Here is a 122,546-nt window from a genome sequence, read left to right as displayed (position 1 = left end):
CACAGGTGTTGTCTGACTAATTAGCAAGGAGGTTATGAGGGCTGAGGTTAAGTCTTTTGCAGTTTGGAAATAAGTGAGGAAAAAGAATGGGAAGAATAGGGTGAAGTTATATGCAACCTTCATGTGAGGTGAAAATGAAGGTTGTGGGATTGGGTGCAGGTATAGAAATTGCTGTGTGGCACAAGCTTACAATAGCACAAGCTATTGATTCATTTATAGGCCAGTGATAAAAGCACAAGCATGCGTTTTCTTGCATGTGTATGACAATTGTTTCAGGGGACTTTCTTCAGAGGAGAGATCAGGGAATACAGTAGTCATTATGTCCATGAAAACCTGATAGTGTTAACATTGCCCGATTTATATTATTTCTAGATCTTCCTATAACAATGGGCAAGCTCTTTCTGGTACAAAATGGTGGATTGTCCCAGGCCATCCCTGAGGCTCCCTTTATTTAAATGTACTTCTAATTTTCCTAATAATTCCAATTTTGGAACCTTTGGCTTAGCCAAGTTCAAAGTTAAAGCAAGGTACTTAACCCACAACTGCCTCAGTAAATATCCAGCTGTATAAATGGATAATTTTTACAGCTATAACCTATATAAGTTGCTCTGGATAAGCGTGTCTGCTAAATGCCAATAATGTAATGCAATATGTACCATCAGGTATACAGGGGCTCCCACTATGCCAAGGCCCTGGCTGCTGATGCAAAGACCCTGTTTCTTAGCTGCAAACAAGTGGAGTTAAGCAAGAAACTCCAGCTGGCTCTCTTTGGAATGGGTCAAGTCACCCCGTCTTAAAAGCAGCGACTCAAAATAGCACAGGCTCACCTGTGTTTTTCTCCACAGAAATCTTTAGTTAAAGGTGAAAATTTGTACAGGAAGTGGGTCTGGGCCAACAAGACCTGGGATACAACCATTTGTGTAAGATCCTGGCCCACAGGCCCTCTCGTTTCACGATGGTGAAGGAGCTTCTTGAGCATGGTTTCTTTATCACCAACAAGCCCCACGAGTCAGACATGGCCTCAGACTCTGCAGATGATACCGCCACCGCCACCATTGCCACGACCGTCACTGCCACCGCCACTTTTACCACCTCAGCAACTGCTACCGCCACCTCCACTACCACCTCTGCCCCCTCTTTACCACAGGGGACTGATTCCAGCAACCCGTTGTCCTCTTCTGATCAGGATGAGGGGGACAAGAGACCCTTCCTGGCGAAGGTAAGTACAGCAAATCACATACATACATTATGTCCAAGTTGAATTTGATCTTGGACTACATTTTTTTTTTTTTTTTTTTTTTTTTTTTTTTAAAACAGAGATCCTCCAGCCATGACCACGTCCATGCGGATCAAGTTGAGACGGGTTTGTATGAGAAGTTTCAGGACTTGTCTGTCAGTGTCATCCATGTGCTTTCGTTTACAGTTCCCATGTGTTCCAGCCCTGCCCTGCTCTCCGCCCTGTCCCCACCCACCTGATTTCATGTCTGCGTTAACCCAACCCTATATATACACACACCCTTCTTGTCCGTCTTGTTGCCAGTTTGTCTGTTCTGTTGCGATTTGTAATAAAACCTCTTGGAACCTGAATGCTTCAGGGCTGCGTTTGAGTCCGTGCCTATGCCTTGACAGTTTCCTGATGGCAAGCTCCTTGTGGACTTTAAAAAGTACCTGACAGAGCTTGAAGGTTCCCAACTGCCAACAGGAGGTAAGATCTCTTTACACATCAATTCTCAGCACACCAATTACAACAACGTTCCATGTGTCTAGTTTTTTCATGATGTTAATGCTAACATTTCATCATCCTCCTTCAAAGGTTGACAATGCATCATGGTTCCTGCACTACATGCAGCCAAGTGGGGATGAGCCAACTCTGGACGTCCTCACAAAGAGCACAGACCCCCGAGATTACCTGACGCGCCTACAGAGCACGGACATGAGTGCAGCCACCGTTCTCAACTACATCAAGAACATTCAGGTTCTTAGATTACCTGAAGACAAGGCTGGATCTGGAACACAGACAGACTCACAGCTCTGTTCCAAGTGACAGTCATACAAGGAGATGCTGCAGACCTTGAGGAAGCCATTTTTCAAAGGCCCATTCACAGCCGGTGTGCAAACTTGAGGTAAAAGGTTTGCCTTTACTATTCATTCTGTATTGTCCCATTACCAATTGTTGTTTACTACTACAATCCTGAGTGTGGTTTTTAATAACCTGTCTTTGTTTAATCTAGGTACAATGGATTTATGGAGGGCTCACGCAATGTTAGAGTGCCAGGAGATTTTGAAGGTTGTGAGGGCAGACTTCTTGAACACCTTTGGGAAGTTCATCTGACACTAAGGTCTTTGAAAGTGATGACGACATTCCGCTACTACTGTGAAGCGGTCATAGTGTTGCGTCACTTTCAGCGCCCAGGAGCTATGGAAGGCATGACTAAGTGCATCTATTTTAACAGCTTGGAGTTTGTCCCATGCTGTCATGTTATTTTGAAACATACATTAATACATTCTCATTTCTCATTGTTTTCCAGGTGTCAGTGGGTCAACAGAAAGCAAGTTGGTGGAAGGGTTGTGATTGGCATCAGCCAACACAAAATGGCAACAATGCAGATTGTGCCACTTGCCTTGACGCAGGAGGAGGAAGCTTGGTTTCAGGTGTACTGCGAGTGCATTTGGCCTGGATACCTCAGCAGTTACTGTGACAAGTTCCTCATTTCCTCCAGTGGCAATCATGTTCATAGTGTCAGAAATGACATCAGTCGCCTCCATGAAAGCTACAATGTGGAACCTGCCACCAGTCAGGAGGTCCAAAGGGCTCTGGTGGCAACCTTTAGAGAGCCAAAAGGAAGATGTGGCCCATTATCTAGCCCTTATCAGTGCTGTGGCCAAACAGCATTATAGAATGTGGATGCCACAAGTTGTAGCAGCCACAGCAACACTGCTGGACTCCTTGGTAAGGTTTCATCTTTACACAGACAGTTACATCTGACGACAGTTTACAAAGTTGTCCTAATTTGTAATATTTTAATTTCCCTTTAATTTGCAGCTCTCCAGAGTATTCTGACACCCACGTGACTTCCTGTCCACCAAGCATGGACAACCAGCCTTCAGGGAGACTTTTCCGCCTTTGTCACCAGATTCCCCATTTCAACAGAGCCAGCCACCAACCAAAAAGCTTGCAGGGTTTCCGGATGACCGTGTCTTATAAATGGTGAGGCTGCCAGTATGCCAAGAGACAGGGATATCTGCTGTGTCGCACTTTAAATCACTGAAAACCAGACAATAAGGTGGCAAGGCTGATTGAGAAGGAGGGGTGGAAGGCCAACCATCCAAAGCTGGAAGAGAGATTCTGCAGATGTGGAAACCAGCCCTCACTCACCATTGAGTGTGATGAGGTCATCCTCAATAGTGTGTGTCTCGGCAGACTTGGAAAGGCCTGGCCATCAAAGAGTTGTGGAGAGGAAGGGCTAGGACTGGTTGCAACCCTACCCTTTTGCAAAAGCGACATTGTGTGCGATTACCACAGAAAGGTCATCACAACTGTCAAGGGGAGAGCCATGATGCAGGAGCTAGAAGATGAAGTGGAGTACCCGTTTCTTCATGTCTGGGCAGAGGGACCTCAGCATTGATGCCCAGACCTTTCCCTGTGAGTGCCACCCCAAAGCAGACATTGTTGGCAAAAGGATCAACCATTCATCCAACCTGAAGCCACTTCACTGTGTCTTGAAGGTGGATGGAGAGGACATGGATGTCATCCTCTAGACACTGCAGGACAACATGGACGAAGATGCACCACTGGTACCCCTGTGCTCCCTAGTAAATTTGCAGATACAAAACTAGGGAGTCTAGCCAACAGTATAGAATTAAGGTAATACAGGAAGACCTAAACAGCATCCAAAAGTGGGCAGATACCTGGCAGATGATTCAATTTATCTAAATGTAAAGTCTTGCATGTCAGAAATAAGAACCTTAGACAAGACTTTGGGCGGGGGGGGGGTTGTAAGAGAAACTAGAATGTGCTCAATTTGAAAGACTTGGGAGTAATAGTTGACCCAAACTTAACAGGATCTGTGCTGTAGCAGTAAAAAGGCCAACAGGATGCTGGGATATATAGCCAAAAGTATTGATTATAAATCTAGAGGTTATATTGAAATTATACAATGCTTTAGTCAGACCTCACGTGGAATATTGTGAGGCAGTTCTGGGCACTGCACTAAGATTGAGGCTCTTGAAAGAGCCAAGAAGGGCAACTAAATTAGTTCCTGGCATGAAATAAAGGCTATGAGGAAAGACTCAAGTTACTTAACCTATTTAGACTTAAGAGGCGACTTAGGGGGCGATCTAAGAGGTTTTTATACATTTAAAAAAGGAGTAAGGTTAACTTTTTAGGGTGAGTTCAGTCTGTAGAACAAGGGAACAAATGGAAACTAGTGAAGAGCAAGTTCCAAACTGATAAGGAAGCACTATTTTACAGAGTTATCAATGCATGGAATAGGTTGCCAGGTCATGTAGTTGAGGCAGAGACCCTTGCTGTGTTCAAGTCCAGACTTGATGCAGTTTTGGATTCTCTTCAATTGTAACGGCAAGCTTAGTTGGGCCAAATGCAAGTAAACCTGCTTTGTTCCTGTTGGTTACCGGCTTTGCTTGTCCTGGATTACTCTTTTGCCCGCCATTTTTGAGGTTCCGTTTTCCTCTGGATTTTTTGGCTACCAACTTTAACAGTTTTCCCCTCACTTCAGTTTTTGCCTGCGTTTTGGACTCAAACTTTTTCAACCTGCCCATATTGTCCGCACCTGGGTCTTTTCCCTGCAAACCCTGACATTCAGCCCGTGAAAAATGGAAAGGTCTTTTCACATTCCTGCAGTAAAGTTCACTCTCTCTGCTCCCCCTTCACAGTTCACACCAAGCACAAAGAACCATGGCTCTGTCACTGTCACCCACTCCACAGCTGCTCTGTAGCACTGATGCTGCGTTGGTTCTCATTGCCTGTAAGTACATACTCCGATTGGACATTATGCAGTTGTAAAATGTTATGCCTTCAGACTGTTGGACTGAGACATGCTTTTTTTGTTTGCAGGTACATGGACTGGGGCAGGAGCACTTATGGTCTGTGAACGGGTTATTCTGCCTGGTATTCAGGCTTGTAAATAGTTTACACCCTGCCCCTTAGTTACATTGTATATACCATTTTGCATGCTATGAAGGGATTCTGTAAGGGGGTGATGTCTTGTTTAAATAAAGGTCTTTGACAAGCTCTCATGTAGAGAGCTTGTAGTTGAAAGCACTTGCTCATTTTTTATAGGGAAGCTCTAGAAATAGTGCTATAAATTTCCCCATTTTTGGCTATTAGGTTTTCTGCCTTTAATTGCCAGGACCCTCATGGACATGGTGGCAGAGCTCAGATGCTACCAGAGTTGCAAGCCTACTACATCCCTGACCTCCTCTCTGTGGGAAGTCCCTTCAAACGCGCATATATATACACACACAATACATTAGGATTAAAGATGTTTGTATTACATCACTGGGCTATACATGAATCAATAGCTTGTGCTATTGTAAGCATATGCCTATAGCAGTCTCTAGACCCACACCCTTCATTTCTTTCATCTCACATGAAGGTTCTCCATAACCTCACCCTATTCTTCCCATACCTTTCCCTCACTACTATTCCCTCACCCCCCAAACTGCTGCAGAAACCTTAACCTCAGCCCTTATAGCCTCCTGGCTAATTAATCAGTCAGGCAACACCTGTGTTCTGACCTCATTCTCATGCTTCCTCCCACTGTCTCTAATTAGTCAACCAATTAAAAGCCTGGGTTGTTGCCACATTCTCATGCTTCCTGACACCACACCCAATTACTCAACCAATCACAAGTCTGGGTTGTTACCATTTTCACATACACATACCACCACCCACATACCACAAATAGTCAACTAATCTGAAAGGAGGTTATAAATCTAGGGATAATGCAAGACTCTGGCAATGCTTGTTACATGGCAAAGCCTCATCTTAGAAACATTACAAAATAGGGTTTTTTGTATTGTTGTGTCTAGAACTGCTCAAATGAGCAACAACTTCAAGGTGTCCTTGAAGCTAGCTAGGATACAGGCAAGGGAAAAGAACTGAGCTAATAACCATACAAAACATCCATTTAAAAATGAGGGGCTGCTTTTAGTTTGTGTTCCAATACTATGGGATTGATTTCAACATCAGGAATTCACCCTCATTTCCAGTTTTTAAATCTCCTTTAAGAATATTTATTTTAAATTCCTGTTTTTTGGATTCAAAGGTGTCAATGTTGCCATGCTTTTAACTTGAAAGTGACAAAGGTTCACCACATTTACCTGGCCAATATCAAAAAATGTATTCTGCAGTAGAATACTGCAGTATTCTGCAGTATTTTCACAAATATCTATATGGCCTCTACAAATTATCCTAGCCACATCTGTCACAGTGTTGCAAAAAGAATGCTGCTAAAAGTATCAACATCAAATCTCGATGACCAACCTTAGCTATGTCAAAGTCTTGCTTCAATTTTCATGGCCTACTGTTCAAAAATGTAATTTTGCCATCTACAAAAAACAATGATATTTATGCAATATATAAACAATGATGTCAAGTTTCAGCTAGATGTTTGGGTGTCATAACTGATGGAAAAATTTGTTCATTCATCTGCAACAGGCTTTTATTTGAGCTTGATTTCAGTATGGGATATGTTGGGCCTTGCAGGCCCCAGACCTCATTTTGCAGATCTGGTTAGTGATACAAGCTAAAATAACCATACCCGTTCACACAAAGGGAAAAGACTTGAGAGTAAAATTTCAGGCATCTCATTGATATATATCTTTATAAAGATTCCAGTGTGTTCGTAAGTGGAAGAAAAATGTCATTTGTAGGATGTGTATTTTGCCCACCAGATGTGTTTTTAAATCAGGTGAACCTTTTTTAATTTATTGATCAATCTCTGTACTGTTTTTCAAAAATATAATATATGGTCTACAGGAAACTATTAAAACAGCAACATGGTCACAATATTTTCTATGGCCATCTTTATGACCTGTAAAAATTATTCTAGTTGCACGTCTTTCAGCTTGCACAAAACCCTCAATAACAACTTTAGGTTATCGAGGGTTTTTTAGAAACCTTTTCATATGATTAATCATGGAATTGCTATAAATGATCATTTTGTTTGTAAAAACATGTAGAACAATGTGTATTTACAATAGCTGTGTTAGGTTTTCGTTTTGTTTTTCGCTTTCCACAGGGCAGAAACATTTCGCCCATCAGTTTCAGCTGAATAAACTCACTTGATAAATTGAATGTCATCTTAAAAGAAAATAAATAAAATAATACTCATGACTAAGCTAAAGCTTTTATTTGTGACATTTGTCTCAAAGTTATGCTGGAATGTACTTTGTGACCATTTACAAAAATTCAGGATTTTTTTCATTTTGTGTTTCTTGCATGGAGGAAGCCTCAGCCCTGGCTTGGAGCAATCCACTGAAAATAAAAGCAATATCACTGCGGATCTTTCTTTTTTCAACACTTTGTGTCAGAAAGAGCTTGTCCATGCTGGATGGTAAGAATTTTGTCGATTTATTCAGACTTGGAGGAGGATTTGTTTTTGTTTGGTTTTAGTATTGGATATGTTGGGCCTTGTAGGCCCAGACCTCTGATTTGAGATATGGCTGGATATACAAGCAAAAATAACCTGCTAAGGTGGTTCCTTCTATCCATCCACCAAGTCTGATGTATTGCCTTTTGACTTCAGTGTCATCTTCAAATGTTCTAACAAGGCATTCACTACTATAGAGAATGTTAATGTGAAGGTTAATGTGTTTCATTCATGAAGGGCTCAAATGTCTGATTTATTCTAACATGGATGTTTTATAGTGGTACCAGTATGTTTATAAAGTGGAGGGAAAAATGTGATTGTTGGTGTATAATGGCACACCATTGCTTTGGTATTCTGGCAAATGTGCTGGATCTAGTTCTACGTTGTGCTTCTGGACTGGGAGCAATCAAGAATACTCTCTGATTCTCCTGGAAGGAAGAGTCCCCAGCTACAGAGAGATCTGCCTTCACCAGGGACATCCTGATGAACCTTCTGTAGCTGAAGATCTCGGATGTCTGATGCATCCACAGGGACAATTTTTGATGTTACGCTGAAGGGGGAGAGGTGCTACAGGGAGATATCTTCAGCACCTCTGCAAGCCTGCTCTGTAACACCCTTGTGGTGCCTGAACCTCAATCATCACTGTACAGGTGTTACACCCATTTATTCCAGTGGAGACAGTGCACGCCTTTCTCTGTGGTATACCAAAATCCTTCCTGGCCATTGAGGCTTCAAGGGGGAGCTCAGCATCTGGATCGGCAAGCACCAATTCAGCGTTGAGCTCCAAGAGGACAAATGGAGTTCCGGCGGGGGGGTGTACCCCCCCGGGGCTCTTTCGCCGTGGTTTCTGACATTACCCACACCAGCTCTCCTATCATTGCAGACAACTTGGAACCAACTTGTGACCTTGTGATCTTGACATGGCTTGTTTGAAAAATGAGTCAATATTTGATTAATTCATTAAAGATTTATTCGTTAAATAAGTGGTTGAATAAGTTTTTTGTTTTTAAATGAAACAATAATAAAAGGACATCGGAATAATAAAAAGCTAAGAATACTTAGCTTTTTATTAGAATTGTTAAGATTACTATTTTTTAAAACATTAGTGGTGATGTATAAAACTGGTGTTTTTGGTGTTAAAGCATTTGAAAATAATGGAGAAAAAATACTGCTCAAGTACTTTTACTAAATGTCACTAGGTGGCAGTACAGTAGCGTTTGGGTAATGGCACAGCAACTGGACGAAGGGCCAGAAGGTACCTATATTTTGATAGTTTCGTTATTCTTTCAGGTCATCCTTTTGGAGATTGGCCCAGTAGGCAATGGTGGTTGTGCAATGTTTCCAGTGTCCCTTGCCACCCAAAGTTAATTTTTTTTTTGTCTTTTTTTTCCCCCCTTTTCAGTATTTATGATGCTGGTGCATCAAATGATCTCACATATCTGGCATTTTGTATTGTTTGTTATCCCATTGTATTTCTGTTCCATTTGTGTTGTATCTATGTATTCGTAGCCTGAATAAAAAAACACTGCACCTTGGGTTTTTGGGTGTTTTTGCTGGAGGGTCCGGTGTAATGAGGGGTGCGCTGGGGCAGCAGTGGAGAGGATGGGCCAGGCTCTGTGCTGCTACAGTAACTACCTCCAACACTCACTGAACCGGCTGATTCAGAAGCTCCTGGGGCATAGTTTTGTTGAAGACTCAGGTCAGCACAGATATGACCAGAATCGGCTTTCACCAGAACTTTGACCCTGGGGTGGAGTTTGTTTCTAGTTAAGGAGAGGGCTAACATATTGTTAATGCAGAAAATTGTACGGGACTCGGGTGTGTGATATGTAGAGAATGATTTACCTCAAGACGAAAAGACATTGCAATGATTTGAGGGGTATGGTGCTGAACTATTCAGATATATTGAACAGTCTAGGGAGGTTAAGATTTGGAGCAGGTCTGACATAGAGACTGACTTCAGAATGCTAGTTTGTCTTTCAAGCAGAGGTCGTAGAAGCAAAACACAAACACACAGGCAATAATATTTAATGTAAATGTTTTGCCGTTACTCTGAGAGAAATGTGTAATTGTTGTATGTATTTTGAATATTTTTAAAGTCCCAGATTGGAACCTCAGTCTAGCTGGGGCGACACTGTTTCAAACTAAAACTACAAGTCTCTGGTGGTCATTCAGAGCTTTAATTGTGCTTCAATTGAATTGATCCGTCTGTCTATTTTTCTCAGCCAATGGTATGAAGGAACCAGAGTTCAAACGTCCAAAAGAACTAAACCGATACAGAACGGGGGGTTATATCATGCTATCTTTCTATGTTATAAACTTAACCAGGCCCTTCCAAGGATATGCAATGCTTAAAGTAGGCTGAAAGATGAAAGTGACTTTTTAAGCTCATATGTCAACTAATTCTTATCTCTGAATTTGACATGAAATGTATGGACAAGTGACGTACCCCCGTTTTGCTTTTGGTATCTTCTGGTGTCAGAGTTGACACAAGTCTGTTTCAGGCTGGTCTTTTGTTTCTGTCTTGGAGTTGACGGGTTTTGTGTTTCTGGAAAAAAGTTCAGATTTGCCTTTTTTCTTTTCATGAATGAAACAAAATTTGGACGGTGTTTGAAACAGGTACGTGGGTAACGAATGTGTCTATACGGGAAACTGTATCTGTTAATTTTACTGTAGGTATTCTTTCTTTTAGTTATCCGGTCGAACTAGCCAGCCTGTCTGAGTATGAGCTGCTGGTCACTTGTTGGCTATTTTTAACCAATGAACACGTTAGCTGGCTAACTAGCTACCTTTGTATAGTTAGCAGTTTGTGATGTAGCTAGCTACGATTATATAATTGTATTGAGAATGTGTGTTTTTTTTAATCATTGTTTGCTAACATTAGTTAACGCTACGTCTGTTCTGGGGTCTCGGTCGTATCAGTCTTTACTAGTTAGCTAGATAGCTTGCAAGCTAATCATTGTCGAAAATTGCGCCCAAATCTCTCTTCATTCATCAAGGATTTATCAACAAGCAGTCATTTTGGATGTTGGCTAGCCATCTTTAAAATATTTGTAGCTAACATCGTCATGAATGTTATTGATCTATTTAAGTAAATCCACCCATAAAGATGGAAGAAAAGCAGTTTTCATCTTTGACGGTCCCTTCGGAATATCTTCAACATTGGTGAGTTGGCTGGCGTTACCCCGCATAATTGAGGTGCTAGGGAGTTTTCATTTAACCAGATTTCTCCATAGCTAAATCAGCCAGTACGTCCTGCAATATACTTTAAAGTAACACGAGTTTTACGTGTTGCAACTTGCTAGCTGTCCAGCTCACTACACGCAAAGCAGTTTTTGTTGTCGTGTTAATTATTGCAACATATACATTGCAAACGCAGCAGTGGTATTGTACAGCCTGCTCTGATTGTGTCGCACCAAACATTTAGATTCCTCACCCACATACTAGATAGAACTTTTTTTTTTTTCCTGTAACACAGCGCCTAATTTAGACTAGCTAATTGTGGGAAATGTCGGGTGGACGAATGTGGGGAAAGTCTTATTGGCGCCTGACCTGAGTTTTCTATTGTAATCAAGTGTGTTTCAGTTGAATAGGATTTGTGATAGTGAATTCATGTTGGATTTCCTCACATGGGGCTCCTTGATGAATGTTCATGGCTCAGGAGAGCTCAGAGGAAAACTAAGATCATGAAAGGTGTTTTTTTTTTTTTTTTTTTTTTTTTTTTTTTGTACAGGATCCAGTCTGTTCAGCACATCCAGGCCCTCCAGGCCATGCAATACCAGCAGCTGGCCAATGCAGCTCGCTTCCTGGAGGGGCCGAGGGAGGAGAGGGTGATGACAGGGGTGGCTGTCCACCAACAGCCAAATTCCCAGGATTCACCAGGAATCCAACAAATTCATCAGGAGCCTAACACCCCTGCATCGGTGCAAGGTACTGTTCCATACCACACCTTGGGTGTGGTGTAACACCAGTTACATAGTGTTAACCTGTTCCTTTCCTATGTGTCTGAATGCTGTGTGTCCTAACGTAAGCCGTTAGAGGCCATGATCAGATTTTTCAGATGTCATAGGTCTTTAGATCTCTAGATTTTCTAAGAACAGACTTTCATGAAGCCATATACCAGGTGAAAAAGGGCAGGAAGGGAGGGAAAAGCCATCAGACGGAACTGGTGATCCTTGCCTTTTTTTTTTCCTTTCTTTGCCAGTTAATTCATTACAGTGAATGTCATGTTTAGTCATTTATGCTGTGGTTTTGGCACATGTGGATTAGTGTTGTCTGTAATCCACCTTCATCGCCTTTGCCTTCCTCCCAGCAGCTCCAACAAAGGGGAAGAGAGGGAGGCCTCAGAGCAAGGCGTCCAACGGGGAGCCCAAGAGCAAGCCTGGCCCAAAACCCAAGAAGGCCAAGGAAGGGGAAGAGCCCAAGGAGGGCAAGCAGGAGAAGATCGATGAAGCTTTCAAGAAGGTCAAGCGGAAAGTGGATAGATTCAAAGGCATGACTGAGGCTGAGGTCATGACCAAAACCCTGCCTGACATCCTCACCTACAATCTGGACTTTGTGATTGTAAGTTAAGCATACAAAATTGTGTGGATATTGTGTGACAGACAGGCTTAGTGGGCCAGATGTTTTTTTGGACAGCTCTTAAGATTACATTATTGCCATTATAGCAGAACGTCTTATCCAGAGCAACTCGCATAATTTTATACATGTTGTTCATTTATACAGCTGGATATTTACTGAGGTAATTCTGGGTTAAGTACCTTGCCCAAGGATACAGCAGCAGTGCCCCAATGGGGGATCAAACCGGCAACCTTTTGGTTATGACTCCTGCTCCTTACCACTATGCTACACTGCTGCGCCACTTGGGCAGATGTAAGTCACTAATTGCTAGGAAAGATTGGTGGCAAATTTGCATTTTTAGCAATGATTCTCACAGAACAAATTTGTTTTGTAATTTTGTCAAATTACTGTTTCTGTGGTATGGAAAATGATTTACTGTAGTCACAATCACTTCTTTAACAAAGAATTTCTTTTCAGATTGGAATCAACCCAGGATTAATGGCAGCTTACATTGGGCGATGGTTTCCTGGACCAGGAAACCATTTTTGTAAGTTGCAGACCACAGATTCTGCACTGTGATACACAACATACTTTTTGCCTCCATTTCTGTGTGATTCTCCACGGTCTATGAACTTGTACATTTAATGATTCTTATTAATGCCTTTAGGGAAGTGCCTCTTCTTGTCCGGTATGACGGAAGTACAGCTCAATCATATGCATGATCAGACACTGCCAGAGAAGTATGGGATAGGATTCACCAACATGGTGGCGAGGACCACGCCGGGAAGCAAGGATCTCTCAAGGTAAGAGGGGGAGACAATGCATTCCTCTCTGAGACCCAGTTACTGTACCATCCCTTCCATTTTTATTTACCTCTTTTTTTTTTTTTTTTAAACTTGAATAAAACGAGCAGAACTCTTACTCAGTTTTAACAAAGAACAGGGAATGATGGCATAAAAAAGCCAGTCCGTTATAAACTATGTAGCGAGATTTCCTATAAAATACTAGAGTATTACTTCATTCTACATAGTTATTAAAACAGTTTTTCCTTTTGGGTGAGGTGAAGTGGACTGGTGGTAGAACCTGGTGGAAGACTTCAGTTTTTCTTGCCCTAGAGTGACTAATGGCCTGCCAGTCTCTCACTGGATGGAGACTAACCATGTGGTGTGCTCAAGCGCTCAAACAAGCAGTTAGAATCCAAAACACACTGAGTTAACAGGTTGCACAAGTTAACTCATGGTAGGGCTTGAATAGTGTTCTCACACTCACTGTTTAGGGAGTGATGTTAGCCTGGTCTGACGCTGTTGCTCATACTGCTTGAATAGTTGAACTTTTCTTTTGTGCTGGTCACTGTGGATAAGTGTGTGCTAAATGAAAGTAATGTAGTGCTCCAGTCCACTAGCTTTAGGTAACATTTCTCCTCTACTCACATGATGTGCTCAGCACATGAAAATCTATTTACTGTGGAAGCTAATGAAGTTTTTAAATTGATGTAAAAAGTAGTACACTGTGTGTTGGTGTGTGGGTGTGTGTGTGTGGGGGGGGGGGGGGGGGGCGCATGAGAGCAATCCTGTGTTTTTCATCAATTTATAATTGCACTAAATATGCAATAAATTCTCGGCAACGTACTTTGTCCTGAAAACATGGATTGATACATTTTCATTTTTTTTGTACAGCAAAGAATTGAGAGAAGGAGGAAAAATTCTTGTGGAGAAGTTACAGAAGTATAAGCCTCTCATAGCTGTCTTCAATGGGAAGTGTAAGTAATAATCTTTATTAAAGAAAGCAGAAGATTTAGTCAGTTCAGAGAAATGTCAGAAATTTTAAATGATACAGTTCATAATTACTTTAAAAACCTACCTAGAACCTACCCTTCGAAATCTTGTTAAAATGATGGAATAAGTGTTCAAGGTGTAACATGATTTAAATTTGTATGATACTTGTCTGTCTTCAGGTATTTATGAAATGTTCAGCAGAGAGATTTTTGGGTTTAAGCCAAAGAACCTTGAATTTGGTGTACAGCCCCAAAAGGTTCCAGAGACAGAGACGGTAAGCAATCAGTGCTGTCACGGCAATTACAAGTCCATAGTAAAGAGAAAAATGAGAGTTGAATTTTGCATTTATTTCAGTTGTGTAGCTGTATTATGAAATGTGGCAGACATCAGTGCTGGCATTAGTTTCTTTTCATGCTTATTTGACATTTGTGGGGAAAAAGTGTCTATTGCATAGTGGAAGGCATTTAGCTTTGTCAGCAGTGCTCACAGTAAGACATGGACACATTTTACAATATGAGTGTGAAATCCTTTTATTATATCATGATATTGATATATTAGGCGCATCTTCCTACCAGAAACGTCTGTTTACAGGAAGGGGTTTTGTGAGTGTCAGCCAGTTTTCCCTTCCCACCGATGCAGGTGTGCTACCTCATGCCCTCCTCGAGCGCTCGGTGTGCCCAATTCCCACGCGCCCAGGACAAAGTGCACTTCTACATCAAGCTGATGGAGCTGCGCGACCAACTCAAGGGCGTTGTCCGGAACAACGAAGTGGAGGAGATAAAGTACACCTTTGACTTGGGCATGGCCAAAGGTAACGGGACACCCAAGGGGTCCAGCTAAAGGTTGCAGTAGAGTAGTGTCTTGTGTTTCTCACCCACACCCAAGGCTTTCTTAACTGTATGAAAGGGATAAGGGATACTGACAAAGTGTGGCTGTGCTTGTGATATACCCAGCATTCCATTTATCTATACTATGCTCACAGCTGATTAATTCCTCAACGTGGAAAGGAAGATGAGTATGTTCCTAGTGTTAGTCCCACCTCTAGTTCGTAGTGCTTAAGCCGCTTGACAATCGTTCATCCTCTCTGCCTTTCAGAGGATGCCAAGAGGGTAGCCGTCAAAGAGGAGCAATACGACCCCGGGTACGAGGCGGCATACGGTGGGGCGTACAGCGAGGCGGGGCCTGGGGAGGAGCAGAGCAGCGGCCGCTGCGGCTTCTCCGCTGCAGGAGAGACTGGTGAGTGCACACAGCCACCGCGTCGGGCATCTGCTGCTGCAGTCCCGCCGATCTCCCATGTCTCCTCACAGCATAGTGTGACCTCCTCTGTGTTTGGTCTGATTAATGTTGATAAGTGATCCAACCAAGCACAGTGGCATTCAAACACACTTGCCATACCTTTTGGTATAGTGTACCGAAATGTGATTTAACTGAAGAATAGCACTTTTTTTTTTTTTCTAAAATAAAATTTTAAACATTTAATACTATCAAAACTGCACAGCTGTAAAAGCATACGTTTTAGAAATCATTGCAAATGTTAGCACCGGATTGTAGACAGTAAAATAAACCATGGTTGATTCGGAGATTCACTTCTGTTGTTTTGTTGGAAAGGACGTAATGATTCCTTTTTTCCCGGTAGAAGCGGCCAGTAAGGAGACCACACTGCCAGCTGCAGTGGGGAGGGTTCCGGAAGGACAGTGGATGATGCAGTCTTTCACTGATCAGATCCCAGACATCAGCGGCGGCGGCACTGCGTGAGGGGGGGGCGGACCCTCTCAGGAGTCCTCAGTGGAAGCTTGTGACGGCTGCAGGGTTAATGCTTCCTCACGCCACAGAACCCCTGCTGAGCTCAACAGCAGTGGGCAGTACTGCAATCCAGTGAAAAGCCAGAAGAGGAAGATGCTGTAGTCATTAACTGCTCCCGCTATGAATTGGAAATAGATTAGTTCATCATATCGGGAATTATTTTTGGTAGTTTTTATATATAAAATTGTAACTCATACAGTTGTGTTTTTAATGCTGTTTCTAGAGAATGAAAAGATTTTACAGAATCTATGATCTTACATCATATTTTTATGCTTGGAAGTGTTTTTCTCCTGGCATGAATTTATTGTGATTTATCATTGCATCAGCCGTAAATCAGGGATTTAAACAATACTTGATGTTTTCTAAAAGAGCACACTTGACTGTGAGTGTGCAGAATTCGAACTTTTGTTCTTGCATATTTTTCCATAATTTACTCCATGTAGTTGACACATTGAGTGCTACCTGCCTGTTTTCCAGTAGTGCATTATGTCTGAGGTTTCTGGTTGATAATTGAACGGAACAGCAGGACAATACCTGTGACCTTGGAAGTACTTGACAGAGTAAGTGTATCAGTGTAGGTTAAACTAAATATATTAGGTTGAGGTTTTAACATTTACATTTTGAACAATACAGAAGGTGAATTAGGTGCATTTTATACAGAAGGCAGATCATTCTTTTTTTGCTCAGGATATTTCTGTGTAATGTAATTATCATATGTACAGAGAACTGAAATGCCAGCTGATTTTGGGAGAAACCTGCAGACTCATATGCCAGTGTTAACTTGTCATTGGCAAAAGGGACAAAGCTACTGATCTGATGCCATTAAGAGCAGCTGTCCCCTACCACAAGAGTAGCTACTATTCAGAACCGAACAGAATAAGTACTGTGCCTTTTATAAGACCCAAGCAAGTTACACCCCTTTATCCTACTGAACTGCTGCTGAAATAGTATTTGAGAGGAGTAAAATGTGTGAATGCTCAAAGATGAAGCTTATCAAGGTTTCACTGTCTCCAAACACTATGACTGAATGGAGAAAATGCATTAAATTGGCTCATCAGCCTTTAATATGTTTACAGTGTAATTTCTCAGTGCTGTATTTTTATTTTACTGTTATATTTAACTAAGTGTTTTCACAAGTGTATGATTTTAGATGTCAGTTGTCTTTCAAAAGTATCACTAAGAGCTTTTGGAGAATGCATTTAATATAGTCAAAGTTGTGTTTTTTGTTTTGTTTTACTTGTTGGATGCTGGGATTTCTCATGAAATTGTTCAAAATGTTGGTGGTTGGAATTTGAAAGGCTGGGGAAATTGTGAAAAGGGATGTAGGTCAGTACACAAAGGTACAATACGTATGTTTAATAACAATCATAAATCAAGGGACCAGAGAAATGGTATTTATTTTCCTGTAATTACAATTTTAAGCCCAGAAAAGTGCACTTTCCATCTTCTCCAAAAAATACTGTCCCAAAAGGACCTTTTAAAATTCATAATCGCCATGGTCACATTGCCCTCAGGTACATTGTCTTGTTAACTGTTATCATGTGTTTGAATAGAGAAGGATTTACTGTATATGAATGGGTACTGGGCTCTGGGTCTAATTTAAGAATTGACTGAATAGATTTTCAGAAATGCAGATGTTCCTGTTTCCTTTGCCACCACCACATTTTCAGTTGACATCATAATTCATTGGTTTACATTATTGGTTTCAAAAAACATTTTTTGAACCTTTTTATTATGCTAAACATTACAGTTATGAAACTTGTGTTTCTTTTCATTAAGTTTTATTTGTGAACCACTCGGTTGTTACAAGGGGATAATTGTGGGTTTGAACCTGTGACAAACTCACAGGATCTCTCAGGTCAAAGTGCACCTGGACCTGGCTCCACAATGGTGCTTGGCAGCTATTTCACAATCTGAATGAGGATTATTTGTGAAGTTATGACCAAATTAGTGTGTAAACTGTTGGAAAAAGAAGCCATGTTTTGCAAATGTGCTCAATATTACTGAGTCAATAAAGGTTTTTGCAGATACCTTAAGATTTGTGTTATGTTTTATTAGCCTGCTAATAATGTCTGTTCACAAGTAAATCATTAAAGCTGTTGTAACTGCTCAAAGGAAAAGTTGGGTGCATCAGAGTATAGGGGATTTGATTTATATTACTGCAGATAGGGATCCAAAATATTTTCCTCCATCTCAACATTTATGGAAGCGTGCCATGTACAAACCAATTTGTGTGCTAGAGTCAGAATCGAAGCAGGGGGTAACTGCAGGCGTGGGGAGCTGAGGTCACACAGTGGTCTTGATTTAGTGTCACAATCATAGATAAACGCTCTCTTTATCTATGATTGTTGATCGATGACAGGTTTGTCTGATATTTGGATTTTTACAGATTGATCTTCTTGGTTAATTTTCTTTTTTCAAATTTGTACATGGAACCACAGGACAAGACTTTGAAAGGACACTGTGGTCACAGTGCTCACACTGAGCTGTCTTGTCTCTCACTTCTTGACGTTTGTCCAGAGTACCAAGTGATCAGGTTCTTCTGTGTGTGGGGGGTGTTCAGATTCCCATTGATTCAGCTGTCGGGCCGTACCAATGAGAACTTTCCAGTGGGGTCCGGGACGTACCACCTTTCCCATAGCTCTTTGTGCACACAAGGGAAGTCCCAGGGCTTGAAGCGGCCATTCCAATGCAGCAAGCTGGCGCCCTGTAGGAAGGACTCGGAATACCAGGTGTCAGGGCTCCATCCTGAGGCACAAGAGAAATGGGCAAAAGGATCTATGTTAAATTCACTAGTGATTAAATATTGATTGGGGTTTTATTCACTGTCCACAACACAGGTTAAATACAAACCTTGAACCAGAGAGTAAAGACAGTAAAGTCACCCTTGATCATTGTTGAATCACAACTTTGTGTTTCAGTCATTTTAAGTTGAGGGTTTTTCTGCCGTTTTAATATTGTATGCAACCCTATTTTGGAATCGCTAGTTGTACGTTAGGCTTGCCTCACAGTGACAGCCATTGCTTTTGTTCAGCTACTGTAGCAAGATGAATACAGTCCTCGGATACACTCACAAGCAGCCAATGGCTATTTTTCACACTAAAAGTCACAGCACACCACAGTGAAAGGGGTTGGGGAACAAGCAGGACTCCACTGATATCATCTGAGCAACTCACAGGTGCCTGACGAAATGCTGGGTGTCTGAGAGCAGTGAGATGAAGGAAACCCAAGCTCCTACCCCTAGCCTCTGGTGGAACATAGCCAATTAGTAACCTGGGACTGAATCTGGGCTGTAGAGCTCAGGTGGCTTTAACCACTTAGGTACTCAGGAGTCTTTAATTCAAACAATACTCTAAAAACATGTCAAAGTCAGGTTTTATGGTAATATCTTCCTTTACATGCAGCTATATAGGCAGCACTTCACATACACACCTTGTTGAAGCATATTGCTTCATCTTAATCCAATATTTCATGACTGGGTTGATCTAAGATGCTTATGACAGCAATCCCATTTTCCTTGGGAAATATTTTTTACCATCCTTTCAAGCAAGCCTCTGATAATATTCACATCCACTGAAGTGGTCTGTTTGGAAACGGATGAAATAATGAAAGTTTTCCCACCCAGATGTCCGACGTGCCACTGCGGGTCGATGTCCGTGTACTTCTGGTAGAAGGTGAGCAGCATGGGTGGGGTGGCCACACCTCCTGCCATGCCATTGGTGTACAGATTGTCCCTGGGAGAAAGAGACAGCACTGCAGTGATGTGCACTGACTGGGAGTGGTGACTCAGGCTGAAACGGGCAAGTGAAGCTGGTGAAGTGAGTGTACTGCAAGTGCTAACTGTGTCTTTCAGCACTCTTGTCATTGTGACTCCTTGGATGGCTTTTGCTTGTGTTGTACTCTGCCTCACTTGTAAGTTGCTTTGGATAAAAGCGTCTGCTAAATGAATAAATGTAATGTAATGTAATGTAATTCTGGGGGAGACCCACTCAGTGCCCAAGTGGTAAATTTGCCTTCAGTTAACTGTGGGTTATTGCTTTTTTAAGTTTTGGGTTAAAGTCAGTGCAGTGCAGTGCTCACTTAAAGTTATCCTGCATCCACGTCTCCAGCTGTTTGGTGACCTTCTGCCGTTTCCAAGCATCGATGTCAGCCACAATGACCCCAGGATTGAAGGAGCATTCGGTGGGGTTGAACCCCAGCTTCCTCACTTTCAGCTTCCGGTAGTCCAGGTAGCCCATGTATGTTGTCTGTGAAACAAAAACAGAAATAGGTTTTATTTCATTTTTGGTTTCAAGACACTAAGCCTGAATCCTTCTCAAGTGTGAGATTCTCGAAATTTCTCACAGTTCAATGTGTCTCTTACCTGTACCACACCTGTACAAGCTGAATCTTACCTGTATGTCACCTACAGAATGCAACCTGTGCAGACCCACACACTTACCTGCATGCCCATACTGCGCACCACCTCTGAAGGCAGGTCGCAGTCAGTGGCGAAGGCAGCAGCATGGCCTGGCTCCAGCTTGATGTTATACAGATCCTGAATGTCTCCTGGTTCAGAGAGCAGAGATCTGTTTCTATTATCACTGCAAACTATTGCTCTGATTTAATGTTTAACCTCACATAACGTGTAGTTAAAAGGCATGGAGGGAACGGCTCAGCCTATACAAGCTCTGATTAGCCAACAACAAAGCTATAGACTCAAATCAGCCATTTCAGCCGAATGTGGCACTTAGTTCAAGATGTGGAATAATCAGTGACTGAAATACTCCACTAGGGCTTCTAATCTGTGTAATTTCTGTACTCATTAAATAGAGAACTTTTCCCTCTTAAAGCCACTACACACTGTAAGTAACCACTCTAGGCACCCTAACCACTCTAAACTGACAGAACCACCCAGTCTCATCTGAGGCCTCACTTCAGGGGATGTTCTGGATTTTTCTGTTTGTGTTTATAGAACTAGTGGAGAACTAATGATGCAAGTTTGGAATGAAGCCGCAAGATCATGACATCATCACCCTCAAGAGAACAGCAATTTAGTTCCGTACCTTGCACGATGACATCATCGTCCAAATAGATGACTTTCTTGTGGTTGAGAACGAGTAGTGGCAGATAGAAGCGAACAAAGTTAAGCTGGAAAACAAAAAAATAATACAATTAATAAAGTGGTGAGGGCTTTGCCTATTCGAGTAAGAAAATGAGTAGTCTGCCAAAAGAGCAGTATGCTTATAATGAACCAAAGTTAATTGGACAATAGATTCCAAAACCATGTGTCTCTTACACTGATATAGTCACTGTTAACTGACACCATATGAAAATGTATGATTCTGCAGAGGATTTGCAGGTGTGAATGCAGATGTATATGTCAGACAGCTTTATGAATGGGCAACAGCTACGTGGGTTTTTTGGGTGTTTTAATTTGACAGATGCATGATTGTATCGGTCCAGGAGCCAATACACATTAGTACATACAGATAAAGGGTAAAATGGAAGCTATGTAAGTAACCCTCTTCAAAGCAAAATTAATATTGTGATGTAATAATATGTAGAGCATTAGACACCTGTACTCACTGGGTGCATCAGCTCGGGTCGGGTGGAATCAGATTTCACCTTTCCTTTCAGAACCAAAGGGTTAAACTCCAGGATCTTAAACTTGATGTCCTTCAGATCGGATTTCTCTATGTATTGTCTGTGACAAAAAAGTGAGACATATGAGACATACAGCAGTAACAGTGGATTCATCCTGTCTGTGAATAATGAAGACAAAGTGAGTGTGGCGGATGGTACATATCGGAGTCATATCGGAGGGAAGCGAGAAGCGTTTCCATGTCGTGACCTTGCATACGTGATGGCGTCGTGCAGGGTGACGATGTAGAAGATGACGTTGGCCTCGGTGTTGCTGCGCACGCTGTTGATGGTTGTCATGGCTCCTCCCATTCGCTCCTTGGAGGCACAGATGACCACCAGGATTTCGTCCTCCGCCACCGTTTCCGTCTCACCCTCAACCTTTGCCTCCGCCTCTGCTGCCACTTCCGCCGCCACCTCCACCTTCGATGCTTTCTCTGTGACCTTCTGCTGTTTGACCACCGGGGGCGCCTCCGCTTTGCTGTCTAAGGAGGCCGTGAAAGACAGGGGTGATTTCTGCACCATGCCACCTAAAACAATTCCAGGTATTGCACTGCGAAGATGCACAGGGGTTAAAGGTCACAGGATCACGGGGGGCGTTAAATGTAAGGGCAGATGAGTGTACCTGTATTACCGGATGGGGGCTGGGCTTTGTGAACTTTGCTGTACAGGACGACGTACACCACCAGAATCAGCAGTGTCATGAGAACCCGGTTCACTGTAACAGAAGGGAAGAAAGGGGAACTCAAACCCCAGGAGCGCTGGTTTTGAAACATAATACTCCCACAGACGTATGTTCCCAGATAGCTGATCCTGAATCAGCTAATTCAACCCTGTTCTGCATCATAACTATTTTGTGTGGAACTCTGGAGCTGATCTAAGGTCAGTGCTTGGGGGGCACATCTATCAACTCTCAGTCCAAACTTAACACATTTTTATGCTTTCGTTTAGATTCCTCCCGTGCCAAAATATTTAGACTTCATCATTCTGGTGGCAGCACTTGAGATGTTTCACAGCATTAACGCTGTAAACCTTCAACGACAGCTCCCCTGTGCTAATGAGCTTCCCTGGCTGCTCTCTGCTCCTTAATTTCTCACAGAGACCTCCGCTGACATTCCAAGCTTTCCTGCCCTGCAGCTCAGCTCTTTGTGCCTGTTTTAACCCTGTGCCACATAGACGAATTCCACACAACTGTCCCATTGTTTCTGGCGATAAACAAAACCTAGCTTGAATTTCAAAGGCTGTAGTTTCACGTCCAAACTGGAGCGTTTCTTCCTCGATCCTTGTGCTCTTACTTAAAGACCCCCGAGCAACAGAAGAGAAGACACCAAGGAGATGGAGAGGAATCCACAGAGAGGTGTGCTAAAAGTACAAGAATTTCCAGATTCTTGTAGCATAAAGTCTGCACTGACCCATACTTTTAATTACAGTACTAACAGAAAGTCACCCCACTATGCTTTCTGTTCAGTTATGGGTGTACTTGTACAGTGCAGCATGTACTCTGAGAAGAGCGTTGTTTTTTTTTTTCCTCATTTCTCCTTAACAAGCACATTCTCAGTTACACCATCACCTCTGCCCTAATTCATTCTCTCAAACACACACACTTACTTGCATACACGTGCATAAACTTACATGCACAAGCACACAAACACACATGCATGCACACAGATGCACATGCACACATACACAAATGCATACACATGCATGCATGCATATGGGCTTACTCTCCACACACACACACACACACTAGAGGTTACGTAACCTCTTCTGCCATTTCACACACACACACACACACACACACACACACACACACACACACACACACACACACACACTCTCCTGGTTACGTCATCACTTCTCTGGAACACTCAGAGCTGGCAACAATCTGTGTGGAATCTCTGCTCAGACATATGCACACACATATGGGTACATGCACAGACACACACGCAAACACCAGCTTGCATGGATCGATGCACGTACACACATGTAGTTACGCACGGGCACAAGGGCGCGCACACACACACACACACACACACACACACACACACACACACACACACACACACACACACACACACACACACACACACACACACACACACACACACACACACACACACACACACGTGAGATGGATGTATGGATGTGGGTAAATTCCACTTCTGTCAGGGAGCAAGCTCCAGGGAGTGCTGTAAGCCTCACCAGCACAATGGCTACATTGAAAGCAGTTACCACCACAGTGTCAGAACAGAGCCAAAAGCATCATTACTGCTCCTCTGAGTTTGAATTATTCTGTTTACACTCCAGTGTTATATCACCCCTTTAAAGCGTATGTTTAAGACTCCTTTTTAGGACTAATTATTTGGTCTTAGATATGTCACACCAATATAGTTCAGTGTTTTGTTTCAAAAAGACATGTTTTACAATATCAAAAAAATAAATAAATAATAACCCCCCATAGTGCCTCTGCATCTGCCAGTAAAGGTAACAAGCCACATACAGTAAATAGGAAACATGTGCCTCACTTACGTTTCCTCAATAGGGCCATTTTACTTCAGGTAACATCTGCAAAGGAGAATAGAGAGATGGATAACACTGTCGGCCGCAATATATCTGGCATGTTAACACAGTGTATGACCAGTAGGAAGGGTGACCACACAATAATCTGCACTCACAGCAATAGGTAGTTTGTGAATATCTTCCTCCTTAAGTTGCAGATAAGTAAGAAGCTAATGACTAGTTGTGCAGACACGAGCAGCATGACAGCATATGGTGATGTACAGTGTATTTTGTACGTGTATTCAGTATGTGTTGGCAACAGCTGCTGTATCAGTATATGTGACCCGACGCGAGTAAACCACATCACGGCCGCGTCAACTTTACAGGAGACCACAAAAACAGTCATATTATGATAACCAAACAAGTAAAAAACAACAGTGGAATTAGCAGAAGGACTAAATGCCAATCTTCAATAAATGCATTTATAAATGAAGTCAGAAGCTACCTGAAATAATAACAAATGAGAAAATTTGATTATTCATTTTGAGGAATTTATTTTTGATATTCACTTCTTAGAGAAATATATTCGAAAGCCCAAAGTAACATCAGTAACATCCATGTACTTTCAAATGTAATTAGAATTTCATAAAACGGGCTTAAGAGTAACATCTAAATTAGAATCAGGGAAGAGAACAAAGCAACGTGTTTAAATACATAAAATCGTAAACTCTAAATGAAGAGAATTAATTATGAAAATCGATATTTTAAAAACTCCTCTGGCACAGGCTAAGTATAGTGGCCATATGCTCCAGGAGAAGGGATCACGGAGAAATAAGAGTTCATTATGCCTTTATAATAATGTGCCTGCTTGTCAAAGGTATTCAAGACTAAAATTCTACCTGCAATCATGACACCTTTTCCTAGGGAAAATGCCATCAGAATAAACGATAGAATCAGCTACAGGTTAGCCACATTGAAACGCATAACATCAACATGGCTAAATCGAGGGGGCAAATCTGAAATCTGAAAATAAGGAGCTTCACATTATCTCTTTTTTGTACATTATGACCTGTCTTAAAAATGATTTATTCACTTTTCTTTCCACTTCCCTTAAACTACTGTCAGAATAACCATATTGCTGCTACTTTGAATAAGAAGGACAACTTTACTGATACATTAGACCATGATAAAATAAAAATGGCATCCTGTTTCTCTTTTTTGCCTCTTTCATTCTCTCTCCCAGTGTATTTTATATGGTAATGAATCTTTCACAGAACAAGATCAAATGCATTACTGACCTGGCTGTCCGCTTGCACAGTTCCAATGGATTTACTGCTATTTGAAAACCCTTCCATCATCCTCCCCTCACTGTGGCACACAATCAGTGACAGACAGCTGGTCCCACTAATCATATTTCAGCTGACAGTGAATGTCAGAGGTTGTCTTCCTCTGTACTCCACTACAACACTACTGGTCCATTGTACACATTTTGTGTATCTCTCAAGCAGTAAAGCACCAAGAGAATAAGATGGTTTTTAAGTACAGGGCACAAACGTACCTCAGTCCATTCTAGTACAGAGTGGTCCCAGTTAGGGATAGAATTACACTGTTTTTAGTATCTACTGCTGTGGGCAATGAGGTAATAAGTGACTGTTAACAGTTTGTGGAACAGAAATGCTTAAGCTGTTTGTATTACATTAACCATTGGATTGAATTCCAGTGTAATTCTAATTATATAAAAGGGCACCACAACACTAAATCATGAATGTATATGTGTATCACATACCACTATACCATATGCATATGTGGTATTTGTGCAGTGATTTGTGATATCGGAATTCATGCAGAACCTTTAAAACAAATTATCTTACGTCATACCGCCCTTAAAGGCTTAATCATGTAGATTATTAACCCTTTCACGCCTACCGTTTTCGATGTCATTACCCTGAATCCGTTATCCACAGACACACAATCCCATTCAATTTAACAATTGAAGACAGAGAAGGAGAGTAAGAAAATATTTTCACGTACCGGTTTTGTCACGCAAACGCTGATGCGAAAAAAAAAAATGTTGGTCTCCTAAAAAAGTTGACGCGGAATCGGTGGCGAGCTGTCCATTGGCATCAGTGCGGTGTCGGCGGTCGGTGGGCGTTCCAATACAGCAAGATTAGAGAGGCTCTCCCGACAGAACGCTGGTTCAGGAAGTTCTTTCCAGATGTGGCCCATATATTGCCCAACCCCTGGGTTTTCAGCCCGGACCCGCGGGGGCCACATGGATAAAGAGGTGGCGCAGAGTCAGAGGAAATGGTTGTCAGACCGTGGCAGTGAGCTTCTTGCGATGGACCAAGTTTATAAATGCGCTGGGAAAATTGCTAAATCAGCACAATAATCCCCGCTTTGTATTATACAGTAGTTGTTATTGGAGCCGTATTTTATAATATAGGAATCCCATCCTCCTCAGTGATCGACAAACTGGTGTGTGCAATAATAGCAGTGAGATGAACAGGTAAAAGTCTTTTTGCCACAATAATACCTTGTTTACTGTAGTCTAAATTAAATGTAATTAAAATTAATTACAAAAGTAATTAAAAAAAAATTTAACACTGCTATAGCAGTGTTAAATTATCCTTCAGTTTTTCTATATTAGGCTACGTTGTTTTACCTTCAGTCGTGTAAATATCTTTTTGAACGCAGTTAGCTCATGACATTACATTCATTTCAACGGTCGTTGGGCCATTTAAATACACAATACAGTCACAGACTAATCGCTTCAGTAAGCGATAAGACTCCTGTATCATACTTTTTGCCTGAGGTGACAGGATAAGAACTAGATTAAACACTTCTACATCTGCGTCTCATTAAATGAAAGACAATTAAAGACTCTCATTAAAGACTAATTATATTCCTTCCTAACTTCTGAGCAATATACAAACACACACACACTGCTTACGTGTTCTATTATACTGTTTTGGAGGGTTTATGAAATCATATGTTCAAAAGTATCATTGGGGTAACTATCCAAAAATGCTTGCACACTACAAATGTTTCTTCATTTTTATTTATTAACGGAATAGTAAATATTAATTCCATAATTACTGGTTTGAGTTTGATGTTCTGTTGAATGTCCTAGGGACAGAGAAGCCCATTTATAACATGCCTGTACAATAATGTAAAACCCTCTGAACTGTGTTGGGCAAAGCTTGTGTGTGTGTGTGTGCGTGCGCCTGCAGCAACATTGTCCTGAAAGCCATTATGTATCCAGGTTTCCCTGACAGCTGCAGTGTTGGTTGTGACTGCATATGCACATAGACATATCGAAGTCCTCCAAAGCCTAAAGGTTGAAATGAACTGTAATGTCAGTGTCATTGTAGCTACTGTTCACCCTGGCCCCATGAAGGTTTCAGATCCAATTTCCTGCTGAGTCAGGTCACACCAAAATCAGTAAAAAATGGTCACAATACTGTTCATGAATGCAAGTCTCAAACCCTAAGACCTGCCCAGACCTTGCACACAGATTACATTACTCTGATGGATGGGGGTGTCTGAGAAGTCAATGTAACTGAGAAAGACCCATAGAGTAGGAATACAGGAGCTGTTAAAGTGATATATTGCAACACCGGCATTTCGTGTGCCATTCTATTGTTTTGCACCATGCCACCGTAACAGTAATGGATTAGCCTGTGTTCCATGCAAGATGTAGATGAGAGGCGATACCAGATTTTCTTCTGCTTGTTCTCTTCATGCAAGACAAAACCGTAATGTGTTTGGCTATTGGTGAATCTTCCTTGTGCTTGAATATCGACATGAGAATGAAAATTCTAGAATTTTGTGTTATAACTTAATGTGATAATAATTGGCCATGTTCCACATTTGTAAAATGATTTTAACAAATATGTACTGAGATATACTTGTATCTGGTATTGAGTACACTAAAACTGCATAGTGTGTCAAAGTTGCTATAAAAATATTTATTGTGGCTATTCTGTCAGATGTCAAGATGACTGGATTCTGAAAAATGAATAAGCAAAGTCACACTGTGAAGACAGCCTTCACTCTGGACATTTTCCCTTCTGGTTTTATTTGGATGAATGTTTGTTTGTTTTAGGGTCCCCTGGTGTCAACGTCCATTTACAAAACCTCGTACTTCAGATGGTTTTCTGTCATCAGTTTCACCTTTGTTTAAAAGCATGAGAATGTGTGTGAATTACAGGTAAAGCATTGGATAATTGGGTTAATGTTTAATTGGTTAGCCATGACCACCAGGTAATAAAAGCAACCAACTAGGGAAGGTTGCTTTTATTTGAAGAAAAGAGACCTAGGGAGGGTTGGTTTTTACACATTTTATCCCTTGTTTTAATGGATATATTGCTCTTACTTGTTCCTGTTTTAGCCTATTTATTATTAATTGTCCATTTTCTTTCTCTCTTCCTGTGTCTTTAAATCGAATCCAAAAATCAATTTAGGAATTATCGGCCAGCTTCTTCTCATGGTGCCAGTGGGAGGGGGGGGGATTTTTCAGCTAAAACAGGACTTGTTTTTGAAACAACCCTTATTTTTTACAAGTTGGAAAAGGTTTTTATGGGATGGTGCATCGGTGTGTAGCGGGTGTGGTGCAGGCAAATGAGATCATGAGAACGTTGAACTGTTGTGCCATAGACTGTCAGTAACTTTGGTTGTCAACAGAAAAGGTAGATGACCAAAAGCATACAGGCCTCTAATCACCCTAAAGAACTCCGCGAATTTCGTTCATTCGCTGTTTCATTTAGTAGCAGCTCGTCACTCTGTTTTACAGGCTGGAAGAGGAAGGAAGACATGCGGAGATGACAATTTTCATTATCAGCAATTTTCTTTCTGGTCTTTCGCGGGGGGCGGTTGCTGGCTAACATAACTTTAAAGACAGGGGTATAACATTTTAATTTTTATTGAAAGGATTAACATGAAATTGCATGGTGGTGTTGTTCAAATTACAAAAAGAATGGCATGATTCAATATAAAATTAAGATCACACCTTCCCTGTGCTGCCCAGAGGAAGAGAAAGTACTTTTTTACATACAGAACAAAAAGAGCCAATGGTTCCTCTCAGCACAGGTTCTGTTTAACACCCATTCTAACCTCAAACTTGGGTAAAGCGCCAAACAAGTAATGTCCAAAAAAGGTACAAAATTACCCATTTACTGACTTATGGGGATTCATAACCTAATGCATCACACCCCTCTCAGTACAACTCACCACAACACTTCACATGAACTTGCATATTTACATTACGAGCAACTGCTAACACCTCGTTTTAGACTTTTCGTCCTTGGCGATGTTGACCTTTGAACTCTTCACTGTGCAGACGCGCATCTCCTCTGGCCAGTCCTTCAGCAGCCGATGCGTCTTGTCATGAGAACTGGATCTGCTGCACCCCAGGGATCTGCAGGGATGTCAATCAACATTATCACTATAATTTGTGATATCTGATACAATGGCACTGTCCAAGGAGGAATTATTATTATTATTATTAATAATAATAATAATAAATAATAATAATAATTATTATTATTATTATTATTATTATTATTATTATTATCCTTATGCGCTACTACAGATATGTGCACTGTCATTGCAGTCACTGAAACAGAAAGTGTTCATTTTAAAGAACATGTAGTTCTCCAATAAACAACCTACGGAATGTGTTTGAGTAGAAAAACTAAATTAATTGCTGAATATTTTCTACGGGTCATGTTTATGACTGTAGTATATCCCCACCAAAACAATAACCAGTGAAAACATTCATTTATACTAAGTCTAAATACTGCTAATCCTAAATACGTACAAACACGGATTAAAAATCTGTGCAGTCTCTAACATGCAATTTGATCTGGTTCATCGCTACTGAATGAAAGCGTGATTATGGTTAGGTATGTGAACGCACGGGTGCTCTCACCTGTTGATAGGAGGTAGTGTAAACCATGACATTCTGCTGTTGTCCGTCGGCCGTTATTAGTCCTGCAGGTAGCTGGTTCGCTGAAATGGAGAAGATGTGTTACAATGGAAACGTACATGTAAAATGAATCCAGCATGAGCATCCCACTCACACTCACAGAGGAAAGGACAGACCATATTGCAGAAACGTTAAAAGCATGATGCATTCTCTGTAGCCTACATTACACAAATGTATGTTTCAATTTTGGAAAGTCAACAGGTGCCATATGCACGCACGCACACACACACACACACACACACACACACACTCACTGAAGCTGTCGTCTGTGAGCTCCTCCCCGAGGCCTTCGGTCACCGCCACGGATGAAATTCCCTTCTCTCCTTTCATTGCCTGAAAAAGGGTGGTGTCATCTCCCATTACATCCACCTTCCCCAACCAAGCTGCCACAAAGCACATTGCAATGCCCATAACAAACCAGCAACAAATGGTGCCAGGACTTTGTCAGATACAAAAAAGTACATCAAGATATGAGGAAGCATAATTACTAAAGGCTGAAATATTACACTCAAACTATTATGCTACAAACATTCCTGGATGGTAAGAGTGCAGATACATGAACAAAAAAATCCATAACCTACAACTGTTTATACACTGTTCATATCATTTAACTGCAATAACTGACTAACTGCAATGTGTAAATCACTTGTTTAAGGGAGGCGGTCATGACTTGATGATGGACAACATGCCCTTCTCAAAAGCAGGAAGGTGTCCTGTGTTTGTCAGGCATTGTGATAGATGCTACACAAAGTAGCTTCCCCCTCTTATTATCAGAAGCATTAACTGACCACAAGTTCCATTGCATTACATTATTGTCATTTAGCACATGCTTTTATCCAGAGCAACTCACATTGTTTACAATTTTTACATGTTTCCCATTTATACAGCTGGGTATTTAGTGAGGGCCCAAGGGTACAGCAGCAGCCCCAGTGGGGCATCAAATCGGCAACCTTTCAGTTACAAACCCTGCTCCTTACCACTACACTACACTGCCGCTGGATAAACATGTGCTGTACCCAAGATTTTCACTGATTCACTTCCTGTGAGACTAACCAAGTAAGAAATCCTGACTCAGAACTGTCAACCCAGAATTTTTTTATCAGCCAAACACAGGAAACACAGTGGCCTCACCTCTCTGAACTTTTGCAGGTAGAGTTTGAGCGGCTCCACATACATGTCAAAGCCCAGGGTGGACATGGCGAACAGGATGTCCTCGCCGTTGATGGTTTTGCGTTTCTCCTGGTGGCACCTCTCGCTGGCCTCCGAGGTGATGAAGCTGATAAACTCGCTCACGCACTCCTGAACGCACTCTTTGGCATCCTTCGCAATCTGACAACACGAGAGAAGAGGTGAGAGGAGGTGAAGTCTTGGTCCAGCTGGGAGATAGGATGACAGGACTTTCGACTTTCAACCAAGGAGCTGTGTTCTTCCCCTTCATTACTGCATGATTTTTTTCCTGTCCACAAACTGATACAGACGGTTTAGTACATTAGCAATGACTAATACGTAATAAACAAGTGGTCATGAAACAAGTGTGCTCATATGCTAATCGAACGGAAAATCAATAACCTCTCCCAAGACCCCCCCCCAACACACACACACACACACACACACACACACACACACACAGATAGTACAGGTCAAGACTACATACCTTTCCTGTCTGAGGAACAGCGTTCTTCATGATACGGGCCACGTTGGCGATGGGGAGGTAAATGTCCTGCTCACGCAAGTTGTCTTTGCTCCCATTGCCGTCCTCATGGTCATTGAGGCCCTCCTCCCCGTCATCTTCAAGGGAAAAATGCACGAGACAGGAGGGTAAATTTAAAATTAATCGCCTGATGTCTGAGCACAGCCGCTTACAGGTACTTAAAGGGGAACTAAACCTCAAAATAACAATCATTCTGTTCCATTTCTTACACTACTATTTGGCAAGTAAATTATGTACACTGGATTATGGAGCAGAGAAGCCTCAATTTCTCAATTTAGCACACTGCGTTTCCCAATTTTTGTTAGTAAGGAGTGATTGGACACCAGATACCAGTTAATATGCATTTCACTATGAGCCCATAAAGCATGTTTAGGTGGGTGTCTTGGAGCAATGAATTTACTTTTATAAAAGTAATTATTTTGTAAGATTTTGGCTGAAAAAGACAGGGATCCCTTCAACACTGCTTTCTGCTTCCGGTCTCCAGCAAGTGAAATAGCTTGAGCCTTTCCTATCTATTAAAATGTGAAATTCCCTCTGGGGTTTAAAGGAGACTTTTGATTACAAGAGTTGGTCACAAAACCACAAAAGGCTTATTTTTGCTAACTAAGAAAAACGCTTCTCACTGTCTTTTAATACAAAAGGCGAGAAACGACTGACATTAAAATGTCTTATGTAGTATTACACTTTCACGCATAAATAGACAGTTTAAAAACCCTCTTGGTCACCAGGTCAATAATTTAAGACCAAGAATGCTAATTATTAAGGTCTCTGTCTGTGAAAATGTGTGCGATTTTGCAAGTGATGCGATGCAAGAGCAAGTTATGCATATTCATAAAGAATTCCTCTAAATCATGCATTCAAGTGTTTCGTCTCAGGACACCTCGATGGTTCAGCTGAATTTTTTTTTTTTTAATTAAGCCCGTCTTACCATCCGGAGTCTGCAGCACGTAGTGACCTCCCGTCATGTATTCTCCAGTGATGCCCAACTGGGAGGCATCGGTGGTCGCACCGTCTCCGTCCATCTGTAAGAGCAAAGACGAGCCCACTTCTTTGGATCGATTCCAACAACTGTGCCACAGATTCACTGAAACTTACAGAACACGAATAAGCTACCGAACTGGTTAGCAATGCGATAAGGAAAAGCAATTCAAACTGCATACGCAACTAGCTGGCGCGCAGCTCCACACACAACTTCACAGGAACTGCAGCCACGCTTTCGCTTCCGTTCTGCAGAAGCTTAAGGCTAGCTAGCATAGCTAATAAAGAACATGGTGATAGTCGTAAACTGTTAATGCAAGCGTACTGTCTATAATGAGCTCTGTCATTTAATAGTTAACACTGGGAGTATTTGGTACCGATACGTAACAAATATGGGGGGAAAAAAACTCTCCTCCAAGCACATTTGCTTAGGCTCCGTGTAAGTTAGCTACAGTATCTAGCCAAATGTGCAGATGGCTGCTGGCTAGCTATCAGATCTAACTATTGCATAATCTTACATTCTTGTTCGCTCACCTTATTTAACTCTTTGCAACAAACTACATTAGAATCTAGCTGGGTAAGGTTAGCTTGGTAAGATGTTCCACATATCGCATTCAATGCACGTTCACAACATAGAGTCAAACACAAACATGTAAAATTCTGACAACTCACGTTTCCCACCAAGTCTCCATTATTACCGTAACGCAGCTTGTTCGTAAGACAATCTAGCTCGCTTATTTCAAACAAATATCCATCATAGCAACTCAGCGATATTACAGCTAGCTGGTTATGATTTATATCATGTCAGAAAGCATCCACGAAGACATTTCTAGATAGGGCTTCCCGCTCGGGCCTATTGTCGCCCAAACCTAGACGGGACTCACAGTTTTAACCTGGAATTTAGCGTGTGAGAACTAATTACCGTCCCCTCTTGACACTTCCTACTCCCAAACCCTCATTCACACAGACAACAAATAAAATACAGTCAGACACGGGCATTTCCATTCGAGCTAACGAGAAATCGGTTAGCAATCATTGGCCGGAGTCAGAAACAAACCTGCAATGCAGCCCTGGTTGGTTACCTTCTCCAAACGGCCGTTTGGTTGGACAGAAAATGGCTGCGAAAGAACCAGTCCCAGCGCGGAGCTGTGCGCCTTTACGCCATTACCCTCACCATCCGCTAGAGGGACCGTACCATCGATAGTCCCACCCACTTTCTCTGCAAAGGTTCTTTCCACCCCTTACGATCATGGTGACCACTTACTACAAAAATAATTTAGGTAGCTCCCATCTCCCAGCCCCCCCGCTAAAAATCTCACCCCCTCTCATATGTGTTTTGCACTGCCAATTGACAATAGTTCTGAGATCTTCGTTCAACCTTGCCATTTGGCAAGTCAGTTGTTACCTCTTACATACCAAGCAAGCAAGGAAGTTTATGAGAGCGAATATACTGTTTTTTTTTTTTACAACAACGGCTGTCACTTCTGTAAAGAGGGAAATTTGCATGGTCATCAAGCCAAGATATTGTGTCTTATGGAAGATATTATGTATATGGGTACTGTGTGTCTTTTGGGGCAAATATCTGATTGTACCCTCTCTGCTCAACTAAAGATGGTCCATTGGACCAGGAATGGAAACTACACCTTAGGAGTTGGACTGACATCTTGACTTGGTCAGGCTGAAATGTTTAATAAGATTTTGGTCTCAGGCCAGAGTAAACTAAAGAAAAATATTTCAGCACACTGAAAGCAAGCAGGCAAGAGACAAGTCTGACCGGGTCAAGTTGGGACCCATGGGATAAATTATCAAAACTCTACACGTATGACCTATCCTCCTCTGTGGATACACACTCTATATACCCTGCCTCTCTGTATTCCCTTCCACAGTGTGATGTGCCCTATATACACACGATCATTACATGGTTCGCTGCAGTGCTTCGTATCCCCTTACATTCCACCCGTACTATTCCCTACATACTTCTTTTCCACCCCTGTCTACTCATAGTCCTTTTAAAATTATGTCTGGCCATACAGTGCTGGTGTGCATGCATTGCTGTAGATGGTCTCTGGCCCAACACGCTTCAGGCCTGGCTCACTCTGGACTCTTTGGAAGCATAATTCCATTAGCCTTTAGATCGTTCTTTCATTTTAAACGCATCTGCTTAAGGCCACGTTGACGGGGTCGTGATGTGCACATGTTGTCTGTTGTTTGTCCATGAGCTGTTTTCCTCTTCCTACTGCTGAGTCTGAGACCCCAGAAATCTGTTTCAGAATGAAAGTAGCTGGAGAAATACGAGAGCTCTCCAAACTATACTATGCTTCTCTTTTGAATGGCTTTTAAGTATATTATGAGAACTTCCATGGAGGAGGACACTGGATATTAAAGGGTTAATCACAAAGGCCCAGACCAGGCATCTTGCAGAAGTATGACTCTGTGATATTTTATGTCAGCCCCAGGGGACAGTGAACAGACATCTGTTTATGATACATGTCCACTGCCCATAATGAACCATGTCTGAATAATTCATGGCCAACATTAACAACTCAAAGAAAGTAGGAGGTCCATTTCAATGGCTGGATTTTAGCTAGCTATACCCAGAAGTGTGCGTGCAAAGTATTTTTGACCCCTCTGTGTTTACCGAACACATGTAAATGGGTATCACACAGGACCTGAAAAGTCACATTGACATTTTCAGTCTTGTTTTCCATTATCCTTGTGTTCTCAAATCCTTCAGAAACAGTTTCTGTTTGTATAATTACCTTTTTCCCACAGAATCTATTAATTTCTGGTTAATTCGGGGAAACAGTGAAATGCTCTAATGCCAGTCCTCCCTGGATCGCTTTGATTGAGTGGATGCTGACCTTTTGAATCTGTTTGAGCTGTTTGTGATTGTACAGTTCTGCTCCTTACCACCACACCCCATGGGGGTAGTGGTTCAGTATGGTGGAAGGGAGCAGGGCTCATAATCCAAAGGTTACTGTTTCAGTTCCCAGTGGGGCACTACTATTTTACCCCTGGGCAACGTACTTGAATGTAAATAGTTCCATCCATCTAAATAGATATATGTAATATGTAGTGAGTCAGAGCATCTGAGAAGTTGATGTATCTTTCTTAGTTGTCTGATTGTTGTGTATTTGATTCAGCTGGTCCTTTAGACTCCAGTGTCCAGGTGTTTGTGGAACTCAGGTAAGGGTGGGACCTGTTGCTAGCACAGTATTCCTGATAGCCAGTCATGGACAGCCGGAGGGGTCACAATTGACCAGTTATGTTTTAGCCTGGATCCTGATAGGAAGGTGGACTGGCACTGGCACACTTCTGCTACAGCACTCTAACGCTGAGGTCAGTTCCTCTTCATTTGTTTGGATTTTCTTTTTGACAACCCAAGAAATAAACATCCTCGTACTCAAAGTTGCCAAGTGTCATTTAATGTGAAGAACTGTACAACACCACATTATTCCTGTATAAAATATTGATTTAATCCATCATGTTATTATAACCTGTTCATGCTCCTAATAGTCAAAATGAGAATTTTTTCCTACTCAAAGCAACAGCTCCACATGTATCAGATGTGCATTTTCCTCCCATTTTGAGTAAGTTAGCTAGTTAAGCTTATTTAGCAGCTACCCATATGTGATCATTTGAACTCGATATTCCAAAAAGCGTATCCCCCCTCCTCCTCGATAACAATCCAGAGGTTGCCTGTAGTTTCACGTTTCCTCAGAAAATGAGGCCCGACATCTGTACAGCAGAGCTGATCTCATTACCATGCTGTGCGCCCCAGGTAACATGTAGCACTTATGGTTTAATTGAACCCGTTTCATGTGAGTTGGTCAAACCTGCAACGATTTCCTCTAACAGTCATAATTATGACCACAGTTTCTTTTCCCCTCCAGTTACACCCGTGATAAATTCCCTCTCGGAGAGCAGATTAAAGTAAAGTGGTGCTGGGTAATGCCACATGTATGACTGATTTATGTATCAGTGTAAATGGATCAGGGATGGTTACTTGCTTTTTTTCTTGCTGTGGCTGAGTTCGAAATGTGCTGAGCTCAGAAATCTCAGGGAAAGAAGGGGAAAAACACACCTCTGGTAACTCTCTGTTCACCCTGTGACTACACCGTCACTGATGTAAATTGGTGTGTCCCAACTATGGAACATTTGAGAGTGAGAGAGTGGGGTGGGGGAGATCGAGATCAAGATCCTCTCTGTACACAGAGGGAGCATTACTTAACTACATAAGAATTTATTACCAAAAGTGACAAAGAGTAATAAACCAATTGTGCCTGGATGTGTATGTATGTACAGGTGTGTGTATGTGTTTGGACATGTGTGAAATTCAGAACAGCTCATGTCATAATTCTGAGACACAGTATGAATTCCTGGAGACGATATAACAATAATGAGTCCCGACTGAGCCCACATTATAGGTCAAGCATGCCACAGCCCATTACTCCAACAGAGTCTTGTCTTCCAGGGACATCAGCTACCCTAGGTATCTCCTGCCAGGGAGTCAGTAGCAGATTTAATTTAATCGAGTCAAGGCCTTTTAGTATTTCTCCTGTGTTTAAAAGAATTTGTCTGGCTGTCCGTTTTCAGCCAGCCCTCCTCAGCAGGAGTGGGCCAGTTCTCCCAAAATGATTGGGTGAAAAATGCTTTACAGTCAGGACTAGGGAAATTTTTTAACCTTTTGTTGCGATTGGCCTCTTGGGGGTGTTCTGCCAGACAGAGTGTAGGAGGTGGAGTGGACATCTTTTGAATTTTGTAAGGGTTCAGAATAGGCTTTTAGCTCTTATAAGCTGTGAGAAGTCAGACGTGTCAAAGTCACCCTGACAGAGTACAGTTGGCTCCTCTCTCTACAGGTGTGATTTTAGCACAGCTGGCATCCATCTTGTTCTCAATAGTGTGTGACTGTCACTGAATAAGTGCTTCAGACACTCAGGCCCTGGGGCAGAGAGACCGACAAAATGCAATAACTGAAATTCATAGTGATAATGACAAAGTTTAAAAAATGCTAATGCAGACAGGGAGAAGTGGAGAAGGACATTCCATATATATTAGCATTTCAATTAACCTATGCACTTTACACAGCTGTAGTAACGCTGTCTTTCTGCTTCAGACATACACCAGGTGACATTGTTACCCAGGCTTTCTCAGCCTTGGTCTTTCAGAAGATCAGAGGAAGAGAGGGACAACATATTCCTTGACTCTGTAAAAAAACCAAATCCTTTTCTAATAGTATACAGTAAAATTCCAGATTAATTCAATTTTTTAAGCCCAAGGGTATGGTACAACAAACTGCATTAATTTTTTATCTTTTAACAGATAAGCATTTGATGCATTTCAGTGGAGTATAGTTTAATTAATTAAATTAAATTTTTAGTGGACCTGTGCAATTCTATTCAGATCCATCGTGGTACAATATATGGTTATGTCTTGTGTTTTTTTTTTTTTTTACATATGAAACAGAATTAACCAGTTTGAATTCTAGTTATTGCATCTTTTCTTGAACATGAACAATGGCTGAGATTTTCTGTAATGTCTTGTCTGTGTTAATGTATGGAATGTGGTGTTACTGTTACGGGGAAATTAATAATTGATCATGCCAGAAGTCTCACGAAGCTGCACAGCGGTATGAGCTCAAAGGCGCCCTCTGTTGTAAAATGCCTGTATTGAAACTGAACAATGGAACGCTGAGACACGTCGACCAAAACCAATACACTTAACTTAAAATCTTCACAGCATAGTTAGGGTTAGTTACTGAAAATGAAACTATGCATTCATTACTTTCATGGAACAGACAGATCAAACACAGTGAAAATTCACCTACCTTCTCCGATGAAAAACCCAAACCGCAACCAAAGAATCTAACCATTTTAACACTGTATCAAAGTTCAGAAAGCGTGTTTGCATGCTTGGTGTACCTTATTAGAAATTCCAATGAATTAAATAAACTGCACTCTGGGAATGGCTTCAATTGATTTCCCTTATTGTTAAGAACCTTTCGGAATTCACTCTATTCTGCAATAAGAATTACATAATGAAACAAGTCTTTGTACAGACAGCACTTTTTGTTCTCACACCAGTGCAATTTAGACTGTGCTACACACAGTGCATATATATTCAGTTTGTTGCCATTAGCAGTATGGATGATAAATGTATACCCTGACAGTGAAGAAAATCTCTTTGTGCCCCCATTACAGTTCTAATTAAGTGAAAGAGAAAAAAAAGCTCATGCAAGGAATTTCATTAGCTTCCATCTAAAACTGAGCAAATGTGCATTGTACAGCTGATGTTGTATTCAGGGTCTTTGTGTGGAAATATATTAATTCACCCGCAAATGAGGAATTTAATGACAAAATTCCTCAACGTCCTTTGGAAATACTGACCGCTGTTTATGCAAAGGACAGCTCATCCGCAAACCTGTCAGGGCCACACAACAGAGAGGACAGACTCATTCCAGACAGAGCAAATCTCAAAGTGGTACTGGTAGAGTGCCTTTTCGGTTGGTGTGTTCATCTTGATCTCGGATGGTTATGGGTTCAGTGCCTGGTCAAACCACAGCAATTGGCAGGACTTCATAAATGGTTCCATTTCTTTTCTGTTTGTCGGGTGTTAGAGATATCAGTTGATACTGCCATCCTGTCCTGAAGGAACATCTGCAGCATCCAAACTTACAGTGTCTCTCCGGTCAAAATCAAGACAATAACGTACAGCAGTCCACCTACAGTGTGGGCTGGAATCCCGTCAATCAAGAAGCTGCCTTGCGGTTACCAGCTCTCGCGTTTTCAAAACGCCAGGCAAGTTAACGCAGCTCATACAATGACTTTATTATTATTCATATAATGAATTGACTTATGCACTCGAGAGCTGAGGCGTGAAGAGAACCAGCGTGTGCTGTGGCTCTCCAGGTCAGCAGATGTTCGGTTCCTTACACCGCCACTAAATCCTGCACATCCAGGCTTATCAGCACTGCCAATCGCATCCCATTTCTACAGAAATGCCAAAATAAAAATAATAATGCCCACCTGGCATGGACTTTTATCCAGTTCACAGGAGAAACGATTATAGCTCATACATATTAACTTATGCATCAATTATCAATGTACACAGTGGGTTATGAATATATTACGCATGATGAATAAATTCAGAGTGAATGACAATGCACACCAATGAGGTATTTCTGCTATGTACTGTCCATAATTAATTGAATAAAACACTTAACTGAAGCAGTATTCAGAGCAAAACATGTAAAAGATTATTCTTAAAAGCAACAATAAACATTAAACAATGATTTATTGAACATTTGAAAGGATTTATTTGGGAATGCCTCTTAGACACAGCATGCCAGGATCTATTTCAGAGCTTCCATTTATTTGGTGGCATTACAGGATATAATATCAGTTTGAAAATTAAATTTCAAATAATGCAATCAACAAAACCATGACACAATAAGCTTTTGTCAGAAAACTTTTTCATTATAAGAGGGCAAAGTATCACCAGAAATATCAACTTGTCAGTTTAATTTTCCGGGTTCAATGCTGCAATATCTTTCCCCTTGATAAAGATGCATGAATACTTCTAATTGCCTATCATATCTTTTCTTCATTAATTCTGACAACCGCTACCTGAATTCGGTAATAATTTCAGTCCAGTCAAACTTCAGTTTTATTTCCCTCCTTCCAGGAGATGGCGCAGTAGCATCGTAAAAGGACGCGTTTGAAGCTAGCTGATGGATATTCAGATTGTTACATTGCCATTTAAATTAAACGAAACACTGAAACATCCTCTCTCGCAAGTGCAGAATATGAACACTAAAGCTTCGTAGACCACTTGCTATATGGTTAGAGTGTTTCTTCTTGGTTTACAGAAATTGATTGGAGAACGTATCGTAAGTGGAAAGATTTGTCATACCCGTCCGGGAGTGCCTGTTTGTACCGCATGGTTCTTTACACCACAGAAACTGATAGAAAGTGTGGTATGGTGAACCCTCCCGAATCATAGACCTTCCACAGCACGTGCAACTGAGCAGCCGCAGAGATGCTGCTCTCGGCAGGCAGGAGGAAGAACAGAGTTTTTGACAGGCATTTCACTTGGGATATTTGAAATCATCCTGTTTCCTTTGTGTATCATCTCCTGTTGTGATCTTTGTTTCCTGCTTTTTCTTATTTTTGACTGTCCGGCGATTTATTTAACTTTTCATTTAACTTTTTATGAGGAAAAATAGCTCACATTGTAATATTGAAGGTTTTTTAAAAACAAGGCACTGTTGCCTTTCTGCTGAGCACTTCATTGAGGAATGAGATCTCGTTTGTAAACTAGAGGGACATGCTTTTCAAAACAAAACTGACTGGTTCTGTTTACTGGTGGACATGCATTTTAATCGTGCATCTTCTTCTTAACCATATTTTTTGTCCTGTTCCACCCAAGATCTAAAAACAAAATCTGTAAAATTACGAATCACATCATGGGGTAATAAGGTACTATTGCCAGCGGTCAAGTGCGGCTGAACTTGATGTTCTCAATACTGACAGAAGGCCCATTTTCAAGTATTGTATGTGTGTGCATAGGCGTCATTTACGCTGGGGACATATCCCCACCACTTTTTGTCATGGCCCATTTCGTCCCCACCACTTTTTGAAAGCCTTTAGTTAGTTGAACACGTCGAACCCATCGTTGTCCCCGGCACTTTTCAAAACAAACTGACGCCCGTGTGTCTGTGTGTGTGAGTGTGTGTGTGTGAGTGAGTGAGTGAGCGCGTATGTTTGAGCTGCAGTGGACGAGTACTACATCACCTCCAATCAACATATTCGACCTAAGAGCCATTGTAACTCTCTTCAGTTCACTTCGAGAAAGTTTTTTGCATTTTAGAGAACATTCGCTGCTGTACACCTGTGCGGCATCTTCTCTATCAGATACATCCATTCAAGCGCTCCGTGCGCGTTCCCTGATCATTCCAGGAGTGTGGGCAGAATGCGAAAACGCTCATTGAAAATAACGAACACTGACACTTCTTGTACTTCACTGAGGAACATAAACGTTTCACCAGTTTAGATAACACTGCGCATTTGCCCTAGAAATATCAGACTAATTAAGGGTTACTGTTGAAAAGTATCTGCTTGTGAAACCAAACAGTTGTTTTCTCAAAAGAGTGTAGCCGCCGACTTGTCCGATTCTTCATTGCTTTCAATGAACGACTGGGCGCGCTCATTCTCTTTGTTTGGAGGGGACGGCTGAGTTTTCCTGCCCCCGCAGTAGAGCATGCGGACAGGAATAGTACACTCCAGGGGTAGCACTGAGCTGATTGTACCTCGCACTCCGCTAGTCTCATCATCAGCACCATCAACTCAGCGTTGCCCGGAACAATTCAGCCTCCACCAAAATATCCACTACCTTAAATATTTTCATTGCTGCTAGCCATGAAACAGGCTCTACTCGAACTCATGAGGATGAGCAGAATCTGCCGGATGGTACTCGCCACTTGTTTGGGATCTTTTATTTTGGTCATCTTTTATTTCCAAAGTATGTTCCAGCCAGGTAGGATCTTGCCTCGCAGCCTCCTGTGACATAACGTGCTTATTGATTCATGATGCGCATTTGTAATTATTTATGTCCCCGCGGACATGGAACCTGTCGCATACATAGAACATAGGCTCTACGACTACAGTATGGATTTAGAAGAATGTGCTTCGTAAATATTGAGTACATTATCTGTCTCTGTAAGCTGTATTGCAGTGGAGCAGCGAAGCCATCAGAACTCACAGCGTTCAACCTAACGGCAAGAGCGTTTGGGAATGACTGCATGACTGATTGTGATGAACTGTTCGCTCAGCCGGTGAAAAGTACCATAAACATTAACGAAAACGTAAAAAACAGTTTACGCGTTTCTGTCAACTTTTCGTATAGATGTTTATTTGCAGTTGCAACACCTAAAATCACACACAGCACATCACTCGTACGAATGACCATTGTTTCGCTCTATCGCTGCGGACAGGCTCTGAATGTTTGTCGAGGAAGTTAGCACAGTAGGCGTACTGTACGGGGTTGGCATCGAAGAACTATATTATGATTCACAGCACGGACTGTTCAAACATGATTTTTCCAAGATTTATGTACTTTACAGTAGTGGTTTAAAAACTCGCAATGAGACCTTTTCGAGCGGAGCCCGGAGGGCTAGACGATTACCGGTTTAATAAACGCTCAGGGCAAGATTGAATATTAGCAAGCGCATCAAAAGAGTTCAGATCGACGGAGCTTCATAGTAGAATACTTCGTTTAAAACAGTCACGGGGCACGCCTGTCATTGTCCATATGCGTGACATATTTGAAATCCTATTTAGTTTTTTTTTTCATCCTCATTCGGTTTCGCTATGAATGGCAAGGCGAAGATCAAGAATGAATTTTAATACGTGGGTATTTCAGAAAATATAAGACATTTCGTATATCAGCCATATTTAAATGCAGTCTCGGGTTGAGCCAATATCGTCGAGGCCGAAAACCACTTGAGTGGTTGAACCTTCTGGAGTTGCGCTGTTGATTTAGTAAATCACAAGCATCGATATGTGGTGAAAATCCTATTTTGACTGGTTTTATTCCGATCTGAGTATATAACTGTTTCACTGTTTGGTTGTTACTCGTTGGCATTCATGCACGAAATGTACATTTTCGATTTATCATTGAATATTATTTTTAATATCAGAATAATTCCTAAATGCACAACAAAGTTTAAAGTGAAGTTTTTTTTTTGTTTTCTCTGAATTTTTGGGGTTTCTGAAATTTCTCTGAAATTTTAGGGTCACATACCAAGCAAGCTGTTCTGCCACAGAACTAACTACGTTTAGAGGAGTTTGGAAATCCCTGACATTACTTCATGACTTACACAGAATGCAGCAGACAGGAACTATATCGTAAATAAAACCAATCTCTGAGGGTAATGAGCATAAAGGCAGAAAGAAGAGTAAAAACCAACTGTGTGAGAGCCTTTAAAGAATATAAGCGCAATGTGTCATTTAAAAGGACAGTTTTAGAGGAATCAAAATCACCAATCAGATACATTTTCATTCTTCAGGTGGAAAGAGGAACTGCGCTGATTGTGGTGGCGTTCCAGCAGACCTCTTTAACAGATGAAGCATTTCAGCGGGTGTCCCCATTAGGATCTTATTGAATGGCAAATCTTTTGTCATGGGCGTCTCATTGACTCAGTATGGGGAGCAGCCCTGACTATGCATATGAGAGGCCAGTCAGCACTTCTGTAATGGGCCCATGCCCTGAAACAGTAAATCTGATGTCTTCTAGCGCACGGTCCACCAATGTGAGCTTCTAGTGGAGGGTGTCTGCGTGGGTTTCTTGCTCGGTCAGCGGACTCTGAGGGGAAGCGCGTCTGCTCAGAAAAGACGGGACCCAACTGAACGGCAGTGCCTCAGTCAGGTGGCTGATGGAACTTCACATGCAGGAGCAATCCACACAGGGAGAGTGGAGGATTCTGGGAAATGGGAGAATTCCGTCCGGCCGACTGTAGTGAAGTCTCTCACCTATTTTACTGGCTCCCTGAGGTCATGACCCCGAGCGGATAGTGTACTTTCATCTTGCTGTTTTCCTGTGACAGTGTAAGATTGCTATGTTTACTTGCACCCCCCCCCCCCCCCCCCCCCAACCTCCACCCTTAAACAGGAACAATGAAAAAAGTGGAAGACACATTTCAAAGGAGTGCGTAGCCTTGTCACTTCTGAGCTGCTGGTACAAATTGGTACAAATGCCTTATCTGTTAAAAGTGGTTCACTGTGTGTAACTGTGAGTCCTTTTTGACAGAGTGACAGACTCTTGTTAGTTTGAAGGTGGCTTTCACAACATTGCATCTTGTAATAAAAGAACAGCAGATACAGCCGTCTAAAATGGTTGATGTTACTATTGTATGTGAAAGCTGTTCTGGTTGGAAGACTGAACATGGCCATATACACAGGGTCTTTCTCTCAGTCAGGAATCATGACCTGGATGGGCAGTATTGAGGTCAGAAAATTGAAGTCAGGTTACCAGATACCCCCAATGTACCTCAGTGCAACAGAGGGTGTCAGGTGATGCAGTGACCTTGTTTAGAAGTTGGATGGATTTTTATAGCATATTTCCTTTATATTTCTCAAAGTACTAAACAAAAAAGGGGAGGGAAAAAATGGATGCCAGTACAGTAGACTCTTGAGAAAGAATGAGGTAGCTTGGAGAGGAATTTCTTTGGGAAACTCTAAATTCCTCACTGCTGCTTGTTAAAGCCAGAAATGTAGGGTGTAACTGATACACGCTTGTTTGCTGTGATTACATCATGCATTTCCAGACAATGTTGTAAAATTCTGTTCTATGTCTTAATTTTTCTAAAACTTTGTGATGAACAACAGAATTTCACAAAAAAAAACGTAATTTATAAAGTACCATATACTACATTTATTGTTAGTACGTTTTTACAACGTCAGAGCCCATTGTGATTCTTTTGATGTTTACAGGGGGCTTGTGTAAAGGACATCCTGTTTGCCTGATTGCATTGTCCTTTTCCTCTAGAGGAACAAGGAGGAGAGCTGTGTGACAAGGTTGTAGCCGGGAAATGTCTCTGACACCAGCAGTGTGTCTTGGGAAATAATAAAAACAATACTCATGTTATTTGATTGTTTGAAAATTTGCACATTTGATGCAGCATAAAAGGTCGCTCAAGGTCATATCCACGTACAAATGTCTGCAGTTGACTGTGTCTTCATCCTAATAGCTGTTCCTTTTTAATTCTACGTGAGCGCACCCCCCTCTCAAAGCTTTGCAGGCATCCCTCATGTTCTCTCTCATTTCTGTCTCCATGTTCGTCTTCTTCTGGGGGCCTGAGATCAGAGGGGGAGGACAGAGGCGTCGTCTGCATGTAGGTAACGGTTCAGTAGCAGTCGCGCAATAAAGTCCGTGCTCAGCACCTCTCCTCTGTGTGCCGATTGTGTTTTTACTGCTGTCCGGAGGCATGCTCAGCCATCTCGGCGAGGTCTAATTGCCTAAATTGGGTTTAAGGCCATCTGTTGACACTGCTGGAGCTCGCTGGAGAGTCAGGCTGGCAGCTGCTGTGGGGCAACTTTCAGACCACTCGCAAAGTCTCGGTGAGGGCCTGTTTCTCTCCCAGCATGCCCTGTGATTTGATTGACAGACAATCAAATGCTTCCTCCCCCACAAACAGTGAAATGAGCAGAAGTATGCGTGGGTGGTAAATGCGTCTCGGGTATGTGAACTAACAAACGTGCTGCATGAGGATATGCCAGTGTGGATGGGTTTTCACTGGGTTGTGGACCTCAGGGTCATTGCTTTAAATCCCTGCCGGATCAAGGGAAAGGCCTGAAAAATGCCTGCATTGAGAGATGTCACATCATCATAGTAAAAGGCAGTGGGCATGAGAAAACAGATGAAACAGATTTGTCTGATGTTTGCCAAGCGTGGAAACTGAAAACTGCTTCTCCTTTCTACTTCATTTCCCAATTGCTGTGGTTTGTATTAGTCCCTTAATGTTTCCTACCCTACCTTAGTAGAACTCTGTTACAGCTCATTCCTGAGACCAACCCCAAAACCACACAAACTATGCGTTATGACCTCTGGGGCTATCATGTATGAATTGTCAGGGGTGTACTTTGATTTGGGCGGCCAGTACAGCTTTATATCCATCAGTGAATGCGGAACCATAGTGGTTTATTTAACATCTTTAGTGCCCGTCCCTCACAGAGTTGAAAGGTATCTGTGTTTTGTGGATCATAACATCTGTATTTACTGAAAAGCGATCCGCGTTTCAGCAACATCTCTCAATCCAGGTGGTCAGCATGACCAAATCTGGGATCTTTCTGTGAAATAAACAAACTGGCTGAGGCTTACCCCTCGGAGGCCAGTCATACGTAATTATAGATATCACCCTCTCCAGTGAAGCATGTGATATCCCTGCGGTACGCACCTATGGCAATGACACACGGCCACATCTGGTCAGAGTCTGCAAGCGTGACACATTTTGTTTGGTTTATTTGCAGAGCGGAGAAGTGCTGTTTTAAATTGGATGTAGAGGCGGCGTATCTAGTGGTAAATATTGATTTGATTTGAGTGCAGGGGCTGTTTATTGGCACTGGTTTAGAGCTGTGCACGTTAACCACATTTAGGAGTTATTTACAACTGGCACCATGGTGACCGAAGCCCTGGTGAAGAAATATTCTGTCTCTGTGGCAGAATGTGCCCTTGGTCTGTGAATTCCACCAGGCACACTGCATTGATTGTCAGACAGGTGCTCTGACTCAGAATCACCTCCTTCATCTTTTGAAGGCAGTGAGAAAATGCAGGGTGGTTCCCTGTGTGTGTAACACCAGCCTTATGTGGGCAAACATTGTCTTGCCTGTTATGCGATCTCAGCGCTCTGAAGTGCCTCTCAGGTGGAGAGTTGCCCTATTTAGTGTAGTGAGGGGGACATTGATTCTGTAATTATCGTAAAAATAGCCACAGTTCTGGTTTCTCATTCAGTACACAGGAACAGAAAATATGTAGGAAGGCTTGACAGTGTAGATGTCAACCATGCTTAGGTGTTGTGAAAAGTAAATTATTGTTTTAATAATGCGCAGAAATAGATTGAAGAGAATCCACTTGGGAAGGATAAAAACAAACAAAAAAAAAACCTCGTCAAGCCCGCAGTTGCATTGTAGAAGTGGGCCAAACATCTTTGGCAAGGTGTATATGTGCGTGTCTTGGGAGAGGTTCTGCCTCATTTTCTCTGCCTGCAAGCTGTTGAGAATGTTATCTCTAGCCCAGCACTGCTTGTCCGGAGTCTTGGCTGCAAAATGAAGGTCATTACCGGTCTCTGGGGCAGCTGCCTGTGCCGATGGCCTTCTGCTTCTCCTCCTGGAAGTTATCTCTCATATGCCTGCCTGGGGTGTGACCGACAGCTGGCACCACTGGAGCTGGTCCTGCCCCCTGTGTCTTTCCAGCCTGGCCCTCTCCGAGCAGGGGGAGGGGCACTGTGTGGCAGCCTGGCATGGATTGTGGTGCCCCAATGAGCTGCCTCTCTGAGCCAATCAGCAGGGATGAGAGAAGGCTGACCCCTTTAATGACATTGACATGAGGTGTTGATGGAAGAGCAGGAGGGGTGATGATAGAGGGGTCAGGTATTTTCGTCTCTACACCATTGTGGTAATAACAGGTGTCACCTTGGTCGCTGTGAGTGATTGACTGCTGCCTTAATTGACAGAGTGTATTTCAGTTCACAGGCAGTGATTTATGGGCCTCGGAGCAGTGCCCGCCAAGCAGAGCCTTTGACATTGAAAAATGAAATGTGTACATAGAGGGAAGAGGGTCATAAAGAAGCACATGGAGCAGTGTAGCAGGGCAGGTGTTAGGTTGGCTCGTAGCGATGATGTCACAAAGGGGTTTTCAGTCTGTGTGTGCTGCGGTCAGTTAGACAATACCAAGGGGAGAATGAGAATGTACAGGAGGAGGGAGAATGAGAATGTACTATTAGCCACTTAATAAAGGTGGGATATTTGTAAAATTATAAACATGCAAACATGGTAAAATTGTATTCATGTGTGCTAATACGAAGACATGGTGAGTGTGGCTAATTCAGACAGGAAGAACAGTATGCCTAAGAGAGTGGCAGCAAGAGTGTGAGAGACAGAAAGACACACACACGCACACACACAGTGGTTGTGGTCGATAGGTTCTCGCCTTTCATGTCACTGTTGTTAATCCATCACTCCTGTCTGCAGCTCCACACCAGAGCAGAGGAGCTTGTGTGTGTGAAGGCTGAAGAGAATACTCACTACCCCAGGTTACGCTCATTTGGCAGAGCACATCAGAGTGATGCTGGATTCTTTTCTTCTTTTGTGGCAATTTTAGGCTCCCTGCATTAGTGTGGGAAGCTGAGTCAGGGAGTGTTTCTGGTAACATATAAATGGCAAAGTACACCATCAGTCCGGATGCAGGAGGGGAATTATAGGCCAGCGCCCGCTCTCTGTTGCGTCTGAAAGGGTTTCCATGGTATCTAGTGGTGTCTTCTGCACCACCACAGTTTTCTTGCCTGGCAGTTCCTACCCTGCCAGGGTAGTAGTCTACTCAGTGGCCTCAACCCATGAGCCTGCCCCAGAACCATATGAGCTGAGTGTATCTGGTGTAGAGACGCAATCTGGTGCAGAACGTGTAAACACAGTCTTGTTTACCATAATTCAGCTGTGGTTGTGCAAGCTTCAGTTTTGGGAAGCTGTGTGAAGTGGAGGGCTCTTTTGGCTGTGACTTCTTTTCTCCACAGCCTCTGTCACCACAGGAGAATGGGTGGCTGGCACGGGCTCTCCTCTCTGACCCGGAGCAGCGGGGCTCTGGACTCTTAATTCCTACTTTCTCCTGGGAATATGCTCCCTGCTGTTACAGCGGGGCGACCTCAATCCCTTCCTTGGTCACATGAGCGGAGCAGCTGCCGTGTTAACCGGGCCGCGAATCTGCGGCCCGGTTAACTCCAAACTGAGCGCCTTTCTGCGGGACAGCGGAGGTCCACGTTGGCATAAATCTGCTGTACGTTCCCTGGTGAGGAGCCTTTATTCTCTCACCACATCCACACATCCCCCAGCCTTGAGGTGGCTGTGTTTTGCAGCGCCTCGGAGAATCCTGTCATCAGCGCAATTCTGGCTTTGATTCACGGTGAAGCGCCCTGGTCCTGGTGGGTGAACTCCAATCAGCAGAATCTCTCTGAGGCGTCGAGATGTTCGCTGTGGGATATTTCTGAAATGCACGTACACATCTCAGCTGTAATTTATACCACTGTGTATTTTAAGTGTGCTTGGTTTGAAATCGGATGTGCAGGCAGTGGTTTTGTGATGTGAGGATTGTTGTCTCCGGGAGAGTGGCCATAGCAGTGGAAAGTTTATTTAAAACTTCTCGTACCCCAGGAAAATGTTTAGATCCAGCGTGTTGAACCAAACGTGTACTCCTTTGGGATAGATGAGTCTGTCTGGTGCATGTCTCATTGTTTTATTCCCAGGACAGGACAGGGTGTGGACCTAGATTTAGAAATATAACAGTGACAGAGTCATGTCTGCGGTCTTTTTTTTTTTTTTTGTTGAGGCTTTTTCGAAGTGTGTCTCATCCATTTTCAACGTTGAGGATTTATTTGAGTCTGCAAACTGCGTCGCAGAAGAGATGCGTCTGATTCCGTCATGTTGTCCGACAGGCTGTGTTTGTTTTTCTGTTCGTGCAACTTCCTGAACTTTGGCCCTCGAGCGCCGCAAACAGGAAGTAGCATCGACACATTCTGTCGCTCTGCCTCTCAGCTCTGTTGCCATAGAAATTCACCCTGTGTGGCAATGATACTCACCCTCAGTCTACCCTTCACTGCAGAGGGTCTGTTAGTTATGAGAAAAGCCACAAAATTATAGCCACCACTCATCTGTGTGCAATGATTTATAACTTCACTCATTATCTAAGGAAGTGAGTCAATCAAGTGCAAAGCGGTTTGACCTCAGCTGTCAACAGCGAATTTCAAGCATTTTTTTTGCCACCAACTTTTTCATTTTCATCTCAATTTTCATACAGTAAAGTGCCTTAAATTTGTTATGGACTGGTGATATGAAGTCATACCACCGTGGAATTGCACCAAACAGAGAGACATCTGAGGCATGACGCTTTGATGTTCACACTTTGTTGGGTTTGTGCGGTCTGATACTGTGGGTTGATAAGGAAGTTTGCTGACTTCCTGCATCATCACAAATTGCTGTGATCATTCCTGTTGAACTTAAACCATGTGTATCTATTATGTACAAGATGCAAGTCCTTGCCTCGTGTTCACAGATGTTATGTGTCTGGGCTTTCGATCCCTGGCTTACTTTGTTGGCTCTCATAAGATTCTAACACAGTCCTTGGATCCCTACATCAAATTCCTTACATTGCACGTGTGCCAGATGTCTGGGTCGGCACACCTGGTGCACTCAGTATAAATGCTGTTGCTGCTCTGGCTTTCCTCCATCTGCTCAGGAAACATTTCATCCGAAAAAAAAAAAAAAAAACTGTTTGGTAACTTTTTCTCATGTTTCCCCTCAGAACTTGTTGAGTCATACTTCCACCAGACGGCTTTCTGTGACATCACTGTTTGACTGTAATGGAAATTATGCAACAGCATAGATGGATTGGAGGAGGTGTTAATTGTTACTTCATGGATTGGCTTCAAACCCGAGGTAATCCTTGCCTGATATTTGCTTGCTAACAGGACAGTGTTGAATTCGAGTGGGTTCAAGTCCCGTTTTGGACGCTACTGTTAGTCTGACCCTTTAAGAAAGTAGTTAACCTGAGCTCAAAATCAAGCAGTGGAAGTGGTCAGCACAGCCATGTTCAGCAGAAGGTCCTTACATTCCGAAATTTAATTATGATAGGGAATGTTGAAAACATTAAGCAATGCTGGTACAGGGATAGACTGAAAACACACAGTCTCTGTAACCCTCATGGACTGGAGTTACCTGAGGCACTGTGTGTGAAGTGAAAAAAAAAAAACCTGAAAGCTGTCTCTAGTAACTAAATTGTAAGTGACAGTTGTGAAACACAGTAAGATACAGTTAGCAGAAAGTACATAAATTCATTATATATGGCCACCAGAGAATTTAAATAATTTTTTTCACCGTACAGAATGTGACAAGAAAAAAGACAGGATGAACCTGAGAACCTGTGATCCAAGGAACACATACCATGCTAATGTCTCGTAGATTTTACATTTTCCACATTTGTGTAAAATGTGCACGCACATACAGACACACACGCATGTACGCACACATATTCACATACAGCTAAACACACACAGCTCTCTAAAGCTAAAAAAATACTTTGCAGTTGAATGACTGTTCTTCTTTTTGGTTTTATTATGGAAAAAAACAACTGCAGAGACTGTTGTCAGTCTTGGAAACCCTGAGGGTGTCTGAGTCTTTGTGAATGCATGATAGACAGACAGACAGGCAGACAGACAGGTAGGCAGGCAGACAGACAGAAATACAGACAGGACCAGACCCTCAAGTTAATGGTTGACAGCTTGTCAGTCAGTGGTTGGCAACACGTTTGTAGATTAAAAACCAAAAGTCATGTAGGGATTCACTCATCAGCTACAGGAGTGAGTGTGTGTGTGTGTGTGTGTGTGTGTGTGTGTGTGTGTGTGTGTGTGTGTGTGGGGTGGTGGTGGGGGGGGGGGGGGGGGGGGGGGGGGGGGGGGCAAATGAATTAACAGTGGAATCAGTGAGCTGAATGGAGCTTGGCTGGCTTATTAGCATCCAGGCGGGAAGCACCTGGTGTTGAATGGTAAAGATGAGACTGGGTCGTGTTCCTGCAGACTGGGGGATGGATGTTTGTGACTGCCCGAATGAGTGATGTCAGAACACCTTCAGCAAGAGAGACTTCATTGGTTCTGAGGGCTTCTGTGTTGCTGAGCATGTGCGAGGAATGTAAGATGGGTTACAAACAGGGAAGAGAGAGCCTCACTCTGGTTTCATCTTACACAGGGTCAGGAGATATCAGGGTAAGTGGCATGGCATTCAGTGATTGGGCAGGGCTGCTGACAGGAATGAGTGACAGATGTACAGTAGAGAGGTAGTATTGAATTGATAATTACTCCTCGCCTCTCTTAACAGGCAGCCTCAGGTGAATTTGACACCCAAGGTCTGGTTTCTTTGTGCATCTTTCTGTCTCCACGAATACCCATCCAATAATGAAGACAAATAACCCTCTTTGTCTGTGTTGGATATCTTTCAACACTGCTGTTGTCCAGAAATGTGGATTTATGACTGATCACGTTTGATATGCTTTAAAGAGTACAATTTAAGAGCATTAGACATTTAAGAGTGAATTCTCTCTACTATACAATCTAACCTCTGAAAGCAAGATTTTTTTGTGATATTGCGTTTGTATAAAACGTGAGTTATATGTCAGATTTTTTTTTTTTTTTGAGGCATAGATGTGGTTCACATATTTAAAATATGCAGATGTCTTTGAGACAAGACAATTCTATTAGCAATATGATGCAACAGCAACAGAATAGGCTTTATTGAGTTAGCACTGGGACAGACGGAACCTTTGTCTGCGGCCTTCCGGAATGTGACACGAATATGCAGCGTCTGGCATAGAGACGGTTCCGTGTTTTTTGCGTGTCACCGGGGTCACTCGTCGTCTGGGCGAGCCACGTCACTCAGAGAGAGTGTATGTAACCCCGGTGTCACTCTGCAGGCGGGCTTTGGTTCTCTGTCTGTGTCCTGGCCTCCCTTTCAGGCCTGTTGGCCAAACTCGGTGAAAGAGAGAGCCTTGGATTCCTGCCACGTGGCTTTGCAGCGTGGCGGCTGCCTGGAGAATGGGCATGGGCGAAGGTGGCTGCCTGATGACTGAGCTCTGGCTAGGAAGCTTTGGAAGGAAGATCTCTGGCACTGCCTCATTGCTTCAGCTCCATAGCTGGTGTGAAACCAGATGCTTGGGGATGGCAAAAGTGTTATAGCAGATTTCCTCTTTACCACTGTTATCTGTGGATGTTAAAAAAACGGGATGTCTCTGTTTAGATTTATGAGATAATTATTTGATTACTCAAACCATGCAGAAGAATTGAAGCTCTCACAGATGATTGAATCTGCGGTAATAGGCAACGCTCTGAGAGGTCATTCTCAAAGGAGAGTGATATATTCAAAAAGCTAGTTGTTAAGAGCTGTGTGGCCTTGCATACAAATCAAATGATAGCTGGTATGATGTGTATGCATTGCGCATCTATTGTAGGTGTCTTATGTGCTGCATAACAAAGAAGCCTCTGTCACTTGTCTGCAGATAGGCTGATGCTAATTCACTACTCCACCCTGCTGAACCCTCTGCTCCACCTTCCTGCCCCCTCAGCTCTTCCCCAGGGTTGTTGAAGTGTCTGGGTGAGGACAGAGCAACTGTTTTCAGAGGGGGCTGTGTATCGGCAATGAGTCTGCGGCGAAGTGTGAGGAACACAGACTGTAAATCCAAAAGGCATAACTCAACACTACAGGTTTTCAGGGAGGGGAAAAAAACGGTGCAGTGCAGAAAAACTCCCGGTTCCAACATGTTTATTGGGCTGGTTACGGTGAAGCGTCGGAGTGCGGGAGTCGACAGTTTTCTGGGGCTTCAGTGAGCGGTCTAGGCCGGCCGTCTCATTTCTCCCCACTGATTAGTTTTGTAGCTGAATGTATTAACTCGGCAGCGGGCATTGGAGATAGACCTGAAAATGCTGAATCAGGGCTTTTTATGCCTCACTTTAGTGAGCTTATGTCCATGTGACTGTTCCAGTGTAAAATCCCATTTTTTTTTTTTTTTTTTTTTTTTTTTTTTTTGCTGCTGCTGTTAGTCTGGCTCATGTTTTATTGTATATGCTGCTTAATGAACTGACCACTGACCAATAAGTCAGTGTGGCGTCTCTGAGAGTCTATGGCAGGAGAGTTTAGCTGCGACTCAGGACATGGCCGCCGGCCAGGGCGCTTGGAGCGGTGCGCTCGGCTTTAAATGTTTAACTTCCATTTCTGGGTGAATGTCAGAACTTCCACTGCGAGTGTGTGATTGGCAGGTGTCTTTTTCGGACTGCTGTCACACGCGGGGGACCTGCGGGGGCGTTGTGCGACGATAGAGCAGGCTGTTAATAGGCCCTCATTCTGTCTGTCGCTGCACCGACCGTGCGAAACGGGGGGGAATGTACATCAAACAGGACAAGCCCGGTTTTATATCCCCTGTCCCATCGGATGTAAAGCATGGCATATTTGCCTCACAGTGCATCGCTTCAGTGCGCCTCAGTAAACTCATCTGACGCTGAAACGGAGTCGGACACTGTGCTGCTGCTGCTACTGGACCAGCTGTTCTGGCACTGATTGTTACCACCAGAGCAGCTCCTCTGTCTAGTGTAGGGGCAGTGACCTCAGCATCATGCTCTATAATCCCTGGATGACCTTCAGATGCACTCTGACAATGCTGAACTGTAAATCATTCTCGTTCATCCTGTTCTGCAGTATCTCAGCCTTACAAGTCCTCATAATCATACTCTCTGCAGCAGTTTGTAGTTGATTTAAAATGTTTGTAAATGCATGAAATAGATAATAAGGTCATGCAGAGACAATGAAGTAACTTTCATAGCCTAATGTGATGCTAAAATGGTTATGTCCGAGACAACTCTGTTTCTGAAAATCCCAGAATCCTCTGTGTCTGCGATATCACTGAAAGGTTACATCCAGAGATATTTGTATGTTGAGCAATGGGTGTCCATCGGGGCTTAGCTGTAAAATTGAATGCATTTATCATAATCAGGAAACTTTACAAATAAATTCCTATTTTTTCTAGTAATGTTCATAGTGAGATATTGACAGTGTACAAATGTAGCTTTATACTGTATTTTTGCTCTGATTGGGTTAATTTTGCCCTACAAATCGTATCAGAACCACGGCCCTGTTAAAATCAGGTGTTACTGATGTGACCTTGGAACTGTTGTATGTTGTGTGAGATTGCTGCTGAGATGTACTGTATTATTTAAAATATGTGAAATGATATTTTCTTTCCTGGTAATATTTGAACTTTGTTACACATTTTACTTAATGTTTTCTTAATGTGCCTTTGACTTACCCTGAGCAGTTTTGGTCTGAAAAGACCATCTGAAGGTTAATTTCATTCAGTTTATGATACTGAAAGGACTGCCTGCTTAGCTGAATTCTCCCTCAGGGCAATATTACCTTTCTCCTTATGAAATTTAGTAGCCAGTTCCCTTGGGACATATGCAAGCTCTCGCCAGAGTTTTGTGTTGATGTTTTTACGACCTCACACTCTCAGAGAGCTTAAACTCCAGACCCATAAAAAGCTGTGTGCAGTCAGGTATTCCATGAGCTAAATGACTAATTGTGACTTATTCAGTCAGACTGATCTGTTTTGAAACAGTTGTGTAGTCTACAAACACATCATAGTATAGACATGGTATATTTGTGTACATGCCACATCTGTACTATGATGTGTTTGTAGACTGCAGTTTAACTCTCACAATAATGTCCTCTAATGTCATTTAGACTCTGCCTGTTCCCTGTCTCTGAACAATTTCTGCTAATATCCATATAATCAAGACTGTGTGTAGTGTAATGGAGAACCGTCTGATGGTCCTGGCTTCACTGGGTCATAAGAACCTCATTGATTTGTCTAGGCCTCAGGGGCCCTTCAGAAATGAAAGAGAGAGACACCTCTGCAGGCCAAAGCCGAGCATCTCCTCAGTGATTCATTAGCCTAAGCAAGCCTACTAATTACCTGGTGCTCTGATAGATACACACCCGCATAGGTTTTCGCAAAGTTTAACTGGTGAAATTAGAGGGAGTTTAGTGGGCCATAACAAGAGATGAATGCAAATAAATGTATAACATGAACCCAGTTCAAAGTGGCAAGGTGAAAATGCAGGGAGCAATGGATATTAAGTATTATCCTGTCATTTGTCTTCTTTATTACATTATATTATTGGCATTTAGCAGACGCCCTTATCCAGGTTACATTTTTTTTTACATGTTACCCATTTATACTGCTGGACATTTACTGAGGCAATTGTGGGTGAAGTACCTTGCCCAAGGGTACAACAGCAGTGCCCCAGCAGGGAATTGAACCAGTAACCTTTCGTTTACGAGTCCTGCTCCTTACCACCATGCTACACTGCTGGAGTTTTCTTGTGCGAAATATGCTGTATATATTTATGATGTGAGTCACTCTGTGCTTTGAGTCCTACTGCCTGTCTGTCTCATGCAGAGCAGATTAAACCGTTCTGTGTGCTTGCTGGCTGGCTGCTGATAGCGAGGGAGTCCCCCTGATTACTGAGAGAACCACAGAGCGGCCCGTTGCAGGGGATGTAACCAGGTTAGAGAAGCCTTTGAGTAGATTAGCATCGCGGCCGTACCGAGCCAATTAGGGAACGGCGGGCGATACTCCCCGCGGAAACCGCTGCCGTCCCTCTCTGGGGGGGCAAGAAGTGTTTACGTCGGAGGAGAGAGAGAGCAGAACGTTGTGCGGTGTGACCCCGCTGCGCGAGAGAGCTGGCCGGCTGGAAAATCTCCTCTTGCAGGCGGTGTCAGACAGCACTGAGCTGACAAGTCCTCATGGAGTGACAGTTAAAGGAGAGTGAGCTGGCAGTATCAGGAGCTGACGCCGCGTTTCTGAGCTTTTTAGTTCATTACCTTTCGGTTCCCCAAATAAATAAATACCTGGAGGCTATAGTCCGGGTTGCACCTGTCAGCGTGTGTATCGAAACACGCAGGGGTGTTGTGTGTGACGTGTCATAGTTGGATCATCTCTGTATCTCTTCCCCCCGGTTCTCTCTCTCTGTCTCTCTCTCCCCACCCCAACCCCCCCACCTTGTCAGGAAGCTGGAGGGCATGTTCGAGTAAGTGGCTGAAATGAGATTCCCACAGAGTTAATGCAGATAAATCATGTGCTTTTCTCCCCCTGTCTGATCGCAGTCACATGGCGATCAGCTCCGGTGCCGACCACATCCTGAGGCTGCCCGAGTCTTCACAGCATTATTGTCCCCCCCCCCTCTCTCTCTCTCTCTCTCTCTCTCTCTCTCTCTCTCTCTCTCTCTCTCTCTCTCTCTCTCTCTCTCTCTCTCTCTCTCTCTCTCTCTCTCTCTCTCTCTCTCTCTCTCTCTCTCCCTCCCACCCATTCCAACTTCAGTGCAATTCAATTCAATTCGCTTCATTGACGTGACAGGTATACATGTATTTTGACGGATCACATACCATAATATCAAACAGAATAATGGAACAAAATTCTTCAGTTAAAGATTAAAACATTCCTTGCATTTCATGCCATTCCACTGTTTGATAACATTCCACTGTTTTGTGGGAGTCTTTCTACCACCTTTTGCTGGGGCCAGAGCGTAATTTTCCAGTGTTTCCCAAGTAGCTTGGTGTTATCTTGATCTGGAAAAAGCACAATGTTCAGTGTTTTCTGACAGTTAAAAATTTGGTTTGGTTCGGTTTCGCACATTTTTACAATTTAATTAACATTAAAATACACTTAAAATACAAATTTCCTTGTTGTCTTATTCACATTCTGTTGGCTCCCGCTGTGTCACTCAGTGTCCTTCAGCCTGTGGCAGGTGGCAGTTTACTTCACTGTGCCTGTCACACAAATGTTATTCTTTCCCAGGAGTATTGAGGGTCTATATATGGGAGGTCAAGTAAATTTGGGGACAATTTTTGTTATTAATTTCACTCACTCTCCCTGTCTGTCTCTCCCTCCTCCTACTCACTCCCCTCTCTGTCCTCTCATCCTCTCTCTGTCCTCCTTTTTATTTTTTTCCCTTGAAAAATTTGGTCTTTGTTAACAAATGTGAGCCAGTGTATCCTCTCCTCTGTTTCTCTCCTATTCTCCCTTTCTCACTCTCTCTCTCCATCTCTTTTCCCTCTCTCACAAACTCTCCTCTCTCCATGTCTCTCCTCCAAACCTCCTTCCCTCCCTCTCTCGCTAGCTCCACCTCTGTCTCTCTCTCTCTCTCTCTCTCTCTCTCCCCTCTTTGAAACAGCTAGTCTTTCCCTCCCTCCTCCAGGGTGTGGCACACACAATTAGGGGTTGTGATAAAACCTTATCCCAGTGAAAGTTCCAGAACGCTGGGGAGCCGGCCAGATCATCCCCTGTGGAGCCCACATCTGCAGCCGGCAGCTAAGTATAGAACACCCCTGAATTATATACAGTTAGTTCCTGCCTGGCTTACTGTACTGTACACTGATGGACAACGAAAGAGGTGAAACTCCTGACACGCAAGTGAGGAGAACAAGAGAGCTTTAGTCCACGTCTCAAAGCAGCGTGCTCGACCCGAGGATGTCAGTGAGATACACAACAAGATGAAATTAAGCAGAGTCCATATGTTTTTCCAAAGATGTACTGAAAAGTACGGTTTCTGACATATGGGAACATGTTGTTTGGCACCATTGTGTACCATCTTGCTGCGCGGCAAGCTGACAAAATGTCAAGCAGGTTTTTCGCTGACACAAGCTGTTGTTACCACTTTTAATGACTTTTCAATCACTCTCCCGTCTGATAAAATGACTTTCCGGCAGTTTTGGTGCATTTTGGTGGTGCTACAGAAAGCATAATTTTTATATAAAAAAAGCTTAATTTTGTTGTCACAACATGGTGAAGAAGTGTTATGTGGACACTTCAACGTGCAGTAACATTTACGCAATGTAGTTTTAACTTGGGGTGTGTTGCCTCTGGTAAAATGTTCTGATTTCATGTTTTGTGATGGTATCAAATGTTGGTGCAGTTTGGATATAATGTTCTTTAAAAACTTGGTGTGTCTTCTTGTGTCTTGTTTTGTCATTGTGAGCCTTGTAAAGTCACCCCCCCCCCCCCCCCCCCCCCCCCACACACCCATCTTGTGTGAGGACCACACGGCGTCTGCTGATACAATAGCCTTCTCAATGGTCTGTCAGCACACTGCGCTTACAGGAAGCTGTGCTCTTCAGCAGTGCAGAAAGCTACTGCACTGAAAGAACTACAGACGTAAATGGAAAAGCTGAAGTCCCTGTTTTCTGGTCGGATCATTTTAGAGCGTTTTTTATCTGTTTCAGGCAATTCATGTGGCAATATGGGGTGGCAGTGTAGCATATTTGTAAGGAGCAGGGCTCGTAACTGAATGGTTGCTGGTTTGATTCCCTGCTGGGGCATTGCTGCTGTACCCTCGGGCAAGGTACTTAACACAACATTGCCTCCGTAAATATCCAGTGGCATAAATGGATAACATGTAGGCTAACAATCGTAACCTATGTAAGTCACTCTGGATAAGAGCATCTGCCAAATGATAATAATGTAATGTAATATGAAGCAAGACATTAAAACTGCATGCCTTTTGTCAAAACGTACTGTTTGGAAGCTGATTACAGTAACTAGCAAGGATTGCTGAAACCGTCAGCAATAAACCCTTGTTTTAGCACTGCAGATAGCCATTTTAGTGCACTTTGTCTAATTTTAGGCATCTGCGGTAGGAAAATTGGCTTTCTGTCTATTGCATGCTTCACAGACATGCCACCGCAGAGTTTGTATTTAGGTGGTGAATCAATAAACCTTGAAAAAAAAATGGTAACATTATTTAACAACATTACATAAAGATACCACAGGACAGAGCCTACAGTGAAAACAAACAGTGAATAAGTGTTTATGAATACACTTGTGGAGCCCAGCATGATGTCATTATGAAGGCTTAAAAGAGGTCCAAATCCCTGCTTCTGGGCTCTGGGTTGGTTTTGGCAAATATGGTCAAATTCACCATGTAAGTACAGTTTTGCAGAAGTTGAAAGGAAATGTGATGCAGTCAGCTTGCTGGGAAAAAATGAAATGGTAAAATGATGAAATCCTGACTGTTATTCCCGTCTTCTCTGTGTGGAAGCCAGCACCGTAGTGTGGATGTTGGTAAGGAAATACATTTCTATGGGTGAATATATCAGGGGAGTGCAGTACGGGTGCGTTACTGTTAATATGCTACTCTTCAAACCTAAACATTACATTACATTACATTACATTATGGTATATGGAACAATTCCTATGTCAAAAAATGGCAGATGCTTCCATCATTTTTGAACAAACCACCGGTTCTGGCTGGTGCTTTTCTCAGTTCGGCTTCTCCTACCGCCTTCGATAGAGCAGGGTGACGTTCCCAAGGCCACGTAAGAGGACTGGGTCCTGGATCACACTCTTCCACTGATCTCTGGGGGGGGGTACCCTGTCACATCCGGTTCCCTGTCTGCCCCCTCTCGAACTGGCTGCGTTCAGGGCACCTCTACAGTGACAACTGGTCCTGATGAGTTTTTGGCTGCACGGGGAAGACCAGCTACACCCACAGTGAGGGTGAACGCTCTGTACAGGAGCACAGCTGGGAAATACTGAAGATGCAAACCGCTTTGAGGAGCCAGGAAGTCTCTTTCTCCCCCCTAACTCTCTCTCTCTTTCTCTCTGTTCATTAATGTATAGGATGGCCACAGTAGGAGGGCAAGGAGCAGAGCTGAGCCTTCTGTTCCAAAGTACAAAGGCATTTCTTTTAAAATAAATTCGATCGATTCTTTTTCACTCTGGCCGATTTCACTCTGAGCATCCCTTCAATGTACCGGTTGATGTCTGTAGGTATTGATTTAACAAGCTGGCGGGAGGGCTCCTGCCATCATTGGAGCATTTTCATTCTGCGTATGGCGCGTTAGCAGCGGCGGGGAGACCAGCCTGCATAGCTTATTCCTAAGATATGTTCAGTGGATAAGAAAGTCCTCCAAGGAGCCAGAACTCTCCAAAAGCAAGAGAGCAGCGCTGGATTATAGCACAAGGATTTATAAGAAATGAGGGCCTTGCCTCACAAGTTTGCAGATTACGTTTGATCCAGAAAACCCAATTGATCATATGTTCATTCTAGGCAGTCGCCTTAAATTTTGACAAAGGAGCTCTCATTTTCAATTAGCGTTAATGGGGAGTAGTGGGTGGTCTGGAGGGCTGCGAGTTTAACTGCATCTACTCCTGGAGTGAAAAAGGCTTTTGCATGCTGTTTTACTGCGTCGTCAAAGTAGAGGAGCCTGCTCAGGGGTCTGACAGCTGTGTCCCACCGGGATCTCAGTGACAGGCGTTTTGCTGTGACAGCAGTATGAGGTGGTTGTGCTGTGGGTTCGCTGTGATGACTGATAGCATGAGGTAAAGGCTTTAGACTGTAGAGGTGTGGAAGTCGGGGGGGGGGGGAGTCTTCAAACCCCAGCCCAAGGTGATGACTTTGAGTTTAGCTTGCCCTCAGCTGGGGCTGTTAAAGGCTCTTGTTCTGCCAGACCCCAAGGCTTCACTTCACTGCATAGTGGTTAAGGAGCAGGGCTTGTAACTGAAAGGTTGCTGGTTCGATTCCCCTCTGGGGCATTGCTGCTGTACCTCTGGGCAAGGTACTTAACCCAACTTACTACCTCAGTAAATGTCCAGCTGTATAAATGGATAACGTGTTAAAAAAAAAAAAAAAAAAAAAATCGTAACCTGTGTAAGTTGCTCTGGATAAGAGAGCGTCTGCTAAATGCTAATAATGTAATGTAATGCCACTGAGCTGTGAGATTGTTCAGGGATGAGTGCAAGTGTTGCAACACTACTGTCGCAGGAGTCAAATGTTAATTGATATTAATTTGGTCACAGTGGCGTAGGGTATTACTCACAGGCAGATGGTACTGATGTTGAAAATGTGCAGCGTGATGTAGAGGCGCTGAATTAGAGGGAAGGTATTGGAGCTAAGACTGACAGGATTTTGCAGCTGTGTGCGTTGGAATCTAGTTCTACACGCGCGCACACACACACAGACACAGACACAGACAGACACACACACACACACACACACACACACACACACACACAGAGACAGCGCGGCTGTTAAGTTTCCACCTGACAACAGGGGAAGCCTATAAGGAGAGTCTGACCCAAGCTGACCCTCAAAGTTTGGAGAAATGGAGGGAGGGGGTAGAATAGGGGGAGGGAATGGCTCTTCCTTCAGGTTACGCTGGTGTGCCAGTTCACTCCCCTGGCAGATCCTTGCTCAGGCAGTAATCTGCGCTAACAACCTCCATCAGGAGTCCAGCTCAGGTGGCGGGTTTCTCCCGGGCTTCCATTCTGTGCGTGGAAGAACTCTACCAACATGTAACACTCTGTGTATGGTGCCCTGACATTGTAGAAACTTCCCATAGTTCTTTGCAAGACACTTTTTAGGAAATACTGTAAGAATGTTTGGTGCTGGTTTGGAATCTCCTCTGGGAAGTGCTTAAAGAGCTTGTTGTGTCTGCACAGTGCAGTAACATGTTTTAATGAGTCCCAAAGATTTCTTTGGCTTCCAGGATCCATGGCTGAGAGAGAAAATTATGGATAATGTCATAATGAAATGTTAGCTGATGCGTACGGTGGCTGGCTTCTCTGTAATTCAGTCTTTCTGTGTTTCTCCTGCCTAATCACAGTGGATCATTGTGTACGTGTTTGGTGATGAGTTTGTGCGTGTGGAGTCTGTGTTTGTGCAATTGTATATTGCGTTTGTGTCCATGCATGCGCATGTGTGTTTGTGTGCACGTGTGTACGCGTGTGTGTGCACACGTGTATGCATGTGTGTGAGAGTGTGTGTGTGTGTGTGTGTGTGTGTGTGCGTGGATATGCATCTACATGCATGTTTGTGGTGGCAGGTAAGGAGAGTTTGAGATTAACTACCAGTAGAATACAGTAACAAAAGGCCTCCATGTGTCAGTGGTGTCCCTGGCAGATGGGAGAAGGGCCTCACTGAGTCATCCTGACTGTCGATTCCTTCAGTCTCTTTCTCCTGCCCTCTCCCTTTTTCTGTCTGCATGTTCGAAGGCCCCGGGGGAGCATGTAAAAGGTGGATGTTTTCAGTCAGGGTGGATGAAGGAGCAGGCCTTTCAGAAACATGTCTGTTCTCTGTAAACTGAGATGCTGGTTACCTGCTGAATGAGTCTCTGTTCCTCATTCAACAGAAAAGGAGGCCAGTACCTCTTCACACTGTGTGGACAAAGGATTTTTCTTTAGTGTTTTTATTTTTATTATTGCACAGCTGGCCCAAACCCAGAGACAGTATTTTAATCCTGTAAAAAATATGTCTGTCTGCGTCTATTTATCTACAAGCTTAATCTGACTTTAGTCAGTCAATATGTGTCAGTGTACACAATGACTTAACAAAGAAGTGTGAGGGTGGAATGTGTGTGTGTGTGTGTGTGTGTGTGTGTGTGTCTACTGAGTGTGTCTGAGATCAGTTCTCTGCCCACGAGCAGGGAAAGGAACAGACAGAGACCCAGGAAGAGATGAAAGAATTAATTTCAGGTGTGTCCACAGCTGCAGAACAAAAGCCCGGCTGCTTTGATCAGAGCAGGGAAGGCAATCTAGCAGAGAGCAGCGAGATTATAACAGCAGCACCTCCACACCGGGAGATAGCAGGCGCTGCTCCTCTTTACTCACTGATCACACCCTTCCTGCATCCATACCCTACATGACTGTAGTGCATGAGGGATGTCGGGAGGTTTCTGTCAGCAAACTGGGGTAATGAGGAATCTCCATACCAGCTACAAGGGTCAGCTGTTCCAGCTCTTGGCCTTTTCCTTGACGTTGATGTGATGTTGCAGCGAAGCTGATTGATTCCAGGAGGAGGGCCACAGTAGCATTGTTAGGCTGCTAGTTTGTCAGCAGGGGGGGTGTGGCTGAACAGTCTGCACAGCTCCTCTTTGAAAAGAGGTTGAATCATGTCGAGCCTCACTCACCGCCAGGCCGACAAAGGAAATGGCATCACATGTTCACAGCGTCCATCTTGGTCTGCTGTCCGCTGTTACATCAAACAGTAAATTAATCTTTTAATTTATTCACCTGGCCTGAATTTCAAAAGCAACAGAAGCAGAGAGTGTTGCCATGACTGCAGCAGATGTCTGCAGTTGGACGTGTTCCAGAGAAGTTGTTTTAGAAGAAACAAGGCCTTGGCTTGTTTGCGTTGTTCACAGGTTTCCAAGTGTGGATACGCAATGACACATCCAGCCACCCATCCCACTGTTTTCAGTGCCTGTTTTCACTTCTCTGTGGAGGAGGGTGGCTGTGCGGATTTACGTGTTTATCGAGCAGGGCGATATCACATTTCTGTCCTCACTTCCTCTTAACATCCCACCGATCCGTGTTTTACACATCCGAAAGCGGAGGTGTGGGCTGTATTAGACCGCCTGCAGTGGGCATGTTAATCTGATGTCCTACCCTGTCCCGCACTGCCTGGGGCAGCAGTGTAGTGGAGTGATAAGGAGCAGGACTTGTAACCGAAAGGTTGCCGGTTTGATTCCCCAATGGGGCGCTGTAGTTGTGCCCTTGGGCAAGGTACTTTCAACAATTGCCACAGTAAATATCCAGCTGTATAAACAGGTAACATGTAAAAAATTGTAACCTATGTAAGTCACTCTGGATAAGAGCACCTGCTAAATGACGTTAATGTACTGTAATGACGTGACAAGCCAGCGCTGCAGTTTATGATTGACACGCTTGGCTTGGGACTGACGTCTCTTTTCTCTCGCTCTCGGTGGAGCGTGTCATCACCTCGGTGAACTAGGATACAGCGGAGTGGGGGGTTGAGAGCCAGTCACACGTAAGTGTGCTCACTGGGGTGAATGATGACTCAGATCCATTTCGCTGCTGGCTCTTCCATGCTATCTGGCCGTGCAATGAGCAGCCTGCTGGGAGGGAGCACCAATCAGGTGACTGAACAGGAGTTCTGATTAAGCGAATGTCCAGAGAATGAAGAATTACTAGGATTCAAGGTAAATGTATCTCATTGCAACACGTGTCTGTTGCTCATTTAACTTGGATGGACACAGTTACGCTCTATTGTGCTGGAAGTCGTGCTGGATAAGAGTGTCTGCCAAATGCATGTAATGTAATGTAATGAAATGTAATGTAATGGGACCAGGGAGGAGGGGGTGATCCTGGAAACAGCTGACGCAGTAGGAAGAATGTGCGAAGGAATTCCACAATTCTTAGGTATGAAAGCGGATTTACAATTCTCAATTCATGGGTCAAATCGTAATGGAACGATGCAATTATGAAAAAAATAGTCTCGCTATAAATGTGACACGGTGGAATTTCTTTTCCATTCATTTTCGCTGGATCTGGCTGAGGCAGCAGATCTGCTTTATCTGTGTTATTAACAGAATGCGCACTCTCACTCCGGCAAATAGAAACTCTGTGTTCCGCTCCCCGCCCCAGCTCCGCGGATTGGAGGTGTCCTTGAAGTGTCGGCAAACGCAGCATTAAAATGATTCAAATTAGGGGATTTGGTTCGAGTGATTTTGTTGATACCAGGTCACAGAGTTCTAATAACTCACCACACAGCATATGAGTTGTGTGCACAACGCAGACACGTGAAATGTTAACTGCCAGTTAGCTGGCTGTAAGATGAGGAAATTCAGGGGAATAGCAAGGGAAAAGGAAACACACCTGGCTAGCCTTGGCCTCTTCTCGCTCATCTCTCTTGGACATAACCCTCAGCTGTCACCCCCAGTTATAGTCACTTACTTTGGCCTTCTGGTCTAGTTTTGCCTCCGTGGCCCACTGATCTGAAAACCACCTGTACAGAGGGAACTCCTGGTGAGTGGTGGTGGGGGTGCGTGGGGGTGGGGGGGGGGTGTTTGAGGGCTGGGGTAGATGGGGTGAGTGAAGGGGTGACGGGTTGGGGTGAGCTGAGGGTATTCCCAGCAGCCTGCCTCACTTTCCTGCCTTAGTATATATGTAGAAGACCTCTATCTCTCTATCTTACAGCTGGCTGGCTAACTACTGTTTTTTTATATAAAGACTTTCTCTCATTGTCATTCTCACTCTCTTCCTCTGTCTGCTCTTTCTTTCTTATTATTTTTGTCCTCTGTTGGTCCCTGTTTTGATGAGATGGGGGTGTAGGTGTTTTTTTTTTCATTATTTTTTTGTTGCATTTCTTCAGAATTAATTCTGTCAGAGCATCCTGCAGAGCCAACGAAGGTTGTGAGGTGATGTCCCAATAAAGTGAGGCTAAAACTAAAACTAAAACACTCTCTTCTCTCTTTCTCACTCCATCCCCTGTACACTCTCATCTTGTTTAACTAGCCAGCTAGTGGTTTTCTTCACACAAATTTCGCTCTTTCTGTTCCTCTCTCTTCCTGTTTCCCTCCTTCCTTCCCTGGAGACTCTGTGAACATTTGTAATATTGTATTAGTAATCTTTGCGCTTGACCGTCCACATTGAGTGTTACTGTAGCCAGAGGCTGCCTGAGTGTATTTAGCTGATCTTACCCTTGTCTAGAGGAAGACCTGCAGCTGGTCGGACTCAGAGAAGAAGAGTGTTTACATTAGGACTGAGATCACAATGATGGGGTTATACTCCATGAACAAGGACAAAGAGCCAATGCATGGACCCAACACACACTAATCTAACACTATATCCTATCATCAGTTGTCCCTTTCTGCAGTGGGTTTTATTCAGACTAAGCTGAATACATTAGAGCAGTTTGCTGTATGTATTCTTAACATCAGGACATTTTGTGGATAGTCAGAATGCTTCTCTCAGTTCCTCTGTAGGCACAGTAGCTAGGCCCTGGCAGAAAGTTTCCACTTAATCTGTCACTTAGCAACCAGTGGAATAGGCCTTGCATTGGCAAACGTAAATTTGGCTGGATGGAGGTGGCGCACTTTGAAAGTGTATTACCAACTGTGGTTATTCCAGGCGCCGCTTTCCTCAGTTACGCCGTCTTGTGTCTCCACCTTGCTGGTCCCGCCGAGTGGAAATGCCATTCCTTTTCTGTCAGCGAGTGTGTTGAGTCAGACACGGAAGGGAGCGTGAATCAATCATCCCGGATTAACTGGGTTACTGTTGGGGCTGGGGAGCTGGGGGGGGGGGGGGGGGCTGATGGTAGGGGGTGGGGGGGGTCCACAGAGAGGTTCTCCCCTCTCTCTGGGGAGTTTTGAATCAGCGTCACTTCGCAGCAGTCTAACATCCGTTACTATGTGCGTGAGATGTTCGAGGCAGCCAAATGGTTTTTTTTTTTTTGGTGACGAAATAGTCTTTTTAGCCACAGAATGTCATTTGCACGCATATTTGCAGTGATTAATAACTCTCTTGAAACTTGACTCACTTGGCTTTTTGTAGCCGCAAGAGGAGATTGTCCAGTTTCACTGGTTACCAGTGTGCAGAACTTCCTCTCTTCTCTGCCTCCGTCTCTCTCAGGGGCTTCTGTTACCACGGCTTCATTTTATTCTTAGATCCGTGGCCAATAAACTTTCACACTGTCTACGTTTCTGGCGAAGGGCAGTATTTATGAGGCAGCAGTGAGCACATAGAATAGGCTATCGAGGCACAGCTATTGATGGCTGTCGAGGGCAGGGAAGGTCTCTTCCATAGATCCAGTCTCAGCATGCGCCTCCTGGATGCCTTTACATTTCACTCCCTAACCTTCAGCTGCCAGGCTGTTCTGCGCTGATTCAGGACCTGTGTTATTCGGAGAAAGTCTGAGGATCACTCTCACAAGCTGTGGGTGCTGCTCTTTGATTGGCTGCCGGGACATCAGTCAGAGCTTGGTTGCTGCTTCCTGGCCCCTCCGCGGTTGATTTGTAGAGCAGGTGGATTTTTGCTGAAACAACATCACCCACCTGGTCTCGCATAACGGCACACTCGCACACACACACACACTTACACTAACACACGCTTAGGCACGCATGCACACAGGCACACATACCGGTAGTTGTACAGACACACGAAGACAGCAGACACCCAGATGCGCGCGCTCACACACACACACACATGCACCGTCACACACAAATTCTTTCTCCCCTCTATTGGAAATGTGTTATTGGCTGGAACATTCTTCACTTGTTCGAAAGAGAACTTGTTAAAATCTTTGTTTCAGTTATTCCTCAGTGATCTGAGTCTGGGAAATAATGGAGAGAAAAAGATCAGTCAATGTAAAATGCCAGAGATCTGATTGTGCGCCTCTTTGCTCTCCCATTGGAATCAGAGAATCAGGTGCTGTTAACATGGTTACATAAAACAAGGCCAGTAAGGGTCATCTCCATGGTTCAATGTAAATTTAAACCCCAACTCATCCTGGATGCTTCTGCACACATTTTGCATGATCAGTAAGAACACAGTGAAGGGCGTAAGATGTAGCTAATCTGACCAGCAGTCCACCTACACAATGCTAATTGTGGCTCAGTCTTCAAAGAGTGTGTTTATTTGCTCTTCGGAATCTTATTACAGCACACGTCTCTGAGGGAGGCTCTGTAATCATACAGAGGTTCTGCGATAAGGGGCAGGTAGGTTGGCTGGAGATGACAAACGCTTAGGCACTCCCTGGGAAAAAGTGAAGAAAGGCAGTACAAAAGCAAGGTACAGTACCAGTCAAAAGTTTGGACACACTTTTCTTTACTATTATTCTAAAATGTGCAAAATGGTAAAAATAAATAAAGACCTAGGATAGATACAGAGGAAGGTAGACTAGAGATACAGCTTGAAAAGATGAGTTTTCAAGATCCGAAAAGAGTGATCCAAGAAAGTCCTTGAATGCATGTTTCCCATTATCTTATTCAGGCGTGTCCAAGCTTTTGATTGGTGCTGTGCATCCAGCACTCGTGAGTGGGAGGGGCCTCAGAGCAGCAGGACGACGCAGGAAATCAGCACACCTTTGTTTTCACTTCCACCAGCCGTCACCAGGGGATGAACCGTTTCCTCGACTCCTCTCGATGCAAGCAGAAACCAAATCAACAACCAGATCAGCGTTCAGCCTAGAGCATTCCTAATTATGCTGTGTGCGGGCGTGCATGCAAGCGTGCCCATGCCGTCTTTTCCCCCCCACTAGCGATGTGTGTTACAAGCCTCTCCCTTCCCTCAGTGGCTGCAGATCCCTGTGTAAATTCTGTGAAAAGTGTAGTTTCCCCTCGATGGGCTTTGAAGAGGCAGCACATCTACCCCCAGCCCCCACTCCTTCACTGACTCCCCACTTGTCTCACAACCCCCTTTATGAGAGATTCCACCTTTCTCGTCGTCCCTCTTCACTTCAAGGACGCAGGTGCCCTCTCATGTCTACACGCACTGCATTCTTACTCAGGGCTTGCCCCGTCACTGCCTGGAATGCCTTTAGTCCTCGTTCCGGTAAAATCAGTTTATGGTCCAACCCTTTTCCTGTTTAGATTCACACAACACATCACTCTAAGCTTCTGTTTTTTCTTCCTCTTCCTGCCTCCAGTTTTAATGCATCTTAATGGCGCTCTCAGATGGAGAATCAGATATGGGCAGTAGATTGAAGTCGTCTTTGTTTTAGTTATGTGGCAGCATAGGTGCCAGGCATGACTGTCTCTGACTGTCCTCATGTTCCCAGCATTCATTTGGCTGGGCAGTGGTGGTCTCAGAGCAGTGGGTGTCTGTAATTGTATTGGGAGTACTGGGTTGTATTATATTGGGACAGTTGGTTCATACTGTGCTCTGATCAATGGTAGCGTTAAGATGATGTGCGAGAAGTCATCGTTAGCCTGGAGGTGATAGTGGACCTTACAAGTGGTCGACTTAGTCGCTTTCATCACTGCTGAAGCAGTTTGATGACCCTGTCTCTGATCTGACCGTTGACCCCTTGGGACACACCAGGTGTCTATTTGCAATGTAGTTCCATGGAGAGATCTGTTGATATTTCGGTTTGATTATATTTTAGGTACATTCATCTTAACTGCATCGATGGAGTCATGTTCCTTTCTTTAAGGGGAGATGAACAATATACAGCGACTAGCAGGTTTCCAGCACCGTTCTGAACTTACAACCTTTTCACATGGAGATGATATAGCTATAGTTGAATTACCCCTTGGATAATAAGAACTGTGTATGTGGATGGGTAGGTGTACCTACTATAAAACAAAACTAGAGACCTACCCTATAGACTGCAACAGCATGTCTCTGTGGCTGGTCCTGTTCAATATTCTCATTGTCATTGGTTATTCTCTGCACTGAAAAAGAGTGCCTGTCTATTATCTCTGTCCTAGTTAGTTTTTGTTTTTTTTTTTGCTGTAGTTTTTAAGTTTGAGTTTTTGAACGTTGAAATTCTTACTGCACAAATCATGCACTCACATGCTCACCAGAGGTTTTTCTGTTTGATTTTTCCAGGCTTTAAGCGTTAGGGTGCAGTCTGTGGAAAAAAAACGGCTTTTTATGTGGAGAGTTTTGCAGTTCCAGTTTCTCTTTTTATTAATTAAAAGCTCTGGCTGGTAGTAAGGCCAGTCTACCTCATCCCCCAGAGGAGGAGGAGGGCTTTCAAAGCTGTTAGGGACACGGTTCAGAATGCTCAATCATGCAGGTATTTCATATAGATCACAGAACATCAAATAAGATTTTTGACCAGCCTTTCCCTTCAGTCCTCCTGTATCCAATAATCCCCTGCTGATGGATGCCTACAGATGTGTGTTATTACCAGCTGGGAGGGTCACTGAAGCGGGAACCAAATGAACACAAGCAGGACAGAGTATATTTATAGTCCGTGCAGCATGCAATCAAACACAAATTGAATGTAGAGTTTCAGTGGTTGAAAATATATCCTGCATGGATTTCTTAAGATTGGTTTATTTCACTGCATTTTAAATATATTTCTGATGTTTATTTTGTATTCAAGTACCATAAATTTAATGAAATGTGTTCTTTTTGAGCTGATTGCAGCTCTTATTTTGAAGGTATTCTCTTTAAGCCCCTATAGCACAAAGAGACTTTACAGACAGTGAGGTATATGAAGGATGGGTGATGATGAGCTGGCCAGTGATGTGTGACTGTGGTGTGGGGGTATCAGATCCTCAGAGAACATACTCCAATATCTCATTGCAGACAGTGAGAGACACGTCTCTTTGGGGGGGGGGTTGGTGTGGGGGTGCATTATGACATCACCGGGTTGTGGGGGCTACGCACTGGTGTGGGCGCTGGTGTGTATGTGACCTTCCTTGTTTTGGTGCGTTCACCTGAAAAAAAAAAAGCAAACAAACATCTGTGCGCGTTTGCTACAGAACTCCGCTTCAGGGGCTGAAAGGCAAAGCAAAAAGTCATCCCAGTGTCAGAACACATCTGCTGCACAGCTCCCGGGCCCTCACAGGACAGCTGCAGAATGCAGATTTCATCAGCCTCTATCTGTGGGCGCAATCGAGACATATCAGTCACCAGAACTTTCCTCGGCACAGCGAGCTTCCGCCTATTCGAATGGTATATGAATATTAAGGTGGGTGTTGCTGCAGGGTGAAGTATGACCAGTAAGTGTCCTCTTGAAACCCGGAATCTTATGGGAGGCCAGGAGAGAAGTTTAAAATGGTACTGAAGCAGACACATGAATAACCACCCAGCATTGGGGGATTGAATGTTTGTGCTGTACTGCCATCCCCATTCTTTGACTAGATAGCTTGTGATAGCCTGTCAGTCTCACGGCCCCGATAGCCTTGTATACAGAGACTGTTTTAACAGCCCTTTGGGTCTCAGTGTTAAGGCTTGTTCATCCGAGCGATAAAGGGGGCCTGTAAATGTTAAACCCTAGCAGCAACAAGCTGTTGAGGTAAACGGCTCTGAGTTTGGCCACCTGGGTCAGGTTACACACTGACAGTGAGAGCAACCACTGAACCACTGAACTGCATCCTGCATCCTAAATTTCTATTATTCTGCACTCATCCTGAACATGGTAAAATATTTATACAGGTTCACCTCTTGTATAGGCGGGTTCCCAGCATCCGGCTTCATTTACCTGGTGTAATAGGATACACTGCAGACTGATCCTCTATTGGAGGCATAGAGGATGTCAGTCCCATCTTCCTGTTGGGACTGGCTTCTGACTGGATACAAGGAGTTTATTCAGCTCAGATGAAAGCCTGGGATGTCTGCTGGGACAGCTGTATTTAATACAGAGATGCCCATATTTAATAGAGAGGAGAAAAATGGGTCTGGTGGTCAGGAGGGACCTGGATCATTGTGCGCGAGCCTCTCCCTCTGCCCAGAGCTGGGGTCTGTCTCAGTGGGCATAGAAACCACCCTGCATATCATGGACGGACTCTGCTTCTATGTTCTCTCTTTGGAGGCACTGAGGTCATGTGACCCTAAAAGAGCTTACCTGGGGGAGCAGGTGAGTGGATTAGGTTGCCCCGTGGAAAGAAGAGCCAGGTTGCCCATGGAGACAGCCTCAATTCATCAGCCTTGGTTATGGTTCTCGGTGCTTCCTGCTTAAACCACAAATCCACAAGGAGCCGTGACGGCGAGGCGTGGAGCAGTTTTTCAGGCACGACGTCATGGGTTCAGATCCCCAGCGTGAAAGAAATATAACTTAGCTCTGGGAAAATGGGTCACAAGACAAAGGCAGAAGAAGTGCAGGCATTGTGGGTGCAGCAGATAATGAGAGTGAGGCGCAGTGGAGCAGGCTGCAGGAGGGCAGAGGGAGGCACACACTGGGTGGGGAGGAGTCCCAGGAGAGCTCCAGAAATGGCTCTGCAGTGTTGGGTTGTCACTGTGTGTGTGTGTGTGTAACCGCTGGTATGTATGAACATATGCATGTGTGTGTGAGGCTGTGCGTGTGCGTGCATGTGTGTGTGCGCAAGCACGTATATGTATGTACAAGTGAATGTGTGTATGTGTTTGTGTGTGTGTGTGTGTGCATGTGTGTGTGTGTGTGTGTGTGTGTGTATGTGTTAGGACACAAATGATGCTCTTTTCCTGAAGTGGGCTCCAGGGGACAGGCTGTTGTCATGTTATAATGATCAGGGCTTCGGAGCTGCTCCTGATGGATGATGGGATAGGTGGGCACAGGCCTCTAATGGAGCCCATAATGGTGTCCATGCTCCTTTTATTTCTCTCCCATTTCCTCCTGCTCTGATCACAGCTGGCCAGGGAGGCCTGATCCCTGTCAGAGCTGGGGGGGGGGGGGGTGGTTGGGCTGGAGTCGGCCCTCGCACAAATCACAGCCAAACCATTACACCATATCTCAGCAATGTTTCTGTGATAGTGCACCAGTGTTATTGATGTAGAGGCAATGTTATGATAACCTTGTGGGAACATTATGTAGTAGCTGGGGGGGCCCGAGACAGGGACGTGGACACAGAGTTCTCGGTTGTTGCTGAAGCTCTACTGGGCTCAGTAGAGCCTTTGAGAGAACCTTCTCCTCTCATTCTGTATGTTTCTGTAGTGGGGCAGAAGAAACAGAATCGGTCAGTGTTGGCGCCCGGCACAGAAAGCACCTTCATATACATTTACTTTGGCAGCGATCATCGTTAGCAGCAGGCCGGGTGGCTGTGGAAGATAAATTCTTAAATGTAACGCCACGCCTGTTAATGTCATTTCAGGTACAGCGTAAGCAGAATCTATTACAGAAAACATCTATCCTGTTTAAGGGAGGAAAATTATACAGCGGACTTATTATGACTTGTGTGTGTGTGTGTGTGCACGTGCATATGTGTGTCCGTGTGTGTGTGTGTGTGTGTGTGTGTGTGTGTGCGCGCGTGTGTGCGCATGTACAGGAATACAGCACATGCACGTGCATGCATGCATGCGTGTGAGACAGCCATGTGGGGACAGCAGGTCTTTTTTTCCATGGTGGGTGATCTGGGAGCTGCCATCCTTTGTTATTGAGATCAGCCTCTCTCATCCATCACCAAGACAATGAGAGCTTCCATTGCCCTGTGAAACAGCTTCAGTCATTCTCTGTAAGTGGGCAGATGAATATGTATTCATGCTTCCCAGCAGAAGCTCCTAGTCTCCTGAGCGGCATAAATTGGTTATATTTCTATATTTTTACATTTGAATCAGTTACACTGTGTGGAAACTTTAAAGTTTTTGTGCCTTCATCCAGAATGCAACAGTAGTATCCCTCCAAGGTCTCAAACCCATAAACATAAGCCTCTTTTCACATCTCCCTAACCACACTGCTCCTCTCAGTGGTGTCTCAGTTCTCTGGCAGGTGTCTCAGCTGTGCCTTGCTAGAATCTGTCTGCTAAAAATCTGTTGGCCTGTCTCTCTTGAGCCTCTTTTTTAAAAAAAAAAAAAAAAAAACTAAACTGACAGACCGTACAAAGGCATGGTGATATGTGACCTGCACTCAAAAGAATGACACCTACTGTAGTCAGTGACAAAAGTTGCCAGAATCTGGGGACTTGCCGTGGAGAGTTGGCACAGCAGTTTTGATGATGATAAGATGTTTTCTGCAGTTAGGGAGCTGCTGTGTGGACATTAATTGACTGTTAATATGATATGCAGCAAGGACAATAAATGGAACTGCTTTACTGAGGAATCTGCTTCCACAAGGGTGTCATCCATCACTGTGTGTGTGCGTGCGTGTGTGTGTGTGGGAGACAGAGAGAGAGAGAGAGAGAGAGAGAGAGAGAGAGAGTTTCTAACAGTCCATTACTGAAGGACAAGGATAAATGCACTGCCTCCTGGTGCTGCTCATTAGCCTAACAAGTGCTTCATATACATCGATCCCCCAGGTGAAATCATTGCAATTCGGTGGCCCTCTTAAATAAAACCGCCACAGATGCAAGTTTGAAACATCTTTCATTGGGAAGAGTTTGGTTTCATCCTATCAGCCATCAACCGTCCGTTGTTATGATCAGGAGTGTACGGAGGAAGAAGGGAAATATAGGATCTGTGTTCCTGCTGCCAGCTTTATCCAGGAGTGCTTTGAAGAGAGAACATTGGGAAAGACTGGTGCTTTCAGATAGCAAATGAGATCCTTTATGGATGTACACCCAGGTGTAAATGCAGTCCTGATGATGCTATGAGCTGAAATCAGTGAGTCTCAGTAATGTACACACATTCGTCCAAAGCTCCGCTGTGGTTGTTTCTGAGATCATACATCCACGGCGGCCCCCAGTGTCTGTTTCCACAGGGTCTCTGTGTGGAAAGAGCGACAAGAGTGAGTGAGGCCGGTCTGGTGTCTGAATGCGCGCCTCCGTCTCAGTGTGCCCAGAGTCTTGTCCCCACAGCCTCACGATGCAAGGCTTTCGAAGGGTTAACCTCCCAGCCTCGCAACCCGAGGCCCAAAACATCAGGTCCCTGAGTCTCAGGCTGCCGACTTCACATTGCACTCGACAGCTCATGCCTCACCCAGAGCAGACCAGGACTAATGGCATTTTGTATATCAATGCCCACAATGCAGTGCGTTTCACATGCTCAGGTGAGGAATGGCACAGAATTAAGAAAGTGTTCAAGGTGATGCAACAGGTTTGCTTGTTTGCTAGTTTGTTTGCCAGCAAAACTGAAACGTTGGTGTACAAGCTTGCTGTCTGGCAGAGATCTGAAAGTCTTTCACCAGTGAATGGTGAGTTAAAAGTCACAGTGAATTAAAATTAGATAATGACACCCCAACATCAAATGTCTTATCAGTGGAAATGTCTGGACTGGTGAAAACCCAGTAAACTGGGAAAATTCTGAAAAACTGTTTGGCATTTCATCCTCTCTGATAGGGGAATTTCGTAAGGGTCATTAAGTCAAGAGACACACAGCAGAAAATAAAAACTATGACAGTCTGGCTGGTCGGTGATTGAATGGCAGAGATTATTCCTGCCAGCAGGCGGCTAATGATATAATGCATCCGTACAGCAGAAGGGCTGGGGAGGGAAGATAATGGGGCCGTTTGACTAATGGGATTCGATAAGGCTAGGGGAGTGTTCCTTTCGGAACGTCGCCACAGATTCCAGATTCCGGGCCAAAATTCTTTCTGCCTCCTGTCAGTGATTGATAAATCAATGTGTGCAAACCCGTCGACGGCCTCAAGTTGATCGGCCATCATCCTCCTGCTGCTCCACAGGTGTGGAGAGGAGGAGGATGATGGCCGATACATCGGAAATGGAGGGGGAAGCTCTCCCTCCAGCAGCTCGCAGGCTTACACTGTGTTGTTTCTGTGTGTAAAATGTAAGAGAGCTTGATCAATCAATCAATCAATCAATCAATCAACCATTCAGTCATGCAAAAAATCAATCAGTGTCTATTAGGCTACCACATAGTGTATGTGATTACGTGTTGTGTGTTGAAACATTTCTTAATTCAACATGTGTTGTACTATGTCTCTCGATTGGTTGTTAACTTGTTTCTCTCTGTTCTCTTTGCTGAACAGTATTTGTTCGATATAAAACTTTGTTTTTAGGTCCAACATGCTCTGTGTCCTCTCTGCAGGAGTTGTAACCACTGAGCTGTAACTTTACTTGAACGGAGCCACAGAATGAGCCGAGATCTTTTTTTACTCTGTTTGTCGTTACTCCTTAATATCACTTGTAGCTGTTTCTGAAGCCTGTCTCTCTCCATCTTCTCTCGCAGTAATGCGCAGGAGTCCGTTTGTGGCCGATGTGTGCTGTCCAAAAGGCTCCCGGAACGCGCTGCAGGAACTCTACAACCCCACGCAGGTAAGGGGCTGCCTGACTCCGCCCCCAACCTGCACTGACCCCTGTGTGTCTGTCCAGGTGTGCTTGGCCATGCTTATGAACATACGTTTTGCGTGGTGCCGATTGAGAGAAAGAAGTAGAAGAGTGGGAGACAGGAAGTGGGAACTGTATAATCCAAGCTGGTATTTTCAGCATGCTTTGCAGTCTCCCTTGGCTCTGGGGTTTTCCGGTTGGCAATCTGAGAGATAGCCAGTGTTTTAAAACGGCAATCGGATATTCAGGCCTTATTCCACAACCGTTACCTGGTGTGCATTTTCTGTGCTCATTTACTTTCACTGGAAAAGTCCTGACCTTGGTAAATCCATGTGTCCAGAGTAATGTTTTTCTTCCTTTTATTTGTGTGTAAGAGCTTTATCTGTAAAGAAATGGCCACAGGCCGCTGGAATGAATAGGATGGATTCTCTCTGCGAGGATTACACCTGAAGGTTACACCTGTGTCGTGAGCTTGATAGCTCGTTGCTGTCAGAGTGCAGACTACAAGGGAAACAAACCGCTGTCAGGATGACATGCTGAGGGATTCGAATAACTGAGGATGTGAGTAAGATGTTTTTTATGGGTGTGTGTGTGTGTGTGTGTTTGTGTGATTGTGTATGTGCCTCTGTGAGACTGTGTGTGTGTGTGTGTGTGTGCGCGTGTGTGCGTATGGGTGTGTGTGTCTCTGTGTAAGTGTGTGTTTTTGTTCAGGAGAAAGTGTCCAGGTCTTGATCTGACTGTCATTGTGTGTCACCTCCTGAACTGGGACTCCTCTGTCAGAGAGACTCTGAGCTGACAGTGTTCTGATGTCTGACTTTACCCCTCTTTTTTGGAGCATGAACCCCCTTCTGGTTGGGGCTGGAGAGAGCTGGGGGAGGTGTGGGGAGTGGAGAGCCTGTAGTTGTGTGCAGTCAACAGGCTCGTCAGGTAGGGCTTAGAGCACTGGACTCTGGGATGTCTGCTGCTGAAAAGGTGTGTTTTGTGTGAATTTGCATTTCAAACGATTTGATATTCCAATGCTCTTTGACTCCCTAGATCAAATAATCAAACTCGCCTCTTTCCCTGAGTGAATTTGAACTGTATGAATCTCCATTTCTTTTAGTGTAAATAATGCCTCAGTGTAAAGAGATCTGTATTCATGTACACTTTCAGGCAGGAAAATGAATAAAATCAATGAATTATAGTATATATTATGGAATAGTGCAAGGCTCTCGCCTTTGCGAATATAGATGTGAACTTGTTGGAGTGGGTCTTTCAGCATTTTTTCAAATATTGGTCCAAGTTTTTATTTAGTAGCCTTAGTAGTAGTGAATATTCAGTTACTTCCTAGTGATTAGAAAAAATATCAGGAGTTTCGATAAGCACAGCCTAAATGGAGGTAGTTTATTTGCATTTCATTATTTGGAAATACGGGGTGAAATATTTGAATATTGTGTGGAGATTCTGCTGGTGTCATCATGTCACGCGCTCGGAGAGCGTGTGACTAATATCCAGAGACGAGGACTGGATCAGCGTGCATTTAATGACAAAGAGGTTTTTTTAATACCATAAAAGCACTGATTTAGAACAGCCATTTTTATTGTTATTTTCAGTAGGTTTATTTGGTGAAGTTTTTATTAAGATTTAATGAGGTGCGAGCACCTAGGTATGGAAATGCTGAGAGGGGCAAGTGAGCAGTAATGGAGAATTGGATGTTAACGGTTTCTCTCTGGCTCTTTATTCCTGGAGTGTTTCTTATGAAACCATCATCCATCTTAACAAAGTATGAAACCGCACGGCATTCCGTTCTGTCTCGCGGCTTATTTAATTTTAATTAAAGATGCACAGTTACGTTATATTCAATGCTGTGTGGTACAGACTAATAAATAGTACAAATTGGAGTGTGAACACATATGTTGGCGTTTGTAGATACCATATATGTCAATGTATATGTTCAACTGGGAATGTATACAGGGCATGATGATTAATAATATTTAGGACTCTGTGTTTCTATTTTTAGTTCTGGGTTCCAGAGTCTTGGTCTCTTGCTCTCATGTTAAATGTTCTTTAGTTTTTGGACTGCACAAATTCAAAATTCAGGGCACTTAGGTTATCTCTAGCTCTATAATTGTATAAAAATAGACCTGTCTGTTGAAGTTGTAGGAATTGTCTGTTTTTCAAGAAAAACAGGGTCCCTGTCTACACATACTTCTGGTGTGATTGATGACACTTGGAAATATGACAAATGGATGTCAGCTAGAATCGGCTGCTTCCACATCGGGTGGAAATTATCAGTGCTTGTTTATGAGGAGTTTCTAGAAAATACCTCCTTGTAATAAACCTCTATTGATTTTAATATCGGAAACTGTCTGTTCTGTTGGATCAGACTGCTTCTGGTAACAGACAAATTAGAAAAAAATCATCCAATGTGTGTCAGGGAGCTACTGAAAACCTGGTCCAACCTGAGACTGACGACTTGTATTCCCAACTGGAACATGTATTTGTTGCCTGTAAGTAAGGGTAACGCAGTAGTGTAGACATGGACATGGACCAGTGAGCCGAAAGCCAGACGTCATCATTACATTACATTCACTTAGCGACTTCCAGCACAAAAGAACAGAAGTGTGTCCAAGTTGAATGTATTCAAGTTGAATGAGCAACAGTGTCAGACCAGGCTAACAACTCTCCCACAATATATTCAAGCCCTACTACAAGTCAACTTGTGAAACCTGACCTTGACAAGGGAAGCCAGGTATGCTACCATACATCCCAGTCCTCATAAGACTATCCATCTGAGACTCCATGCAGAGTTTCTGGGCCAATCAGTATAGGCTGCAGTGCATGAAGGGAAATGCTCACACTGATTGAATGTCACATTTTGTAACCTTTTATTTTGAGGAGAGATGGGTAGTACACCAAAAGATACACTGCGATGTCACGCAATAAATTAATTGGTCATCGTAAATACACTTTAAAAAATGGTAAAATGCTTACCCTTGGTTCCCTGTGATGATATATTTTTGTAGGTGGGTGGGAGTCTGTGGGGAGCTGAGTTTATGTCTAGGGGGATCCCGATGGTAGGATGGGGCTAGAATGGGTCCGGTGCTGTAGAGGGAGCAGAGACAGGGCTAACAGGGGACCTGTAAATGTAGTGTGGAGTGGAGGTTTAGCCTGAGGCATTCCTCAGGTTTCTGTCTGTGTGGCGAGAACAGTTCGGTTTCTCTACAGTATGTCTTTAAGTGAAACTTACCTGGGCAACCGTCCCAGTCTTTTTCTCACTCTCTCTGATTAGCCTGTTCTCAGGGAAACTCAGGAGAACCTGGGTGTAAATGAATGTGAATTGTCCCCTTAGTTCACATCAGGTTTGATCATCCTATTGAAATAACGCTAAAATAACACGAGCAGACATTTTTCAACACACTGTTGAAAAAATCAGGACAGTGTAGTGTTGCCCTCTTCAAATTCTATTATCTTGTGAAGGAAGTCTGAAAGCCAGTATGAGTCATGCTTGATAAACTCCTCAAACCACAAAAAGGTACAGGGTTCTTCTACAAACGAGTTTTAAACCCACTGCAGAAGAACTGCCATCCTGTCTTATCTTCTGTGAGTACAGAGATAAGGTTGTGAAGCTGCCATCGTTCAGACACTCTGATTGGTCGTATTGCTTCTCCCCGGAAAGGTGACAACGTGATGGCCATATCTGTCAAGACTGAGGCTTTGCTGGTGTGCTGAGTTTGTGCTGAGTAATGCATTCATCTGAAACAGGTCTGCCTTTTTATTTGTAAGCTATTTATGTACGGCTTGCGCAGCGGAATTTGAATGTCAATATTGGCCGTTTCCCTCTTAAAGCCGTCCGCAGAATGGCATCACTGTGTGAGGGGAAACAGAGCCTGTTCACAGCGTGCATGTTGATGCGCTGTGCAGTTTTACTCTGAGTTCTAATGGAGAATGTCTGTCTCCTGTCAGTTATAAACAGTACGGTATGCCTTACTTCCTGTGTCACTGAGAATGTATGCATTGCTCTCTGTGGCCCCCTTTTCCGGTCCGTGATAGCGGCCGCTGATTGCCCCTCATTCATCAGATGCAGATGGACGGAACAGACGGTTGTCTTCTTTAAAAGCGGAGGATCGATGTGAATGAAGATTATGAGACAGGGAATGCATGTGTTGGTGCCTGCTGCACCACCACGGTGGAGCTTTATTGAGTAATGGATCTGCTATTCTGGGCTGTAACAGCTTTAATGAAACTTCATCAAAGCAGAGGGGAAACTATAGTCTTATTTCCCAGTCAAAAGACTCACATGATGATATGCCTGCTGAAAGCTGTGCTGCGTAAAGTGAATGGAATAATATTTCCAAGCAATGTCTGATTTCCCTGCTGCAAGTCTGTAAACTACTCACCATTGAATTCTTTAATATTTTCAAAAACTGGCTTTACATTCCTGTCTCAAAGTCATACTTGGGCAAACCCACGCATGATTTGTCTGGCAGTTCTCAGAATGGTTTTTGATTTCCCTTCTGAATGCCCTGCGTCTGTACACCCACATGTGAAATGGTGTGATATATCTCTGAGTGGGGCAGTCAGGGGGCAGTGTGTTTGATGAGTGCTGCCGGTGGAGGACCAGATGCCCAAGGGGGGCAGGTGAGAGTGGGGAACCCTGGCTGACACCTTGTCTCTGAGATGACTTCCCGAAGGCTTTTGAGGAGCATTCAGCTTGGGAAAACGGGACAAAAAGTCACAAGGGGACAGCTGACAGAGATGATGATGCTGTCGTGTGAAATGATGGAATTATTGTGTCAAAGCAGCATCAGTGTATTAATATCGGTTGAACTGCGTATGTGAAACGTGCTCAGTGCTAATTCGGGAAACGGACACATCACGAAATGTGCGCCTCCTTGTGGGGACAGCCCGGCAGGGTGTTCAGCTCAGCCGTAGTGGACTGCAGCACTGTAAGTGTCTGCACTGAGCACAGGTCAGCCGAGTACAGGGCCGCGCTGAGCACAGGAGACAGGGTTTGAGGTTTGTGGTTTTGATTATTTGCGCCAGACGGCACTCCCTGCTCCTGGCTTCACTCTGTGTTACCGGGCGACAGAGCACCGTGCCAACCCACACTCTCTCACATTTATTTCACATATTATCACTTCATAAATGAATGATTGCGTTTTTACACCATAAATGTGATTATGTTGTGTCAAGAGCAAAAACCCTTTGTGCATAAGTCTTTGTCGTGGGCACAGGGCAGTGTTCACTGATTTCTTCATTCACAGAGACCCTTCTGTACAGGTTGCAGTGAGAAACAGGTCTGACTGTGTCACTGGTCCTGTTTAAACAACACGTATATTTAATTTAACTGAGACTAAGAGTGGATTCTCTTCTCTCTTGTCCATGAAGATCTAAGCACCAACCACAGTGCTGCCATGGTCTCCTCTTTTTACTTTCTTGTTAATAATAACTGCTTGAAAAGTTCGCTTTAAGATTTTTCTCTCTCTCTGTTTGACTGTGTTCCTTCAGTATGTGATGTTTGTTGGCATCCTTTACTGGCTGTAATATCCATTCATGCAGAGTGGGGATACCTTCATCACTGAGCGCGTGCAGATTTCAGACACAGTCTGCACTTTTATAACGAGGCATTTATTGCCCCCGACAGCCAAATGGCAGGTATTAAAAATAATGCAGCAAGAGAGTGCTTTTTTTCACTCTGTGTTCTCACTGGAGTTTACTGAACTTAAATGGGCATGGAAAGTTGTTAAGAAAACTGTGGTGCACGACACAGCGTTAGGCGTTTGGTGTCCTGGGACTTGATAAGCCACAGTTTCATTTTGACAAGTTGGAACACATTATCACTTTTGTTTCCATGACATAACCTTCAGAGGGCAGAGCTGGAAATGTGATTCAGTCATTCCCTCTCAAAAATAAAAGCTGAAATTTATCAGCAAAGTATGGCGTGACTAGATGCCTGTCATATATGCCACTACACATATTTGTGCATGAATAAAATTTGATTGCAAAGAATACCATTGACCTTTCTGTAGTTGTAAACGAGCTTTTGATTTTATTTCTCTTTGATTAACATTTTAGGCCGTGGAAATGCCGGTGCAGCTGTGTGATAATGGGCTCCAAATGTTATGAGGGGAGCAACACGGAGACTTGAAAGCAGTCTCGAATGTAGCTAGAAACTGTCTACAAGGTTATGATTTTGTCATTAAACCGAGGAAAGTGTGTTTTCAGGATGATGTAATATCTGAAAGCCATTTGATTTTGTGACTTCTGTCATGGCTTTTTTTTAGGTTGACCGATGTGTAATGGGCAAGAAGACAAATGGTTTTTGACCCGAACTTAAAACATTTTTCCTGCTGGACCTGTCTGATAGATTATATTGACGGTCTTGTTTTAAAATAATGCTCTAATCACATTATTTAGATTTTGCTTAACAGACACTCTTTATCAAGAACAACTTGCTCCATCTGCCCATCTCTAGGAGTTCTATTCACAAATCTGTGGTCACCAGTGACACTTCCTGTGTCTGTGTGATGGAGGGTCCCTCTCGTGTAGACAGGGTCCTCAACACCCCGCCCAACACCCCCCACCAACCCCGCCCCCACCCCGACCTCAGAGTCGTGGGAATCTCTTCCCCACATAAAAGAGGGCTGACCCTCGGTTAGCGTTAGGAGCTCTGAGTGGCTGTGATGTGGTCAGCTCAGACGTCCCTGCGTGTGATACCATCATTATCCTTGATATGCATGGTCATTCTTTCGCAGATGCGGCCGGATCTGCCGTGAAAGACCACAGCACAAAGCCCTGCCTCCATTAATCTCCAAATGTGACTCTATTTGTCATATTGGCTCTGCACTTCTCTCCTCAAAAGAGCATGTGAAATCAGTAAGGAGGTGTGAAATTGTTTGGAACTTGCGCAGCTTGTTATTACTGAAATGATAAAAAAGCTCAGTCCCTGCGCCGAAAGCTCTTGAAATTGCGATGACAGGAGGCTATTGAGAGTGAATATAGGATTATTCCCTGAGGAGTGGCTGAGCTGAGGAGCAGCTGAGATGGAGGTGTCCCCCTGTGGGGATCAGAACAACAGAACGATGGAATTCCCCGTTAGGAGCAGCAGAATGTGGAATCGGAATGTTTGGACGATGTCACGGTTTTATGAATGGACGGGTGTGGTGTGGAGATGTCAGACTGTGATTACTTCGGCCCTGGAAACTGTTCTGAAAACCTTCACTGGAAATGCTGTTCACGGAGAGGCCTTCGAAAGGTTACTCTGAGCAGCTATCAGCCCCTATACATCACCCCCCTTCCATTACGAAACCATGAGGTGATTCTTTTGGATACTCCTTAAACTTGCATTAGCCAGATAAAAATTCTGACTGTCTCTGAACCTTATCTTCCCCTGTCATTTGTGTAGAGCTTTTATCTGTCTGGAGCCTTCAATGTTATAGAATGGCAATATTAATTACATATTAAAACAGTGGAATATAGTGTAATGTGCCTCAAAAAATTTACTGCCAGTTCCTCGGAGTCACTGCTACTATTTATGTTTTCTGATTCATAAGGTGCCTTAAGGAGATGTGCAACATCTGGAAGGAGAAGGTCTGTGGGTGTTGGCCGCACTTTGCTGGCATGCTGACCTGTCTCTTTGATTAGGATATAAAAGAGCTGCAGAGACCTGCCCCTCAGGCAGGAAGGAACAAAGTGAGCCTAGCTCCTAGCCCCGCCCCTCACTCCGCCCCTCTAAGCCTTCTGTGTCCCGTCTCTCTCTCTCTCTCTCTCTCTCTCTCTCACTCTCTCTCACTTGTTGCCCCCGCCCCCCCAATCTGCCTGGCTAACTTCTGCAGCCTGCGTATGATAATGGGTGGCAGTGTAGCATAGTGGTAAGGAGCAGGGCTTGTAACCAAAAGGCTGCAGGTTCGATTCCCTACTAGTGCACTGCCACTGTACCCGCAAGCAAGGTACCCAGAATTGCCTCAGTAAATATCCAGCTATATACATAGGTTACAATTTTTACATGTTATCTATGTAAGTGGCAATAGTGTAATGTAATGACCCACAGTGTGGAACAGGGACATGTTTCCCATTCACTGTGGCTAGGGGGAACAGCATATATACTTAAATCCCTGACTGAAATTCAGCCAGCCTGGTAAATATAGGCCCTGGCATTTGCTCGGATCTGCCCACAATAAAGTGGCTTCATAAAAATGGTGCATCATTGTTGAATATATAATTTAAGAATCCCACAAGCTCTGTATTGATTTTCCCCAGAGACTGGGGTGAAGTTTGCTTACTGCTCTAATGCTGTGATGCTTCTTCATAGTGTCTTTGCAAGTGTAACGGTGTGAATGAATTGCAGATCACTGCATCAGTAGATTTATTTCACATTCCTTGGAAACAAGTCCCTGGAAACAGTAAATGATCAAAGATGGTATTAAGCTGCCTATTTGGCTCATCATGTTACCTCAGATTAAATGCAGCAGGAATGAGCATGGCGGTTTGCATAACATCTCAGCCTCGCTCACTGCCACCTGCTCCGAGAGGGAGAGCTTCCAGGCGCTAATGAGACCCAGGCTGTCAGAGAGCAGTGCTCCTTTGTGGGCTCAGTGCAGCAAGGAGATTGGAGCAAAGCTCAGAGCTGAATCAATAGGTATTTACTGGACCTGACCCGTGTGTGTGTGTGTGTGTGTGTGTATGTGTGTGTGCGTGTGTGCGTGTGTGCATGCATGCTTGCGTGTGTGCACAGATGAATATGTATGTGCATGAATGTTTGTGTGTGTATATATGTGTGTGTGCGTGCATGTGTGCCTGTATGTGTGTGTGTGTGTGCGTTTGTGCATGCATCTGTCTGTGTGTGTGTGTGTGTGTGCGTGTGTGTAACTGTGTGTGTGTGACTGTGCCCATCTGTGTGTGTGTGTGCATGCATGTGCATGCGTGCGTGCGTCCGTGCATGCGTGTGTGTGTGTATTGTCAGAGCACTGTTTAACTCAGACAGTGTGTTTCTGCTGTATGTAATTATGACCGGTGATGCTGCGTCTGCTGCGCACTCACAGCTAAGCAGTGTAAATGAGAGGGCTTAGCAGATAAGAGAGGCGTCTCTGATGGCTCAGGGAAAGTGGGAGCAAGCCTGTCATTTACTGTACTCTCCACTGCTCGGGAGATCATTATAATCATGTTTTCTCTCTCTCGCCCTTTCTCTCTATCTCAGTCTATATATATACATATATATATATACTTATGTATGTATTGTCAGTCTTTTTTCCTCTCCTCTCCTGTCCTGTCCTTTCTCTCTTTCTGTGTCTCCTTTCGTGCTCCACGGCATGGACAGAGGATCATTATAATCATGGCTTCTCCTCTGTCTGTCTCTCCCTGCTCCTGGCTGCTGCACAGAGCTAATGTCTCAGCTGACGGTAGCGTTGGTATCAGCTTGGAGAGACTGTCATTATCTCCGATCTTTATAAGGAGCGCACACACACACACACACACACACACACACACAGAAAGAGAGAGACGGTACCTGGCCTTTTTTCCCAGCTGTTCCTACAGAAGGTAAAGCAGTGATCCAGGCTATGTGTTCTGATCAGGGGTGAGGGGAGATTCAGGGGGAGGTCTGAAGGTGGTAGGCACTGGTAGGTATAAGCCCTGGCACCTGCCATATAATCCTACCCACCAGCTAACCAAGCTGTGGAAAAACACAGTGCTTATTGCAGGCAAGGCAGAGGCTCACTCTCCAATACCGTCATTCTCTCAGTCTCTCTGCCTGCACCTGTCCACACCTGTGACCCTGTCCTGCCCCACATTTGCCCTGCCTGGGCTGTTTATGTTTCGCAGTGACAGGGGTCATATTTCACTCTCACGTGGGGAGCTAGAGGGTGTATCAGATTCTTTAGTCTTCTCTAACAGCAGACACATGACCAGGTGCACAGTGTATACCCCCAGGTATGTACCTGTAACAGTGAGAGTTTGTGTGTATAAACAACACCAGTGTGAGAACAAATCTAGCCATTGCTGGCTCTTTTATTTGTGTTTGTATGCATGTGTGTGTTTGTGAATGTGTGTGTTTGTGTGTGTGGGCACCTGTGTGTGTAAACACAACATTAGTGTGAGAACAAGACCCATGCTGGCTACCACTGCCTGCTGGTCTGTCCTCAGAGAATAAGGTAATCTCAGGCTACAGAAAGTGGAAGAAAACCCTACCTGTGTAAGAAAAGAAAGCACAATTCATAAAATGCAGTGTCAGAGGTTTTGGCCCCGGTAACGGGGATTGGCAGGAAAAGCATGACGTGGCATATTGAAGGAGTTAGGGGTGAGTGCGAAGTGCTTTCATAAACAAGGCAGTAGAATATAAATGGCCCATTACGGGCAGGGATCAGGCCGTGGCGGTGGAAATTTCCTGTGGCGGGGCTGATGGAGGGGCCGCTGTTCCCTGCCAGGGGTGCTATCTCGCCCCGGTCTGCCGGGAGGCAGAATGCAAGGTCACACCTACGCGTCAGGCGATGTCGGAGGAACATGCCGTTGCATGCTGGGAGAAGGAGAAAGACGGAGCGCACTCACCGACCCTGATGAAGGAGCGTGGGGTTGTGGTGAGGAGCGAGACTTGCGACCCAAACGCTGCTGTTTTGATCCCCAAGTGGAGCACTGCTGCTGTACCCTTGGACAAGCTGCTTCAGCAAAAACTGTCACAGATGACAAGGCTGTGGGGCGGGAGTGTAGCATAGTGGTAAGGAGCAGGGTTCCAAACCATTATTATCACATCATTTTAACCAAAAGGTTGCCAACTCGATTCCCCTGCTAGGTAGTTAATGCAGAATTGCCTCAGTAAATATACAGCTGTATAAGTGGATAAAATTATAACCTATGTAAGTCACTCTGGATAAGAGCGTCTGCTAAATGATGTAATGTTAAGATAAGAGTAATTCAACAGACTGATCATGCCCTCAGATCAGCACAACGGTAAAGTGGGACATTGTTTTATGGCCCCAGAGCAGGATTTTAACATGGGAGCTGACAGGCAGCGGGATCTAAGGAAAGGCAATGGGACCGAAGAGGTCAAAATTCGAAAACTGATACACTCGCAAGAAACGTTTCCATATGATGGGAGTGTCTGCCTGATCGCAGTGCTGTATGTAGAGAAAAAACAGCTGTTATTTGACAGGGTTGTGTATATCTCCATTCAGTCTGATGAAAAAGATCAGGGGGGTTGTGAAGCTATCTTGTGTCTTCACCATGGTGCGGAGTTGTGTTACAGGACGTGGCACAAGTTGTGCAAGCGCTCGATATAGATCGTAAAACACATCAAGTTAGAATCTTTGACAGGAGTTCCCATTTGCGGTGAACGAGACATTAATATTTTTCTTGTTTTACGAGTCTGGTTCAGATTAGCGCTCCCCCTCTGTCTCAGGGGGAACATTTCTGTCAGCTGTGGTGGAGTCCAGCTGCGTCCGAACAGCTGCTGCATCTGCAGTGTGACACCATTTCCCTGCAAGAATACTTCATTCAAATCCCTCCATACAGTATTCCACCCATTCCTGTATTTCACCCTGCAGCTGGCTCCTGAGTCATGCGTCAGGCCTTACAGAGTCCTGCATGGGTGGTGTGGCAGCAGTGTAAAGGAGCAGGGCTCCTAACCGAAAGGTTGCTGGTTTGATTCCCCAGTTGGGCACTGCTGTTGTACACTTGCGCGAGGCACTTAACCCAGAATTCCCTCAGTAAATATCCAGCTAAATGGATAATATGTAAAATTGTAATCTTGGTAAGTGGCTCTGTATTAGAGCATCTGGCAAATGACTGTAATGTAATGTAGTGGTAATTCAGGCTCACTGCTGGTGAAGTCACCAATGTAGCATCAGTACCGAATATGACTCAGCTGGGTGAATGTGTATGTGCCTGACCCAAGCACCTCTGTCCGTCCCTCTGACTCTGCCGGGCTCTGCTGTAGTTTGTCAGGCTAACTTTAACCTCCCTCTTTATTTTCGGCCCTCGTTGATGATCCAAGCAAGCAGCACTGGATCAGGTGCAGCACTGTACGTTGGACGTCTCAGCCTCCGCCTGTACAGTGGCAACTTTATGCCCCGGGGCTGAATAGCCATCTGTGTGCGGCGGGGTCCGGGAGACAGGCTGCCTTCAGTTCCACATCATACTGCTGTGCTGAGAGCCTATGAAGGAGGTGGGCCGGGCGCGGGGGGGGGGGGCTTCCTGGGAACATATCAGTGGCCAGAGATGAATTGCAGTGTCAGTGTCAGTTCAGAGGGGCCGTTTTCTTTTAAATGCCTGTCTTTGCCAGTGTGTGTGAGTAAGAATTTGAGGAAGGAAAAGAGAGAGCATGGAGAGCTATCTTAGAGAGAAAAGGGAAAGGTAAAGGGAAGGGAGACAGAGAAAGAGGGATGAAAGAAGGGGATTGGTGGGAAGGGCACAGAGTCCTATTAACGACCTGCCAGACCCTGGCACAGAACTCAGGCGTCCGAGTTCCGTGTACAGAGCAAACAGAAGGAGTGTGCTAGCCGCAGACCAGCCCTGAAACACGCCCCTGTTTCCTGTCGGGCCGAGATGGAGGCCCTATCTTGGCAGAGGGGGCTCTTGTGTCCATCCATGTCTCCTTCCATCACTTCCTTTCTCTTTTTCAGTCCATCTCTTCATTCTGGCGTCCCCTAATTCTGAGGTTAGCACTTCAGGGGCGGCTGCACCCAGAGGATTTGACAGTCATGTGCTGTGATCCCATTAGCAAACCTTTTCACCCTCCTACAAACCAGGTGAACATGCTTGGAGTCTCTAGCCAATGTATGTGCTGGACGGCACTAAGCAGCCAATAGGAGGAGGTTCTTTCCTTCTGAATCAATTTCAGTTCAGTCTTACATTGGCTTTTTGAACTAATGTACCTACACCCTTTGTGGCTCACGAAGTCATCTGCATTAAAGATGCATGCATGTGTACATATTACAGTGAAACTGACCATGATGGGCATCATTAGAAGGCCTAAGCTCTTGATCCTCTAACGGTGGTGACATTCCGCAATTCTCGCACGGAGACGACTTTCTTTTCAGAGTTTGAATTCATCGCGCACGCTGTGCCAACGGACTGCGACAGGCCTGAGGCTGGCGTCGCCTCATTAGCCACAGCTGGAAGGAGCGCTAAGTGTCCAAATCTGCGAACGTTTTGTTTGAAGAGACACTGAGTCACTGTGTTAACGACAAAGGAATTGAGCGCAAGTGTGGTCCCTCATCAGGGCTACCGCGGACGTGCAATTTAAGGCTCGTCGGTTAAACCATCCTCAGAAAAATCGTGCTCGGCAGACACTCTCACTCAGAACGCCCGAGCGGAAAAAGGACAGGGTTATTTGTCTCCGTTTAAACGCAGTCATCGTGATTTAGTCTCCTCGTTTGCGGCCCCCGTTCCCGCGGTGCTCGAAAAAGCTGGTTTACTCCCTCCTCTGCTGAGGGTGTCTTTGAAGAGCGGTAATTAAATGGAGGCAGTGATGCTGTTACTCTGTGCGAGGCTGGGAGGGAATAGAACGTTATCCTGTCAGACAGGTGAGATGACAACGTCTGCTCTCATTAATGACACTATCAGCCCAGCGGAGTCACATTCCACTCCCCTCAGCTGCCACCTCGCTTAACAAGTGCAGTGTGGTGGTTTGCATTGTAAGTTGGAATAAATTGTAATTTTTTGCTATGACATTGACACTTTGTAAAAATGTAAAACATGCACAGAGAAAGGAGTGCCAAAAAAAAAATGCAAATGACTGTTTTCTTTAAAGGGAAATAGATTTTAGGGACCGATATCTGAAAACACAGCTGAGCTGGGCATCAAAGGTAGATGTGCTTCAATTCAATAAAAAGCCTAACAATTTTTTTTTTTTTAAGTTTGAGGAAAAATGAGTAAATGGTTATGACAATGCTGTGTGTGCTTCCTTTGGGGATGTAAATTCCGTCGGTCGCCATGGTGAGCGTTGCCTTTACTGTCTGTGTGTCTGTGATGTAGACGGACCATATGATCCTCCCCCACCACACACCAAGAATCCCTCACCGCTGGCTGTCTGGGTCACTCAGAAGGTGGCGTGTTTTGCTGTCGGGCTGGCAGTAGAGCCGGAGCAGTGACCCACTTTGTGTCGTGTCTTGCAAGGACTCCACCACGGAGCCACCCTCAGAGCCATGTCTAGGCTCATCTGAAAATAACTATTTACTCAACTGTAAAGCTGGGTGAAATTATGGTAAACTGTAAATATAACAGTGGGGCTCTAACTAAATGCTTATCATTGAATATGAGCTGTAGAAAACCTGCCTTTACAGACATGTAAGTATCATTGAGGAGCTATTATGCACCACATTCATACAGTAGCATGCAGTAGTATCTCAAATAATGAAAATAACAAAAAACAGAACCTTATTCCCAGCTGTTTTTTTTTTTTATTTTTTTACGTTCAGTCTGCAAGATCAAAAATCATTCTGCATTGCATGATGGGATAGGCAGATTCTGGAATATGTTGTAATACATATATGCATGTCTGTATAACTTTACTTGTCTGAGTCGCTTCCAGTATGTCACTATTTTGCTCATACGGACTGCATAGAGATTTTACCTCAAAGATTACAGCCAGCTCAATGGAATGACATCACGATGAGCACAGTGGGGTGGGTTTTGAGCTTTGGCTTTTCTATTTTCTTGAAAAGCAACAGCTCTCTCTAAATGTGGAGTAATTAACCTGCCTGTGGAATTAATGTTGGAACATTTCTAAATCCTTCCCTGACTGATGATATGATGAGTTAAAAGCAGAATCTGGATATGAACAGAATGTTGGAGTGATGCAATACATTACGGTCTCAAGCACAAGTTTGAATTGGATACATGCTATTCTGTCTACCCATCATTACAGGAAGGATGTGGGGTCTTTTAGCTCAGGGTGATTAGATATCTGAAGAGAAATCAGTGTATGAGCTGTGTGATTACAGCAGCACACACGTAGGATAGTGTCTTCCTCTTTGTGTGTAAAGAGCATGTCATGGCAGCCACTTGAAACACCCACAGTGTGGTCTTCTTTGTGGGAAGGAAAAGGTGACTTTTCCATCACCCTGGCTTGTTGAAATTGAGCATTCTCATCCCCCTGGTTGCCATGGCACCCTGTTGTTTTTTGTGAACACACTTGTGAGTTTTCTGGAGAGGGCTGTAATTATGATATCTCATTCAGATTCTGAGGCTTTGAGAGCCTTATCCAAATCCTAATTCACCTGCAGTCAGATGAGTCCATAGCTCCCCTAACCTGGACAGAATACAATCATGTAGCAGTAATTGGCAAGTGATAAAACCAGTAGATACAGTGAATGCATGAACCCTAATTGAACAGAAACACCGCCTGTTCCAAAGCGAGAGCAGAGTGGTAATTAACTCCTTTAGAATCGTCTGTCGCGCATTGGGGGATTCTTCTCAGGGGAACGCTGGAAATCTTCAAAGCTCAGCCCAGCCTCTTCACATTGCATCACATAACATGATTTATTTTAATTAAAAAGCTTATCCAGGGTGGCTCAAATTCTGTGCGTTTTGGACAGCTCATTCATTTACACAGCTGGGATTTTTAAAGTGGTAATTAACATTGGGGGGAAGATACTGTGGTTTTGTACCTACACGGATTTGAACGGATTACCCAAACCACTCATCCTACTGCATTAGGGAAATTTATTAGTAGTAGAAAACTTCATTGTCCTGTGACAGGAAATGGGTTTTACAATAGAATTCATAGAATTCATAAAAGCAACAGCACAGACTTTTAACAATTGACACACAAAAGCACAGTCAATAAACAGAAGAAAATAAATAAATACATGACGATGGAATTTTGACAGTCAAAGGCACAAGTCAGAATGACAAGAAGACAATGAGAGAAGTCAAACCCCCAGTTCAGCACTTTAGTGACAACATTGGTCATTAAAATCACTGTCATTCAGAATTAAAAAGAAATTGGGAATGAAAGATTTCCTGCATCACTTCCTTTTGCTCTGAGGGGCAGAAGAGTAAAAAGTATCTGCCAGAAGGTAGAAGTTTAAATTCTCAGAGGGGAAGTAGTGTGTCCTTAGGATCGCCCTGCATTTAGGGCCCTTGCTCTTCCACTGTAGTGAGGTTCACCTGTTTTTCTTCCACAGATGTTTTAGATCTTCTCCAGCTTGTTTGAGTTTATAATGCTAATATTTGCAAACCAGCAAGTAAAACAGTAGGTTAAAACACTCGACAAGCGATAAAGAGGTTATGCCCATCTAGAAAAAAGCGAAGCTTTCTTTAAAAGAACAGGTTCCGCTGCCCTTTTTTGTATATTTTGTTTTTACGTTTATCTCAGCTAAGTCTGTTGTCTGTGACTAGCGCATGATACTTCTGTTCCTCCGCCCTCTCACAACTCTGACCCTTTATCTCAGTGTGTGGGAATGGGGGTTGCAACTTTCAAACTTTGAGTCAGTTATCAACTCTTTGGTTTTAATGTGTTTAACACCAAGGATGGCTGGTCACAACATCCAACAAATTCATGAATTACAAGCCCACGGTGTTGCATGGAGTTATGTAATAAGCTCACCAGCGCTGTGTCATCACCAAACTTGTTCAGGAGTCCGTTCACACAGTCAGTTAGTCATTATTATATGAGACTGTTATTTGGAATATTCTTGTGTGGATTATAGATGTGTCTAGACTCAACCCATGACTAAGAAGTTAATTTGGAAACCAGATGTATTGTTTAAGGTACTGATATATGAAATGTTTTGTTTTTTAAAAATAAGATTGTGTTGGGATGTAACTATGGATCAATTAAAGTTGATCAATATATGTTCTGTTTATACATGTGAATTTATAAGATAAATGGTATTTAATGAAATTTATTGAAAAGTAGACTTTACATGGAGGTGCAGGGATAGTTTGAGGTAGATTGAAATGATCTGAAACTCAAAATTCTAGCTAACTAAAACTTTGAGTTGAGGGTTTATGAACATGGACATAAACATTACGAACAGCTGTACGTAATGTGAAACTCAATGTACTAGCTGTTTATTGCCTGGGACATGGGGTTGCGGGGTGTCTTTCATGTCTGGCTCGAATCAGTGACTCAGGGGTGTTGGAGGACAAAGGATAGTGTGTCATATGGGAAGTGGGTCGGGATCTCCAGCTGCAGATCATTACTGCCGCCTGCCCTCTCCCTTGCCCCAGACATTGTCGTCTGCCCTCAGAATTTCTTTAGATTGAGAAAAAATACTATTATAAATGTTTTACCACTGTGGGAATGTTTAATTACTGTTAATGAACAGCATCTGTTCGTAATTACCAGCTCATGTCGCTGAGTGGGAAGCATCACAGCTTGGTTCATTTGGCTTGTCGAGATTCACATTTCGCTCTGAGGCTCCTCTGTGATCGCTGATTGATGCCATGTGTTCCTGTGCCTTGGAATGTTAAAAGCCAAAAAGAGCTCACCTCTCCAGGTCATGCACTCTAATTTAGTCCCAGGCTTTCAGAGTGGGAGTCATGCGAAAAGGCCTCTGTTGGGTGTGGGGGCGCTGAGAGCTGGTTGTCACTCACACAATGAAATGGGAAAAGTCTCTTGCTCCCACACACCCTGGGCAAACTCTTCTCTTACTCATTTCAAACTACTCAGCCAAATCTTAATAATATTAATTTTGAATACAGAGGAGGGAAAAGAAAGCTGGCGAAGGACAGAACGGTACCTCTCCTCTTTAATAATTCATTGGATTTGCTGTCGTTTAAATTTCAAATCTGTACAATAAATGCAAGCTTTTAGCTCTAGGATGACTGTCTTTACTGGGATTGGCAGGTCGTTTTCATGGAGTTTCCCGCTGGGAACAGTGCATGGAGATTATTAACAGCAGGCCATGAGCCAGTGAAATCGGCCGATATTTAGGATTATCTCTACTGTAGCCGGAGGAGCTGGATTTTTGTGGAAGTAGCTGTTGCACTATTTTTGTTTCCTTTCAGGAGAAAGGTAAACAGGCAGGATCGATGACTTTGCTCGTTTTTAAGAAGATTGGAAGGCAGGGCAGTAAAGCTCGGATTAGCAGCGGTGCGTCTGTAAACATTCAGTGCTTTATCTCTACCCCCCTCATGGTAATGCTGTGCTGAAGCTATCCTTCTGCTGCTCGGAGCTCCGTCGTCTTGCAAACTGACATCTGTATATCCAGGTGTATCATGGCCATGATAACTATGAGCTGGGATGATACTGCATCCTACCATTAGAGGACAGAGGCTTACCTTTCAGCTCCTGTGATTGTGAGGTCACAAATGAGTATGAGTAACGCTTGGCTAACAGGATTCTTTTGTACTGTGTGTATTGATGAATTTGTGTAACAGTGTACTGTAGGCCTTAAAATACTCTGCTCGGTCAATGAGACACAGATAATGAGAGTGACACGTTGTGTCGTGTTTTTTTTGCCTGGCCAGTAAATGTGAGCTTGTTTTCCCACTCTGGCCTGTTTGAGACACACTTTTAGTCAGATCTAGTTGCACTCCTGAAATGGCAGTAAGGCTTGATTAGGGTCGGTTCAGTGAGAGCCTGATGCCTTTTGTGCTGGAGAATCCAAACCCTTCTGTGTGTGAGGTTGTATTTAAAGATGGATGTGAAAAGGCCACAGATAAGGAGCTGGTTTATTTGTGCTGACTGCCGTAGAGCTCTGGAATTCTGGCTGCGGAATTCTGTTGGGACTGATTCCACCAAGCTCATTCTACAGCACACACACACACACTCTCTCTCTCTCTCCATTTGGGGACATCTGGCAACCTCTCTCCAGCTCCTGGCACCCAGGCTTTAGGTCCCAAATGTTAAGGAATGAAGGTTTCAATTTACATGGGCACAGGACACTGAGCTTGAGGGTTGTGTAAAGGAAGAGCTGTATTTTGGGGTAATAAAAAAAAAAAAGAACCATTTTCGTCCCTTTGTTGTTAACAAACATTCTGGGCTACCAGAGCTGGCCAGCGGGCAGGGGATAGGAGAATGCACACACACTTTCTTCTGTGCAGCCCACAGTTATGCACTTCATAGTGTCTTATTGTGTGGCCTGTGCTGTCTTATATATACACTGCCTGGACTCACGTCTGCTTAGTTTCACAGCTTACTCTTTGTTGCTGTATATGGAGAGTGTCTAGCACGTTATTACCTGTTGTTTGAAACTGCGCTTCTTAATGGATCTCAGGCAGGAGTCTGGCCCTGCTTCCAGAGAGGGATTATTGTTTTCCTAGAACGCTGTAAATGAGTGCAACAGAGAATTATAATCACATTAATAATGGCCTAGCCTGCTGAACAGTTGTGGTTTGCCCGCTTTATTGAACCAGTAAAATGTATCCCCGTCTACTCGTAGTCTAGTTTCATCCTCAGCTGAAGGAGGAGGAGTTGTGGGAGTTTTAAATGATGGATCTGAGTGCATGAGAAGCCAAAGCTTTGCTGAATTGTGTGATCATTGCCGATTAACCTTCCAGCAGCCAGGGACAGACCCCACTCTATAGGGCTCTATTTATTTTATTAGGTCAGTTAAACTCAGACTAGAAGAATGAGTGGAAATGTTCCTCACTGCAAGAATAAGTCAATTAGTCTGAATTAACTCATTGCTGATAGCTATAACTTTGATCAATCTCAACAAGGAGACTAAACCTGCTGCTCTGTAGTTGTGGCATCAGGTAAAATTATAACTGATTACTTAAATTTCTGAAATGGAAAACAACATTGATTTGGGTTGTGGGTGATTTGACTGGATGACGAAATAAGTATTACATCCCTGGTTCATTACACTTCAGGGCAGGAATAAACACACAAATTGGTTATTTTCATGCCACGTTCATATGCACCAAAATTGCCTTGATGATACTCAGTCTTAGGAGGATATTTGGACAGTGTTTGCCTGGTGATTTAGGGAGTTTACAGCAAAGGCACTAAAAGGCCCTAAACTTGCTCACATCACTGTCAGATGCCATGTGTCCAAGTCTGCTATGGCCTCCACCTTCTGAAATGCAGCAGTAAGGTCAGGAACACTCATGAGAATAATGAATTGGCCACTTCTTGTCAACATACAGTACACTGTCACTGCCAAAGTTTCATTGATCTCAGGGATTTCAGTTCTTTATGCCGATAGACTGAGATTGTGTGAAAAAAGTTCCACATCCATCCATTCAAGGCCTCAATGTGACATTCTGAGATGTCTGAGATTTCCTGTAAAAACGTAAGGCCGTCTGAGTGTTCAGCTCTGCTTTTATATAAGTTTTGTATGCTGCACTGGTTTTCATCTCAAACAAAACACAAACACAGAGTCTGTTAGCCAGCCAGGTGATACTCTAGCAATTAATTATTTGGTGTTGGGAGAAGGCGAGCTGTGCAATTTATCTGCTAGCTGTAGGCAAGAATACTGGATTCCAAGTTCTGCAGGTGTCTGCTATACCTGATTCCCACCCGCATTCAGATGGAGGCTGATGATTGCTTGAAGCAAAGGTGCATTAGTTTTAACTTCTATTGTAAACCTATAAAATGATAACAAAATATTGGTAAACGTGCTCGCGATAAACTAAATGAAAAAAGAATTTGAATCACAAATCAAATAGCCAATGTTTCTAAATGTTTTGTCTGTTAATATAACAGCTGTTATGACTGAAAAAAAGGTTGTTTATGGGAAAAGAATGAATTAAATATGAGAATTGAGACTGCTGTCTGTGCACTGCTTCCATTCTGCGAAATGGATTGTTTTCCTGTTTTAATCTTTCCCACCCCTGGCAATACAACAAAACACCAAGTGTTTGGAACAATTAAATTTGAATACATTTTTGGAACAGTGTTTTATTTCCTTGCAAAGTGAAGGCTGTATAATTAAAGAATCAGACACTCTTGCCTGAGGAAATATCAAAGAGACTGAGAGAACATTTTATTTTTGCTTGAAATGTTCATATTTTTGTATATACACTTTGGTTTTTGCAAAAGTACAAAAATTCAAGAAAAAGGGATGAGGTGTATAAGTATAGACTCAGTGCAGGCTCAAATGTGGGCCTGCAGACTGTGGGTGATTTATCATTGTGACATTACTGAAAATCTCAGTACAGGTTTCAGTATAGAGTCTATAGCAGTGTGAAGGTTCCAGCATAGGGTGTATAAGATATGAAGGTGAAAGTAGAGGTAAAGGTGTTAGAGTAAGGTTTGATGAAGTGAAGGTTTCAGTCTTGGGTGTGTCCAAGTCCAAGAATTCAGTGTAGAGTTTGTAGAGGTGTATATGTGAAGGTGTAGAGTGTATTGGTGTATTGAGAGTGTCTGCTAAATGACAAAATGTAAAAATTGTATTGCAATGTCGAGGTGAAACCTTTGAGGTAAAATGTGTAAGTGCGAAGGTTTCAGTGTTGAATCTGTGGAGGTGTTTATGGGAAGGTTTCTTTGAGGCTGAGATGTGGACCTGTGGGGTTCTGTGCACGGACTGAATCACAGGAGCATGTGCTGCTCGGGCTGGCTGAGGGAGCTCTCCTCTCAGCGCAGAACCTTAAACGTGGTTTTACAGAAAAACAGACAGGGAGCTTCCTGAAAAGGAGCATACGGTGTGTTTATTGTCTGTGCTGTGAAGCCACACAGCAAAAAAAGGCACAAGCCACACCGTCACACATTGTCTGACAACCTTGTCTGTTAGAATCAGGACAGGATTTGTCGGTTAGAAACTGCTTGAAATGCAGAACCGTCAGCATTTAGGGCTTTGTGTTCCCTGGGTGAGTGCCTGTGCCAGAGTCAGAGCTGTGTTTGAGGGCCTGTGCAAGGGACAGGTCTGTATCTGAAGCCTATGCTGAGGCAGGGCTGTGTTTGAGTGCCTGTGCTGTGGGGCAGAGATGTATTTGTGGGCCTCTGTATTGGGCGTCCTAACATTTTTAGTGGGGAAATTATGCTGGAAGAACAGCGGTGGGGATTACACTGCCTGCTCACTATGGTGTAACGGGGGACGGGAGATACCTGGCATGTATGGACTGTGACACACAAAAATTTCACCACTGGTCAGGAGGAAGGGTCACAGAAGGATCTGGGGTCATAAAGATCCCATGCCCTCTGAGTGTTCCTATCGGTGGCGCCTCATCCTATCATGAAGTTCCTTTGTGTGGAGGAGCAGGGATACATTCCTCAGCCAGGTGGCTGTCGTTTATGGCCTGAGAGTGTTTATTTTTGCGAGCCACAATCCATACGTGCCAGGCATCTCCCGTTCCCACCTTACAATGGCACTACACCAACCTGAGGAAACTAATCTGAATCACAGGTATGCCCTATGAGCAAAGTACAAGACTTGTGGAAATGCACTGAAATGTCATAGTAGTGTGTGTTATGCAGACAGCCTCTTGGAATCTTGTACAATGTCATGCATGTGACTAGTATGATAATGTGCAAGTTATTTGTTGAGCGAGTATAGATACAGCTAATTAATCTGTATGTATAGCCATGGTCTGACTGTGGCTCCAGCCTGTAAGCACACGGACTAATTCTCTCTCCTTTTGTCGGAAAGAGAATTGTTTCTCAGACCTCTGGTATTTTCTTGAACAGTTCGATTGAAACTTTTTTTTTTTTGAAGTTTTGAATCAGCTTTTCACATCTTAAGTGCCTATTTAATACAGCCACAAAAATAGAAATCAATTTTCTGCCTGAACAGACAGAGGGAGTGTAATGTTTAACATAGCAATACACAAGTTAAGGAGGACAAGATGCTTGGCATTTTCTCAGCTGCCCGTCAATATTACCTTTTCATTCTTTTTGTTTCATTGCTGCGTACTCCTGACGTCGCTGCCTCGGCATCTTCTCTCCACAACACACAGCCTGTCTCAGACTTCTCTGCTCTGAAGCACGTGGTGAAATTACATTTTAACGATGCCGCTGAAATTTTGCAGCTGCCGTATCACTTCGGCACAATGCTTTGATCAGAATGCTGTGTGCTGGTCGGGATGGCGCGCAGAATCTTAAGCCGCCTCCGCAGCACACAGGCTCTGCGTCTCCACATTCCCCTCTGTCTGGAGCTCTCTGTCACGTACCACACTTTTTATAATTTTTGTGATTTGCAAATCACTTGGATGGAGAAACTGCTCTGCTAGGAGGCAACAGGACTTTGAGGCATCCTTGGGATGCTCTGTTTCTCTGTGAAGGCGAGGCCTCTTGTTCCCAGATTCCTTGCCCTCCCCAGGAAGTTGGGGGATGAACATGGACCTTCCAGTCTGGGGGTGACATCCTACCCCGTGTGCAAAGACTCTGTCTGTGTGCCAGTCTCACTCTGTCTCTTTCACATGGGTGGACGACTGGAAAAGATCAACACTGATCGGCAGTGTTGATGTGCCAGTCAACACTGAAAGGTTTGAGGACTCAGCATTGATGTGATCTATTGAGAACCCAGGAGGACGTGCTCTATCTTAACCAGATTCCCAAAGTAAGATCTAAATGGACCCCTAAAGCGTGAGAAACCTCCTGTCAACCTGCTGTGGGAACCCCGGTTGTCATCACGGAGAACAGAACGAAATACACCTTATAGGAGAGCCTCTTAGCAATTCAAAGGAAACACTCGCAGCCCATTTCTTCAGGCCCTGGACAGTAAGAAGTGTAACAGAAGGAGCCAAATGTCAGCACACTGTCTGCTCCCGAAAGCGATTTATTTTGGCAGTGCACGCAGGACAGGGTTTTGATCCAAGGCAGATTTTCGTCAGGAGGAGACTCATCAGAATGGTACACCAATTGCAGTAAAAAGAGGGTTTCAGTGCTCATCTGTTCATGATCAGAGGGGTGACTGGTGGCAGCAGCAGGCTCACACCGATGGGTGTGACGTCGCTGCGGTCCCAGTGTGAGCCAATGAGGTGTGTCTGATGGAGAGGTGGGGGGTGGGGAGGGTGGGGTGGGGTGTCCAGCAATGCCAGCCCTTTTCAGCTCTTTTCAGTTTCCTTTGCCAGCCAGTGTTATGGATTCCCCTGCTGTGACTAAACGTGTGATTTATCCTGGGCTATCTGAGAGAGCTGTCTGTCTGCTGAAACGCACAGTGCGACAGACATGCCCCCCCCCAGCGGCTTGGCTGTAAGGCTCAGACTGGCCCTGTCTGGAGCGCAACACCGTCCCCCCTCGCCCTCTATAAATGTCACTCAGAGATAAATGGCCCTTATTATAAAGCACCCCAATCAGGGCGCCTGTGGGAGATGCTTTATTGGGTTCAGGAGATGGGGGTCAGTAATTGCTCCATGAGTGTGGGTTATTAAAACCCCCCTCTGTCTGATTCGGGTTCTGCTGACTAACACACACATGTCCTCCTCATTTCTCCATCTGTGCCAATTTGTTATCTTTTCTTTGCTCTTAATGTTTTTTTTTTCATTATTATCTTTCACCGATAAGGAAAAATCACGTATTTTTGTCTAGCTCTCTCTCCAACTTTCTCTCTCTCTGTCTTTCGCTCTTCTAAGCTTGGCTCTTTTTATCAGCCTACCGCTGCAGCAATATGCTGTGCTAGTTTGTCCTCGTATGCTGCTGGTGCTTGACCTCTTCAGAGATACACTGAGAGGGTGAAAACCCGGGATAAGGGTGCCCCGAGGAAGGCTTTGTGCCATTGTAACCAAAAAGAAGCCCCTTTGTTAAGTCATAAGATTAGTTACCCTACGTAAGTTGTGTGTTCAGAGGACTGTCTGTTGCTGAGGGCATGGATAGTGCCCCATATTGGCAATGTTTTAGGGACCTCTCCCTTGGTCTTACAGGAGATTTAGGAAACACGGTGTGGTCCATGTACAATATCAGTCAAAAGTTTGGACACATCTGATTGAATGCATGTTTCTGATGCATCTTAAAGACATTTTGATCTAAAGACTGATGCTTAAATGCTTGATGTTTGTTTCTCAGACAAATACAAAGGGTGAAGTTGATGCCTAAGTATAAATTTCTTTCTAAAAAAAAGAAAAAATAGTGGAAAATAATTTAAAAAAAAGAATAAAAGTTGTGTCCAAACCTTTGACTGGTGCTGTTGTTTCTGCCTCTTATCCAGCTCCAAGACTGAAAGTTTGTGTTTGTGTTTATGACGGTCAGCAAAACCACAAGAGCTCATTTATTATGCTGTGCTAAAAACTGTTCTCTAGCACCTCTCAAAATCATTCTTCAACCCCTGCCCACAGCAACTGACATAATGCAGTTATTGCAGTTCTTTTTTTCCAAATTATGGAAATATATTTACCACTGTTTGTCAGCAGGATTAGTGATATACTCGGCGGCGTAAAAGTAATTTTACTGGCAAATGTAATGTTGTTATTTTATTATTTCCAATATTACACAAGCCATCTGTAAGAATAACTATTAATCTGCGTCTGTGTGCTGTTTATATGTACAGTTCGTTAAGATTGGAAGCAGTTACATAACAGCTCAAATCAAGTTGAGGTCAGATTAATATACAGAATACGCATTGCATGGTAGTCTGGAGCAAGATCTCTGAACTGATGATGGATTGCAAAGGGAAGAGTGGAGAAATTATCAGAGGCTTCTGTCAGTTTGCACTGTATTTCACTGTCATCTGTCCTCTGCTGTGGTGGAGAGGCTACCATTGTGCTCGCTCAGAGGCTGATGAGTGTCAGACAGGGCCACGCTTATGACAGTTTCAGGAGCAGGACAAGCAAGAGCCGCTGGTTCAGTCTGTCACCGAGCGCTGGACTGCTGGAATATTGAGAGTCAGACCCACCAGGACTAGCACACACTTTCCTAATGCTGTTGTGTAGTTCACAAAGTGTAGTTATGCAAATGGGAAGAATGGTCCTGGATTGGACCCTCCGCTACAGTGCTAATGGCAAACTCACTTTGACTTGCAGCTCTAACTCAAATCTTTGAATTGCAGCTCACTCGCTTCCCCCTTCTGCAAATTTGCTTTGGCCGTATAAGAGCTCTTACACTAGGAGCAGAGGGGAAAGAGGGGGAGAGAGCAGGACGGAGGCTTCGGGTGGGAGATGTAGGGCAGGAGTCCTTTTCACTGAATGTGAATAACTTGGAAGGTGCAGCATCAGTAATGCTCATAGGAAAGTAAAGAGTCCTCCCATCAGACAGGTGGAGCAGGAGAATTGAATAGAGTCTATGGGAATCTGCCTCTGATGTGACAAGTAAAGAAGGAGTGAGTGTACAGAGAGGGATACTCCATCCTCATCAGACGCCTAAAGCAGGAGGAAATACGCAGTATATATATATATATACCCTCAACAGCAGCATTTGCGGCAGTTTAACTTTGAATTCCAGCTCTAAATCACATCTTTGAATTACAGTGCTGTTGCTCCTCTCTTCTGCAAATTTAAGAGTGCAGAGAAAAAGGAAACGGCCTCCTACAAACAGGATAAGAGATGTGGAGCCTGCCTCTAAATTACAGCATTCTGAAGTTTCTCGAGTGGAACCCGGGGACACCACACTATAAAACTTTACTCGCTCGAGGAGCGGAAATTCTCCCTACCAGAGCGCTCATTGGTGTCATTCGGAATGCGTTTCGGCTTTGATGTGATGCAGAAGAAAGGGCTGGCTGCTTTTGTGAAGGGGGGAGGATGAGAAAGAGAGGGATCGAAGGGGGGGGGGGGCACATAGCTGCTGTTTTCGGGTCTACTCGTGGACGGCACCCATCAGTGCTTTTCATCCCTGGAGCTCGTCTGAGGAGAGCGGGGAGGCCTTTCAGAGGAGGTGATCGCGCTCCTTGTTGGCGGGCGTCTCGCCATCCACAGTGTGGGGGCGTGGAGGTCTGCGTTGGAGGTGGTAAATGCGTGGTAGTTGTTTCTCCAGCACCTCTCTGCTGCATTAGGAGCATCGCAGTAAATGCACCCCTTAGAGCAGACGATCTGGGCATGGCTGGACAAGTAGGTGCCGGGTTGTTTGAGGTTAAAGAAAATGATAGGCCCTTACAGCAGGCATGAAAAGCCCTCTCAATTAAGACCTCTCTACTGCTGTGTAGCGTACCTGATGAAACCAAGAAACAGCTGCATTATTTTGGCCTCTGGCAAGAATAAGTGAAGTAGAGAATTTGTGACTGCCCCTCTTGTTGGTCTGACCATCAGTGAGCAATATGTCTGAAAAAGTAATGCATGGATGTGGATTCAACTAGATGACTGTCTCTAGGAAAAGTAAAAACTCGTCAGATTTTGGTGAAGATTCAGATCAGGGCAGGGATTTGCACTGGTGAAGGTTTATCAAAAGCATTAATCAGAATAGTGAAGATATGCATTACTTCTTTACTACTATTACTACTACTACTATTACTACTACTACTATATTACTACTAACGACCTTGATTCAGTCCTGTTCCTAAACATATAAATATTCATTTTATGTATACCCTGAAAATAAACTTCTATTTATGATTTTTTTCTGACATGTAATGGTGTAAATGGCTGTTTCATTGATCTGTGTAAGTTTTGGAAAAATTCCATTTAACCTTCAATTGGGATTTATGTTTACTTACTAGTACTAATTAGCTAATTAATACATTTCTACTATAATTTAATTCTGCTTTCTATTCCTAATTAAAATATCTCTTCATTGCCTTTGGTTGGCATTTACCTGGTTAATTTTCTATTTGTTATTTTGTCAGTTCTTTAAAACCTTGTTTCCTTTACACAGTGTGAATTAGTTTGCGCTTATTTTTGAAATAATTACAGGGAATTGGGGTTTGTTGAGTGCTACAGTTAAAGGCCTTAAACATGGATGCCTTTGCATAGAGCCAAGAAGCCACCCACTGTGTTCTGTATTAAGTTTCCAAAGCATGTACATGGCTCAAGTCATGTGCCATTTAGAGCCATACTACAAAGCAGCTGCTTATTGTGAAGCCTCCTTCCTTGCTCCAATTTGAATTGTGCACTCTGTAGTTAATGGGTCATTGTAGCACATTTGAGTCCAAGCAGAGATACAGTAGTAGATTGGCTATGTGTAGTAGGGTTGGGTTAAAACCGTCTGCAGGAGAAAACATTGTGCAATGGAATAGCCTCTTTTTGTACTTCAAAGGTAATCAAGCAGGTTGGACATAGCTTGGCAGTATCATCCAGATTGGTATAACAGAGAACATGGGTGCTCTGGAAGTGTTATAATCTGTTCTGTTATTTCTTTCACACCAATCTGAGTGTGCCACTTGAAGGCCAGCCATTTTATGTGCAGCTTCGGATTGCTCTGTACAGTTCCTGCTAGGGAGATATTGAGCATATTTTGTGTGGATGTGCCATAGGAGAATGTGATCATTTCAACACAGATTTTCTGTGAATGCTGGTCTTTTGTTATGTCTTCTTGTGCACTAATGTCTTGAATGAGAGGTATTGAGCAGTGGTTTCTTACAGTTTTTGAGGAGCTAAGGAAATGACTATGTACTGTATCAGCGTTTCCCATGTCCTGCATGTTTTAGATCTCTCCCTGCTCCAACACAGCTGATTTAAATGATCAGTTTGTTATTAAGCAGCCTCAGGAGTTCATAACGAGTTGATCATTTGAATTAGCTGTGTTGGAGCAGGGAGAAATCTAAAACATGCAGAACAAGGGGTCCTCCAGCAGAGGTTTGGGAAACGTTGTACTATATGCTGTGTGCTACCACAGAAAAATACTCTATTTTTTGGATGATAAAGACATTTTTCTTTTGAGATCTTTTATAAAATGTTTTAATGGCAATTTGTGGCCCCATAATGGAGTAGCTCTGGATGTCAGGGTCACTAAGGAATGGAGGGATACATGAGCCACGCTTGATTTCTGTGTGTTGACGGAACATTTACAGCATGAAATGCGGGAAGGTTTGGGATTGTGTTGTTATCTCATGAAGGTATCACGTTATCTTGAATCAGAAAGATGAGGAAATTGAGTAGGAAATGAAAAAGCAGGGCGGAATTCCACACAAGGGGAGAATACATTCAGAGACGCTGCACAGCAGACTGCTTTGTGTGTTCAGATCCAAACATTTCTGATTAAATTATACATTTTGTTATATGGGAAGCAAAACTCTCACTCCCGACATTTTAATGGTTTTATCAGACTGAGCAGTTTCAAAAGACATTTCATCATTAGACTATGTATTGTAATATATATAAGCTAAACAGACACCCTTTTCCAATCCAACATTTGACATATTGACATTCCATCAAATTTCTGGATTTTGCAGGACTTTCAATGCTAAAAGTATATACTTTTATACTTTTTGTATATCTTCAGAGCTGTGTTTCCATGGACACTTTAGAAACATGTGCAGTGACCACTGATCCACACTCCTGCCCTGGAGTCCAGTTAATGAAGTCATAATATATATGTTTCATTAACTCTTAAGCCCTATATCCTCTTAATTTCCTGTGGTTGTTGCCCATTGCAGTATGTGGTGGTTCAGACCTCTGATCCGCTCCTCTCCATCTCTCTCCTCTCTCAGCCGGAGTTGTCCGGAACGGCGTTCCTGCACCAGACGAGGCGGGACCAGGTGGCGGAGACGTGCCGGGCCTACAGCGCCTCCAGCCGAAAGCGGCGCGTGCTGACCCCCGGCGACCTCAAGCACCTGGTGGTGGACGAGGAGCACGAGCTGATCTACTGCTACGTGCCCAAGGTGGCCTGCACCAACTGGAAGCGGGTGATGATGGTGCTGACGGGGCGGGGTAAATACAGCGACCCCATGGAGATCCCGTCCAACGAGGCGCACGTTCCCGCCAACCTCAAGACGCTCAACCAGTACAGCATCCCCGAGATCAACCACCGGCTCAAGAGCTTCCTCAAGTTCCTGTTCGTGCGCGAGCCCTTCGAGCGGCTGGTGTCAGCCTACCGCAACAAGTTCACGCTCAAGTACAACAGCTCCTTCCACAAGCGCTTCGGCACCAAGATCGTGCGGCGCTACCGCAAGAACGCCACGCAGGAGGCGCTGCAGAGCGGCACCGACGTCAAGTTCCAGGAGTTCGCCGAGTACCTGACGGACCCGGCCACCGCGCGGGAGGGACCGCTCAACGAGCACTGGGAGACGGTCCACTCCCTTTGCCACCCCTGCCACATCCACTACGACCTGGTGGGCAAGTACGAGACCCTGGAGGAGGACGCCAACTACGTCCTGCGGCTGGCCGGGGTGGGCGACTACCTCCGCTTCCCCACCTACGCCAAGTCCACCCGCACCACGGACCAGATGACGGCCGAGTTCTTCCACAACATCAGCTCACAGCAGCAGAGGCAGCTCTACCAGCTGTACAAGCTGGACTTCCTCATGTTCAACTACTCCACGCCCAGCTACCTGAAGCTGGAATGAGGAACCTGGGACCTATTTAAACGCAAAAAAAAAAAAAACATAGAGAAACGTATTAAAGTGTTGTCATTCAGGCAGGGGTTCGGTTGGAGCTGAACTGAACTGGGATCAGTGGAAAGGCGTGAAAGTGCTGATTAAGCTGTCCTTATCCGGGGGAGATAAGGTCACATTAAAACAGTTCTATTGTAAGTGGGGCGGAGGGGGACTGAAGTGTTTTATATTACTTGTTGAAAAAGGGAAATGAAGGTGGAATAGGGAGCTTCTCCCTGGAGGAGGGGGGTGGTGTATGGACCTTGTGTGAATGAGTGACTGAGGGTACATTTAGTTGTAGTCAGTAGTTAAATTGAACAGTCCTCGGGGGTGGGATGACTAAAATAGCCCCGATATCCCCCACACTCTAAACTGGCACTCTCACTGGAAGCAGTGATGGAGCTTATGGGCCTTAAGGACAGTGTCCTGTTTACCTTTCTTTCACAGACAAAAGGTCTGTGAACCAGCAGAAAAGGAATGGGCCCCGAATAAGCACCTATTCCCCTCAATTAAGGATGTGTCCTGATATATTTCCGGAGCTCTCTTAGAGGTGTCCAGCATGATCAAGGGTAGCTCGGCTTGTGTTTGTCTCCTTGGTGTCAAGCACAGACATGCCAGAAGCTCTGAGCTACAGGAAGGACACACGGGAGGGGTGTGGCTCTGTGACGGACAGGTGTGTTCAGTGAAGACCCCTCCCACTGATTGGAACAGCGTAAAATGTCCCCCACAGTGTAGTGTTAAAGACACGCCGTTTCAGGAGCTGTCCATGTTTGGCTGAGGACTGCCTGAGCAGATTGTCTGGGTGGACAGACCAAGGGACCGGAACTAGAACCCCTGCTTTTATGACGAAATGATGTATTGTTGGTTTTCTTTTTGTAAATTAAGAATTTTGTTGTTTTTTGTTTTGTCTGTTCTTGTTTTTTTTTTATCATGAAAGTTGCTGCGAGCAGCAAAATAAAAAAGATTATTTAAATTACTTTGTAAAAAAAAAAAAAAAACAAAGGAAGATTTAATATTTTTTGCAGGCAGATGACTGAACTAGTAAATTTATAAAAGATTGTTGTTATGAATATTTTCACGATGTCATTATTTGCATTCGGAATTCTATGGGTTAGCTTTTTTCTTCTTTGGATGACTTTGTTTTCTGTGCATTTTCAGTGTTCTCTGTGCTTTGGGAACATTCATTATTACCAGCCCTGGGGACTTGAGGAGATGTCTGGTGCCATACTGTTTCCAATTTTCAGTGTCGGATATGGTACAAGAGTCGTATATAAAAAGGCCACATGAACAGGCGTGCAGATTCAGAAAATGTAGACAAGAAGGAGACTCACAAAGTCACAAAGTGCTTTACAGAAGAGAAGAAGAAAGGACTAGTGCATGTAAAGAGGTTGAGACAGGTTGACCCTTATGTGATGGTTAATTGTCTGGGTCAATAAGACAGGCCTAGATGGTTAATGAGGCCAAGATACAATCAAGGGTGGGGGCGGCTAGTGCCATGAGCATACCAGAGATAAGAAACCATGGGAAGAAATATCCAAGGGGTCTTGTGTATAAAGAGAACAGGACAGGACAAAGCACAGATCTCTGTAGGACTATGGCCGAATGGCTTTGAGAGAGTAATGTAAAGCCTCTTGAGGTCACCTTCTAGGACTGTGCAGGCAGGTAGGATGTAAAGAGTTGGAGGGCACAGTCTGTTAGATACCCGTTACTGCCCAGCTTGACAGGAGAATGTGATGATCAGCTGTGTCAAAGGCAGCAGATAGACCCAAAAACATCAGGAAGGAGGAGGGGGAGGTGGCTCTTGCTAAGAGAACCAGCACATCTGTTTGGCCCACCTCGTTGTTTGCGGTTGGCTGTTTTCGTGACGCGTATTAAAAGCAGCGTTGTTTTGTCTGAGTAAATGCGCAGCGATTTCATTCTGTATGCCGTGTAATTAAGGTGGATCCTGGTGCCAGTAACAATCCCCCAGGCTACGCTGTTACCCAACCTTCACCGCTTTCCACTGAAGTGTAGGCATTCCAGAGTAAAAAAAAAATGTGATGTGGGCGATACATTTACTCAGCCAAATCGATGCAAGGGCATTTTAGATCACATTGTGGTTTAAATCCTCTCTAAACTGCCTTTTGTTTTTTTTGTTTTTTTGAGGAAAAAAAAGCATCGGTACACTGTGGCCCGTGACACAGATGCCAACCCCAGGAAAAGACCGAACAAAAAAATCACACAGGGAAGAGAACAAGAAGCAGTCCCACACACGAATGTGGTTAGGATTTTGGGTTCTTTTTTTGCCTTGGTTTTGTTATATATAATTTTTGCTTTTTAATTTAATTGATCCAATCCAAGGCTCTATGTATCTTAAATTGCAGCTTTTGCCTTTTTCAAAATTGAATATCATATTGAATAAATGTAACTGCATGGAAGAATATCATATTTATCAGAGAAGCAAAATACTTGGCAGTTTATAAGATAAGATTCAGAATTACAGCTGGATGATTTTTTTTTTCCATATTTTTCTTTGCCATAGACAGTTTCTATCCCGTAGCTTTTAATGGTAATAAGTAATGTTAACCAATGCCAGCCACAACAATAGCAAACCCCTGGAACAAATGTTGTAGAGTCTGATTCCAGAAACATGTCGACAAAATTACAGCACACTCGCACCCCTTGATTTGCTCCATCCGTGCAACACAGAAATGTTTCCCCTCATTGTTTCCCGTTCCCTGTGTATGGAAACAGTTTTTATGAGCCTCACCCTTAGTAAGCACACACCCCATTACTCTCCTGTGGTGACATGGGCCCTTTGATATCTCCCTTTACCCCCACAGTCTTTACCTATTTAAAAGAAACAGAATAAACAGCAAGTGATTTACAAGGTATAAACATGGTCAGGAAATGGTTAAACGCGATCAAACAGATACTCCTCTGCACAGAAAACAAAGTCTTTGAGCACAGAGTATGTGGGCAAAGAGTGTTTTTGTCCTCCTCTTGGTCCCAGTGGTGTCAGTCAGATGCATTTACATTCCTGAATTTTACACACGGTACAGTCTATGCTAACACTGCGGTCACTTTGCCTGTCATCTCAGGCTTGCTCATACTCAGTGACTTTCACCATGGTCATCAGCTTGTACCCAGTATGCTTTGCTAGCTTGAACATCAGTCTGACAGGGACACGACAGAACAAGATTTCCGTATACAGGGCTATCATATCATATATGGTCAGTGAATCTTTATTGGAATGCCTTGCCCCCTCACAGCTATTGGAACCACTGGTGGTTCAGTCATAGGTACAGAGCATTTCCACAGCGGGGGGCTGCTCTCAGAGCAGCAGAATTACTCAGAACAGTTCCAAAAGCAATGAAAAACACTCTAGGGTTACACAAGCCAGTGGAGATCAAGCAGCACTGCATCTATGAGGCTGAAACAGTCATGGTGATGCAAGGACAAGGGGGTGAGGTGTGGCTTTGGGTTGTGTTTTAGGTAAAGTAGGAGGGGTACCTCCAGTGCAAGGGTCTCGCAGCTCCAGGGGTTGTGAGCTTCTCCATCTTGTACGCCTGGTGTGCAATCACATGCACGCACACACATGTACATAGTGTACACACAGATGCTATGTTCATCCACGCGTACACACATGCAGGCGTGTGCACACAGATTCACAAACTGCCTTGACCACAGCCAAAGATTCCTTTGAAACTACTCGGAGCAAAGCTGGCAGTTACAGCATTTTTGCATCAACTTTCCGCCGCGAGTCCCTGCTTTTTTTTCCAAAAGTGTCAGAGTCGGAAGCTTAGCATTCGGTTTGGCTTTGATTTCATTAGTACCAGTGCTGCTCAGAAGTGTTGCCGGCCTTTCGTGACCATGATCCCAAAGCCTCCTGAACCTTCTGTGCTGCCTTTGTTCATTTGTATGTTTATTTGAGGGGGGGGTGGTTGGTATGTCTGCAATGTAAAGAGTACAGTATTGGTTCCACTCTCTTCTGCTGTATGATCTGGTGGCCTCAGCTCTCATTGGCTATGTGTGTAAGCATGTGGTTATTTACTGCTGTACTCAACAGTCTCAAACAAAATGGGTGAAATAGACATACACAAAAGCATCTTAAATCACTGAAAATGCAAAGGGCAGGAATGGTTAGGGACCCATGATATCTGTAACATGTAGGAGGTGCTAACAGCTGCTGGGCAGGTGGAATATTGCAGGATGTGCTTGTGTGATGGATGTCTACATCTTGATAGCAACTGCTGTGCTCTTCCTGTGTCACCAAAGTAATGTTTTTTTTTTTTTCGTTGAAATTGCTTTTACAGAGAACAATTAACCAAGGGAGGTTGTGAGTATGCTTTAAGGGCCAAGTTTATTAAGTGTAGTCCATGGCTCAAACCCATGCTTTACAATGGCCTTTCAGGACTGTATTTTGTGAAGTTGAAATAAACAGAACAGCCACAGAAAGAGACCATCTTTATTTTGAGGTGAGTAACCTGGCCTTGAAATTCTGCCTAACTGTGCTGTTTACTGATGGGAAACATCAACTGATTCTAAATGTTCCCAGCTTTCAGCTTATTTACAAACTATATAATGCTCACCATCTGGATTTTCCAAAGCACCACCTCTAGCAATCAGTTTTCTAAAAAAAAAAAAACTGAATATTTATTCTGAAACACAGTGGTGTTCATCAACATGTAAGCAACATTAATAATTGAAAAAAAGATTATCCTCAGAAAGGTATGAATATGAATACCCCCATTGCTGAATTACAATTTTAACAGTGGCAACATGTCAGGTGTATCATTTTCATCAATTCAATGAATTCATTTCAGAAATGGGAAGTGCCTGTCAAAGATTAATAGTAACCTATGAAGGGTTTGAATTATCACACTGGCAGCATCCTCTATGGGTCTCTAATAGAATAAAAACAATGTCAAGATAAATATCAAAAACAACAACAGCAAGAACAAAAAAAAACACTTTGGGTTATATAGTTTTTCTAGGACATACCTCGGTGATGTCATTTCCTTTTGCTGTGTATGATTGATGTGTTGGTACAGTGGTGATACCCTCGTGCCCTGTTGCTCATAACAACAGTGTAAAGAGAACTGTAGTGTGTTTTTTATCAAACGTCTGGACAATGTTGTGGGGCTGCACCGCCCTGGCTCCACTGTAAAAACCGAAACTCTTAGACTGTCCTTCAATGTATTTATTTATTCCGGGCGATGCTCTTTGCGTGAGAGTGATTCTCCGCTCTGGATCTCCAGAGCAATGCGTTTAGCCTCTTCCCTACAGGATGGACTTGGCCGGCTCCTCAGAGGGGTCGACCAGCACACTGAACCATTGTTTTGGGCAGAGTGACGGGGGGAGGGGGGCGGTGAGGGGGTGAGCCCCACCAATGGTTCCTCCTCCCTGGTGTTTCTCAATAAAGCTGCTCAAAACTCCCTGAGGCTTAGCGCTAATGTTTCACTGTCTCTTTGTCCTCACATATGCCTTGAAAAACATTCATTCTGCACTTTGTGAAGTGTTACCATCAGTACAAGGAAGGGGCACTGATGTAGACATTTGGTGTCCTGCATATTATGGGTACACACAGACTAACTACCTGACATTCTAGGAACACAATTATATATATATATATATATATATACAAAATTATTCATTTAAACCAAGTTATTGTGGCTGTCTGTGACATACATACATTTTTATGTTTCTCTGTGAACACGCTTAGTGATGAAATATCATTATATTTATCTGTGTTCCTGAGAGTGTTTTTTCTTCTGAAGTGGTTCTCTTGAAGCATGGCCCTGGAGTGGTTTGCATTATGTGTAGGTTTTTAGGCTCAAGTAGGCCCGCTGTACCTCTCACCAAGTAACTAAGGACTTCTCTGTGAACAAGTCTAAGAGTCTGTCTCCAGGAAATAAAAAATACTCTTGCAAGTATACAGTATACAGTACAACCCAGAGTACAACTATTTTCTGAGTTTTTAGTGAGTGAAAGGAAATTTGACATTGGATGGGAAGGACGAAAGCCGTTGGAAGTGACAGTAATATTACAAGGACCTGTCATGTTTGGAAATGGCTGCAGAATTTAAGAGCTGATGTTATCTTGCAAGGACAGCTGGTTTTGGAAGGTGTGCTGTTTACCGATTTTTAGTGTTTTGTTTTTGCAAGAAATAATGTCAGAGCAGAAATTGATTTTGTCTGCAGCGTAATGTAAAGTTTGACCTTGTGTGTTAGAACAGATATATGGATTTTCTAATTACTATATCAACAAACCTACACTGCAGCTCAAGGAATTCTATTCAAAGGCACAGCACAAATACAGCACTGAGACTGTAGCACTTTAAAATCTGCAAGTAATGCCTTTTTTCACGATTGCTCAGATTTTAATAGCTAACATCCTCAATATCACAGTTTGATCTTTTGCCACGTTAAACCGTTCCTATGGCAATTGACCGACCAATGAACAAACCAAGGATTTGATGACTATGCATGTCAGCTTACGGGGGTATTTCACTAACACTGATCAGCCTTGTTCAGTCACTTTCTCCATATCTGTGATTTAGACTCTAGATAAGGGTGACAAATACCCCTGTTGCCAAATTGGGTTCCGTGAACTTTCCGAGTTGTGCTATCTGTTCAGAACACGGAAACTGGTACATCGTCAGCAAGCAGCTCCCTTCGTATGGGAGCAACACACCGTCCAACATCCCAGAGCACACATGCTTGGCTTGCCCTCCATGGACCGTGCAGCCACCCTCCAATGCCGGGCCTGCTGCCAGAGGAGGTGCATGGATGCTTGATGATAAGCCCGGCCTTTTATCTCCCTTCTAATCAGAATGAGGCTGCTTCCACATCAGTGGAGGGGGGGTGTGTGCGGTATGGAGGGGGGCGTGTTGAGGTTTTGAGCACGTGCGAGCAACCCGGGTGAGGCCGCGGTCGGGGCCGCTGCTTACTGAGGTTTCCCCTGTTGCTCTCCTGCTGACTCGGGGCGGGCAGAGAGACAGGGCTCCGCCTGGGCCGTATGTACGCACAGAGGGACACTGGGAGAACTGCTGATGCAGGCTGTACGGGAGGGAAACGCTAACGAGAGAGAGAGAGAGAGAAAGAAAGAGGAAAAGACAGAGAGAGAGAGAAAGAGAGAGATAGAGGCAGAGAGAGAGGGAGAGAGAGAGAAGGAAAGAGAAAAAGAGAAACAGAGAGAGAGTTAGAGAGAGGGAGAGAGACAGAGAGGGAGAGAGAGAGTGGGAAGGCCTATTTTTCTTCATAGAGAGGTCCTGTGGCACCGGGGGGCTGACCCTGTGCAAGTGTATTCATGCTGTGTCTCATCACAAGGGAAGGATGGGATTAAAATCCTAATGAACACTAAGAGATGCTGCATACTGCCTCCGTGGGTCTGACCTAGCAACTCGCAACAGGTCAACTCTGCAGATGCTTTTTTTGAACATTTTAAGCATTTTACAAATTAAGCGCTCACAGATGCTGGGAGTACCCAAGATGGCAAACAAGCAAACCAGACATTCACATGTGGGCCTTCGCCACAAATATTTACACCATCTTTCTTTTTGCTGAAGCCGTTCCTCCCAATCGAAGCAGATGTCACATGAAAGAAACAATGTGGGTGTTGCCCCCTGAAAACGGGCAGCTAGGGCATTTGTCTGGGCCTCATGACTCAGGGTGCCAGACCCAACCTACCCACGATGCACTTTCATGTTAACTTTCAGTAATGCGTTTAAGAATTTAAATTTCTTACACACTCAGTTTGAAGGTTGCTGAAATGAACAAGGTTTGGTCGTAACATTAACAGCTATTATTATTATTACTTTAACAATAAAAGTAGCATTACGTTTTGTCAGATAACGTTAAGGATAAGGTACACTGGGGTTAGAGAGTCGTTGTGCTGGTCCAAAGATAAAGAACTCCAGCTCCTCTTCCATCAGCCACAGAAAGGCATTGAGCAGGGAGTCGCTTCTGGTTGTGATAGGTTTTAAAATCATGAATGTTGAGGGCACGAGGGTACAGAATTGACTTTTCTGAATTGAGGTCAGTGTATGTGGCTTTCGCCCGTTGTTGAGGCATGCTTTGTATTCTGCTAAATGTTCTCTCTGCCTATTGTGTGTATGATGAAGAATCCATGTGAATTGAATGCATGCCCCTCCAGGTTATTTCCCCGCTGGCTATACAATGTGCTACAACTGGATATAAGAAATGGAGCTCTCAAAAGATTGGGGGAACAGACCACACCTGATTCTGTGTATCAGTTCTAGCCCAGATTCCCATGCGACTGTTTTCTGTATGGGCCCTACGGTCAGGCTAAATTGAATTTATTCTCAATAAAGACATAAAAAAAATCAATGGTGTTTCTCCAAGTACAAAATGAAACCAGGCTGAGTCATTGGCCTCCTCGCCTCTCCTATTGATCTCCCCCTCCTGCTTCTCGGCGTCCTGTTCCCCACCCGGGAATGGAGACTGGTGGGATTAAACACAAGGGGGACTTTTCCTCAAAATACTGTAATTATAGAGAAGATAGAGGGCACAGCCGAGTCGGGGTGAACTCTGACCCCGTTTTCCACATTTATTAATTTCCGCCAGCTGGATGGGGACTCTTCTCGGGACCTTTGGACCGTCCCCATTGGTCACAGCAGAATCTGGCCTGTGAGAAGCAGGAATTTCTCTGTTTGCTGCCAGTCCCGGGCCAGCGAGCGCGTACAAACCCGACTCTGGCGAACATGCTGCGGGTCAATAGAGGTCACCAGCTCTGCTATAGGGTCCGAGGAAGATGCAATACCATGAAGCAATGTGAGTTATTATGCAGGCATTCCAGAGGCCTGGGCAGATGGTCACACCAACTGAATGAGTTAAACCTAAGGAGAAATACATGCTTCATTGGAGAGATTGGGCAAATGGAAAGAAGTATCTAAGTATGTTTTTTACACTGTTAAAACGGAATGCAGGACAAAGGGATATTGAACTGATTCTAAGAAGAGATGAGGGGAAGGACAGATTGACTGAATATGACATTATCAAGTTTTATCAAGTGCCAAGTGCATCCTGTCTCTGGAATTACGACTTTGGGATAATGATGTTGTTTTTAAAACCATACGATCACTATTCTGCTTTTGCTCCCTCACTCAAGTTTTACGGCAGTTTGTAACTGCAGTAGTTATATGGGTGTCGATTGCTTTAATAACTTCTTTAATGTGGAATTTTAAAGGTTGAATAGCGTTAGGGTGAAAATGACGGTTACTGCAGCCATTACTCAATGCTTTAGTGGTGTCGTGGGGAAAACATTTAAGCGGTGCTTTTTCTCAGTTGCTGTCTGCAGCACCGGGGATTGTGGGGTGTCATCTGAGCCCATGTCCCCTGGTTGCCCGAGAGACGTCGCCTCAGGACAGGAAGCGTCCCAGGGCACCCGCAAGGAGAGAAGGGGAAAAAAAAAACACACAGCTGTTAACATGCATTAAACAGTCATCTTGGTAAGATTTATTGAGGTTGTTTGGTATCTCAGAACAAATACATCTGGGAACAGGAAACGATCAAAGAGAGATGAGTGAGTGTGTGTGTGTGTGTGTGGGGTGGGGGGGGGATGTTGTCATACTCCTGTTCTGCTGTAAATAATCTTTTCTGTCAAAAGGATCATAGCAAGTATTACCAATGCTGTTTGTCCTGATTAAACTGTCATCATGGTGGGATTTATGCACATGGTTTTGCGCTGTTTTCTCAGGGTCTTCCCCTGTTCTGACGCAGGGTTAGATTTATCGGATCAATTGACTGGCTCATTCGGACCTGTTATTACATTCCATTCAGATATCTTACCCGGTCATGGTGCATCTGCCTGTGTGAAATATGGAAGGAGGAATGAGGAAGGGAAGAGCTGAATCCTGATTTCCTCTCTGCTTCCCTCCAGTATTGACGCTTCGCTGGACCTCAAAGCCAGCCCGTATCAGGGATAAATATAGCTTGTATGTACACAACCCTGTGTATCAAATAATGTTCAGTGACCTCTGCAGCAAAAGGATCATTTGCGTCATCCACCAACACTGTGTAGCTCCCACATGGGTGATGCATTGTGGACATTTTGGACTATAATGCTCGCCACACATGCCGTGCAGTTGTAGCACAAAGGTGTAGCGCCAGTGTTGTGCATGAACGCGTACCCGTTTGCAACTAAAGAACGTGAACTTGAATTCGAAATCCTTGGGTTATTCGGTTATTCGAAGTTACTGCTCAATGAATAAACACGGACGGCGTTATTCCATACTTGAGACGTTTTTATTTGTGCAACTCGTCAGATAGACGGCTCGCAACCAACTGCCCATATCCCGCGCAACAATCACTGCGCATGTAGACATGTGCATTAACTAGTCCCTGGAGCAGCTCATTTAAAAAAAATGGAAGAAATGAACTGGGACTCAAATTTGCTCAAAATTCAAAATTCTGAACTATGAACGTGAACTTGTTCATTTTAATCTGTGTGACCTGAACTTTCAGCTTAGCTCTTGTGAAGTGTGAACTTGCACAGCGCTGTGTAGCACTTCAGTGAAAGTAATGGTTCGAAACCCACCCAGGGTTTGCCTCTGTCGCAGAGACATTCTTTAACCTTATTAAGATGGAAAATTGCTTGGGCGGCCAGATTAATTGCACCAGATTGGGACCCCAGCCAGTGAACTGAGTTGTGCACCCGCTATACTTTTGGATAGATGCCATGAGGTCTAATAACCGCAGGTGACAGATCTTGATTTAACATCTCATCTGAAAAACAGCCCCTTTCCTTTTCTCTCTGGGACCAGCGCTGAGAGCAGGTCGATGCTGGCAAAGACAGAACTTAAATTGTGATTTGGGAGTGTGAAGGAGGGCACTTCACCTCTGCTGAACCATGCCTACCATTGCAATTGACTACTCTAAAGCATTACAATGATGCTATTTATTGATTGTTTAAACATATATCCTTTGCTTTTACTGGGAAAAATCTCATTGAGATAGAAGATCTTTTTTGCGTGGGAGTGTTTTAGAATCCTGCATCAACTTCCTTTAGCATAATGTATATAAGTGATCTGATTCCATCAATTCAATTTAAGGCTAATTAACCGCTTGTCTCTGTGAATGTGTCTGGTATCCAGCAATTGGCTAACGAGCCACATCTGTCTGATTGAAGCCATATTAAATACAGGCGTGTATGGCTGGAGAGGGATTTTTTTCCCCTCTGAGTTGGTTTGGTGGTGGTAGTGTTGCTCAGCCTGGTTTCTGTGTTGCTTTTTAAAAATAACTTGTCAGGGTTTTTTTTTTTAAGCCCTCTGCTCCTTTGATTTGTTTTATGTATGGTGCATTGGCTGTTCTAGGGAGGTGAGGTTTTCTGGTGAAGCTCTAGATTTCCAATGCCTTCCTCTCAATGGTTATCACGCCCTTACACGGGATCATCATGAATCTGCAGTAATCAGTTATTCATATCACTCATGTGAAGGCATCAATAGCCCATTGAGTTCTCACTTTTATTGCTAAAAAAGCATTACATCATTTTTAAAATGTGCTTCTAATTAGACCCTGAATAATTGATTGTAGCTCTCAGAACAGAAGATGGGCATCTCCATTTAGGAAATAAAAGTAATGAGACGTTAATGTGCTTAATATTTCACATGACGCCTGCTTAATGGTGTCTGTACGCGCTCTGGCATGCCACTAGCAGCTGAGAGCTCAGGACAATCATACCCATGGTTCAGCCTGTATGGGTCCCACAGCGCAAACTCTGCCCCTGTCCCCTGAGGGGCAGCCCGGGTTCAGAGCTCCTCGTTAATTCTTTCCGTCTAGACACACAATCACAGAGCGCTTAAACACACACAGCCCCCTACTCTTCTCACACTTGTAACGTGCTCTGTGACTTATTAGTGCGACTATACTGGACAGTGTACCCAGCGGGTCGTGGTAATGATGATGTGTTTTAGTTTCCAACCGGAGGGACACAATGCATGGTCTATTTCCTACAGCTTCCAGACACAATAGTCTTTTATCCAGTGTCAGTTTATCTCCGGCTCCAGTGCACTGGTAAAAATTGATCTTTGCGTAAAGGTACGAATTGGCTTGTAATCATTTCCTGGCTCCTGCATGCAGTAATATACTGCGTCCCTTGTAGCATTTTATTGCAAATATACAATATGGATAATGATGCAGGGCAAAACAGGGTGTGCCAGAAGTTGTTCTGTTTGCAATTTCAGGAAGTAATGTTATGGTAATAAAACTCAACTCCAGAAAGCTCCTTGGGAGCTGTAACCAATGCCCTTCACTGTCTATAAAGGGGACAATGAGGTTGGCATGAAAAGTTTACATCTGTGGGTTTACAGGGCTTTATTGTGGCTGAAATTGTGCTAACCGCTTTCCAGTGCCAGGGGGGAGTGGGGGGGGAGTGGGGGGGGGACTGAGGATGTCATTAGTGTACAGCATCTACAGGTTATATACTGTAAACTACACTGCAAACAGATTCTCACCAAACCACCCCGACTCTCACCCGTATCTCACCCGTGTCTCATGACTTACTTGCCTACCCAGTGCCAAACACATTTCCCGAGCAGCATTGACTGGGGGGTGGGGGGGGGGCATATGGAGCTTGATGTGCTGGGACCTGCTTCTGGTAGGAAGTTGCAGTAACAATGGGGTTTGACTGGGTCTCAGGGTTTGCGGCTCTCAGTCAATCAATCATCTTTCCTTGGGATGGCAATGTTCCACATACACTTCCCATGGACTCCTGACTGGCTCAGACAGCTGACGCACTTGTTTGGAGTGCAGGCTGAGCCCTACATCACCGATTTGAGCCCAGCTGTGTCGTCAGCCAGCAACATCTGGGAGCCCACATTGGTGAAACCAATTTGCTTTGTCCCCGTGGGAGTAGGGGTGGGTAATTTAGGATGGTTCCCTCATTTCTCAGCTGTGGTTCTCTCTAATGGCTTGTTATGTCAGCGATAATGCGATGCCCATCCTCCAATTGGCCCTTACCCCGCTCTGTGGGACTGGCATTGTGAAAAACAGCCAATGGCTATATGCAGGGGTATCTCTCAGAGGACTGCATTTGCCTTGCTTCAGTGCTCCTGTGCACACAGAGAGGGTGTGCAAAGAGTTGAGACAAGTGCTGATTCCAAACTGGATGAAAAACTAAAGGAACAGAGAAAAATCCATATAATGCTTTTAACTGAACCCAGAAACAGGAGATTGGAGGGAATGAGCCGGGAATGAGAGAGCAGAGAGAGACTGAGAGAAAGGAGCCTGCGCTGGTGTTAAAAAGAACTGTCTCTCAGAATTTATTCCAAAAAATTATTAGTGGTTAGTATTGAGAATGGTCAGGTTTTAGGGTGTTTGTGTGAATGTGTGGTTGTTAATGAAGATCCTGGTTCATTCCATTAGACTGTCAATAGCCAAGCACATTCCATCAACTGGTTAATTGCCATTGTAGGAGTAATTGAGTGTGGGTGAGGTCAATAATTGGCTAATGAGCCACACCTTAATCAGCAGCTTTAAAAACCAGGTGTGTGTAGCAGGGGGGTCAGATTTTTTTTTTTTTTTTTTTTGTTTTTGAGTTGAGCAATTTGCTGGTTCCTTTGATTTGATTTGTATTTCTGTCAATTTTTTTGTACTTTTTGCTTCTTTGGTTCATTTTATGTGTGGTGCACCGTCACAGAGAATGTATGAGTCTGTATAAGGGGTGGGCCAAAGGTATGGCACACCAGAGTGAGGACAATGCGGACAAGAGAGAGATGCAAGTTCTCCAAGAGACAAAAGAGAGAAAAGGGACCAGAGAGAGACGGGAGAGAGAAGTAAGAAAGCAAAGGGAAATGTGAACACTTCTAGCGAGGGAGAATAAAGGAGAGAAGAGAAAAGAGGGGTGAAAACTGAGCAGATGAAGAAAGCAGGGATGGGAGGGATGAAAGAGGGAGGCTAGAGAAGATTAATGAGCCTTCATGCCTGGCTAAAAGGCCCATGTCTGGGAGACAGATACTGAATCAGCTTTCTCTGGGGGGTGCAGGGCACAACCTTGGCATGAGAGAGCCGTGTCTGCAGAGACTGTCAGGATTGACTGCACAAATCTAACTAGGTTACGTGTGAATGTCTGACAGGGTTAACCAGGGAGATATATCTAGATTGTGTGTGTGTGTGTGTGTGTGTGTGTGTGTCTGACAGGGTTAACCACATAGATCTAACTAGATTACACGTGAATGTCTGACAAGGTTAACCAGCAAGATGTATCTAGATTATGTGTGTGTGTCTGGTAAGGTTAACTGCTGGAATGTACAAGAATGTATGTGAGAATATATTACCCACTTGAACCTTCTGTGTGTATGTCATTCAAGTATAGCTTAGGCCTGCAGGAGAACATTTATGGTCGGCGGGTGCCAATCTTACGTGCCAGGACACTCCAATGTTAAATTCCGTTCCGGTGGCAGGAATAAACAAACACCACCTCTATAAATAACCCGAGCCTTCTGTACGCGTCTCACTCACCCACCCTGTCCAACTACCGGCCACAGACCTACAGCTCAGCCTGTCCAATGAGGAGAGGGCAGAAACAGAAGGAGTGAGGGAGAGAATGCAAAGGGGAAGGAATGTGGGGAAAACGAGCAGAGAAAGGGGCGGAAATGAGAGGGACAGGCAGCCGAAGAGGATGGGACGCTGCGAGTAAGGTTATTCCGCTGCTGCCGGTCACAGTGCCATGCTAGAGCAGAACTTCAGGCATCTGCGTCTAAGTGCGCGTGTGAAGGGAACACAAATGGATACGCTGACAACAGGTGACCGATTTGAATGGAAGGACGGCTTGCTTCAAATTCATTGCAAAATTTTGATTTGGTGCCCCGAACCACACCCTTTGACACCTCTTAAACGGCTGGTAGCGCAATTTTCCCAGCTCGCCTGAACGACTCATTGAACACACACACACACACACACACACACACACACACACACACACACACACACAGAGTTACTGGCACACTGTTAATTTTTGTAGCAAAACGTATATTTATTGAACTTTGCATCTATGCAACTACACCATGATACACAACCAAATGTAACAAAAACTGTGCCCTGTAACAGTACATTTACACAATGTTTATAAAAAAAAAAAGATGAAATGTCAATCTTATGTTGTACATATACTTTAACAAAGTTGAATGAAATACATGTAAACAATGTTTTAGGCGGACATTCTTCTTTTTTTAAATCTGGTTGGACATAACCATCGTACCTGGTATTGAAATTCCTCACCAGCAAGCGGATTTGCAGTTACCCCCGTGCTCGTGAGAGACTGACAGCGACAGAGAGAGAAATAGGGAAAGAGCAGGGAGAGAGCGAGACAAGCAGCAGCAACAAGAATGATCCCCTGATCAAAAGATCCAATTAAGTTATGTTTGAGTAAAGTAGAATAAAACTAAATAAGATCAACATGACAATGTGCTGAACAACTTTTACAGGAAGCAAGAACTTACCATGAAACCAAATAAAGGAATAATTAAACAAGACATCAAAAGTAGCAAAGTAAGCTAACATTAGGAAGACAGCCAACTAAGGGGAAGAGGACAAAGAGTACAAACACACAAAAACAAGGTGGAGAAGAGGAAAAGGCCACTTTTTGGACAAAAGAACCAAATCCTGAGAAAGGGGCGTAAGTAAAAGGGAGGTAGGCTTCTTTTTTGAATATTTCTAGCCAAGAAGCTACCCAAAGCATTTTGACATTCTAACAGTTGATGATAAAGCATTTCTCTCAGAGGAACAAAAAGGGGTGGGGCTTCAGTAGCCTTGAAATCAGATAACCTTGACTTCATTCGGCTGAATGGAAGAGGAATCAAAGCAGACCTGCTCTTGTGCACAGAACATCCAACCAATTGGCACGTAGCCCTCCACCCGGCCAACAAAGAGCTGGAAATGGCTGGTAATGGCTGCACTGTCTC

At 43.9% G+C, this 122,546-nt stretch overlaps 4 protein-coding genes across 7 annotated transcripts; 2 read left to right on the top strand and 2 right to left on the bottom strand.

Annotated features, from left to right (window-relative positions):
• The first annotated feature begins 10,165 nt into the window (after positions 1 to 10,165).
• On the top strand, positions 10,166 to 15,864 carry LOC118770494 (G/T mismatch-specific thymine DNA glycosylase-like). Of its 2 annotated transcripts, none has more exons than XM_036518210.1 (11): positions 10,166 to 10,232; positions 10,706 to 10,778; positions 11,347 to 11,543; positions 11,929 to 12,176; positions 12,651 to 12,720; positions 12,841 to 12,976; positions 13,850 to 13,932; positions 14,128 to 14,222; positions 14,588 to 14,759; positions 15,044 to 15,184; positions 15,585 to 15,864. In XM_036518210.1, exons 2-11 carry the CDS (start codon positions 10,723 to 10,725, stop codon positions 15,701 to 15,703), a joined length of 1,317 nt encoding a protein of 438 aa, XP_036374103.1. In that variant the 5' UTR covers positions 10,166 to 10,232; positions 10,706 to 10,722; the 3' UTR covers positions 15,704 to 15,864. The 2 variants fall into 2 exon arrangements, with proteins under 2 accessions (XP_036374103.1, XP_036374102.1); XM_036518209.1 differs by having other exon boundaries at positions 11,926 to 12,176.
• A 2,462-nt stretch (positions 15,865 to 18,326) lies between these two features.
• LOC118770497 (glycosyltransferase 8 domain-containing protein 2-like) lies at positions 18,327 to 23,921 on the bottom strand. The gene is made up of 9 exons (XM_036518215.1): positions 23,903 to 23,921; positions 22,008 to 22,091; positions 21,585 to 21,771; positions 21,320 to 21,437; positions 20,797 to 20,881; positions 20,193 to 20,299; positions 19,832 to 19,998; positions 19,373 to 19,485; positions 18,327 to 18,499 (listed from the first exon to the last, which is right to left on the bottom strand). The coding sequence occupies exons 1-9, from the start codon at positions 23,919 to 23,921 to the stop codon at positions 18,327 to 18,329; spliced, it is 1,053 nt and encodes a 350-aa protein (XP_036374108.1).
• A 4,817-nt stretch (positions 23,922 to 28,738) lies between these two features.
• Positions 28,739 to 33,690, bottom strand: nfybb (nuclear transcription factor Y, beta b). Of its 2 annotated transcripts, none has more exons than XM_036518218.1 (7): positions 33,605 to 33,690; positions 32,498 to 32,591; positions 31,513 to 31,646; positions 30,990 to 31,187; positions 30,113 to 30,191; positions 29,802 to 29,881; positions 28,739 to 29,288 (listed from the first exon to the last, which is right to left on the bottom strand). In XM_036518218.1, the coding sequence occupies exons 2-7, from the start codon at positions 32,589 to 32,591 to the stop codon at positions 29,256 to 29,258; spliced, it is 618 nt and encodes a 205-aa protein (XP_036374111.1). In that variant the 5' UTR covers positions 33,605 to 33,690; the 3' UTR covers positions 28,739 to 29,255. The 2 variants fall into 2 exon arrangements, with proteins under 2 accessions (XP_036374111.1, XP_036374112.1); XM_036518219.1 differs by lacking the exon at positions 33,605 to 33,690 and adding an exon at positions 33,220 to 33,307.
• Positions 33,691 to 41,891: 8,201 nt separating this feature from the next.
• LOC118770495 (carbohydrate sulfotransferase 11-like) lies at positions 41,892 to 107,476 on the top strand. 2 transcript variants are annotated; one of them, XM_036518212.1, is made up of 3 exons: positions 41,892 to 42,066; positions 76,351 to 76,436; positions 105,764 to 107,476. In XM_036518212.1, the coding sequence occupies exons 1-3, from the start codon at positions 41,964 to 41,966 to the stop codon at positions 106,616 to 106,618; spliced, it is 1,044 nt and encodes a 347-aa protein (XP_036374105.1). In that variant the 5' UTR covers positions 41,892 to 41,963; the 3' UTR covers positions 106,619 to 107,476. The 2 variants fall into 2 exon arrangements, with proteins under 2 accessions (XP_036374105.1, XP_036374104.1); XM_036518211.1 differs by having other exon boundaries at positions 41,892 to 42,081.
• The last annotated feature ends 15,070 nt before the right edge of the window (positions 107,477 to 122,546 follow it).

Source organism: Megalops cyprinoides, chromosome 23 (genome assembly GCF_013368585.1).
Source record: "Megalops cyprinoides isolate fMegCyp1 chromosome 23, fMegCyp1.pri, whole genome shotgun sequence".
Lineage (NCBI taxonomy): Eukaryota > Metazoa > Chordata > Actinopteri > Elopiformes > Megalopidae > Megalops > Megalops cyprinoides.
The sequence above is the reverse complement of the archived record's forward strand: the minus strand, read 5'-3'. Positions and strand labels throughout refer to the sequence as shown.

Bases quoted from the DNA above. Each gene is read 5' to 3' on its own strand.
- LOC118770495 (XM_036518211.1), top strand. From the start codon at position 41,964: ATGAAACAGGCTCTACTCGAACTCATGAGGATGAGCAGAATCTGCCGG. The intron at 42,082-76,350 runs GTAGGATCTTGC...CTTCTCTCGCAG, and splicing joins CCAAAGTATGTTCCAGCCAG to TAATGCGCAGGAGTCCGTTT. The intron at 76,437-105,763 runs GTAAGGGGCTGC...CTCCTCTCTCAG, and splicing joins AACTCTACAACCCCACGCAG to CCGGAGTTGTCCGGAACGGC.
- LOC118770494 (XM_036518209.1), top strand. From the start codon at position 10,723: ATGGAAGAAAAGCAGTTTTCATCTTTGACGGTCCCTTCGGAATATCTT. The intron at 11,544-11,925 runs GTACTGTTCCAT...CCTTCCTCCCAG, and splicing joins CACCCCTGCATCGGTGCAAG to CAGCTCCAACAAAGGGGAAG. The intron at 13,933-14,127 runs GTAAGTAATAAT...GTCTGTCTTCAG, and splicing joins AGCTGTCTTCAATGGGAAGT to GTATTTATGAAATGTTCAGC.
- nfybb (XM_036518218.1), bottom strand. From the start codon at position 32,591: ATGGACGGAGACGGTGCGACCACCGATGCCTCCCAGTTGGGCATCACT. The intron at 31,647-32,497 runs GTAAGACGGGCT...TTTCCCTTGAAG, and splicing joins CGTGCTGCAGACTCCGGATG to ATGACGGGGAGGAGGGCCTC. The intron at 30,192-30,989 runs GTGAGGCCACTG...ACCCTTTTTCAG, and splicing joins ACCTGCAAAAGTTCAGAGAG to GCAATGAAAGGAGAGAAGGG.
- LOC118770497 (XM_036518215.1), bottom strand. The intron at 20,300-20,796 runs GTACGGAACTAA...TCTCTGAACCAG, and splicing joins CGATGATGTCATCGTGCAAG to GAGACATTCAGGATCTGTAT. The intron at 19,999-20,192 runs GTAAGTGTGTGG...TTTGTTTCACAG, and splicing joins TGCGCAGTATGGGCATGCAG to ACAACATACATGGGCTACCT.